At 55.5% G+C, this 138,220-nt stretch overlaps 30 protein-coding genes across 30 annotated transcripts; 15 read left to right on the forward strand and 15 right to left on the reverse strand.

Annotated features, from left to right (window-relative positions):
* Nucleotides 1–38,123: 38,123 nt before the first annotated feature.
* KRP23_3138 (Hypoxanthine-guanine phosphoribosyltransferase) lies at nt 38,124–38,854 on the forward strand (the record flags this gene model as incomplete). Its single annotated transcript, XM_067887954.1, has 2 exons — nt 38,124–38,129; nt 38,192–38,854. The coding sequence occupies 2 exons, from the start codon at nt 38,124–38,126 to the stop codon at nt 38,852–38,854; spliced, it is 669 nt and encodes a 222-aa protein (XP_067750499.1).
* A 113-nt stretch (nt 38,855–38,967) lies between these two features.
* On the reverse strand, nt 38,968–39,374 carry KRP23_3139 (putative bolA-like protein C4B3.11c; the record flags this gene model as incomplete). The annotated part of the gene is made up of 2 exons (XM_067887955.1): nt 38,968–39,045; nt 39,114–39,374. The coding sequence occupies 2 exons, from the start codon at nt 39,372–39,374 to the stop codon at nt 38,968–38,970; spliced, it is 339 nt and encodes a 112-aa protein (XP_067750500.1).
* Nucleotides 39,375–39,520: 146 nt separating this feature from the next.
* KRP23_3140 (Guanine nucleotide exchange factor subunit R06F6.8) lies at nt 39,521–44,245 on the forward strand (the record flags this gene model as incomplete). Its single annotated transcript, XM_067887957.1, has 2 exons — nt 39,521–44,094; nt 44,170–44,245. 2 exons carry the CDS (start codon nt 39,521–39,523, stop codon nt 44,243–44,245), a joined length of 4,650 nt encoding a protein of 1,549 aa, XP_067750501.1.
* An 886-nt stretch (nt 44,246–45,131) lies between these two features.
* On the reverse strand, nt 45,132–45,935 carry KRP23_3141 (Protein NLP3; the record flags this gene model as incomplete). The annotated part of the gene is made up of 2 exons (XM_067887958.1): nt 45,132–45,596; nt 45,705–45,935. 2 exons carry the CDS (start codon nt 45,933–45,935, stop codon nt 45,132–45,134), a joined length of 696 nt encoding a protein of 231 aa, XP_067750502.1.
* Nucleotides 45,936–48,464: 2,529 nt separating this feature from the next.
* KRP23_3142 (uncharacterized protein) lies at nt 48,465–49,151 on the reverse strand (the record flags this gene model as incomplete). The annotated part of the gene is made up of 1 exon (XM_067887959.1): nt 48,465–49,151. The coding sequence occupies one exon, from the start codon at nt 49,149–49,151 to the stop codon at nt 48,465–48,467; it is 687 nt and encodes a 228-aa protein (XP_067750503.1).
* Nucleotides 49,152–54,226: 5,075 nt separating this feature from the next.
* KRP23_3143 (uncharacterized protein) lies at nt 54,227–54,913 on the forward strand (the record flags this gene model as incomplete). The annotated part of the gene is made up of 1 exon (XM_067887960.1): nt 54,227–54,913. The coding sequence occupies one exon, from the start codon at nt 54,227–54,229 to the stop codon at nt 54,911–54,913; it is 687 nt and encodes a 228-aa protein (XP_067750504.1).
* A 1,569-nt stretch (nt 54,914–56,482) lies between these two features.
* On the forward strand, nt 56,483–59,473 carry KRP23_3144 (E3 SUMO-protein ligase ZBED1; the record flags this gene model as incomplete). The annotated part of the gene is made up of 1 exon (XM_067887961.1): nt 56,483–59,473. The coding sequence occupies one exon, from the start codon at nt 56,483–56,485 to the stop codon at nt 59,471–59,473; it is 2,991 nt and encodes a 996-aa protein (XP_067750505.1).
* Nucleotides 59,474–61,095: 1,622 nt separating this feature from the next.
* KRP23_3145 (Secreted RxLR effector protein) lies at nt 61,096–61,602 on the reverse strand (the record flags this gene model as incomplete). Its single annotated transcript, XM_067887962.1, has 1 exon — nt 61,096–61,602. The coding sequence occupies one exon, from the start codon at nt 61,600–61,602 to the stop codon at nt 61,096–61,098; it is 507 nt and encodes a 168-aa protein (XP_067750506.1).
* Nucleotides 61,603–66,880: 5,278 nt separating this feature from the next.
* Nucleotides 66,881–67,427, reverse strand: KRP23_3146 (uncharacterized protein; the record flags this gene model as incomplete). The annotated part of the gene is made up of 3 exons (XM_067887963.1): nt 66,881–67,053; nt 67,123–67,308; nt 67,379–67,427. The coding sequence occupies 3 exons, from the start codon at nt 67,425–67,427 to the stop codon at nt 66,881–66,883; spliced, it is 408 nt and encodes a 135-aa protein (XP_067750507.1).
* Nucleotides 67,428–75,160: 7,733 nt separating this feature from the next.
* KRP23_3147 (uncharacterized protein) lies at nt 75,161–75,541 on the reverse strand (the record flags this gene model as incomplete). The annotated part of the gene is made up of 1 exon (XM_067895826.1): nt 75,161–75,541. One exon carries the CDS (start codon nt 75,539–75,541, stop codon nt 75,161–75,163), a length of 381 nt encoding a protein of 126 aa, XP_067750508.1.
* A 2,773-nt stretch (nt 75,542–78,314) lies between these two features.
* KRP23_3148 (Secreted RxLR effector protein) lies at nt 78,315–79,004 on the reverse strand (the record flags this gene model as incomplete). The annotated part of the gene is made up of 1 exon (XM_067887964.1): nt 78,315–79,004. One exon carries the CDS (start codon nt 79,002–79,004, stop codon nt 78,315–78,317), a length of 690 nt encoding a protein of 229 aa, XP_067750509.1.
* Nucleotides 79,005–83,909: 4,905 nt separating this feature from the next.
* Nucleotides 83,910–84,326, reverse strand: KRP23_3149 (uncharacterized protein; the record flags this gene model as incomplete). Its single annotated transcript, XM_067887965.1, has 1 exon — nt 83,910–84,326. One exon carries the CDS (start codon nt 84,324–84,326, stop codon nt 83,910–83,912), a length of 417 nt encoding a protein of 138 aa, XP_067750510.1.
* Nucleotides 84,327–85,933: 1,607 nt separating this feature from the next.
* On the reverse strand, nt 85,934–86,440 carry KRP23_3150 (uncharacterized protein; the record flags this gene model as incomplete). Its single annotated transcript, XM_067887966.1, has 1 exon — nt 85,934–86,440. The coding sequence occupies one exon, from the start codon at nt 86,438–86,440 to the stop codon at nt 85,934–85,936; it is 507 nt and encodes a 168-aa protein (XP_067750511.1).
* A 919-nt stretch (nt 86,441–87,359) lies between these two features.
* On the reverse strand, nt 87,360–88,169 carry KRP23_3151 (uncharacterized protein; the record flags this gene model as incomplete). Its single annotated transcript, XM_067887968.1, has 2 exons — nt 87,360–87,636; nt 87,715–88,169. The coding sequence occupies 2 exons, from the start codon at nt 88,167–88,169 to the stop codon at nt 87,360–87,362; spliced, it is 732 nt and encodes a 243-aa protein (XP_067750512.1).
* A 934-nt stretch (nt 88,170–89,103) lies between these two features.
* On the forward strand, nt 89,104–89,808 carry KRP23_3152 (uncharacterized protein; the record flags this gene model as incomplete). The annotated part of the gene is made up of 1 exon (XM_067887969.1): nt 89,104–89,808. One exon carries the CDS (start codon nt 89,104–89,106, stop codon nt 89,806–89,808), a length of 705 nt encoding a protein of 234 aa, XP_067750513.1.
* A 3,388-nt stretch (nt 89,809–93,196) lies between these two features.
* Nucleotides 93,197–94,366, forward strand: KRP23_3153 (RxLR effector protein PSR2; the record flags this gene model as incomplete). Its single annotated transcript, XM_067895827.1, has 1 exon — nt 93,197–94,366. One exon carries the CDS (start codon nt 93,197–93,199, stop codon nt 94,364–94,366), a length of 1,170 nt encoding a protein of 389 aa, XP_067750514.1.
* A 2,430-nt stretch (nt 94,367–96,796) lies between these two features.
* Nucleotides 96,797–98,488, forward strand: KRP23_3154 (uncharacterized protein; the record flags this gene model as incomplete). Its single annotated transcript, XM_067887970.1, has 1 exon — nt 96,797–98,488. One exon carries the CDS (start codon nt 96,797–96,799, stop codon nt 98,486–98,488), a length of 1,692 nt encoding a protein of 563 aa, XP_067750515.1.
* A 665-nt stretch (nt 98,489–99,153) lies between these two features.
* Nucleotides 99,154–100,045, reverse strand: KRP23_3155 (DNA-(apurinic or apyrimidinic site) endonuclease, chloroplastic; the record flags this gene model as incomplete). Its single annotated transcript, XM_067887971.1, has 3 exons — nt 99,154–99,228; nt 99,302–99,935; nt 99,993–100,045. The coding sequence occupies 3 exons, from the start codon at nt 100,043–100,045 to the stop codon at nt 99,154–99,156; spliced, it is 762 nt and encodes a 253-aa protein (XP_067750516.1).
* Nucleotides 100,046–101,054: 1,009 nt separating this feature from the next.
* KRP23_3156 (Secreted RxLR effector protein) lies at nt 101,055–101,747 on the forward strand (the record flags this gene model as incomplete). Its single annotated transcript, XM_067895828.1, has 1 exon — nt 101,055–101,747. The coding sequence occupies one exon, from the start codon at nt 101,055–101,057 to the stop codon at nt 101,745–101,747; it is 693 nt and encodes a 230-aa protein (XP_067750517.1).
* Nucleotides 101,748–106,342: 4,595 nt separating this feature from the next.
* KRP23_3157 (uncharacterized protein) lies at nt 106,343–106,780 on the forward strand (the record flags this gene model as incomplete). Its single annotated transcript, XM_067887972.1, has 1 exon — nt 106,343–106,780. One exon carries the CDS (start codon nt 106,343–106,345, stop codon nt 106,778–106,780), a length of 438 nt encoding a protein of 145 aa, XP_067750518.1.
* Nucleotides 106,781–106,975: 195 nt separating this feature from the next.
* On the reverse strand, nt 106,976–109,432 carry KRP23_3158 (E3 ubiquitin-protein ligase HERC2; the record flags this gene model as incomplete). Its single annotated transcript, XM_067887973.1, has 1 exon — nt 106,976–109,432. The coding sequence occupies one exon, from the start codon at nt 109,430–109,432 to the stop codon at nt 106,976–106,978; it is 2,457 nt and encodes an 818-aa protein (XP_067750519.1).
* Nucleotides 109,433–111,909: 2,477 nt separating this feature from the next.
* KRP23_3159 (uncharacterized protein) lies at nt 111,910–112,248 on the forward strand (the record flags this gene model as incomplete). The annotated part of the gene is made up of 1 exon (XM_067895829.1): nt 111,910–112,248. One exon carries the CDS (start codon nt 111,910–111,912, stop codon nt 112,246–112,248), a length of 339 nt encoding a protein of 112 aa, XP_067750520.1.
* Nucleotides 112,249–112,259: 11 nt separating this feature from the next.
* On the forward strand, nt 112,260–112,817 carry KRP23_3160 (Secreted RxLR effector protein; the record flags this gene model as incomplete). The annotated part of the gene is made up of 1 exon (XM_067887974.1): nt 112,260–112,817. One exon carries the CDS (start codon nt 112,260–112,262, stop codon nt 112,815–112,817), a length of 558 nt encoding a protein of 185 aa, XP_067750521.1.
* A 2,762-nt stretch (nt 112,818–115,579) lies between these two features.
* On the reverse strand, nt 115,580–116,272 carry KRP23_3161 (Secreted RxLR effector protein; the record flags this gene model as incomplete). Its single annotated transcript, XM_067887975.1, has 1 exon — nt 115,580–116,272. One exon carries the CDS (start codon nt 116,270–116,272, stop codon nt 115,580–115,582), a length of 693 nt encoding a protein of 230 aa, XP_067750522.1.
* A 5,406-nt stretch (nt 116,273–121,678) lies between these two features.
* KRP23_3162 (Secreted RxLR effector protein) lies at nt 121,679–122,185 on the reverse strand (the record flags this gene model as incomplete). Its single annotated transcript, XM_067887976.1, has 1 exon — nt 121,679–122,185. The coding sequence occupies one exon, from the start codon at nt 122,183–122,185 to the stop codon at nt 121,679–121,681; it is 507 nt and encodes a 168-aa protein (XP_067750523.1).
* Nucleotides 122,186–123,782: 1,597 nt separating this feature from the next.
* On the forward strand, nt 123,783–124,247 carry KRP23_3163 (RxLR effector protein Avh6; the record flags this gene model as incomplete). Its single annotated transcript, XM_067895830.1, has 1 exon — nt 123,783–124,247. The coding sequence occupies one exon, from the start codon at nt 123,783–123,785 to the stop codon at nt 124,245–124,247; it is 465 nt and encodes a 154-aa protein (XP_067750524.1).
* Nucleotides 124,248–126,717: 2,470 nt separating this feature from the next.
* Nucleotides 126,718–127,951, forward strand: KRP23_3164 (DNA-(apurinic or apyrimidinic site) endonuclease, chloroplastic; the record flags this gene model as incomplete). Its single annotated transcript, XM_067887978.1, has 2 exons — nt 126,718–127,803; nt 127,877–127,951. The coding sequence occupies 2 exons, from the start codon at nt 126,718–126,720 to the stop codon at nt 127,949–127,951; spliced, it is 1,161 nt and encodes a 386-aa protein (XP_067750525.1).
* Nucleotides 127,952–128,615: 664 nt separating this feature from the next.
* KRP23_3165 (uncharacterized protein) lies at nt 128,616–129,437 on the reverse strand (the record flags this gene model as incomplete). Its single annotated transcript, XM_067887979.1, has 1 exon — nt 128,616–129,437. The coding sequence occupies one exon, from the start codon at nt 129,435–129,437 to the stop codon at nt 128,616–128,618; it is 822 nt and encodes a 273-aa protein (XP_067750526.1).
* Nucleotides 129,438–130,158: 721 nt separating this feature from the next.
* On the forward strand, nt 130,159–130,758 carry KRP23_3166 (uncharacterized protein; the record flags this gene model as incomplete). Its single annotated transcript, XM_067887980.1, has 5 exons — nt 130,159–130,161; nt 130,256–130,350; nt 130,414–130,468; nt 130,542–130,610; nt 130,696–130,758. The coding sequence occupies 5 exons, from the start codon at nt 130,159–130,161 to the stop codon at nt 130,756–130,758; spliced, it is 285 nt and encodes a 94-aa protein (XP_067750527.1).
* A 2,548-nt stretch (nt 130,759–133,306) lies between these two features.
* KRP23_3167 (Secreted RxLR effector protein) lies at nt 133,307–134,020 on the forward strand (the record flags this gene model as incomplete). Its single annotated transcript, XM_067887981.1, has 1 exon — nt 133,307–134,020. One exon carries the CDS (start codon nt 133,307–133,309, stop codon nt 134,018–134,020), a length of 714 nt encoding a protein of 237 aa, XP_067750528.1.
* Between the last annotated feature and the right edge of the window lie 4,200 nt (nt 134,021–138,220).

The following is a 138,220-nucleotide window of genomic DNA, read 5'->3' on the forward strand; positions in this document are numbered from 1 at the left end:
CGCGGCGCAGCTCCTGCCGGCACTGACCGCGGCATTCAAGGCATGCTGGACGGCGAAGAGAGTGCCTCAGAGCTGGAAGCTCGGGGTGGTGTGGCTGCTCCACAAGAAGGGCGCGCGCGAGGACCCGGCAAACTGGAGGCCGATCTGCCTCCAGCAAGCCATTTACAAGCTCTACACGGGACTCCTCGCGCGGCGGCTGGTGCGTTGGCTAGACGCCAACGACCGCCACGCTCCAGGCCAGAAGGGCTTCCGAGCGGTGAACGGCTGCGGGGAGCACAACTTCCTCGCAGCCACGCTCGTCGACCAAGCCCGCCGCAAGCGCCGCACCCTCTTCGAAGTCTGGTACGATTTTCGCAACGCGTTCGGCAGCGTGCCATTCGCGCTGCTGTGGGACGCGCTGGCACGGCTCGGCGTGCCCGACGACTACGTTACCATGTGCAAGGGGCTCTACGAGAGCGCGGCGTTTGTCGTCGGGAACGCTATCGACGGCACGACGGACCCAATTGCGCTGCGGGTGGGCGTCTTCCAAGGGTGTCCACTGAGCCCCCAACTCTTCAACGCTGCCATTAGCCCGCTGCTCTTCGCGTTGCAGCGGCTGCCGGCCACGGGCGTGCAGCTGTCGGGCGATGACTGCCCCGGTGCCTCGGCTTATGCCGACGACCTCAAGATTTTCAGTGGCACCGAGGACGGCATCAAGCGACAGCACGCGCTCGTGGCCGACTTCTTGCGCTGGACCGGCATGGCGGCGAACCCCAACAAGTGCTGCACCATGTCGGTCCAGCGCGACGGACGCGGCGTGCTCAAGACTGACGACCTCCAGCTAGACCTGGCTGGCACGCCGATCCCCGCGCTGTCCATGAGCACTTCGTACACCTACCTGGGGATCGGCGATGGATTCGATCACGTGCGCCGCCGCGTCGAGCTCGCTCCAGCACTCAAGCAGCTTAAGGACGACGCGACGACGCTGCTGCAGTCGGGCCTCGCCCCGTGGCAGGTGGTGAAGGCGGTGAAGACGTACCTCTACCCCCGGGTGGAGTACGCTCTCCGCCACCTTCGCCCCTTCCAACAGCAGCTTGAGGGCTTCGACCGGCACCTCGCGCGCGGCCTCCGCCACCTCCTGCGACTGCCGGGCAACGCCACGGCGGAGTGCTTCTACGCTCCGGTGTCGCGCGGCGGGCTGGGCCTGCTGCCACTGACGGAGCTGCACGCGGCGCTCCAAGTCGCGCACGGATGGCAGCTGCTGAATTCGAAGGACCCTGCCATCCGGCGCATCGCGCGCGTGCAGCTCCGGCAGATCGCCGACGCGCGCCACCGTATCGACAGCCGCGCATGGGAGGGGCGCGACGAGGAGCTGTGCGAGCTGCTGCTCAACTCGCAGCTCGGGACGTCGCCCGACGCGCCACCGAAGCGTCGGAACGGCGACATCGGTTCTCTTTGGGTCGACGTCCAGCGCCACCTCCGCACGCTCGGCCTCAAGTTCGCGACCGCGCCGGCCTGCGCGGACGCCGGCTCTGCGGCGACCACGTTGCAGCTCCGCGTGCCGCACCACGATAAGTGGCTAGACCACAAGACTGTGCTGCGGCACGTGAAGCTGCACTACAAGAACAAGCACTGGGCCAGGTGGGCGGCCATGCGCGACCAAGGCAAGACGGCACGCACGCATGGGGGCGCGGGGAGCGGCTTCCTCACCCGGCCACGAGGCATGTGGGAAGCCGACTACCGCTTCGCGGTGGCCGCCCGCCTGAACCAGCTCGACACGCACAGCGTGCTGAAGCGCCGGCGTCTCCGAGCCCACGACCACTGCAGGCAGCCGGGCTGCTCCAGGGCGGAGACGCTGGCGCACGTGCTCAACCACTGCGCCGGCACCATGGACGCGGTCCGCGGCCGCCACGACGACGCCCTCAAGCACATCGAGCGCGCGCTGCACGCGTCGTCGCCGGGCGGCCAGGACCGCGCCGAGCTCCGGGTGAACCAGACGGTGCCGTCGCTCGCCGGCCTCGCGCTACGGCCCGACCTCCAGCTGTACAACCACACCAAGAAGACGGTGGCGGTGGTCGACCTGGTCGTGGCGTTCGAGGAGCAGGCGAGCGACGACCCGGAGAGCTCGGCGCTGGCACGCATCGCCGCACACAAGCGCGCGAAGTATGCCGGCGTCAAGCGACACCTCGAGCGCCAAGGGTGGAAGGTCCACCTCTCGGCGCTCGTGTACGGCTCGCTCGGCGCGGTGCCGGCCGGCAACCACAAGGTGCTTACTGAGCACCTTGGGTTGCTCAAGCGTGACGCGAAGCGGCTGGACCGGCAGCTCTCGGTAGCGTGCATCCAGTCCAGCCGCCGCATCTGGAACCTGCACTGCAGCCAGCACCGCGCGCGCCAGCACCAAGCACCAGGGGGAAGTCGGGCGGCGGAGACCGGGGGGACTCCGCCGCGCACCGGCCGCCGCTAGACGGCACACAGGCCCACAGCGGCCGACAGGGCCACACCCAGGTAGGGAACCGCCCTCAAACCCCGCCGGTACATTATGGTCCGACACCTATGAGGTGCAACCTGTACACAAGTTACACACCACATAGCGACTACCAGGTATTTACTACCTGGAAGCCAAGGATTAACCGGTCGGTAATACACATAACTTTTCTGTTCTAATCAGTGTGAAAACTGGTTTCCGACGTTTTTCGTTGGTCTTTTTCACATTCATTTTTGGAACTTCCGAGAATGCTAGCTTGCTAGCTTTTCTTGGAACGGTCTCCGGGGGCTTTCACTATCTCCCCCGCGAGGCCAACCACCACACTTCTCTTATTTTTCTTTGCTTGTATATTTCAAATTATACTCCCCCATTTGGCGCCTCAACCTTATTAGCTATATAGAAAGCCCCTGCTAACCAAACATTTTGTTTCGTTTTGTGAAATGTAATTGATCAAATGTCATATTTTAGAATTGTGCTTGCCAATAATAACAATTGCGACCAAATGATTCGCTGCATTAATACTGACAATAGAATGTTACGTTAAACATGCATTTTTTTAAATAGCCACGCGGTGGGTAGCAGACTATAACCATGTATGTATGTATGATTTATTTACACTTTTGTATCGATTGTACACAATTCAACGTATAATACCTTCTCGGCCTTTTGGCTAAGATCAAGTGTAGTATCTGTTCTAATCAGTGTGAAAACTGGTTTCCGACGTTTTTCGTTGGTCTTTTTCACATTCATTTTTGGAACTCTTGGTGGGCGCTTGCTTGCAAGTGTCCTCCGAGACGGTTTCCGGGGGCTTTCACCTTTCCCCCGCGAGGCCAACTACATCGCTTGCATCTTTTCTACCTACCTTTCCTCCTCGGCTGTCCTCCTCGGTCCGCGTTGCGTCCTCCATTGTCCCTTTACCCTTTTTGACCAATAGGATCGCAGCGATGCGGTTCTTTTGGCCAATCAGGGAGCGCTCACTGTCCACCGACAGCGAGTGCTCCACAGCCAGCCAATCCAGTCTCGCCAGCGACGCGTCTTTTTACAGCGCGGTCGGTGACGAGAGTGGGCTGGTCGGTGGCGCAGTGGACGGGTGGGCGGATCCACTAGGGGTGCGGTTACACACTGTGGATCCGCTCGCCCCCGTTTTGGCCCTTTCCGGGCCCGAAACGGACCCCGGAGAGCCTCCACGCGCGGTGCCGCTGCTCGGCACCGGCGACGCTTCAGCGGCTGCAACTTCGGGCACGGGTCCGGGACCCGCAGCGCCCATTGCACCGCGACCCCTCACGCGCCTCGAGGCCGCTGCCGGCCAAGAGACGCCCCGCCCCGCCTTCACGACCTCGCGTCGTTTCGGGGATCCACGGGTGGATCCACCGTCCGCTGGCGACAGTGGACGGTCCGCTGGTGCGGGCGGGAGGTCGGCGCACCCCTCCCCACTCGGCCCCACTATCGGCCGAATGCTGGCCTCTCAGGCCGTACGGGCGACGCTTCCACAAACGGAGCCTTCTCAGCCCGTACGGCCGGCCGCCGAAGAAGCGCCGCCGAGCGCCGGCCGCCACGACGGTCCCAGACGTCCGCCGGCCCCCCACGCGCGCCCGTTGGCTGGCCAAGGTCCCTCGCCCGCCTCTCCGCCCGTCGCCCGCGCCCAGACCCCCTCCTGCGAAGTGGCACGACCCGGCAGGGCGAGCGGCATGCTGCCCGTGCCGGTCGTGCCAGGGGAAGCGCTAGCAGCCGCCACGGCTCGCGCTCTCGCGGCCGCGTACGGCCCCAGCAACCCGGATGACGGCTCAAGCGACGAAGAGGACGTGCCGGACGACCGCGCCGCCGCCGCCAGCCGCCGCCACGACCCCCCACGCGATGATGGCCCACCCGGCAGGGCGGCATGCATGCTGCCCGCCGGTGGGTCACCCTGGACGCCCGCAGCAGCCGCAGCTGCCGCGGCGCCGGCCCCCCGCAACTCCGCCGCTTGTGCGCACGGGCCGCCAGCCCCCGAATCCCCCGCGAATGTGCTGCCCTCACCCGAAAGGGCGGGCAGCATGCTCGCCGACCAGGCATCACCCCCGCCGCCCCCAAGCGCTCCGCCGCCGAGCCCAGCTGCGGCTGCTGCCGCCCCACTGGTGACGGCAGTCGCAGCTGCCCCTGCCACCTCTCCTGTTGGCCGCGCCGCCGTGGAGCCCCGCGCGCGCGCCGAGCCGCCCCAAGAACAAGCACCCCCAGCTAGCGCGCGCGTGGAGCCCATGTCGGGCGACGTGGTCAGCAGCGACGGCAGCAGCAGGACGACGGACGCGAGCGGCGACGGCGACGACGGCGCAGGCAGCAGCGATGCAGCAGGCGACGTCGGCGTCGTCGCCATGGATGTTGACCAAGGTGCCCGCCGACAGCAGCCGCCATGGCAGCGCGTCGGCGGCAAGCGTCGACGTCTCAACGACGTCGACGACGAAGACACCCGCGAGCTGGCCGAGCTCCTGCTCGAGGAGGAGGACGAGGCTGGGGACCACGCTCCAGCGCCTAGGCTATCCGCGGCCAGCGCTCGCCCGGCCTCCGTCCTCTCCGTGTACGCGCACAATGCGCAGCGCTTCCAGTGCACGCTGTGCACGTACACGGCCGCCAGCTTCGCGTCGCTCAAGCGACACCGGGACTCCCGGCACCGCCGCACTGCCTTCCTCGACCGGTTCTCGGCGGGATGTGCGTGCGGTGTGCCCTTCGCGTCGAGGCTGGCTGCTGCAAACCACGCACACGCGTGCGCCAGCCTCAACCGCACCTTCTCGGCAGCGGCTGCGCCGGCAGCAGGGGAATTGAGCCCCACTGCTGGTGCAGCCAACGCCACTGTCAAGGCGGCCACCGTCACGCCCGACTCCCCCCGCCAAGACCCCCCGAAGCTCGCAGCGACCCCCCCCCCGCTAGCGAGCCCCGCTCTTGTCGTCGACCCGGACCACGCCGAGCAACAAGCCCGCGAGCGCTGGGGCCCGCCCCTACCCAGGACGCTGGTGGCAGGCCGTGTTGCAGCCCGCCTCAGCGAGGTTCCAGCTCCCCGCTGGGGACCCCCACTGCCACGCGGCGTGGTGGCATTCCGGATCGGCCACCGCGTGCTCCCGCCGGAGATGACGAGCGACGAGGAGACGAAGGACGACTCGAGTGTCCAGGACGGCGACCGCCAGGACTACCCGGTGGCCGCGATGGACGTGGACAGCGGCATGAGCGGCGAGTGGCTGCTGCGCTTCGACGGCGCCTGCCGCGCCAACCCTGGCCCAGGTGGCGCCGGCGCAGCGCTGTCCCAGCCCGACGGCTCCGTTGTATGGACTTGCTCCCACTACATGCCGAGCAGCAGCGAAGCCAACAACACCGCCGAATACACGGCGCTGCTGCTCGGTACGCGAGCCGCCGCCGACCACGGAGCCACGACCCTGCGAGTGGAGGGCGACAGCACCTTGGTGATCCAGCAGGTGCGTGGCATCTTTGCCACGCGGAGCGTCACTCTCCGCCACCTCCGCGACCAAGTCAAGCTGGAACTCGCCCGGGTGGGGAGATTTTCGCTCCACCACATTGATCGCCAAGCCAATGCCCACGCCGACCGCCTCGCCAACCGAGCCCTCGACCTCCGGCGGACAGTGTCGGAGTGCGGCGTCCACCCCGACGGGAACGGCTGCACGCCCACGGCCATCGACGACCGACCCCTAGCGCCGACTCAGCAGCCACCTGACGCCCCGCCACCGCCGCCCGCCGCCGACATTGAGATGGAGGACCCGGACGACGAGGACCTCGCCGACATCGACGACGGCGAGGTCTACGCGGCCATGCGCGTTGGCCCGAATGCCACTCCGCAGCGACGACCCCGCCTCCGCCTCCGCAAGCTCTCCGATGACGACGAGGACACCGCACGCGCGATGGTTGAGCGGCTCGGAGCGTCGCTGGCGGGCAAGATCACCGACGCCAGTGACTGGGAGACAGCGGAGGGCTACATCACGGCCCTCCCGCACTTGCTGTACGACAAACTGCAGCTGTACACCCAGGCGCGCCGCCCCGAGCCCTGTGCCCAGCGCCAGCAGCAGCAGCAGCAGCAACAGCACCCACGTCAGCAGCGCGACCATCAACAGCAGGGTCGCCACCAGGACCGGTCGCCGGAGCAGCGGCAGGAACAGTGGCCGGACGAACATGTAGGCGCCCAGACACGGCGACGGCGGCGACGACGCCGTGGACGCTCAGGCACCGCGAAGAAGCACCGCCGCCAGCGCCCACCCCGGGTGACCCGACACCACCGCGAACACCGCCTCGACGAGGCACTCGATGACCTCCATGCAGTGGAGCGCTCCACCCCCAGCGACCGCACCACCGTCCGCCGGGCACGACGCCGCGTTGGACGCGTCAATTCGGCCATCGAACAGCAGCGCCTCCGCCACCGCTTCGACACGGACGAGAAGGCATGTGTCACCGACATCCTGGCGAAGGCGTGCGCGACGCGAGAGGCAGCGAGGACCACGGCCTCCGGCGGTGATCCACCTGCAGGCCCGGCGACGCCAGCGGCAGGCAGCGCAGACGACGGCACCTGCCCCATCTTGGGAGAAGAACTCTGGCGGTTTTTCGACAGCGTCAACACGCCGCGCCAAGAATTCGCCCCGGACGCCCCGGTGGGTGCCGCCTTCCGCTCGGCGTTGGCACGCCTACCGGCCGCGACCAGTTGCAAGGAGCTGCTGACTGCGGCGCCGTCGGCCGGCGAAGTGGAAGACCAGCTACAACACGTCCGTGGCGCCTCCAGCCCTGGACTCGACGGCGTCGGGTACGACGTGTACCAGCACTTCGCGGCGCAGCTCCTGCCGGCACTGACCGCGGCATTCAAGGCATGCTGGACGGCGAAGAGAGTGCCTCAGAGCTGGAAGCTCGGGGTGGTGCGGCTGCTCCACAAGAAGGGCGCGCGCGAGGACCCGGCAAACTGGAGGCCGATCTGCCTCCAGCAAGCCATTTACAAGCTCTACACGGGACTCCTCGCGCGGCGGCTGGTGCGTTGGCTAGACGCCAACGACCGCCACGCTCCAGGCCAGAAGGGCTTCCGAGCGGTGAACGGCTGCGGGGAGCACAACTTCCTCGCAGCCACGCTCGTCGACCAAGCCCGCCGCAAGCGCCGCACCCTCTTCGAAGTCTGGTACGATTTTCGCAACGCGTTCGGCAGCGTGCCATTCGCGCTGCTGTGGGACGCGCTGGCACGGCTCGGCGTGCCCGACGACTACGTTACCATGTGCAAGGGGCTCTACGAGAGCGCGGCGTTTGTCGTCGGGAACGCTATCGACGGCACGACGGACCCAATTGCGCTGCGGGTGGGCGTCTTCCAAGGGTGCCCACTGAGCCCCCAACTCTTCAACGCTGCCATTAGCCCGCTGCTCTTCGCGTTGCAGCGGCTGCCGGCCACGGGCGTGCAGCTGTCGGGCGATGACTGCCCCGGTGCCTCGGCTTATGCCGACGACCTCAAGATTTTCAGTGGCACCGAGGACGGCATCAAGCGACAGCACGCGCTCGTGGCCGACTTCTTGCGCTGGACCGGCATGGCGGCGAACCCCAACAAGTGCTGCACCATGTCGGTCCAGCGCGACGGACGCGGCGTGCTCAAGACTGACGACCTCCAGCTAGACCTGGCTGGCACGCCGATCCCCGCGCTGTCCATGAGCGCTTCGTACACCTACCTGGGGATCGGCGATGGATTCGATCACGTGCGCCGCCGCGTCGAGCTCGCTCCAGCACTCAAGCAGCTTAAGGACGACGCGACGACGCTGCTGCAGTCGGGCCTCGCCCCGTGGCAGGTGGTGAAGGCGGTGAAGACGTACCTCTACCCCCGGGTGGAGTACGCTCTCCGCCACCTTCGCCCCTTCCAACAGCAGCTTGAGGGCTTCGACCGGCACCTCGCGCGCGGCCTCCGCCACCTCCTGCGACTGCCGGGCAACGCCACGGCGGAGTGCTTCTACGCTCCGGTGTCGCGCGGCGGGCTGGGCCTGCTGCCACTGACGGAGCTGCACGCGGCGCTCCAAGTCGCGCACGGATGGCAGCTGCTGAATTCGAAGGACCCTGCCATCCGGCGCATCGCGCGCGTGCAGCTCCGGCAGATCGCCGACGCGCGCCACCGTATCGACAGCCGCGCATGGGAGGGGCGCGACGAGGAGCTGTGCGAGCTGCTGCTCAACTCGCAGCTCGGGACGTCGCCCGACGCGCCACCGAAGCGTCGGAACGGCGACATCGGTTCTCTTTGGGTCGACGTCCAGCGCCACCTCCGCACGCTCGGCCTCAAGTTCGCGACCGCGCCGGCCTGCGCGGACGCCGGCTCTGCGGCGACCACGTTGCAGCTCCGCGTGCCGCACCACGATAAGTGGCTAGACCACAAGACTGTGCTGCGGCACGTGAAGCTGCACTACAAGAACAAGCACTGGGCCAGGTGGGCGGCCATGCGCGACCAAGGCAAGACGGCACGCACGCATGGGGGCGCGGGGAGCGGCTTCCTCACCCGGCCACGAGGCATGTGGGAAGCCGACTACCGCTTCGCGGTGGCCGCCCGCCTGAACCAGCTCGACACGCACAGCGTGCTGAAGCGCCGGCGTCTCCGAGCCCACGACCACTGCAGGCAGCCGGGCTGCTCCAGGGCGGAGACGCTGGCGCACGTGCTCAACCACTGCGCCGGCACCATGGACGCGGTCCGCGGCCGCCACGACGACGCCCTCAAGCACATCGAGCGCGCGCTGCACGCGTCGTCGCCGGGCGGCCAGGACCGCGTCGAGCTCCGGGTGAACCAGACGGTGCCGTCGCTCGCCGGCCTCGCGCTGCGGCCCGACCTCCAGCTCTTCAACCACACCAAGAAGACGGTGGCGGTGGTCGACCTGGCCGTGGCGTTCGAGGAGCAGGCGAGCGACGACCCGGAGAGCTCGGCGCTGGCACGCATCGCCGCACACAAGCGCGCGAAGTATGCCGGCGTCAAGCGACACCTCGAGCGCCAAGGGTGGAAGGTCCACCTCTCGGCGCTCGTGTACGGCTCGCTCGGCGCGGTGCCGGCCGGCAACCACAAGGTGCTTACTGAGCACCTTGGGTTGCTCAAGCGTGACGCGAAGCGGCTGGACCGGCAGCTCTCGGTAGCGTGCATCCAGTCCAGCCGCCGCATCTGGAACCTGCACTGCAGCCAGCACCGCGCGCGCCAGCACCAAGCACCAGGGGGAAGTCGGGCGGCGGAGACCGGGGGGACTCCGCCGCGCACCGGCCGCCGCTAGACGGCACACAGGCCCACAGCGGCCGACAGGGCCACACCCAGGTAGGGAACCGCCCTCAAACCCCGCCGGTACATTATGGTCCGACACCTATGAGGTGCAACCTGTACACAAGTTACACACCACATAGCGACTACCAGGTATTTACTACCTGGAAGCCAAGGATTAACCGGTCGGTAATACACATAACTTTTCTGTTCTAATCAGTGTGAAAACTGGTTTCCGACGTTTTTCGTTGGTCTTTTTCACATTCATTTTTGGAACTTCCGAGAATGCTAGCTTGCTAGCTTTTCTTGGAACGGTCTCCGGGGGCTTTCACTATCTCCCCCGCGAGGCCAACCACCACACTTCTCTTATTTTTCTTTGCTTGTATATTTCAAATTATACTCCCCCATTTGGCGCCTCAACCTTATTAGCTATATAGAAAGCCCCTGCTAACCAAACATTTTGTTTCGTTTTGTGAAATGTAATTGATCAAATGTCATATTTTAGAATTGTGCTTGCCAATAATAACAATTGCGACCAAATGATTCGCTGCATTAATACTGACAATAGAATGTTACGTTAAACATGCATTTTTTTAAATAGCCACGCGGTGGGTAGCAGACTATAACCATGTATGTATGTATGATTTATTTACACTTTTGTATCGATTGTACACAATTCAACGTATAATACCTTCTCGGCCTTTTGGCTAAGATCAAGTGTAGTATCTGTTCTAATCAGTGTGAAAACTGGTTTCCGACGTTTTTCGTTGGTCTTTTTCACATTCATTTTTGGGCATCCCGTTGTCGCGCAGCTTGCTGTGCGAGGACGGGGCGGTTTCCGGGGGCTTTCACCTCTCCCCCGCGAGGCCAACTACATTTGACTCTTTTCTATCTTTTTCCTCCTCGGCTGTCCACCTCGGTCCGCGTTGCGTCCTCCATTGTCCCTTTACCCTTTTTGACCAATAGGATCGCAGCGATGCGGTTCTTTTGGCCAATCAGGGAGCGCTCACTGTCCACCGACAGCGAGTGCTCCACAGCCAGCCAATCCAGTCTCGCCAGCGACGCGTCTTTTTACAGCGCGGTCGGTGACGAGAGTGGGCTGGTCGGTGGCGCAGTGGACGGGTGGGCGGATCCACTAGGGGTGCGGTTACACACTGTGGATCCGCTCGCCCCCGTTTTGGCCCTTTCCGGGCCCGAAACGGACCCCGGAGAGCCTCGGCACCGGCGACGCTTCAGCGGCTGCAACTTCGGGCACGGGTCCGGGACCCGCAGCGCCCATTGCACCGCGACCCCTCACGCGCCTCGAGGCCGCTGCCGGCCAAGAGACGCCCCGCCCCGCCTTCACGACCTCGCGTCGTTTCGGGGATCCACGGGTGGATCCACCGTCCGCTGGCGACAGTGGACGGTCCGCTGGTGCGGGCGGGAGGTCGGCGCACCCCTCCCCACTCGGCCCCACTATCGGCCGAATGCTGGCCTCTCAGGCCGTACGGGCGACGCTTCCACAAACGGAGCCTTCTCAGCCCGTACGGCCGGCCGCCGAAGAAGCGCCGCCGAGCGCCGGCCGCCACGACGGTCCCAGACGTCCGCCGGCCCCCCACGCGCGCCCGTTGGCTGGCCAAGGTCCCTCGCCCGCCTCTCCGCCCGTCGCCCGCGCCCAGACCCCCTCCTGCGAAGTGGCACGACCCGGCAGGGCGAGCGGCATGCTGCCCGTGCCGGTCGTGCCTGGGGCGGCGCTTGCAGCCGCCACGGCTCGCGCCCTCGCGGCCGCGTACGGCCCCAGCAACCCGGATGACGGCTCAAGCGACGAAGAGGACGCGCCGGACGACCGCGCCGCTGCCGCCAGCCGCCGCCACGACCCCCCACGCGATGATGGCCCACCCGGCAGGGCGGCATGCATGCTGCCCGCCGGTGGGTCACCCTGGACGCCCGCCGCAGCCGCAGCTGCCGCGGCGCCGGCCCCCCGCAACTCCGCCGCTTGTGCGCACGGGCCGCCGGCCCCCGAATCCCCGCGAATGTGCTGCCCTCACCCGAAAGGGCGGGCAGCATGCTCGCCGGCAGTGGAGCCCTAAGGGCGGCTCCTGCCGTGCCCGGCCGCCGCAGCGAGCCGGGCAACCACCCCAGCGGCGGCATGGACACGCCACTTGGCCGCGCAGCCGCCGCCACGACCAGGACCAACCCCGCGAATGCGCTGCCCTCACCCGCAAGGGCGGGCGGCATGATCGCCGGCAGTGAAGCCCCAAGGGCGGCTCCTGCCGTGCCCGGAAGCGGCCGCATGCCGGACGACGTCGCCGGCGACGGCGAGGAAGCGCTGAACGGCCGCGCAGCCGCCGTCAGGACCCCGACCAACACCGCGCGTTTGTTGCCCCCACCCGCATGGGCGGGCGGCATGCTCGGCGAGGTGGCAGCACCCGCTGCCTCGCTGCATAGCGGCAGCAGCAGCTCGGCGACCAGCAACACGGTCGGCCGCAGCACAGCTCGCAGCAGCAACCCGGCGCGCAGCAGCACGTCGGTTGCTGTGCCCACGGACGGCACCGAGGGTGCGCGGCAGACCAAGACGCGCAGCCAACAACAGACCGTGCAGCGTTCGGGTGGAAAGCGCCGCCGCCTGAACGCTGGTGACGATGAAGACCAGCGAGAGCTGGCCGAGCTCCTGCTCGTGGACGAGGACAAGGCTGGCGCCGAACACCCCGCGCTCAGGCTGCCCACGGCCAGCGCTCATCCGGCCTCCGTCCTCTCCGTGTACGCGCACGCTGCAACTCGCTTCGACTGCACGCTGTGCACGTACACGGCTGCCAGCCTCGCTTCGCTCAAGCGCCACCGCTCGTCTCGGCACCGACGCACGGCCTTCCTCGACAAGTTCTTGGCGGGCTGCGCGTGCGGCACGCCCTTCGCATCGAGGTTGGCCGCAGCCAGACACGCGCAAGCGTGCGCCAACCTCTGCACCACCTCGGCGACGACTTCGACGGCAGCAAAGGCATCAAGCCCCACTGCTGCCGGAGGCAGACCCACCGTCCGTGCAGTGGTCACCGCCGCGCCCGACCTGCCCCGCCAGTATCCCTCGGAGCTCGTTGCGTCCCCCCCCGCAGCCGAGCTCCACCAACGTTGCAATGCAGGACCAGGTCGACGCAGAGCAGCAGGCGCGAAATCGCTGGGGCCCACCGCTCCCTCGACCGCTGGTGGCCTCCCGGGTCGCAGCCCGACTCGGCGAGGTACCGCCGCCGCGATGGGGCCCACCACTTCCGCGAGGGGTGGTGGTGTCCCGCATTGCGGCCCGGCTGGAAGCCGTCCCAGTCCCACGCTGGGGACCCCCGCTCCCACGCAGCTTCGTCGCGACCAGGATCGCAGACCGCCTCGCTCCCCCCTCCCCGGACCTGTCGCTGCTGGACGAGGAAATGAAGGAGAGCGAGCCGCCGGACCCGACGCACCACTCAGCGGACGAGGATTCCACGGACGCAGAGGCGGCGGACGCAGGGATGGAGCCCGCGTTCGTCAGCGACCCGCCCACGGCGACACCCCGGGAGTGGCGCCTCCAATTCGATGGAGCTTGCCGTGGCGGGCCCAACCCCGGTGGTGCTGGCGCACTGCTCTACAACCCCGAGGGTGCTGTCGTGTGGACGGGTTCGCACTACATGCCGGGCGCCAAGGAGACGAACAACACGGCCGAGTACACGGCCCTCCTGATCGGCGCCCGCGCAGCAGCAGACCACGGTGCACGACAGCTGCGCATCGAGGGCGACAGCCTGCTGGTCATTCGTCAAGTCAAGGGATTGTACGCCACCAAGAGCACTCGGCTGCGACAGCTCCGGAACGCCGTTCGCCACGAGCTGGCTCGGGTGGGGCAGCACTCGCTCCACCACATCGACCGGCAAGGCAACGCGTTCGCGGACCGCCTCGCCAACCGGGCGCTCGACCTGAAGAGCGACAAGGTCGAGTGCAAGGAACACCCCGTGGCCGGCGCGTGCACGACATGCATGGGTTCGCCCTCGGCGGGCCCGCCAGCGACACCGCCCCCTACCACTGCCGACATCGAGATGGCGGACGCGGGGAGCGACGACGAGCTCCGAGCAGACATCGACGACGGTGAAGTGTATGCTCCGATGCGCTTAGAGCCCGGCGTGATCCCGACCCGCCGCTCGCGCCTCCGCCTTCGCCAGCTGACCGACGATGAGATGGAGGCAGCTGGTGAGGTGGTCGAGCGCTTGAGTGCGGGCCTGTCGGCCAAGATCGCGGACGCCGACGACTGGGAGACGGCGGAAGGCTACATCACAGCCCTCCCGTACATGCTCTACGACAAGCTGCAGCAGTACACTCAGGTGCGGCATGGCACGGCTCGTTCACCAGCGCCCCACCCACAGCGCCGAGACGTCCAAGGCCAGGTGGAACCCCACCGGGAGCCGCGGCACGAGACCATTGGTCAGCCAGACCAGCCAGGTGAGCCGTCACCGACGCGCCGCCGCCGCCGAGGAAAGCGTAAAGGCCGCCGCCAGCGACGTCATCCCCGACGGACCAATTGTGGTGGTGGTGGCCGTCAGCAGCGGAAGCAACGGCATCCACGCCCACCGCGCGGGACACGCCACCACAGGGAGCACCGCATCGACGAAGCCATCGACGAACTGCACGCGCTGGAGCGTGCCCGTCCCCAAGCTCGCCCAGCCATTGCCAAAGCTCGCCGCCGAGTTGGCCGGATCCGATCGGCGATCGATCAGCAGCTTCTGCGCCACCGCTTCGACACCGCCGAGAAGGAGTGCGTGGACGGCATCTTGGCAGCAGCTCGCACGGCACGCGACGCACGGAAAACAGTGAGGGCGGCCGCGGCAACAGGGACGACAGCGACTCCAGAGACGGCAGTGACGAGCGGTACGGAGCAGCAGGACGACAACGGCACCTGCCCCATCCCGAGCGAGGTGCTGTGGAGACACTTCGACAGCGTCAATACGCCCCAGAGGGACTTCGACCCGGAGGCTCCCGAGGGTGCTGCGTTCCGTTCTGCGATGGCCCGGCTGCCAGCAGCCACGCGATTCATGGAGCTGCTGAAGGAAGCGCCGTCCACGGACGACATCGAGGTCCAGCTGCAGCACGCGAGCAGCACCTCCAGCCCGGGCCTCGACGGCGTTGGCTACGACGTGTACAAGCGCTTCGCGACGCAGCTGCTGCCGGTGCTGAAGGCGGCTTTCAAGTGCTGCTGGACGCACAAGCAGGTGCCCCAGAGCTGGAAGCTCGGCGTGGTGCGCCTCCTGTACAAGAAGGGCGACCGTGAAAACCCGGCAAACTGGAGGCCCATCTGCCTCCAGCAAGCCATCTACAAGATCTACACGGGGGTGCTCGCGCGGCGCCTCACCCGCTGGCAGGACGCCAACGATCGCCACGCTCCGGGCCAGAAGGGCTTCCGGCCGGTGAATGGCTGCGGGGAGCACAACTTCCTCGCGGCCATGCTCATCGACCACGCGCGCCGCAAGCACCGTCCACTGTACGAGGTGTGGTACGACTTCCGGAACGCTTTCGGAAGCGTACCCCTCGGGCTGCTGTGGGACGCCCTGGAGCGGACAGGCGTTCCCGCCGAGTACATCGCTGCCGTCCAGGGCTTGTACGACCACGCAGCGTTCATGGTGGGCAACGCGGTGGACGGCAGCACGGCGCCGATCCTGCAGCGTGTCGGAGTGTTCCAGGGGTGCCCGCTGAGCCCACCGCTGTTCTCGGCGGCGATCAGCCCCCTCCTCCACGCGTTGCAGCTACTGCCCAGCTCAGGAGTACAGCTCTCGGGTGACGACCGCCCGGGTGTCTCCGCGTACGCCGACGACCTCAAGACCTTCAGCGGCACCAAGGCGGGCGTCACCGAGCAGCACGAGCTGGTGGCCATGTTCCTGCGATGGACCGGCATGGCGGCGAACCCGGCCAAGTGCAGGTCGATGGGCGTGCGCCGCAACGGCAACGGCGCCATCGAGGCGGACCACCTGGAGCTGGCGCTGGACGACACGCCGATCCCTACGTTGACGCACCTGCAGTCGTACACGTACCTGGGGATCGGCGACGGCTTCGACCACGTGCGCCGCCGCGTCGCGCTCGCGCCCAAGCTCAAGTTGCTCAAGCAGGACGCGACGGCGCTGATGGAGTCCGGCCTCGCGCCGTGGCAGGTGGTGAAGGCCGTGAAGGGGTACCTCTACCCTCGGGTGGAGTACGCCCTCCGGCACCTGCGACCCGACGACCAGCTCCTGGAGAGCTTCGACCTCCACCTCCGCCGCGGCCTCCGCCACCTGCTCCGCCTCCCCAAGAGCGCCAACAACGACTTCGTGTACGCGCCGGTGTCGCGCGGGGGCCTGGGCTTCCTGCCGCTGGTGGAGCTGCACGCGGCGCTGCAGATTGCGCACGGGTGGCAGATGATCAACTCGCCCGACCCAGCCATCCGGCGCATCGCGCGCGAGCAGCTTCACCAGGTTGCCGACGCGCGGCACCGGCTCGACAAGGACCACTGGAAGCAGCGCGGTGACGAGCTGTGCGAGCTCCTCCTCAACGGGGAGCTCGGGACGTCGGCCCACGCGCCACCCAAACGGCGCAACGGCGACATTGGCTCGCTGTGGGTCGACGTCCGCAAGAATCTCAAGGCCTTCGGGCTGAAGCTCGCAACCGCGCCCGCCGACCCGGAGACCGGCGCACCTGCCAAGCCGCTGCAGCTTCGCGTGCCGCACCACGCTGAGTGGCTGGACCACCGCAACGTGCTGCGGCACGTGAAGCAGCACATGAAGAACAAGCGCTGGCGGGCCTGGTGCAGCCACGTGGACCAGGGGCGGACGGCGCGCGCGCACGGAGGCGTCGGCAGCGGTTTCATGACGAGACCGCGGGGCATGTGGGAGAGCGACTACCGCTTCGCGGTGGCCGCTCGCCTCAACATGCTTGACACGGTGAACGTGCTCGCCCGCAGACGCCTCCGCGCCCACGACCGTTGCCGTCAACCGGGCTGTCGGTGGAAGGAGACGTTGGCACACGTCCTCAACCACTGCCCGGGTACGATGGACAGCATCCGCGGCCGCCACGACGACGCGCTCAAGGAAATCGAGCGCACGCTCCACGCGTCGTCGGGCGACCGCCAGGGCCGCACCGAGCTCCGCACGAACCAGACCGTGCCGGGCCTGGCCGGGCCGGGCCAGCTCTGCGCCCCGACCTCCAGGTCTACAACCACGACCAACGCACGGTCGCGGTGGTGGACCTGGCCATCGCGTTCGACGAGCAGCCGCGCGACGACCCAGAGAGCTCCGGGCTGGCCAAGGCGGCGGCCGAGAAGAAGGCCGAGTATGCGGGCATCAAGCGACACCTCGAGCGCCAAGGGTGGAAGGTCCACCTCTCGGCGCTCGTGTACGGCTCGCTGGGCTCGGTGGCACCCAGCAACTACAAGGTGTACACCGAGCACCTGGGGCTGCTCAAGCGGGACGCCAAGCGGCTGGACCGGCAGCTGTCGGTGGCGTGCATCCAGTCCAGCCGCCGCATCTGGAACCTGCACTGCGCCCAGCACCGCGCCAGGCAGCACCAAGACCAACCAGCCTCAAGGGGCAGGCGGGTGACGGAGACCGGGGGGACTCCGTCGCGCACCGATCGCCGCTAGACGGCAACACTCTGGCCCGCGTCGGCCGAAAGGGCCCCACCCACGTAGGGAACCGCCCTCGGGAAACCCAGTCTGGTGTTCGGCCAAGAAATGCACCACCACCACGGCGGAGGTGCATTTCGACAGTCGAACTTCAACCCGCCACATATCGGATATAGTTACAGCTCTAGTTAGACATCGGATAGGAACTTCTTAGGAAATTAACGGGTATACCGGATGGTAAATAAAATAAAAAACTTCTCTGTTCTAATCAGTGTGAAAACTGGTTTCCGACGTTTTTCGTTGGTCTTTTTCACATTCATTTTTGGAACTTCCGAGAATGCTAGCTTGCTAGCTTTTCTTGGAACGGTCTCCGGGGGCTTTCACTATCTCCCCCGCGAGGCCAACCACCACACTTCTCTTATTTTTCTTTGCTTGTATATTTCAAATTATACTCCCCCATTTGGCGCCTCAACCTTATTAGCTATATAGAAAGCCCCTGCTAACCAAACATTTTGTTTCGTTTTGTGAAATGTAATTGATCAAATGTCATATTTTAGAATTGTGCTTGCCAATAATAACAATTGCGACCAAATGATTCGCTTTATTAATACTGACAATAGAATGTTACGTTAAACATGCATTTTTTTAAATAGCCACGCGGTGGGTAGCAGACTATAACCATGTATGTATGTATGATTTATTTACACTTTTGTATCGATTGTACACAATTCAACGTATAATACCTTCTCGGCCTTTTGGCTAAGATCAAGTGTAGTATCTGTTCTAATCAGTGTGAAAACTGGTTTCCGACGTTTTTCGTTGGTCTTTTTCACATTCATTTTTGGGCATCCCGTTGTCGCGCAGCTTGCTGTGCGAGGACGGGGCGGTTTCCGGGGGCTTTCACCTCTCCCCCGCGAGGCCAACTACATTTGACTCTTTTCTATCTTTTTCCTCCTCGGCTGTCCACCTCGGTCCGCGTTGCGTCCTCCATTGTCCCTTTACCCTTTTTGACCAATAGGATCGCAGCGATGCGGTTCTTTTGGCCAATCAGGGAGCGCTCACTGTCCACCGACAGCGAGTGCTCTACAGCCAGCCAATCCAGTCTCGCCAGCGACGCGTCTTTTTACAGCGCGGTCGGTGACGAGAGTGGGCTGGTCGGTGGCGCGGTGGACGGGTGGGCGGATCCACTAGGGGTGCGGTTACACACTGTGGATCCGCTCGCCCCCGTTTTGGCCCTTTCCGGGCCCGAAACGGACCCCGGAGAGCCTCGGCACCGGCGACGCTTCAGCGGCTGCAACTTCGGGCACGGGTCCGGGACCCGCAGCGCCCATTGCACCGCGACCCCTCACGCGCCTCGAGGCCGCTGCCGGCCAAGAGACGCCCCGCCCCGCCTCCACGACCTCGCGTCGTTTCGGGGATCCACTGGTGGATCCACCGTCCGCTGGCGACAGTGGACGGTCCGCTGGTGCGGGCGGGAGGTCGGCGCACCCCTCCCCACTCGGCCCCACTATCGGCCGAATGCTGGCCTCTCAGGCCGTACGGGCGACGCTTCCACAAACGGAGCCTTCTCAGCCCGTACGGCCGGCCGCCGAAGAAGCGCCGCCGAGCGCCGGCCGCCACGACGGCCCCAGACGTCCGCCGGCCCCCCACGCGCGCCCGTTGGCTGGCCAAGGTCCCTCGCCCGCCTCTCCGCCCGTCGCCCGCGCCCAGACCCCCTCCTGCGATGTGGCACGACCCGGCAGGGCGAGCGGCATGCTGCCCGTGCCGGTCGTGCCTGGGGCGGCGCTTGCAGCCGCCACGGCTCGCGCCCTCGCGGCCGCGTACGGCCCCAGCAACCCGGATGACGGCTCAAGCGACGAAGAGGACGCGCCGGACGACCGCGCCGCCGCCGCCAGCCGCCGCCACGACCTCCCACGCGATGATGGCCCACCCGGCAGGGCGGCATGCATGCTGCCCGCCGGTGGGTCACCCTGGACGCCCGCCGCAGCCGCAGCTGCCGCAGCGCCGGCCCCCCGAGACTCTGCCGCGCGCGCGCACGGGCCGCCGGCCCCCGAATCCCCCGCGAATGTGCTGCCCTCACCCGAAAGGGCGGGCAGCATGCTCGCCGACCAGGCATCACCCCCGCCGCCCCCAAGCGCTCCGCCGCCGAGCCCAGCTGCGGCTGTTGCCGCCCCTCCAGCAGCAGCAGTCGCAGCTGAACCTACAGCCCCTCCTGCTGATCGCGCCGCCGCGGAGCATCGCGCGCGCGCCGACCTGAACCAAGAGCAAGACCTCCAAGTTCGCGCGCGCGCGGAGCCCACATCGGGCGAAGCGGTCAGCAGCAGGAGCTGTGGCAGGACGACGACGGCCCCAAGGAACGACACCGCCGCCCCAGACGAGACCAAGACGGAAGAGAGCGACGCCGAGGCGGCCAAGCTTCGCTGCATCGAGGCGCCAACACCGAGCCCCCACCCCTCCGAACTTCGGCCAGATCACGGCCTCAGGGACTCGGTGCAGGCGGTGTACGCGCACAACGCTGCTGCTTTCGAGTGCGCGTTGTGCCCGTACGCCGCCCGCGACCTCACAGCTCTCGCTGCCCACCGCCGCACAGCGCACCGTGGCACCTGCTTCGTGGACCACTTCCACAGCGGGTGCACGTGCGGCATCGGCTTCCAGTCCCGCGCAGCGGCGACGAAACATGCTCTCGCGTGTGGCCAAAGCGCCCACGTCAACGAAGCGGCTGCGCGAGACAGAGCGATGCAGGAACCGGCGACCCCAGCGCTTTCCGCCCAGCGCACCGAGGTGGCCCCAGCACCTACCGGGCCCCTCCGCGCGGCGGTGCCTGCAGCTGTAGCAGCCACATCAAGCGGCACTGCTGCTGCAGGTGCCGGCCACACACAGAGCGCCGTGCCAACCGCCTCCGGGCACCCTCACGTCCCCCCCGCGGGGTGCCCACTCCAGCCACCACCGGAACTCCGCATTGGCGGCAAGCGCCGCCGCCTCAACAACCATGACGATGTGGAGCTGGCTGTCGACCTGGACGAGCTGATGCAGGAGGCCGAGGACGAGCTGCTGGACGAGCTCACAGATGCCATGGAGCCGCTGGCAACAAACGCCTGCCCGACCCCGCCCGCGCCGACGACACCAAGGACGACTCGATGGGGACCGCGCCACCAAGCCGTGGGCGCGGCGGCCATCGCCAGGCTGGTGACCGGCGAGGAAACCGTGCCGGCTCCGCCACGGCGACGAACCCTGCCGCCCACTGCGCTGGGCCGTCGCGCCACGCGGTGGGGACCACGACTTGCAGCACGCAGCGCGGAGAGCGCCAGCGCCGCAGAGCCTTCATCGATGCTGCCGCCTGGCCGGACGAGCACCCGCTGGGGGCCGCGAGTGACAGTGACCCCACCACCTCCTGGACGACGGCCTCGCGCATGTGGGGGCCCTTCGAGGGCCGCTGACCAACTTCCCGACCGCGCCGCAGGGGCCACGGGCCAACTTCCTGCTGGCGCTTCGGGGGTCAGCGACCACGTTCCTGCTGCCACGACTGCAGCGACAATGGCTGTCGACGGCGGGTCGGCCGGACTCGAACCGTGGGTGCTGCGCTTCGACGGCGCCTGCAGACGCAACCCCGGCCCAGGCGGGACCGGCGCCGCACTCTTCAACCCGAGCGGCGCCGTGGTGTGGACGTGCTCCCACTACATGCCAAGCAGCAACGAAACGAACAACACCGCTGAATACACAGCACTGCTGCTTGGCGTCCAGAGCGCTGTCCACCACGGCGTCTCGCTCCTGACGATAGAGGGCGACAGCCACCTGGTGGTGGCCCAAGTTCGCGGAGCTTTTGCATGCAGGAACGACAGACTCCGCCAACTCCGCAACAGAGTGCGCCACGCGCTGCGCCCGCTGCAGCGATACACGCTCAAGCACATCGACCGGAAGGCGAACTCGCACGCCGACCGCCTGGCCAACCGTGCACTGGACTTGAAGAAGACGCTCGTGGAGTGCGGTGAGCACCATGAAGACATGAACCGATGCCACTGCGCACCCGGTGCTGACCCCGAGCAGCCGGTGAGGGGGAGACGTGCGCCGACCAGAGTGCAGCGAGACCCGACCAGCGAGAGCGACGAGGACGCAGCGGAAGTTGCAGCCCGCGACGGCGGCGAAGTATTTCCCTCCCTGCCCATTGGACCCGGCTCGGCGCCAGCGCGGCAACCCCGACTCCGACTTCGCCAGCTCACCGAGAACGAGTTCGACGCTGCCTCCGCCAGCCTGCAGACGTTCGCCGAGGAGATGGCGTGTAAGATTGACGACGCAGATAGCTGGGCGTCAGGCGAGGGGTACGTCAGTGCCATCCCTGATCGCCTCCGAGAACTGCTGCAGCCGTACGTGACGAAACCGCTCCCGCCTGGGCGTCGCCAGTCGACGCAGCAGCAGCAACGCCCGCCCCGCGTGACCCGCAACCAGCGCGAACATCGCCTTGACGAAGCGCTTGATGAGATGGAGACCACGCAGCGCGCGACCCCCAGCAACAGGACTGCCACCCGCCGGGCCCGGCGTCGTGTGGGACGCATCCGGTCGTCGATGAAGATGCAGGAGCTGCGCCAGGCCTTCGCGCGGGACGAGACCAAGTGCGTGCAGGAGGTTTTGCGTGCAGCGTCGGCCGAGACAGCGGTGGAGGAGCACCCGGAAACGTGCCCAATCGACGCGGCCACGCTGCACGCACACTTCACGCAGACGAACACGCCACGAATCAACTTCATGCCCACCGAGGCGTGCGGCGAGCAGTTCCGCGCAGCGATGGCGAGCATTGGGCCAGCGACGGCAGCACGCGACGCACTCACCGACGACCTGGCGGTGGACGAGGTGGAGACTCAGCTCGCCCAGGCGGCCGCAAAATCCAGCCCCGGACATGACGGCGTGGGGTACGATGTGTACAAGAAGTTCGCGGCGCAGCTGGTGCCGCTCCTCCACGCCGCGTTCCAGCTCTGCTGGCGCCACCGCCGTGTTCCAGCGCTGTGGAAGGTGGGATTCGTCCGCCTGATTCACAAGAAGGGCGACCCAGGAGACCCGGAGAACTGGCGGCCAATCTGCTTGCAGACCGCCATCTACAAGCTGTACAGCGGTCTGCTGGCGACCAGGCTGTCAAGGTTCCTGGAGAACAACAACCTGCTGCCCATGGCGCAGAAAGGGTTCCGCGCCTTCAATGGCTGCCACGAGCACAACTTCGTGGCCACGTCGCTCCTCGACCAGACCCGGCGCCTCCACCGCCGACTGTACGAAGTCTGGTATGACCTGAGGAACGCGTTCGGGTCGGTCAACCAGGACATGCTGTGGTATGTGCTCCGCCTGCTCGGCGTCGAGCCAGACTTCATCGCCCGCTGCGACGACATCTACGACGAGTCCTGCTTCGTGGTGGGCAACGCCAGCGACGGCGCTACGGAACCGGTGTGGCAGAAGGTGGACGTGTATCAAGGCTGCCCGCTCAGCCCCCTCCTGTTCATCGCTGCCTTGGTCCCGCTGCTCCGCGCCCTGGAGCAACTCGACGGCGTGGGCGTACCGCTTGCTGACGGCATCCGGCCCTGCACCACGGCGTATGCCGACGACCTGAAGGTCTTTGCCGACAGCGCGGCCGGCATCACGCGCTGCCACGCGACCGTAACAAAGTTCCTGGAGTGGACAGGGCTACGGGCCAACCCCGCCAAGTGCGCCAGCCTCGCGGTGACCACGAACGCGCGCGGCAACCCGACTCGCGACGACAGCGTGCGTCTGGCAATCGACGGCGATGCCATCGCCACCCTCAGCCTCCAAGAAAGCTATCGATATCTGGGGGTGGGCGATGGCTTCGACCACGTGCGCCACCGCCTCCAGCTTGAACCCAAGCTCCAACAGATCAAGCGTGAGGCGGTGGCGCTGATGCAGTCGGGACTGGCGACCTGGCAAGTGGTCAAGGCGCTCAAGACGTACGTCTACCCCAAGGTAGAGTACGCGCTCCGCCACCTCCGCCCGCTCCGGTCCCAGCTACAAGGCTTCGACCGCGCCGTGGCCCGGGGACTCCGCCACCTGCTGCGCCTCCCCCAGTCCACCACCACCGAGTTCTTCTTCACGCCAACGTCCAGTGGTGGGCTGGGCCTGCAGTCACTGGTGGAGATGCACCAGGCGCTGCAGGTGGCGCACGCCTGGCAGATGCTGCACTCCAAGGACCCCGCGGTCGCGGCGGTGGCCAAGGCACAAGTGGGGCAGGTGGTGCGCAAGCGCTACCGCCTCACCGAAGAGCACTGGCGCGGGCGCGACGAGGAGCTCGTGAGGCTGTTCCTCAACTCCGAGCTCGCTGCCTCGCCCTTCGCCGAGGTGCTTCGCCGCAACGGCGACATCGGGTCGCTGTGGGTGGACGTGCAGCGCACGCTGCTCACGCTCCACCTCAGTCTCGCGGCCCGCGACGACCGCGACGGCCAAGACCCACTCGGACTTCGCGTGCCGCACCACGCCAAGTGGCTAGACCACAAGAGCGTGTTGCGGCACGTCAAACTACACATGAAGATCCGCCACCAGACCCGATGGAAGGGCCTGGTGGACCAGGGCAAAACGGTGCGAGTGCACGGCGGCCTCGGCGCCAAGTTTGTGACGACGGGGGCGGGCCTGTCGGACGCGGAGCACCGGTTCGGCATCCAGGCCCGCCTCAACCAGGTCGACACGAACGCCGTGCTCAAGCGCAAGCGGCTGCGGGCCAACAAGACCTGCAGGGACCCGACCTGCTCCTCGGCCGAGACGCTGCCCCACGTCCTCAACCATTGCGCGTCCAACATGGACGCCATCAGGCAGCGTCATGACGACGCCTTGGAGCAGATCGGGTCCAAGATCCGCGGCGCGCTCGACCGCGCCAAGTCACCCACGGAGCTGCGCCTCAACCAGACGGTGCCCGAGTACACGGGCGCAGCTCTGCGGCCCGACATCGTGCTGCGGAACGTGGCCGCCAAGACGATGGTGATCGCCGACTTGGCGGTCACGTTCGAAGACCAAGCGGCGGGCGCGCGCCACTCATCGCTGCAGCTCAGCCACGACCACAAGACGCTCAAGTACCAACCGGTCGTGGCGGAGCTGCGGCACAAAGGATGGCGCGTGCAGATCGGCGCCATCGTGTACGGGTCGCTGGGCTCGGTGCAGCCCAGCAACTTCAAGACGTACACGGAGCAGCTGCACCTGCTCAAGCGCGAGGCTCGGCAGCTGGACATTCAGCTGTCGAGCCATTGCATTCGTGCCAGCCACCGCATCTGGGGATGGCACTGCCGGCAGCACCGCGAGCGGCAGCGGAGCGGCACTGCTTCGCGAGCACCGCGTGGGTCTGGGGGGTCCCCGCGGCGCACATCGCAGGCACCGGCACGGCGGTAAGCGGGTCATTATGACCGACAGGGCACCACCCAGGTAGGGAACCGCCCTTCAAAAACCCAGGCAGACACAAACACCCTCCCTTTAGTGACATGCATATTTTAGCCTAGATTTCAGTTACGGAGAGGTTACTAACTGGTAACACGAAAACACATTCTGTTCTAATCAGTGTGAAAACTGGTTTCCGACGTTTTTCGTTGGTCTTTTTCACATTCATTTTTGGAACTTCCGAGAATGCTAGCTTGCTAGCTTTTCTTGGAACGGTCTCCGGGGGCTTTCACTATCTCCCCCGCGAGGCCAACCACCACACTTCTCTTATTTTTCTTTGCTTGTATATTTCAAATTATACTCCCCCATTTGGCGCCTCAACCTTATTAGCTATATAGAAAGCCCCTGCTAACCAAACATTTTGTTTCGTTTTGTGAAATGTAATTGATCAAATGTCATATTTTAGAATTGTGCTTGCCAATAATAACAATTGCGACCAAATGATTCGCTTTATTAATACTGACAATAGAATGTTACGTTAAACATGCATTTTTTTAAATAGCCACGCGGTGGGTAGCAGACTATAACCATGTATGTATGTATGATTTATTTACACTTTTGTATCGATTGTACACAATTCAACGTATAATACCTTCTCGGCCTTTTGGCTAAGATCAAGTGTAGTATCTGTTCTAATCAGTGTGAAAACTGGTTTCCGACGTTTTTCGTTGGTCTTTTTCACATTCATTTTTGGGCATCCCGTTGTCGCGCAGCTTGCTGTGCGAGGACGGGGCGGTTTCCGGGGGCTTTCACCTTTCCCCCGCGAGGCCAACTACCTACTTGCATCTTTTCTATCTTCCTTTCCTCCTCGGCTGTCCTCCTCGGTCCGCGTTGCGTCCTCTGTTGTCCCTTTACCCTTTTTGACCAATAGGATCGCAGCGATGCGGTTCTTTTGGCCAATCAGGGAGCGCTCACTGTCCACCGACAGCGAGTGCTCCACAGCCAGCCAATCCAGTCTCGCCAGCGACGCGTCTTTTTACAGCGCGGTCGGTGACGAGATTGGGCTGGTCGGTGGCGCAGTGGACGGGTGGGCGGATCCACTAGGGGTGCGGTTACACACTGTGGATCCACTCGCCCCCGTTTTGGCCCTTTCCGGGCCCGAAACGGACCCCGGAGAGCCTCGACCCGGCAGGGCGGGCGGCATGCTCGCCGACTCTGGAGTGCCCGGCGCGGCCTCCAGCTTCCCCTCCGCCGCACCTTCGAGCTCAGCTGCGGCTGCTGCCGCATCACAGGTTGCTGCAGCTTTAGCCGCCCACGCAGCACCTCCTGCTGATGGCGCCGCTCCGGAGCACCGCGGGCGCGCTGCACCGAGCCAAGACCACGACACTCCGGCGCGCGCTCACGGAGCCCAGCTCAAGCGACGCGATCAGCAGCGGGGACAGCAGCACGTGCAGCACCAAGGCACGCAGCAGCGGGGACGACGGCGCACGTCATGACCGACATAACGCCGCCGCCGCCGTCCCCATGGACGTAGACCAAGATGTGAGGTGGCCGGCAGCGGGGACACTGCCGCTGTCGCCGCCACCTGTGCTGTGCATCGGCGGCAAGCGTCGACGTCTCAACGACGTCGACGACGAAGACACCCGCGAGCTGGCCGAGCTCCTGCTCGAGGAGGAGGACGAGGCTGGGGACCAAGCTCCAGCGCCTAGGCTATCCGCGGCCAGCGCTCGCCCGGCCTCCGTCCTCTCCGTGTACGCGCACAATGCGCAGCGCTTCCAGTGCACGCTGTGCACGTACACGGCCGCCAGCTTCGCGTCGCTCAAGCGACACCGGGACTTCCGGCACCGCCGCACCGTCTTCCTCGACCGGTTCTCGGCGGGATGTGCGTGCGGTGTGCCCTTCGCGTCGAGGCTGGCTGCTGCGAACCACGCACACGCGTGCGCCAGCCTCAACCGCACCTTATCGGTAGCGGCTACGCCGGCAGCAGGGGAACTGAGCCCCACTGCTGGTGCAGCCAACGCCACCGTCAAGGCGGCCACCGTCACGCCCGACTCCCCCCGCCAAGACCCCCCGGAGCTCGCAGCGTCCCCCCCCCCCCGCTAGCGAGCTCCCCTGACGTTGCTGTGCAGGCCGCCGACATGCAGGCCCCGACTCGTTGGGACCCGCCCCTCCCCCGCACGCTGGTGGCGACACGGGTCGCCTCCCGCCTCACCGACCTGACACCGCCGCGGTGGGGGCCGCCGCTGCCTCGAGCCACGGTGGTGTCTCGCATCGCGGCGAGACTCGAGGCCGCACCAACGCCCCGTTGGGGCCCTCCACTTCCACGCGTCGTGGTTGCGTCCCGGATCGCCGAACGCTTAGCTCCGCCCGAGCTGGCAGCTGACGACGAGACCAAGGACGGCGAGGAACGCCCGGCAGATGGCGACGACGCGAACGGTGAGTGGCTGCTTCGCTTCGACGGCGCCTGCCGGGCCAACTCAGGCCCCGGCGGTGCGGGCGCAACGCTGTTCAAGCCCAGCGGCCCGGTGGTGTGGACCTGCTCCCTCTATATGCCGAGCAGCAGCGAGACCAACAACACGGCCGAGTACACGGCTCTGCTGCTCGGCATGCGGGCTGCGGCGGACCATGGCGCTACGCGCGTGCACGTCGAAGGTGACAGCACCCTGGTGATTCAGCAAGTGCGGGGCATCTTCGCTACCCGTAGCACCCGGCTCCGTGGACTGCGCAAGAGCGTGAAGGCGGAGATGGCGCGGATGGAGCATGTCACGCTCCACCACATCGACCGCCAAGCCAACGGCCATGCCGACCGCCTCGCCAACGCCGCCCTCGACCGCCGCAAGACCAAGCTGGAGTGCGGACTCCACCCTGACGGCCAAGGCTGCTCCAGCACCGCCGTGACGACGGCGGTCCCCTCTGTGGTGCCGGACCGGCCTCCCTCGTCAACCGCTGCCGCGCCAACGCCAAGCGCCGAACCCGACGAGACCGAGCAGGGCGACATCGACGACGGCGAGGTCTACGCCGCCATGTGCATTGGCCCGGACTCCGTACCGGAACGCCGACCACGCCTCCGCCTACGGCAGCTGTCCGATACCGAGGAGGAGGAGGCGGGTGCCATTGTGGAGAGGCTGGCGGCAACGTTGGCGGGCAAGATCACGGACGCGAGTGACTGGGCGACGGCGGAGGGCTACATCACTGCCCTCCCCTACACTCTATACGACAAACTGCAGCCGTTCGCCCAGCACCGCCACCAGCCTCGCCCACAGCACCGGCAGCAACCCCAGCGCGACCCACCCCTCGGTACCCACGACGGGGACCACGGCCAGCCGAGCACCAGCCGCAGCCGTCGCCGCCGCGCCAAGGATCGCTTACGCCGACGCCCACCGCGTATTACCCGCCACCACCGTGAGCACCGCCTCGACGAGGCTCTGGACGACCTGCGGGCGGTGGAGCACGCCAGTCCCCACGACCGGCCGGCCGTCGCTCGGGCCCGACGGCGCGTTGGCCGCGTTAACTCCGCTATTGCCCAGCAACAGCTGCGACACAAGTTTGACAAGGACGAGAAGGCGTGCGTGGATGGAATCTTGGCCGCGGCCCGAGCTTCTCGCGGGTTAGCAACCCCATCGGCCTCAGCCTCGAGGCAGCCACCGCCGGTACCCTCCACCGCTGCTGATGACGGCTCCTGCCCCATTCCCAGCGATGAGCTCCACGCCTTCTTCACGGCCGTGAACACGCCGGCGGGCACCTTCGAGCCCATGGCACCAGTGGGTGTCCCATTTCGCTCCGCCGTCGCCCACCTCCCCGCCGCGACATCGCAGCCTGAGCTGCTCTCGGACGCGCCGACCACGGACGACATCGAGGACCAACTGCAGCGTGCCCGTGGCAGCTCCAGCCCTGGCCTGGACGGCGTGGGGTACGACATTTACAAGGCGTTCGCGGCCCAGCTCCTGCCGGCCCTGCACGCAGCATTCGCGTGCTGCTGGCGCCACAAGCAAGTCCCGCAGAGCTGGAAGGTGGGGGTGGTGCGCCTCCTGTTCAAGAAGGGGGAGCGAACCGAGCCGGCGAACTGGCGCCCGATCTGCCTGCAGCAAGCAATCTACAAGCTGTACGCCGGGGTGCTAGCTCGCCGACTCACCCGCTGGCTGGACGCGAACGGCCGCCATGCAGACACGCAGAAGGGATTCCGGGCGATTAACGGCTGCGAGGAACACAATTTCCTCGCAGCCACGCTGGTCGACCAGGCCCGCCGCAAGCGACGAGAGCTTCACGTCGTGTGGTACGACTTCGCCAACGCCTTCGGCAGCGTGCCACATGACCTGCTGTGGGAGGCGCTCGAGCGGCAGGGCGTCCCCAGCCCCTTCATTGCTTGCTGCCGGGGCCTCTACGCGGATGCCGTCTTCACAGTCGGCAACGCAGCGGACGGCACCACGGCACCGATCGCGCTACGGGTGGGGGTCTTCCAGGGATGTCCGCTGAGCCCCCACCTCTTCACGGCCGCGATCGCCCCGCTGCTCCACGCGCTCAAGCGCTTACCAGACACGGGCGTACAGCTGTCTAGTGTCGACCGCCTCGGTGCCTCCGCGTACGCGGACGACCTCAAGATATTCAGCGGCACCGAGGGCGGGACCAAGCGACAGCACGCGCTCGTGGCGGACTTCCTGCGCTGGACCGGCATGCGCGCAAACCCCAACAAGTGCTGCACCATGTCGGTCCAGCGTGACACCCGTGGGGTGCCCAAGGCCTGCAACCTCGGACTGCAGCTGGATGGCGCCCCGATCCCCGCGCTGACCATGAGCGCCTCGTACGCCTACCTGGGGATCGGGGATGGCTTCGACCATGTGCGCCGCCGCATCGAGCTCGCGCCCAAACTCCAGGAGCTCAAGCACGATGCGACGGCTCCGGATTGGCCCCATGGGAGGTAGTGAAGGCGGTGAAGGTGTACCTCTACCCTCGGGTGGAGTACGCCCTTCGCCACCTTCGCCCCTTCCACCAGCAGCTGGAGGGCTTCGACAGACACCTCGTGTGCGGCCTCCGCCACGACAGCATTCTTCTACGCGCCGGTGTCGCGCGGCGGGCTGGGCTTGCTGCTCCTGGCAGAGCTGCACGCGGCGCTACAAGTCGCGCACGGATGGCAGATGCTGAACTCGAAGGACCCTGCCATCCGACGCATCACGCGCGTGCAGCTCCGGCAAATCGCCGACGCGCGCCACCGGATCGACGCTCAAGCGTGGCAAGACCGGGAGGAAGAGCTGGCGCAGCTCCTCCTGAACTCGCAGCTCGGGTCGTCCACCGGCGCACCCCCGAAGCGCCGCAACGGCGACATCGGCTCGCTCTGGGTGGACGTCCAGCGCCACCTCCGCCATCTCAGCCTCAAGCTGGAGACCGCACCGGCGTGTGCGGAGACCGGTACCGCCGCGGCCATGCTGCAGCTTTGCGTGCCGCACCACGACAAGTGGCTAGACCACAAGACTGTGCTGCGGCACGTGAAGCTGCACTACAAGAACAAGCACTGGGCCAGGTGTGCGGTCATGAAGGACCAAGGCAAGACGGCACGCACGCATGGGGGCGCTGGTAGCGGCTTCCTCACGCGGCCTCGCGGCCTATGGGAGACCGACTACCGTTTCGCGGTGGCCGCCCGCCTGAACCAAGTAGACACACACAGTGTCTTGAAGCGCCGGCGCCTCCGGCAGCACGACCGCTGTCGACAGCCAGGCTGCACCCGGGGGGGAGACGCTGGCGCACGTGCTCAACCACTGCGCCGGCACCATGGACGTGGTCCGCGGCCGCCACGACGACGCCCTCAAGCACATTGAGCGCGCGCTCATCGCGTCGTCGGGCGACCGTCAGGACCGCGCCGAGCTCCGGGTCAACCAGACCGTGCCCTCGCTCGCCGGTCCCGCGCTGCGGCCCGACCTCCAGCTCTTCAACCACATCAAGAAGACGGTGGCGGTGGTCGACCTGACCGTGGCGTTCGAGGAGCAGGCGAGCGACGACCCGGAGAGCTCGGCGCTGGCACGCATCGCCGCACACAAGCGCGCGAAGTATGCCGGCGTCAAGCGACACCTCGAGCGCCAAGGGTGGAAGGTCCACCTCTCGGCGCTCGTGTACGGCTCGCTCGGCGCGGTGCCGGCCGGCAACCACAAGGTGCTTACTGAGCACCTTGGGTTGCTCAAGCGTGATGCGAAGCGGCTGGACCGGCAGCTGTCGGTGGCGTGCATCCAGTCCAGCCGCCGCATCTGGAACCTGCACTGCAGCCAGCACCGCGCGCGCCAGCACCAAGCACCAGGGGGAAGTCGGGCGGCGGAGACCGGGGGGACTCCGCCGCGCACCGGCCACCGCTAGACGGCACAGGCCCACAGCGGCCGACAGGGCCACACCCAGGTAGGGAACCGCCCTCAAACCCCGCCGGTACATTATGGTCCGACACCTATGAGGTGCAACCTGTACACAAGTTACACACCACATAGCGACTACCAGGTATTTACTACCTGGAAGCCAAGGATTAACCGGTCGGTAATACACATAACTTTTCTGTTCTAATCAGTGTGAAAACTGGTTTCCGACGTTTTTCGTTGGTCTTTTTCACATTCATTTTTGGAACTCTTGGTGGGCGCTTGCTTGCAAGTGTCCTCCGAGACGGTTTCCGGGGGCTTTCACCTTTCCCCCGCGAGGCCAACTACATTTGACTCTTTTCTATCTTCCTTTCCTCCTCGGCTGTCCTCCTCGGTCCGCGTTGCGTCCTCTGTTGTCCCTTTACCCTTTTTGACCAATAGGATCGCAGCGATGCGGTTCTTTTGGCCAATCAGGGAGCGCGCTACGTCCACCGACAGCGAGTGCTCCACAGCCAGCCAAGCCAGTCTCGCCAGCGACCCGTCTTTTTACAGCGTGGTCGGTGACGAGATTGGGCTGGTCGGTGGCGCAGTGGACGGGTGGGCGGATCCACTAGGGGTGCGGTTACACACTGTGGATCCACTCGCCCCCGTTTTGGCCCTTTCCGGACCGGAAATGGGGCCCGAAGAGCCTCCACGCGCGGTGCCGCTGCTCGGCACCGGCGACGCTTCAGCGGCTGCAACTTCGGGCACGGGTCCGGGACCCGCAGCGCCCATTGCACCGCGACCCCTCACGCGCCTCGAGGCCGCTGCCGGCCAAGAGACGCCCCGCCTCCACGACCTCGCGTCGTTTCGACGGTCCGCTCGAGCCAGCGGACGGTGGATCCGCTGGCGAACTGTCCCCACTTGGCCCCACTATGTGCCGAATACTGGCCTCTCATGCCGTACGGGCGACGCTTCCACAAACGGAGCCTTCTCGGCCCGTATGGCCGACCGCTACGACGGCTCCAGACGTCGGCCGGTCCCCCACGCGCGCCCGTTGGCTGGCCAAGGTCCCTCGCCCGCCTTTCCGCCCGTCGTCCAGCTCCCCTCCTGCGAAGTGGCACGACCCGGCAGGGCGAGTGGCATGGTGCCCGAGTCGTTCGTGCCGGGGGAAGCGCTAGCAGCCGCCACGACAAGCACTCTTGCGGCCGCGTACGGCCTCGGCCAGTTCGAATCCGGCTCAAGCGACGAAGAGAATGTGCTGGACGATACACACACCAGACCCCGCTCATGATGGTGCCCCACATGATAGGGCCGGGTCGGAATTCGTGGAATTGACAGCAGCTGTCTCATCTATCCTACCTAAACTGGCACTTGAGATCTGACACTCATTGCTGGCTGCTATATCCGAAAGCCTTGGTTCTGCCCACCAGAGGCATTTTGCTGCCCACTAGCAGCGTGGGCATTAGCACGATGCTTCACTTGATCCAGAAATATCGTCAGAAGCTGCTAAGGGCCAAGTGCAGTGACGTGACTGAATCCAAGAGAGTGCCTCTGAAGCTTGCAAGCGCAGGAGCCGCCTGATTGGCAGATAGATTTTACCGCTGCTGGCTGGCTCAGCCCTACGTCGGACGCCCTGTCAGGTCCATAGTGTTTGGTATATCAAGCCTTGAGTTGGCGGACGGTGACGTATCCCCTTCCGTCACTAATATGCCTTCTGTTGCGAAGACAGGAGCAATAGCTGGTCCCTCCGACAGGTTGAGTGGCCCGGGTCTACGCGAAGCTGATTCTTCGGCATGACCGGCCATTCTTGGAACAACTTGATCTATGCCACCTGTGCCTTCCAGCGCATCATTTGGGCTCATAATCTGGGGACTAGAATCGGTTGCTTGAGCGCATTTGCTTCGAGTTGTAGCGACCATCACTAGCGAATGTCGAAGAAAGCGCTACCTGGGCAAATGACCGCAGCCGGGGGGTGGCAGGCGTTGTGTGCTTGAGTCGGATGATTCTGAAGTGTAGACTTTAGAAAGCCAAGTAATACAGCACCATAGCCGCTCTTGATGCATTGTGTATTCAGTAGAAGTACTCGCAGATATAAAGGATAGACACAAAACTTCAATGTATCTATACGTACAGACTGCAGCAGCCCTCGTAGCCGCGCTGTCATATATATACACATGCAAGATCTATACTCTCTTTGTCCAAACGTCAACCATGCATCCAATCCAAATACAGGGGGGTATGACCTCATATCGTAGCTGTGCACACATTTGACGGTGGTCATCCAGGTCTATGTGGCGTACCCTTGTGGTAGCGCCAGCTCTTCATCTGACACCTAGGTCTTGCTATCGGCTACCGGTTAACATATTTTTGATAGTGTAGGCCAATACATTGAATCGATAAGTACATGTATGCCTGTTTCTAAAATGTCTACCATGAATTATGTCTCAGCAGGAAGTTTTGGGGCGAGACGTTTGTGGCAGCACCCATGAGCAGCGTGTTGTACGACAGGACGGCATTGACGATGGTGTGGTCCCAAGCCATGACAGATCGAATGGAGTACCGTACGACAATCAGTAGCATTTGATAGTACTGGGTTTTGTTATAAATCTAACCAATCAGAACGCCGTAAAAGGGGCACACAAACTGACACGGAATTTATTATTATAGATTTTAGTTTCTACGATCGTAAGAAATAATTTTAACGTGGCTTACCAGTGGGCCTTACCGGATCATGCCTCACAACTCTGCGAGGGTTGGCTTAGAAATGACGCGAAGCCATTTAGAAATTAATTTCTGCGTATTCTGATTGGATAGCTGCCTGTCGACGCAAAAAATGGAGTCGGGGTAAGGATTTTACGGTGCTGGTCCATCAATTGGTAAGCCACTACGTTATATCATTTTCAAGTCACATGTGTTAGTTTTTACCACTGCCGCACTGAATCGAGTACGCACGCTCAGATCCGGCAGCCTCAAAACGTCATACGTTCGGCTATTTGCAGTCAGCTAGGTAAAGCCTAAGATCTGCCATCGCTAACTTACTTCATCTTGAAAACAGAAGGAGTTTGCAATGTTCGCCGTCGAAGTTGATGCATTTAGGTGTCAATTCACCACGGATACGCATTCTTGAGGTTGTCCAGAAAGGTGTCTTCCTTGAACGGTACGGTAGCACTACCAAAGTCGTTGAGGTTCAGTGCTGTACGCGCTGCAGACGACATATCCTCCCACATGACCAAGTCTTGGAAGTCGCCAGACTCCGTTGATACGTTTACGTAGTGGCTGAACGTCTTTGCCTTGTATTGAATCTTGACGCTGGTCTTGTCCCAAACCATGTCGGTATCAGGAGGGGTAATCGTGAAATACTTGCCGTCCGAAGTCGATGCAGACACAGACGATAGTGCTCCCTTCGTAGAACTGGTTCTCTCGATCCACACGATAATGTGCTCCCAGCTGTGGCGGTGGCCGAAAGTGCCTTTGCGGTCTCTCGGGAAGTACCAGGAGTACAGGATGGCATACGAATCCTCGTAGGTTGTCGCGCGGCCGTAAATTTGAGAACCAAGGGAAGACCCCTCGCAGCTTTTGAAGCTGAAGATATCAATGCCAGCGTTGGTGTTGCCTTCAGAGTCGACGGCGGGGTACGGATGACAGCCACTCACAATTTTGAGCTGGGGTTTGAACGTCAAGGCGAGCGAGTATCCGGCGGTCGAGGCCTTCGTCTCCGTGAACGGCACCACACTGTTAAAATCCAGTTCTTCGGCTCGGGCGAAGGCGAGCAAGCCCGCGGCAACAATTACGAGTCGCAGAAAATTCATCGCCGTCTTCTGCTGAAGGTCGATTGGAAAATGAAGGCCTAGAGCATGAGCTAGGTGTGGGAGATACAGGCAGCCTTGTTCAGATGCTGGTGAGGCACGCTGAGGCACAGCATAAGATAAAACAACGACTTGATTATTGTGGTTTGTTCTGCCGCGATTTGACACGGGCTAATGGCTAAAATGCGTAATCTTTTCCGGTACAGTCAAACCTGTTTATAATGGTTGGTGGCCAGACAGAACTCTGACTCATATAGGCCCTGGTTTCTCAGTCGGTCTGGGGAATAGTGCTGTCAACGTTAAAAAGTAAATAACTGAACGTCATTTCATGATTAAGCGGCCTTCTATTTGATGTTTATGTTATTCCTATACATGTAGAAGCCTATTGAACGTTATTTCGAAAGGAGCTGGGTTATTTTAACTCCGGTCAGCTTGGTCAACGAACCCCACCGACTTTATTGGAGCAGAATAATTATGTAATCCTTTGCCCAGAGATTGTCTGACAAGATGCAAAACCCCCAGATGAAGCGACCTCAGTCGATCCCGAAGGCCTGGCCCCCCAGCAAAATCGTCTACAAGATGGTCGGATCACACAGCATTCGCAGATAATGCGACTGCTCACAAGAATCACGATGTACCTCATGTCGAGCTGATTCGCTTAAAATGGTGATGTATCCACCGATGAAAATTTCCCACGTTGGTGAAAACTGGCACGAAAATGACTCGGTTGTGTTGCAACATCAGCACCGTCCGAAAGAGAGTTCTCAACAGATGGAAGCACTGTGACGGCAAGACGGTGCCACAGTGTACCGGCAAGCTTAAATAGCAGGTATCGAGGTCAAATCTCTGATCCTCTCCGTTTCGCATCTGTACACTGCACAGATGCCGTCGCCAGCCTTCGAAAGCCGGGGAAGGGGGTCAGGCAAAAGCGACGTGTTTTGTGCGAAACTTGTTATGAGGTACATCGCGATTCTTGTGAGCAGTCGCATTATCTGCGAATGCTGTGTGTTCCGACCATCTTGTAGACGATTTTGCTGGAGGCCGGGTCTTCGGGATCGACTGAGGTCGCTTCATCTGGGGGCTTTGCATCTTGTCAGACAATCTCTGGGCAAAGGATTACATAATTATTCTGCTCCAATAAAGTCGGTGGGGTTCGTTGACCGAGCTGGCCGGAGTTAAAATAACCCAATAGGGCAACTTCCTTTCGAAATATTATTTACAATAGTAGTAAAAAGAAAGTTTTGGGACTTATTATATTATAGTTAACGCGAAGGAAAACTCAAACGACCAACAGTCTTCGACATGAAACCCCGAAATTATTACGAATGACCGAGACGGGCTCGGAAAGGGGAAAGGTCGAACCTGTCAAGCTCGTGACATGATTATGTAGTATAGCTGAACAATGAAGGATCGACAATAGGGAATTCAAGTTCCTCGTGAACTTTTCTGTAAGTGAATGTTTGCAAACGAGTTTGTTTGTTTGCAATTTCCTTTAATTGTTTTGAAACCAAAAAACGGAAATATTGAGGCATTAACACCAAGCATAACGAGCGATTAATGTTTCCATCGCGACTACATCACCAGGCATCATGGTGGTGCGACTTGGTGCCACGCACAAGTATTTCACCGCTACCAAGATGCTGCCGAGCTGCCAAAAAAACACCCACGCTACCGTTGAGAGTTTCCATCACTATTCAACAACCAATTCGCAAGCATGCAGCAAAGCTCTATGGGATGGATCAATACCTTGACAGAATAGTGCCTCGCTGGGGCGTTCGTAAACCAACTTACAAAAGTTCGGGGCTCTACTACTCTGCAACGACTGGTATCCTACTCGGTGCAGCTGGTGTATTTACAGGTAGTAGGTTCACAGTGTACGCTTTGATCGACAACGTGCCCATCTTGCGTTGACGATTCCCAGTTGTTATAGAGGCTCATGTTTATTCCTGAGAATCTAATGGATGATAATTGCCGCACAAACTATTTGAAATAGTACAAACTCACATCCCAGGCTTTGTGGACTTGAAAACACTACTGCGCCAACCTGCTCAACCCAGTAGTATGTACAACAGGACGGAGAGCGCATCGTTTTCAGTGATGTACATTGATATCACATAGCTATGCTAGCGACTTCCTATACGGAGGGCGCATCACTGTTTATCTGTAGCAGTTTGATGTAAATTGCCCCTCCCCCCAATCCTCATTGGGAGGGGTGGAGGGTGGAAGTGTAGTTAATATTTTGGATTCGCTTAGGACGATGTAGCTGATAGTTGGTTTGTAGTGGGAAGGAACGCTCAAATGAATGCGTTCAACCCAGCACTCGATTTCACACTATTCGTTGTCGTTTTTTTACATTGTTGTCACCTAACTTCTTTGACTTTTAAAAACATTATCGTGTCGTTGGGGATAGCATGGGTAATGGAGGCATGCATTCGGATGCGAGTACGATTGGGTTTCCGGCGCCATTCATGATGCAACCTGACCCTTTTTCTGTTGGAATATCCGTGGGCATGGAAGGTGTTAAAGTACTACTGGTACTCAAGATAGGATCGCTTGTTGTTTCCGACAAGTTTCTTCGGCGCAAATTCTCTTTGTCACCGTTTTAACTAAGGGTTAACGCAAATGTTTTTGGTACAAGCGATTCTTCTCGTCGAGATCCTACTTTTGTTGCAGTTTGAGCTCCTGCACCTCGGCAAGTCTCTTCTTTTGTGAAGTTCGCCGGCTGTATGAATGGCTCTGTAGGGGGTGACTGCTGTGCAAACCCAGAGAAAATGAGCAGGTTAGTGGTCTGCTGGAATCGCTGCTCGTTCTCAATGATGGGGTCAAGTGTGAAATCTGCGATATAGCAATATATGTCGTGCGGCTGTATTTTGCTCTTCGGCAATAGCCTGTTACCGGACCACTGGAGATCGTTCTTAATACATTTTCACTCTCCAGAGCTTCATCAACGGGAGAAATCAGGACGCAGTGACCCGACGGCTAGAGCACTATGTAGTGACTTCTTCGTCGACTTGTCCACTCAGCGCTAGTGAATGCAACGTGACACGAGACGCCTTGATGCAGCACTACGTCGCTTTGGTCACCGTTTATCCTGGCCAGCAAACTTGGCGTAAAACGAAAAATTGTCATTTCAAACCGACAGATGCAGACAACGTCGGGGAGAAGCCCCCTCAGTACCTGAAATTTGATTTTCGAGACAGTCTCCAGCATTTACTCTAACTTCAGCGGACAAGACAACCCAAAGCCAATGGATTCGGCCGCTTGTCTACAAACCAGCAATGGCCCGGCGTTTTTCAGTGGAAAACTCGCATTCAGCGTTTTTAGCCAACCGGGACCTTTGGTCCACAAATTGTGAATCACAATAGAATAGACCACCAGGGTCAAGCACGTGGGCGTTATGGCGGTAGGCGCCTTGTTCCTCCTCCTTTACTCCCCAGCTATTAACCTCCACGTCTCTTTGACCAGGCCGCACACGACCCGAAGCGCGTGATCTACCTGGAGGACGACGCCACGTACGACAAGGCGCAGTTCCTCGTGCCGCACCACTACCTCGAGAGCATCGAGTCGGTGCTCATCTCCAAGGGGCTCATCGAGGACCGCGTGGAGAAGCTGGCGCAGGACATCCGCTACGCCTACGAGGGCAAGACGGTGCATCTGCTGTGTGTGCTCAAGGGCGGCAGCGCCTTCTTCCACGCGCTCGTGGACAAACTGCGGCTCTTTCACAAGTACAACAAGTGCGACTACGTGCCCTTCACGTTCGACTTCATCAAGGTCAAGAGCTACGCAGGCACCAAGAGCACGGGCAACGTGGAGGTGTCGGGCGCCGACCTGGCCAAGTTCAAGGGCAAGAGCCTGCTGCTGGTCGAGGACATCATCGACACGGGCAAGACCATGTCCAAGCTCGTGCCCATGCTGAGCGAGTACGAGCCCGAGTCGGTGCGCGTGGCCAGTCTGCTGGAGAAGCGCAACCCGGAGAGCTGCGGCTTCCAGGCCGACTTTGTGGGCTTCAACATCCCCGACAAGTTCGTCATCGGCTTCTGCCTCGACTACAACGAGGTCTTCCGCGACCTAGACCACATCTGCGTCATTAACGAGGCGGGCATCGCCAAGTACGCTTCGTCGTCTTAAGCCCCGCTCTGTCGGCCAAGCTTTCTGCACATGCACGTATCACCCCACCAGTGTCTCAGCCTTGCTTCTATATATTGTGCGTCACTGTCAGTTAGCAGTAGCTGCAACTGCGCCTACTTGCTCTGGAACTGCTCGGGTGTCATGGTGCGGATCGTGAGGCCGTGCATGCTTTTGATCTCCGTCTTGAGGATCTGATACATATATACAGCAAACGACGTCAGAGTGGCAATTATGGACTAACGATAGGCAGTGGCCGCACCTCGTTCACCATGCGGTGCTGCTTGACGCGCGACTGACCCGCGAACTGCGCGGACGCCACCTCGATGTCGAACATGGAGCCGCAGCCGCCCGACACGTCCGAGACCTTGACGTGCACCGCCTCCAGTCGTTGCTGCAGCGCCGCGTGCATGGCTTGCTCTGCCTCGGAGCCGGCGCCGTCCGCGGTCGACGCGAACCTCGCGCTCCCCACAAGCGGGCGCTTGGCCGCCGCCATCATCCGTCCCCGCACTGCGCTCAGCATCGTCCCTTGGTTAGTGACGAACCACCAGCACTATGGTATGCGATTGGCTGAAATGGAACACTCCGTTTTAGTGACTTGCCATCGCTTTAGTGTCTTGACAAAATGGCGACGTCATTCCGGATCGACCACGTAGCAGCAGCTCCGCCATGTTCTTCTGCAGCGGGCCTCCGCGCGCCTACGCGGCGTCCACGGCGCGCGAGCGCTTGGAAGACGTGGCGCTTGCTATGCACCCGTCGCAGCGCGTGTTTGCGCGCGTGACGTCCGGTCGGGTGGCGCTGTGGGGCGCATCGCTGGGGCTGCCTGGCGCCGGCCGTCGGCTCTTGGCGCGCTGTCGCCGCGGCGGGCAGTTCGTGGAGCATATTGACAGCGAATCAGAGGGCGAGGAGGACACGGATGGACGCATGCGAGAGAGCACGCAGCGACAACTGTGGGCTGCGTGGGTCTCGGGGGACCGCCTCGCTGTCGTGGGAAAGGAGTCGCAGTCCGTAGAGTTCTACGCGTTCGAGGGGCTGCACTCACTGCTACTGCGCGCGGAGACACCTGACCATCACTCTCCAGAGGACGTCAACGCCATTCTGGACCAGCCCGCATTTGCAGAGGAAACCGAGGGGGAAGAAGGGGTACCGGCAGCTTCCAAGTCACTTCAACTTGGCGCCCAGTTCGTTGAAGACTACCCGTTGAATCAGGGCGCGTCACAGAGTGATTACGAAGACGTGGCGACCTCCATGAGCGCCGTACCTGGCAGCAAGTACCTGTTTGTGGGCATGGCGAGCGGCATGATTTGTGTCGTGGAAGTGGCCGACGCCACGGACGCCAGGGACGGCCAGAGCTCGTGGTTCAGCACGGCGGACAGCTCGGCCAAGATCTGGAAGATCGACGTCCGCGCGCACTTGGCGGTGTCCGACGACGCGGAGCCGCCGACTTGTTACGAACTCACGTGTGCAACGGCCGACCTGGAGTCGCAGATTGCGTCACTTTACCTCGTTGCGAGCTTTGCAGGGGGTAAATGCTTCATCATGTTGTTGTCGCCCGCTAAAAAGAGCATTGACCAGTTGCTGTCGCTGATTAACACGGAGAGGGACAGCAACACGGAGACGGCGGGCAATGGCAGTTGTACCACGACGAGTTTGGATGCCAGCGCGTCGAGGTTGGCGCTGGGCTGGTCGGACGGAGGGGTCTCGCTCTTCCGGCTGTCGCTCAAAAGGGTGGAACAGAGCGGTAAAACGAAACCTGCAGCTGCTGACGACCAAGTGCAGTCGGCATTGACGCTTGAGCCGATTCGGGAGCTGAGTCTTGTGGCGTGGGGATACTCACCGGAAGATGTCGGCTCAGTCACGGCTTTGACGTGGTCGCATGATGGACGAAGCGTTGCGGTGGGCTACGAGCTGCGAGGGTTCTCGCTTTTCTCCACCGACGGATGCCGCCTGATGTCGAGCTTGCCGCAACATAACCAGGAGCGACCAGAGAAGATTGATGAGCACAACCTCAAGGAAGTGTGCGCCTTCGGTGTGCTTGCTTTGGTGTGGACGCAGGAGAGCAATTCTCTGATTGTTGTGCCTCGTGGAGAGCAGTCGACTCAGCTGGTCCAGCTGCCAGAAGATGACATTCTGAGAGAGGTCGAAGAGGAGGCAGACGTGGAGCTGACCGAGGCGTCAAACTTGTTCGAGACGGTGGAGGCAAAGGTGCTGAAAGGCGAAGACGGACTGTGTTTGTCGCTGTCGGGTGCGCCGGGTCGCTGTGGTGCTTGGGTCCGGAGCGACAAAAGTTTCACGAAACGAGCGCGTGATGGCGGTGTCGGCCCTGCGGAGGTTTGCGGTCAGATTCAGGGTGGCGACTTGCTTGTGGGGATTAACAACAACTTAAAGGTCGTCAACTTTCCGTTTGAGCAGATTGTGAGTGAGATCAAAGAGTTGCCGGACAACGAAGAAGTGGTGCTTTCATTTATGCGACTAAAGTGGGAGCAAGTGTTCCTGCTCGCTGTTGAGGCGCTATCCTCGTCCGAGTTTATGGATGCGCACGGTATTCACATGCTGGATGACGAGAATCTGTGTATCCGGGAATATGCGCTGCGAATGCAGGCGTTGCATGGGGACTGTGATCTAGAAGTGCGCCCCCCTCTGATGGAGTTCGAACGACGTGCAAAGTTTGACGGCTGGGAAGCGATCCAGGGCACCTCGTCTCGTGTTGCCAAGCACAAATATGTGAAGTTGTTGTTTGCTCTGTTTCCGGTGTGGAATCCAAACCACTTTTTGAATGTGATTACCGAGTACGGGAACGCAGTACTAGCTCAGAAGCTCTACCTCGCCAAACAGAAGAAGCTCAAGGAGCTGCATGCTCATCGTGAACTTGTGAAAATGCGACAGAGACCGGCAACGGCCTTCGCCGAGTTTGACTTTGCTAAGACTGTGCCACTCTCTGGAGGAAGATCGTCTCGGCTGGCTTTGCTTGAGAGCAAGACCGTTCGGTTGGTGGCGGCGCCATCGCTTGACGATCCTTGCGCAGTAACTTCGTGCGTTAACTGGAGTGTGCCTACTGAGTTCGAAAAGTGCTGTCCTCTCCGTCTCGTGGCTTTGAGCGCCAGTGGGAATCATATGGCGGTGGCTGGACAAAGAGGCTTTTGCTTGTTGAATGTCACGACAGGAAAGTGGCGAATGTTTGGAAACGTGAACGATGAACAAGATATGTTCGTGTACTCGTTGCTATGGGTGGGCGAGGATGTAGTCGTGGTGAACTTCACGCGATTTAGTGAAAAGCACCAGTCACTACATTTGCAAGCGTACCCAAGGAATCATTTGGATGAGGAATCCATTTTGGAGAAGCTCGTTTTCGCGCGTGAAGGGGAAAATGCTGCACGTAGTCGCGGAGCAGCGGCGCTGGGCGGACGCTCGATTGGTGATGATGCTGACGACTGTTTTTTCATCATGGATAGCGACAATGCTCAGAAGAATCTGTTCTGTGTCTCCAGGAGTGAGCTGTGGTGCTTTGATCTGAAACATGGAGGCGCCGTCAAACAAAACGATCTCAGAATGGAGATTCAGCTCAAGCGGCAAGTTAATTTGCCGTCTCGGGTGGTTGAGTCACAGCCTGTTGGTACTTGCAGGCGAAACTCTATCTTAGACTTCGCTGTGCTACCGCGGTTTTTGCACATCCAAGACGAAAGACTAAGAGAACAGCAGCAACGGAAGTATCAGGCGGAGCGCGAACACGAGCAGGATGGCGAGGGCTGGCTCTCGAGTTTTGTCAATATGCTCGTGGGTGGCGAAGTACCCGACCAGTATACTCCTGAAGAAGTACTGCCGCGATTCGCATTCCTTGATAGTGCAGGTGACGTAATTGTCTGGGACCCAGAGAACCGGTCACAGCGGCTACTGTGCTCAAACGTGAGTACGATGGCCAGACTGTTCGTGACTCCGCAGGCGTGTGCGTCGTGGCCTGCACCGTGCAGGCTCATTTACGGGTTGTACGGCCCCGAAGGCATGAAGGTGTGGCTGCCGTTGCTCGATGGAGTCTACATGACCCACACTAAAGCATTCGAGCAGGACAGCCGTCGCCTGGAGACCTTTTTGGCTTGTCATGACCCGCTTCGTGCCAAGACATACGAGATTGAATTTGGGACAGCACCACCCACTGCTGAGATGTATGAGCAAGTCATCAGCGAATACGGAATCGCTCTGGATGGCTTCCTGTCTAATGGTACTGGAGTTGGTGTTGGGACAGGAAGAATGCCTCTCAAGGACGGACATTCCAACTTGCGTGGTTGTGTGACGTCGGTGGACGATCCTTCCGCGAAGGACGGCATGCTGCGCTTTGACTTTGACGTTAAGGTGCTGGGTGCCGAGCAGGCTTTTGGCCTGCTCGTGGGTGTGTCACAGGATGTGTATGTTCCGTCGGGCGTGCTCCTGCCATGCTACGATGTGTTTGCGCGCGTGCAGCCCATTTTCCACACGCTATTGTGTTTCCTTGTACAGAATGAGCAGCTGTCGTGGGCGCGTCTCGTGCTGGATGGCGTTCGGAAGCAGTTTGCCCTGTCGACCCCAACGCAAGAGCTTTTCCTGCACTCCATGCTTGAGGCCTGCTTCGCTAAGCGGTGCCCAGAAGAGAAACTACACATCTCTATTCAGCTCCTGCGTCCTGGAGATAGAGAGCAGCAGCCAGAAAGTGATATCGCGGAATACTGTGAAATCGTTGCGCATGTTGCGCGTAAAAGCGAGCCTTCACGCTTGAAGATGTTGTTTCCCGCGGCGGGAGACCCGATGGATCTACTCGCGATCTGCCAGCAGCGATCAGAGCTGCGAACGGCTGCCAACTTTTTGCTTATCCTGGAGGAGTGCTCGACAGTCTCGGGCTCGTCGTTGCCTTTGCGAGTGGAGAGCGCAGCAGAACTGCTGAAGCAGTGCGTCGACCAAGAGGAGTGGGTGCTCGCGCAGCACGTGGTGCGTGTTGCCCGCGATTGGGAACACCCGTCGTTTGACGATTCTTCGTATTCTCACCCAACCCCGTCCAAGGACACCAAGCACAGCATTGACGAGCAGCTAGCCTCTTTGGTGTGGGATAATCTAGTGCGCGGCGAGTATGAACGCGTGGTCTGGTGTGTCGAGGATCTGCAAGCGAAGCTCCCGCACAAGTCTCCAGAGGAACGCCAGCCAGAGGAGGACAGCGCCACGATTTTAGACCGACTGTACCAGATCTTCATCCAGGGCAACAAGCGGAGACAGCTCAGGTAAGCTTCACTTCATAGTCTCTGCCGATTGGTATGCAACAACTAACTTAACGGATGCCATCGTTTGCGACCTAGGATCCTGCTGCAAGCTGTGACAGAAGCGCACTACGACGAGTGGGTCGCGCGCATCAAGCACGTGATGGAACAGTGAGGAGGTTGATTCAAGTCCGAGCTGGCAACTCCAGTCAGAGGTGACAGGCCGCCATTGCACATGCTACTCGGCCGTCTGGACGCTTGGAGGATCTGTTAACTGGTAGCTGGAGCAGCTCGGCCGCTCTTTCTTGTAAGTGAAGCGTGTCGTCTTGGCGTGCCTAGAATAATGAAAACTGGAAGACATTTAGATAGTTTGCTGGCGACAGGGTATTATAATTATTCCTCGAAAAAAAACTCGCGTTCGGACAACGTAGTCGAGAAGATACCCGTTGAAATGGGCCCAAAAGGTAATCCTTGAATTCATCGACGAGGACGTTGAAACACAGTTGCTCCAAGCTAAAATGTGTCGGATGCAACAGCGCCAGCTCTTGGTAGAGCTTGACACTTCTCCGAACTGGAAACGAGAGCGCCTCGCGAGAAAGGTAAAACAACAACCTATCCCCCGCAAGCTCGAGGATGTCCTTGGGAGTAGAATCTGTGAGCCGCATGAGGAATTTGCAAACCACTTTGCCAAGTCGTTGGGTCTCGATTCAGCGTAGATACGTTCGTCCATATCTGCCGTGCTCAATCCGACTTTGCCACATACGAAGTGCCCCATATCTCCCATAAAATTCGAAAGAGGTGCGAGCTGTAAGGCCCTCTGTCCTCGCTCCCCGAATGGTGTCGCGTATTTCAATCGGTCTGTTCTCGTCCGGATTGGGCACTCCTCGTTCACAGGGCGATCCATTACACAACCCACGTGATAATTGGACATATTCCCCCGAAACGAAGCGATGCACGATGTCGTAGTTCCATTAGAAGCGCAGACGAGCAATTCGTTGTCAAACCACACCGAGAGCTCTTTTTTTTATTTATGATTTACGCCATCATAGTACTACTGCTGCCTAGTGATAGGCTCGGACGGACTCGCACACGTTAGCGAGGAACAGCAACGGGAAGTCGCGGTCGACTCGACGCAGATCCAGCGGCGGCAGATCTGCAATCTTGCTTCGGAAACAGTGAACGTGACCCGCCAACGTCTCCGGTCGCTGTCGCTGGTTCGTGGCTTGACACTGAATCGTCTTCCTCGGACGACGCGGTTGATGAGCGGACTGGATGATCCGGGCTTGCTCCTCCTCCAATTGTTGTAGACTGACATCAAACGCTTCCGCCATGAGAGAACTCAGTGAGTCGCTTACTTCCGGACCCTCAACGCCTCGTTCTTCCAGCAGCGACGCCGCACGTCGCTCCTTGAGGTCGGCGATGCGTCGGCGCACGGACGATAGCTGTCTGTACGGCCACTTGTGAATGCGGTTGCGTCGGCAGATGCGCTTGAGCGCCGCCTCGCACACTCCGAGTCGTTCGGCCGCCTGAGCAGAAACACACCTCAACGTCGCGTCCATCACTCTCACAGCAACAAAGTGGGGGCTCTAGCCTAACTACTTCTAGTCGGGTGGCTCACAGACGCGAGTGCTCACCGTCTTGAGTGGCAGGTGGTAGACGGTTTGCAGCTGCTGCACGTCGAAGTGTATCCGCTGTCGGCGTCTCGAGTGCGAGGATCCCTCATCTTCCGAGTCACTTGGTGCCGTGTCCTCGTCTTCTAGTTCGACGTCGCTGTGAGCTGTTGCGTCTTGGTCACCGTCGCTGATGCTGCCACGAGCAGCAGCGGCAGGTGAAGCCTCTAGAAGCGGAGGCCTCATGGAGCTCATGCTGCTTTTCTTGGTGGCGAGAGAGTGAATGTCCTTGAAGGCTCGAGCCGGAGCACTGTGCCGACTGGGGCAGGTGAGCCCTCGTCTGTGATATTCGTCGACCAAATAAGAATGAATAGGTGCTCTTGTTTGATCGCTCCACTGGGGACTGGGAGCCGGACACTATAATAAACTCATCGATGTCGTTGTGTTCGAGAGTTCTCCTTTACGATAACAAAGTCTGTACTTGGCAGGCTCATGAAGTGAGCTTCCCAGCTCTGCACAAACTTACACTGCAATCCCGTGGCGCCAAAGCCCCAGAACAAGAGCTCAAGTACGTTACTCTAAACGTACATAGAGCAAATCTACAATTGCGAGTATAATCCCTAAATCAACATGGTGCCACCCATACGGATGGACGGCCGGGCTTACTGGTATACGGACGTTCAATTTTGTCCAAGGCACTCTGAGCCGTTTTCAGAATCGGAGTAACTAGGATATGTGTACGTTTTTTTTATACTAGACTTGCGACCCAAGTGGCTGATGCGAGCAGGCTTAGAGCGATGGTCTAAAACAAACTTAATTGTGGTCGAAGGATAAATCGTAAATGAACTGGATCGGTGCGGGCTTAGCTCAAGTGGACGTGTTTTGAAACTCTTGATTGCGACCATTCTGAGGTATGCCGGCCGATTAATACTTGAGTACGAAAAATCGCCTATGATCACCACCACTTTCAGGTCCTGGTGGGATGGTGTATTGTGTCGTCCCGAATAGCCTGCTTGCTTTCGAGGTCCCAGCGTCTCAGATGAAAACGCTAGACTGTATAATGAAAACGCTAGACTGTATAGATACTACCTCAGCGTTATCTAGCGACGTATTGTCGCTGCTAGTTTTCAACAGTTCGTCTTGGATGCGGATCCGAAGTGTTGCATGTACGCTGTCGTGGCGGACACCTCTTGTGTGTGTGTTTACAAACAGTTCATGCAGTATCCATCACAATCGCTCCGATGTTCTGGTTCGCTCTTGCAGGCTTTATGTGTACTTGCGACCCTTGTACAATAAGCCTTACCGTAGACAGGAGATTGGTGCCCTTAATATCATCCGTGCTATCAGATTTGTATCACTAAAAAAAAACGTTTTTTTGTGTGTGCCGACGCTACAGTCGCGGTGTACCAGGGCAGTCAGCGAAGTGGAGACAACTCGAGTAAGTATTGCTTACGAAGATATTGCTGACGGAGATTGGTATCGCTGCAACAAGTAATTGATTGTATCTTTTGCGACTTAGAATCCTGCTGTGGTACATGATGAACCAGAAAGGAGATCGATTCAAGCCGAATCTGACAGCCTCTCAATCGGAGGCGACCACTACCGGGGTACCGACACAATTATAGGACACCTAGTAGGAGCTGGAGCAGCTCAGCCCACTTCGGGAAGTGTTTCGTCTTGGCGTGCTTAGAAATTGGAAACTGGTTTACATAGGTTTGATGATAAGTGGCCTTCTATTTGCTGTTATGTGATTGATTCATGTTGGTGGTTTTATGAGTGGTACAGTGTATTTTGTAGTTGATGCTGTCAGGTGCTTGCTGCTCCTTGGATGCGACTCAGCCTCCTGCCCCATCGCCTTTTACAACGCGATGACAGCGAAAACAGTGGCACGGCGCGATCCTGGCTCGTCCACCGTCGGTGCCGCGTCTGAAGTGGTTCCCCTTGCGAGGAGCCCGTGCGTCGCTCATATAAATCATCGTCGCCCCTCTTGCGAAATATTGACGGACTCGCGTCGCAGGGCTGTGGCGGCGAGTTTCGTTTGCGCCCGCGCAGCGTCAATCCTCACACTTGTCAGGAGCAAGCAGAGTGGGAGTTCTTCGCCTGGGCAGGTCTCAGCGCCGTTGGAGCTAGAAACAGTCTGCAGCATGACCTGGGACGGAAGAGGGCAAGAGAGTGAGATCACGGCTTGAGCTCTCTGGTTCCACCACGAGACACGAGCGGATCAATCCAGCACGACCAGTGCTCATGGCCATTGACCACCTCGCCTGTCCTCGTAGATGAGCCTTACGACCCACAAAAGAGACCCCAAACTTCGAATCGAAGCCGTTAGTCGCTTTTCGCCAGTTTGCAGCGAGTTGTACGCCACGTCTCGAAGACGCCTTTGTCATGGCGCGAACAGGCAACGGCACCTCATTCGCATCTTCAAGCCTTCTTGCATCCTACTGGTGTCTCTACAGGCTGTAGACTACAGTAGAGCGAGCAGAGCCCGTTGAATGTGTGCGCGTGACTTGGTCCGGACGTTCCTTCTCGGGTGTATCAGCGCGGTTACTATTCGGGCCTTCTATTTGGTGTTTAACAGCGCGGCTACTATGGACACGTTGTCTGCTACGGTAGCAGCTCTTGGAAGGGGAAAGACAATGCATAATCTTGTAGAAATTGCAGCCCATTCATATGCGTAGGGCGGGTTGTATTTGGTTCTAACACGCAGCGGTATGGTATAGTACACTAGGTCACTCAAAGGACCGGACGAGGACACCACGAGTGGACATCGAAGAAACGCAGGCTCTAGCAGGAAGTGCCCATGCAGTCCAGCGGCAGTCGAGCGAAGGCGCGACCAGCCTCGGTGAGCTCGACACTGGTACTGCTGCTACTGTGGCTAAGCATGGTCATGACCTTGGCAGCGACCTCATCGGCATCAGCCGCAGATGACGACCGAGAAGCTGACGGCGAGCGGCTGCGGCTGGAGGGCGATCGACCGGCCTTGGCGCGCTCAAGCGCGCGCTCCTGGCGGATGCGCTGGGCGTCCTCACGCGAGACGGCCGACCAGTTGATGGCGTTCTTCTTGGACTTCATGAGGCGGTAGGGCCAGACGATGCCGAGGCGCCGGCAGTTGCGCTTGATGGTGACGGTGGCCACGCCGAGCTGCTGCGCGGCTTCACGCTGGGACATATGGAAGTACTTGGCCATCTCCTCCGTGGTGAAGTCGAAGACGACGCGGCTCTTGCGGATCTTCTTTTGCGGGCTGGCCACGGGGTGCGCGCGCGCCTCCATGGTGGTCGTGGTGGGGGAGGCCAGTTGCGACGACGACGGAGACATCGTGGGCGGCGTCGACGTGAAGGTGTTGATGGTCATGGGTCGGGGCAGGTCGTTGCTGCTGCTACGGAAGGCGGACGGACCGCAGTGCAGCGGGTGCAGCACGTTGAAGGTGGGGAGCGCCGCAGCGCACGTGGGGAATGGCATGGTGCTCATCATGGCGGAAGGCGGAGGGCTAGACTGCTGCTGCTTGCGGGGCTCCGAGTGAATTCGCGAATGACTTGTTCCGACCGCCGCACGCACGCAGCACGCATTTCGGCGGCGGAGGCAAAGGCCGACTACGGCGAAATTCCAGGCGCGCGCGGCGGGTCAGTGCGCCACTTACCCCTTCATCCGGACACACGGACTCCTCGCTGATTAGCGCTGACACGAGCGGCACTGGCGCCAACCGGCCCGACGCTCTTCTCTCGGCGCCATCGCCTGTCGCGCCCCGAAATCTTAGTCCGCAGACGCGGCGCTCGCGAGTCTTGCCCTGCTTGGGGTGTGGCTGTGGGCGGCCCACTGGCGATAAATGAGCCTGCTACAGTGGGACGTGACCCCTTTGAAGTTGGAATAAGACAATATAGATCGCTTGAACACTCACTTTTGCAGAGGCGAGCTCGACAAACTGAACCCAAAATGGCTGCACTCTGCGACGCGCTCCCATTGGCGGTCACGACCTGGACGCCGTCTCTAGGTCGGCGCCCATTGGCCTGCCGCGTCTTAGGTCCACATTGAAACCTAGCATGAAGTGCACATGAAACACGCGCCACGACGGACTTGTCGGTGAGTAATATTTGACAGTGCCAATGCAGCAAGAAGCTGCCACTGCCGCGCCGGGCTCACCCAGAAGCGCCCCACGACACCTGGTTTGGCGGCTCGCGCGCTGCGCACCAGGCCCAAGCGGTCGGCGTCGGCTCGATCTGGCCACTCGGCCCAAACGGACCGCCTCAAGTGGCCGCTCCCGCGCTCGTGTCTCTGCTGGGTCACAGTTTTGCTTGAAGGAAGGCCTAGCGCGCTTCCGAAGGACAGGCCGTTTCGGCCGTCACGGGCGTCGCACCATTGCGTGTGGATAAGATGCGATGGATCTCCAGGATGACACCCATGCGACCTGCACTCGCTCGCTCGCGAAAACTATCCATCTAGCCCACTTCAACGTGATCAAGCCAAACCTGTATTTGCGTCCGACCAGCAGCGGCCACCCGATGCTCGGCGCATATTCTGCACTGACCGGCAGCGCCGTATCAGCGGTTTCAGCGTCACCCCCCGTGTTTCGGAGCCGCACAAAGCGCTCGACAGGCGTGTGCTCCCGAAAAGACCTTCATCTCAGACAAGTGTGTTGGAGTTCAGCGCTCGAGTGAGCTCCGCTACTATTTCCAGCCTAGACTTGAGTGAAGTTTCTGTTCTGCGCTTCTGCCATCCGTGCGTAACTCCGGACAGCCACGCGCGCACCGCCGAAACAGATAGCTTCAACGGCGTTGGAGCAAGTCTGGCGCTGGCGTCTTCGCCATGAAGGTTAAGAAGCATCAAGCAGGCTGAAGTGGCCAGTATCGGGTTGTTCCCCGCGCGTGGATTTCGGTCCACATATATGGCTATCCGCGCGCACGTGGAAATTCATTCGTGCTGGCAAAGAATCCTTCAGGTAAAAGGAGTGATCCCGTGTGCAATTGTGTTGGTATCCTCTTGGTGGTTTGTACTAGTGTGTTACTAGTAGCTGACTAGTGGCTTCGCTTTTGCCGGGGTCACATGGCAGGCAGAGATCGCATGGCTAATATGGATTGGAACTGCAGCCATGACAGGAGGCGCTTCCTATACTCCACGTTGGCCTCTAAGTGAGTGGTGTGCCATCGTACAGCGTAGGAAGCTGAACCACGACGGGCTTCATTACGGTTTTCCACCCATGCGCTCGAACCCATGCAATGCAGTTGCAAGTAGCAGCGTATGTACCTGAAGCCCGCCGTCGGCGATCGTCTGGCTGGAGATCACCACCACTGTCTTCCTGCCCTCGTGGTCCCCACCGAGAGGCTGGTGTCGTCGCGTGGCCCCCCATGCACCGAGTTGGTGCGGCCACCTTAGACAAATGGAAGAAGCACGTCGATACTTGGCATATGGATACGAGTGGCGGGATCTCCACAATACTTGCGGCTTCGGACACAGCGCGCTCAGCAGAGGGCGGGAAAGGTACCGGTAGTGCGATACAATAAATAGTCTCTTTTTCTAATACAAAAAATATGTTATTGTGTCTACAGTAAAAAAAAAAGCAAACTAATATCTGACAATAATTATTGGTTCTACTTTACGAGGAATATTTATTATTGGAGCGACTACTGAATTGTCCGAGCGTCGCTGAGAATCCCGAACGAACGACATCAGGAGCTGAAAGTGCTTTGAGCTCCTTCTCTGTAGGTGGTGTTGCGATGCCCGTGCGAGGTCCACCCCGCGAACGCTGAACTTGGTGGGGCCCGCGGACAACCGTTCTGGACTGAATGAGAGGAGACAGCGAGATACAAATCGGATGCTGATACAATGAGCGGTGCTCTCGCCTCGCTGACACGCGCAATATGGCAATTTGGTCCCGTGGCTCACCCGATCAGGCTGACTAAGCTTTTGACTAAGATGCGCTTGGTTATCGAGTTGATCTGGTGAGTACGGTGTCCAGACCCATACTGCCCACGCAGGCGGTGCTCTGCAACGCGAGCGGCGTGCCTGGTGTCGCCCTCCAGCGAATTGAATAACAGTGCGCCTGCCGGACTGTACGGGGCTCTCTTCATTGGCAAACGAGCAAGGCAACATCATGACAAACCAGCCAGTTACCAGCGTGTATTTCCAGTCGCTGGGCACCATCACTACCTCTCGGTCCGACGACGTTCAAGCTTGACGCCGATCCGAGAGAGATTCCGGTGCATCCAATGTTTCCTCCTCCTGCTGTCGATGGTGTTGCGTAAGTGAAGCAGTGGTGGCCTGTGAGTCGTGTTAAGGAATGTCCGGGAAGCGTGTGGTATTGCTGACTTTGGTTTGCCAGCGACGGCAGCCCTGCTCGCGTCGATGAAGGTCATTCGCTTGAATTGCCTAAAGCCGTAGTTGTAGCTAGTGAAAGGACCCGATTGGGCCAGTCACCTTCTCAGCGGAGTCCTCGGACCAGGAGCTTTGGCATCCAAAAACAAAAGTTCTTTTATTACGTAAATACCTTTTTTCCAATAATACATTTTTTGTTTTAGAAAAAGAGACTATTTATTGTATCGCACTACCGGTACCTTTCCCGCCCTCTGCTGAGCGCGCTGTGTCCGAAGCCGCAAGTATTGTGGAGATCCCGCCACTCGTATCCATATGCCAAGTATCGACGTGCTTCTTCCATTTGTCTAAGGTGGCCGCACCAACTCGGTGCATGGGGGGCCACGCGACGACACCAGCCTCTCGGTGGGGACCACGAGGGCAGGAAGACAGTGGTGGTGATCTCCAGCCAGACGATCGCCGACGGCGGGCTTCAGGTACATACGCTGCTACTTGCAACTGCATTGCATGGGTTCGAGCGCATGGGTGGAAAACCGTAATGAAGCCCGTCGTGGTTCAGCTTCCTACGCTGTACGATGGCACACCACTCACTTAGAGGCCAACGTGGAGTATAGGAAGCGCCTCCTGTCATGGCTGCAGTTCCAATCCATATTAGCCATGCGATCTCTGCCTGCCATGTGACCCCGGCAAAAGCGAAGCCACTAGTCAGCTACTAGTAACACACTAGTACAAACCACCAAGAGGATACCAACACAATTGCACACGGGATCACTCCTTTTACCTGAAGGATTCTTTGCCAGCACGAATGAATTTCCACGTGCGCGCGGATAGCCATATATGTGGACCGAAATCCACGCGCGGGGAACAACCCGATACTGGCCACTTCAGCCTGCTTGATGCTTCTTAACCTTCATGGCGAAGACGCCAGCGCCAGACTTGCTCCAACGCCGTTGAAGCTATCTGTTTCGGCGGTGCGCGCGTGGCTGTCCGGAGTTACGCACGGATGGCAGAAGCGCAGAACAGAAACTTCACTCAAGTCTAGGCTGGAAATAGTAGCGGAGCTCACTCGAGCGCTGAACTCCTACACACTTGTCTGAGATGAAGGTCTTTTCGGGAGCACACGCCTGTCGAGCGCTTTGTGCGGCTCCGAAACACGGGGGGTGACGCTGAAACCGCTGATACGGCGCTGCCGGTCAGTGCAGAATATGCGCCGAGCATCGGGTGGCCGCTGCTGGTCGGACGCAAATACAGGTTTGGCTTGATCACGTTGAAGTGGGCTAGATGGATAGTTTTCGCGAGCGAGCGAGTGCAGGTCGCATGGGTGTCATCCTGGAGATCCATCGCATCTTATCCACACGCAATGGTGCGACGCCCGTGACGGCCGAAACGGCCTGTCCTTCGGAAGCGCGCTAGGCCTTCCTTCAAGCAAAACTGTGACCCAGCAGAGACACGAGTGCGGGAGCGGCCACTTGAGGCGGTCCGTTTGGGCCGAGTGGCCAGATCGAGCCGACGCCGACCGCTTGGGCCTGGTGCGCAGCGCGCGAGCCGCCAAACCAGGTGTCGTGGGGCGCTTCTGGGTGAGCCCAGCGCGGCAGTGGCAGCTTCTTGCTGCATTGGCACTGTCAAATATTACTCACCGACAAGTCCGTCGTGGCGCGTGTTTCATGTGCACTTCATGCTAGGTTTCAATGTGGACCTAAGACGCGGCAGGCCAATGGGCGCCGACCTAGAGACGGCGTCCAGGTCGTGACCGCCAATGGGAGCGCGTCGCAGAGTGCAGCCATTTTGGGTTCAGTTTGTCGAGCTCGCCTCTGCAAAAGTGAGTGTTCAAGCGATCTATATTGTCTTATTCCAACTTCAAAGGGGTCACGTCCCACTGTAGCAGGCTCATTTATCGCCAGTGGGCCGCCCACAGCCACACCCCAAGCAGGGCAAGACTCGCGAGCGCCGCGTCTGCGGACTAAGATTTCGGGGCGCGACAGGCGATGGCGCCGAGAGAAGAGCGTCGGGCCGGTTGGCGCCAGTGCCGCTCGTGTCAGCGCTAATCAGCGAGGAGTCCGTGTGTCCGGATGAAGGGGTAAGTGGCGCACTGACCCGCCGCGCGCGCCTGGAATTTCGCCGTAGTCGGCCTTTGCCTCCGCCGCCGAAATGCGTGCTGCGTGCGTGCGGCGGTCGGAACAAGTCATTCGCGAATTCACTCGGAGCCCCGCAAGCAACAGCAGTCTAGCCCTCCGCCTTCCGCCATGATGAGCACCATGCCATTCCCCACGTGCGCTGCGGCGCTCCCCACCTTCAACGTGCTGCACCCGCTGCACTGCGGTCCGTCCGCCTTCCGTAGCAGCAGCAACGACCTGCCCCGACCCATGACCATCAACACCTTCACGTCGACGCCGCCCACGATGTCTCCGTCGTCATCGCAACTGGCCTCCCCCACCACGACCACCATGGAGGCGCGCGCGCACCCCGTGGCCAGCCCGCAAAAGAAGATCCGCAAGAGCCGCGTCGTCTTCGACTTCACCACGGAGGAGATGGCCAAGTACTTCCATATGTCCCAGCGTGAAGCCGCGCAGCAGCTCGGCGTGGCCACCGTCACCATCAAGCGCAACTGCCGGCGCCTCGGCATCGTCTGGCCCTACCGCCTCATGAAGTCCAAGAAGAACGCCATCAACTGGTCGGCCGTCGCGCGTGAGGACGCCCAGCGCATCCGCCAGGAGCGCGCGCTTGAGCGCGCCAAGGCCGGTCGATCGCCCTCCAGCCGCAGCCGCTCGCCGTCAGCTTCTCGGTCGTCATCTGCGGCTGATGCCGATGAGGTCGCTGCCAAGGTCATGACCATGCTCAGCCACAGCAGCAGCAGTACCAGTGTCGAGCTCACCGAGGCTGGTCGCGCCTTCGCTCGACTGCCGCTGGACTGCATGGGCACTTCCTGCTAGAGCCTGCGTTTCTTCGATGTCCACTCGTGGTGTCCCCGTCCGGTCCTTTGAGTGACCTAGTGTACTATACCATACCGCTGCGTGTTAGAACCAAATACAACCCGCCCTACGCATATGAATGGGCTGCAATTTCTACAAGATTGTGCATTGTCTTTCCCCTTCCAAGAGCTGCTACCGTAGCAGACAACGTGTCCATAGTAGCCGCGCTGTTAAACATCAAATAGAAGGCCCGAATAGTAGCCGCGCTGATACACCCGAGAAGGAACGTCCGGACCAAGTCACGCGCACACATTCAACGGGCTCTGCTCGCTCTACTGTAGTCTACAGCCTGTAGAGACACCAGTAGGATGCAAGAAGGCTTGAAGGTGCGAATGAGGTGCCGTTGCCTGTTCGCGCCATGACAAAGGCGTCTTCGAGACGTGGCGTACAACTCGCTGCAAACTGGCGAAAAGCGACTAACGGCTTCGATTCGAAGTTTGGGGTCTCTTTTGTGGGTCGTAAGGCTCATCTACGAGGACAGGCGAGGTGGTCAATGGCCATGAGCACTGGTCGTGCTGGATTGATCCGCTCGTGTCTCGTGGTGGAACCAGAGAGCTCAAGCCGTGATCTCACTCTCTTGCCCTCTTCCGTCCCAGGTCATGCTGCAGACTGTTTCTAGCTCCAACGGCGCTGAGACCTGCCCAGGCGAAGAACTCCCACTCTGCTTGCTCCTGACAAGTGTGAGGATTGACGCTGCGCGGGCGCAAACGAAACTCGCCGCCACAGCCCTGCGACGCGAGTCCGTCAATATTTCGCAAGAGGGGCGACGATGATTTATATGAGCGACGCACGGGCTCCTCGCAAGGGGAACCACTTCAGACGCGGCACCGACGGTGGACGAGCCAGGATCGCGCCGTGCCACTGTTTTCGCTGTCATCGCGTTGTAAAAGGCGATGGGGCAGGAGGCTGAGTCGCATCCAAGGAGCAGCAAGCACCTGACAGCATCAACTACAAAATACACTGTACCACTCATAAAACCACCATCGTAAATCAATCACATAACAGCAAATAGAAGGCCACTTATCATCAAACCTACGTGAACCAGTTTCCAATTTCTAAGCACGCCAAGACGAAACACTTCCCGTACAAGACAGCGGGCTGAGCTACTTCACCTAATCAGTCCTCTCATTCAATGTAGTGTCCATTCTTGAAATGGGCAACGACTCCTTGCCAATGAGTCACCCCGCCAAAAGAATTGGACAACTTGGTTGACAGTCGCGCAATCACCAAGGCTGTATTCGCAGTCAGATTCTATTGGAATTCGCATGGAAAGTCTCACTGAACGATGGCAACCGTGTTGTACGACGATAACCGAAGGTGTTACAGCCAGCTTTAACGGTCGTTGGAACTCAGGCTACAAGACCATCAATCTTACTTTCATTTCCCTCTGATGTAATTGGCTACATTAGGTGTACGCTACATCATCTGTCTTGTGTTGGTTACACTATACTTTTATTGCTCCGCCGTGTGACTGGTCGATTTCGGGTGAACCGCAGAGCCATACATTCGCAAGACAACCACGGTCTCACGATGGAGCTAATCGGCCCGGTCCTGGACGAACCGCACGAGGCTCCGCACGAAGTTGAAGAGAAGGCGGCGGAGGACGTGGGCGTGGGCGCTTCCGTGGACCCGCAAGAGGGCGCCAGCGTGCAACAGCATGAGCACGTGGACGAGGTGTCCATGTCGTCGTCCATCTCCTCTCGCCGTCGCGGGGGGCGTCTGGGCAGCGACAAGGCCGAGGCCGCAATGGTCCTCCCGAGCTTCATCTGGGACTACTTTGTCAAGGACGCGAGCGGCAAGTTCGTCATCTGCACCTTGTGTCCATCTCAGACGACGCGTTTCGCTTACTCTGGCGGGACGTCCACCATGAACCGCCATCTGCGGAAAAAGCACCACAAGTATGCGCCAGGCAAGTGCGCGGCCGACTACGAATACCCGCGAGGGCTACACCAGCAGCAGCGTCGGCAGATGGTCACGTCACCGGCGGCCACGAACTCGGGTCTTTTATTACCGTCGGATACGGCCGGGATGCTGGGCAGTTTGTCGCCTGGGGAGCCCTTGGGCGGCAAACAGAGACACCAGCTGATGGAGCTGAGGACTGCGAGACGACGAGCCGCCAGCGGAGGCTCCGCAGCTTCCAAGAGACGCAAGTTGGTCGTGGATCAGGGTGATGCAGCTGCGGCCATTGGCTCGGCGAGTGCTGCACTTGGAGTTGCAGCGGCAGAGTTCGATCCGTCAGGGTTCGTGACGATGCCAGGCTCGGCGGCTGCGACGGCCACGTCGGGTGCTCTGCAGTTCCCTGCAGGCTTCGAGTTGAACGACGAAATGGGCGTCGGACTGGACCAGAGGTTCTTCGACTACTCGACAGTGACGGGGTCCACTGCGGGGCTGCGAGGACGACGACACAGCTCCAGTATCGGCGGCAACATGCCAGGGGTTAACGCCGGCAATGGCGGCGCTGCGGCGAACCACGCGGCGAACCAGAAGATTCTCACGCACAGGTTACTGAAGTACCTGATTGCTCAGTACGAACCGCTGGACGTCTCTCATATGGGCACAGAGTTGAGTATGCTGCTGTTTGGAGGATCTACAGAGTGGCCGACGCCTGGTCTGAATTTTGGATATGGAGGCGCGTTGGGTTTTGGAGGTGGAGGGATGGGCGGGTCCGTGCCTAAACTCCCGTCCGAAGACACGATCAAGCTGGCGCTGGCAAATCTGTACTATTCGCAGCGCGAGATTTTGAAGGAGGTCATGGCGGATGTCGAAGTTCTGAGTTTATCTCTGAACAACTGGACATCTGCGTTTGGCCAAAATGTGCTCACGGTAAGTGGCCACTGGATCTCGCGTGGTTTCAGGCGTCGCGATTGCGTTTTGGAGGTGTACGTGTTGCCGCTGGACGAGCGCGTGAATACGATCGCACTACTCCGGGACGTCATGGACAAGTGGGATATCCCGTCGTCCAAAGTCGCAGCTCTAACGATGCGGCCTCACACCCCAACTACCAATAATGCACAAGATAACGAGAGCGACAGCGCACAAACTGTCGCAGAAGCCCAGGCGGAAGCAGAGGCTGAAGCGACAGCGATCCACAGCGAGTACCCGGGTTTAGCTGTCGTCCGGTGCTTTGTGGAAGAGCTTGAGGGTGCTGTCTCCAGCGGTTTGCGCGAATGTGCTGACCTCACCCGTAGGTGCCGGAACTATGTGTCCTATTTCATCCAGAATCCTTCGGAGTACCAGATTTTCCTTGCTTTACAACGCAGCATGGGTGAGGAAGCCTCTGCAGCCTCAGTAGCGTCAGCTCAAGCCGCATCCATCGCTGCTACTGCCGATGGGGTCAGCGTAAGCATCGCAGACAGCGGCAGCATGACTATGGGCGACGAATTGGACGGTGCCAAGGAAGACCACAACGTAGATGCAGTAGCAGACGACGCAGCATCTTCCGCTCAGACTTCTACACCTGTAACTCCGACACCGTCGAGCGGAAACAGTGGCGAAGCCCGACCTGTAATTTGTGACTTTGATGATCGGTGGAACTCAACGACGGAGATGATGTGCCGCATCGTGGAGTTGGAGCCTATGTTACTGCGCTACAAAACTGGACTGGAGAGCGACACGAATCCTGCTCGAAGACCGATGCAGCTACGCTTTGTGTGTTGTGAGCTTTCTCCGGAAGAGTGGGCAGCGCTGAAGCAGTTGGCACGACTTCTGGATCCTATTGAGGGACTAGTGCACGTCTCGCCGCTCGCTTATCCTGGCCTGTCGATCGTGTATCCGCTCTTGCACTCTTTGAAAAAGCATTTAGCGGATGCGGGGGCGTGGGTGACTGATCCGCTTGTCGCGACAGTTCGTCATACTATCGTCGGCAACCTTAACATGGATCTCTGCTCATCAGGACAAGCTCCATCGTCGCCGTATTTATCGTGTCTACTAGACCCACGCTTCAAGTCACTGCCGTTTTTGCCAGCACCAGAGAAGGAACGACTCATCGAGGCACTTTACTTGCTTCTCGGCGTGAATGACAAGGACGATGAAGGCGTCGATGATGGCCAGCACCAGCACGACTCATCTACTGAAGACGATCAAAGCGACGAGCAGAAGAAACAAGATCGGAACGCCAAAGGTTCGACTGCATCGGCAACAAGCGCCTCTCTTGCCAACAAGAAGGCAGCAGCTCTGTTGCACGAGTTCTTCCCGCTTGACGAGCCTGCCACCGAGCTCGACAAGTTAAAGGCCCAGGTGCAGCAATTTCTGGACTCGCCGTCTCTGCCGGCTACAGATGAGACCGAGCACGACCCGCTGGAGTGGTGGAGTCGCTATCAGCGACTTTTCCCGTCGCTAGCGCGACTCGCCAAGAAGTATCTGTGCATTAGTGCCGTGTCAACGCCGTTCCAAGAAGCGTTTACAAACTATGGCCAACTGATGCGAGAGAAGAAGGCTCGACTGGACATTGAAGTGGCAGCTCAGGTGCTTTTCTGTCGAAGTGTTTCTCGTATCCCAGAGATGGAGCGCATCGGAGTTTGAGAACGGAGGACGATGAAGAAGATGTTGTCGAAGGTGATTATCGTGTTTATTCGTGTGGCCTTTCAAATTATTCGCTTTACTCCCATGGATCAGCTTGTTCGACGTTTGACATGAGGTTAGCGTCGTTCATTGGCGCCTCGTTGGCGTTGAAGTCCGCAGTTTCCAGCCCCGAGCGTACGTCGTCCGTCAGATCGTCCCACATGACTAATTGATGTTCTTCAGGTAGTGGCTAGAGCCAAACTTCACAGTGTATTCAAGCTTGAAGCGAGTCCCGTTCAGCACTTGAGGAGCAGGAGGTACGCACGTCCGGTACCGATTGGATGCCTCCGTTATCGCCACGCCCACTACCGTCGAGCTCGTGGAGGGGTTGTCCAGCCATACAATAGCATGCTCCCAGCCACGGCGATGGCCAAAGTAAGACGGGATCTTCGTCCGGTCTCTCGGAAAGTATTACGCGTACATGACGGCCCATTTGTCGCTCAGCTCCGTCGTGCGGCCGTAAACCTGGGGCCCGAGAGGAGAGCTCGAACACTCGTAGGATGTACCCACCGTAACCGCGCTCAGCCCTTCATTGGTGTTGGCATCTTTATAGACGGCAGGGAACGGCATACAGCCGTCCGTAATGGACAGGTCTCCTGGTCTGGGGCTCACTTGTTAATCCTCTCCGCCAGTCACAAGCTCACCTCTACCTTTCAAGCGCCAGCAATGAACATCGGCCGATTCTTTATCGTTGTGACTGTCGCGCTCTTCTCCATCAAGGCCGACTCCATTGACCACGACAAAGTACAACCGTTTCCTCAGCCGCAACCTGTTACCATCTCCGAAAAAGCTGGTGTCAAATTCAAGCCGAAACTCTTTATCCAAGAAGGGTGCGTCTCGTACCCCGCCGTGAACGCTGCCGGCGAGCCCAGCGGAGGGCTGAAAGGAACCGGGGATGATTCCGGCTGTAAGCTTCCTTCATTGGGCTCACAGGTCTACGGCCGTGCCGAATGGTACAACGACGTCTGGGCCATCATGTACGCCTGGTACTTCCCCAAGGGATTCTGGGATAAATGTCCCTATTGGCGTCATGACTGGTCAAATGTTGTTGTGTGGATCGACAACCCGGACGTTGAGACCTCCAAAGTGTTGGGGCTATCCCTATCGACGTCCGAGAACAAGTATGGCCACAAATATGCGCCTGCAGAGTCCATTAGAAATGGCACAACGCCGATGCTGTATCGCTATCTTCCATCCTTCGGCAGCGCTGGGCTAAACACGTATGTCGATTTGGGCCAGTTCCAGGGTTTGATCATGTGGGATCAGCTCGCGGACGCAGCTCGTGCCGCCCTCAACGACCAGGACAATTTTGGCCGCACCGAAGTACCGATAAGCGACGATCACTTCCCCGAGCATCTCGAAAAAGCGTGGCCGTTTTAGTTGCCATGGCGAGACGAAGCTTCTGATGGGAGCGTGATGGCATGGCTCGCGCGGGGTTATCCCGTACGCGCTATTCCGATGCTGACATTCGCCATAACTTTCCCCTATGCAAGAAGTTCTTCAATTATTACCAATACTTTGCCCCAATGTCTGTATGACTGATATAGAAACTGTTAAGGCGCCTAATAAGCTGAGCAACGAGTTCAAAGACCCTGGTACAAGTTTTGGCCTTTGTAGCTCTTGAACTTGTCGAGTTTCTCGTAGTCGGACCTTGCCACGATGACGTTGCTGTATATCCCCAGGCGTTTTCGAACGTAGTCGGTAGACCTATCAGCCTGAGCCCACACTCTCAGGAGGACATCCATCTCTGCGTCGGTGCTGGGAGTGTAAGCCTTGTACCCACTATGGTAAACAACGCTGTCGTATTTCCTCGCGTAGCGCGCGTAGATCTTCAGCGCGTCGCTCCCCTCGCGTTGAGCCACAGACATGGTACCCAACCCCAGTTTGTTCCAGATTGTCGTCGGATTCACCTCATTAAACGCCCAATTGTCCATCTCGACTCCTTGCGCCTTGTACACATATTTCTGGTAGTATTTGTACTTGGGGTTGGCCTTCATCGCACCTTTTGTCAGTCCGTCCAACTTGAGCGCCTTCTTGACGAAGTCCTCGGATTTCTGCATCTGCGCCCAGTACGTCGTCTTCACCGCCATTTTGACACTCGTCAGGACTCCTCTCTCTTCTGCGGGCGTTTTGCTGTCTTGAAGTTGCCTTTGTGGCTCAATTCGTGGCCTTGTCTGGCGGGAATTTCAAGGGTAAGTGGCCTTCTATTTGATGTTTATGCTATTCCTATAGAAGCCTTTTGATAAACGCGACTTGATGCCGTTTATCTGTCTTGGTAGTGTTGTCTCGGGTTGATCTCGTAGCGTGAAGTTGGCAAGGTATTCCTGCATTGTATCTGGGGTTGTACTGGGGTTTTGAAAGTTGAATTGTCGTGTCGTTTGTGTTTTCGTCAGTGTCCGAGCTGCTTCCAGGTCAGCTTTTGCTGGTGTGCTCCATTGCACAACAAAGAAACGCTGTAGCTCGTGGTCCAGTTCCTGGATGGGGCTGTCGCTCTTTGTTGTTGCACTGAGGGCCTTCTGGGTTGTTTTATCCACACTGTCAATTCGGAGGTACGTCGCTGCTACAGTACGCGCCGAAATTATAGCCGCACCGGACAAGCGGAGCTCTTGCGCCGGGAACTGAGAACTTCCTGCAAACTGACGGCTCCGAGGCCGTCGTAAAGGAATAGAAAACTTATGCAGCAAGCGAAGTTGAAAAAGACCAAGATGGCTTGGAGCCAGGAGGCAAAATCTGGTTTCAGGTCGGGTCAGAAGTATAGCCGCACTTGGAAGCTCTACATGCTAACGGCTCTAGTAACCTGTCTTGGCTCGTTTTAACAGCCGCGTCGCTTCCAGACGCTTCGGGACGCTTCGCACTAACTTCTTAACATACGCAGGGTCAATGCGAGACCATTCCAACGTGATCTGTCTGATCAAGTCGGCAGGCTTGTCAAATTGGAGCCCGTTGGCGTGCACCCGGCGAGCCAGGAGCCCCCACACGTTCTCTATGATGTTCAGATTGGGGCTCGTGGCAGGCAACGGCAGCGTTTCGATGTTATGGGTGGCTAGGAATCCCTTGGTGAGCCTCGAGGCATGTACGGACGCGTTATCCTGCTGGAAAATTGGGGTCAAATTGCCCAATTTTGACCCCAGTTCTCGAAGGCAAGGAAGCATGCTGGAGGTCAGCGTCTCGGTGTACTTGACAGAGTTCTGCTTCCCCTTCAGGAAGAGCAGCTCGGTTTTGCCATGCCAGCTCACCCCCGCCCAAATCATGACGCTTCCGCCACCATTGACCCGCTTCGACATGAGTTTGGGTTCTGCTCGCAAGTCGTGCCAGTAGAATCTAAACCCATCCAGGCCATCTAAGTTGAACTTCTTCTCATCCGTGAACAGCACGCGTCTCCAAAAGACCCTTTTACCGGCGTAACGCTCCGCAAAGCGACCCTAGCCTTCTTATGATGCGGCTTGATGGCAGGGGTGAGTTTTCTCTTCGCGTACGTGACGTAGCGGTTGCTACGCAGTACGCGGAGTACCGTATACTTGCTTGGTTTCGATGGTAGCAGTCCTGCGATCTCTTGGGCGGACAGGTTTCGGACAATTGCCAGTCGAATGACGCGCCTGGCCTCCCGGCCAACTATTTTCGGCCTTCTTCCTGTCCTCTTCGTCACCGACGACGCCTTCCCGCGCTTCAAGTAATTCCTCATAGCCTTCTCGTCGCGCCTGATGAGCCTCCCGATCTCTCGGTTGCTTTTGCCGCCTCTGAAGTGTGCGTTTATTTTCATGCACTCCTCCTCGGTTAGCTGCTTGCCTCGTGGCATCGTTTCCAGCTTCCTCACGAATCCAAGAACAGATTCTAAAAGGTCTTTCACAAAGCTGTCCACAGGTCTCATTTATTACGTTTAATAGCCCTTCAATTTTGTTTATTACTCCACTGAACTTTATAATACCAAGTGCGGCTATACTTCTGACCCGACCTGAAACCAGATTTTGCCTCCTGGCTCCAAGCCATCTTGGTCTTTTTCAACTTCGCTTGCTGCATAAGTTTTCTATTCCTTTACGACGGCCTCGGAGCCGTCAGTTTACAGGAAGTTCTCAGTTCCCGGCGCAAGAGCTCCGCTTGTCCGGTGCGGCTATAATTTCGGCGCGTACTGTACGTCTCCGATTTCCTTGAGTTCTTGGAGCCCATTGTCCAGTATTTTCACTGCGTTAGCTTGTCTAGTTCCTTGGGTTGAGAACCTGATGCTTGTTGCTGCCACTTCATGCCACTTCCTATCTACTTCCTCTCTTAGTAATATCCATCCTCCATTCACTTGTCCTTCTGGTGTTGTGCTGATGTGGTATTACAGTATCCATTTCGAGAGAGTTGGGACTGAGTTTGTCGTGTCGATAGCTCTTGTCTGGGGGTATTGAACGGTTGCGGCTTAACTTTAGTAAATCTCAGCGATGGTGAGAGTAAATCGAAAATTAACCCCTTGAGCCCGGACGTGTTTTCGGCCCCCATCAACCTAAGCCCTACTCGTTCTATCGTGTATGTCGCGGTAAGGGTTAAATACAAAAGTCTATATGTTTGGTAACGTGTATAGTAGATAGCCTCACGCTAAACCTAACCCACGATTGGTGTGTTGCTCTCTATTGTGTATGTTCCAACTCAGAGGCACTTATCAATACAAGGTACGAGCGATAACATGTTGTGCATAAAATAAAGCTAAATTGTATGGTAAAGTTATGAAAGACGCAAACACAGCCGCGACTACCGTGTGTATAGCAGAGGGTAGCAAGAACAGATGCAATTGAGTTGGATTGCGTGACATTGCAGTATACAAAAATTCAATATGAAACGAAGGACACAATCAGCAGCTCAGTCAGTCGTCTCCTGCTCCGTTGCGTGACGAGCCCGCTTCGGCTGGTGGAGACTGTCCAGCGTCGACTCATCACTTGCTTGCTCCTTCTCCTCCTCGAGTTCGCTCATATCGCTCACTTGGCTTTCTGCAGGACCTCGAGCACGGATCATACGCTTCTTGCCGTCGCGTCTGGGCGCTGGTGCGAGTGTGCCATCCCGCCAAGCCTTATGCCAAACATCAAAGCAGGACATCGGCTGGCGTGCCGCATCTTCTCACACAAAAACACTCGCCACGCCATTGGCTTTTTGGTCGTGGTGGGTAGCTTGCACTTGCTGCAGTACACGGACGAATCACCGCCACGAGCATTATCGGTGCCCTTCAGAAGTGAGCATACCTTGTAGGCTCTTGTGCGTCTCTTCCTTCCTACTCCATTGTTACCGGGGCGCCATTCATCATTCTGCAGAGCCTTGTGGGCAGAACGTCAGATCCTGCTGCTGTTTGCTGTCTTCTGTGGCGCCACTTGAAGATCCTCGTTGCTTCGTAGCAGATCCCAGTCTTCTTCACGGAGCTGACACAGCTCCAGATGAAGATGCTTCATGAACTTCACATGGCGAACCTTGGAGAGATTTGCGGCTGCGCGCCGAGCGTTGTAGACAATGTAGGCGTTGATAATGGCTAGATCTGTGAGTCCAAGAAACAAGGACTTGTAGTACTTCTTGTACTTGATGCAAAGCTGCAGCGAGTACCTGTTGCGTGTATCATACAGTGTTAGCAGGTAGGGTAAGGCAGATATACACTTACCGCTGGAGTCGCAGCTGATCGTGAACATCCACACCGCCCATGAACGTCTAGTAATCCTTTACTATTCGCGGGCACGCAACCTCAGTCTGCTCACACGCCAGCTTCTCTCGACGCACGATACGATTCGTCTCCACACTACCACCGGTGCTCAGCATGTGCACCGCACGGGTATCCCACCAACGCAGCAAGCGCATACCAGGAATCTGCAATGCGTCGGCGACAATAAAAGTACCTCGTTCAATGCTCGCTGGGCGGTTCTTCGGGATCTTCGGCGGCTACTGCTTCTCACCTTTCTTCTTCTTCGGAATCAATTGTGTGCTCAGTCCTAGACGGTCAGTACGGACAGTACCAACGGAGTAAAACCCCATATTTAGAAGCTACATGGAAAATGGCACCGAAGAATAGAACCGATCGGTGACGGCGAGCCGCATCTCTCCATTTGTTGGAGCAGTAGGACCAAAGACATGCTGCTGATTTCGAACGACAGCTGCAGGGCCAGACTTGAAGTCAGTTGACCTGCCCTGGTCCCCTCTCTCCTTCTTCCCGCAGTACACTTCAAAAAAGCTGTATCGTACATGTTATAAAATAGTTAGAGAGTATGATACACGATAAGATAACTTGGCGATCAAAAAAAAATGATCGTGCCCGAAGGCACGCCCGATACCCACCGAATGCAGTACGCCGTTGTGGAGCAGCACAGCATGAAAAGCTTGGTGCCCCACTTGTGCGGCTTGTCCTTGAGGTACACACGCATCTTGTTGAAGGTGGATCTTGAAGGCAGCATCGCCTCATCAAAGGCCATGGTGGCAGGTGGCATAAAGCCAGCAGTAAAACGATCCTGTAGGGCGTCGATCACCGGTCGTAATTTCCATGCTCGGTCTTTCGCAGCACGCTCATCATCGTTGCAACTGAAGTGCAGGTTACGCGATACGTGCATGAATCGATCGCGAACCATGAGCTGTCCGAAGCACCCGCGCGGAATAGCCCCTTCGTCTGTAGCTTTCCAGTGATGTGCTAGCTTCTCTTTGTTGGGGGCAATAGACCGCGCGATCAACAGCCCCACAAACACACACAGGTCCCGCGGTGTCACGGCTTTCATCTTGAGCAACTCGGTGTGTATACGCTCAGTCGTTTGGCGCTTGAACTCAGGATGCTTCTTTTCACGCGCCACTTGTCTTGAATACTGAACTTACACGCGCTCTTCCAACTTCTCTTCAAAGTAATTGTTCGTCTCTTCAGCTATATCTTCCCACAAGTCAGGCTGCATAAAGTAGAAGAATGCCCCAGACGGAGATGCGGGTGCTTCAAGAGCCCTTGCCGTCGGCCCCGATTCACCGGTATACAGATTCGGATAGTCAGTATCCATTGCATTCGGCGGTCTAGGCTCATAAGGCTCCATAAGATGTCGTACGGTCCATGCGTCTGCAGATCACTCCAGCCGTTGATGCCCATCTCTTTCAGGTAGTCGTCCGGCACCGTGCCCGCTGCGATGTTGTTCATACCATCAGTGGCTTCTATCAGGTTATCTCCAAAGCGCATCCCCGGAGGGACTGGAAGCTGCACGTCCCCAGCGTCAAAGCCATCTACAGAAGAGTCTTCATCGTCTCCATCGTCATCTTCAGCGTCTGACTCAAACCCCGCAAATGTAAGCGGGTCATCAGTATCCGCAATGCGATTTGGTTCTGCTGAATGGCAATTAATACAAGAGATACATGTTACGACAGAATTGCTAACTTGTACATACAAGTTTACCAACCTTTGGTAGCATCACCAGGATTTTCCTTCGTCTCCTCATCACAACCAACCACTGTGTCGTCCTCTTCAGAATCGGAGTCACTGTCGCCGTTGTCGCCCGATGCGTTATTACTCTCACTCGCCTCGTCAAAATCCAGCTCAAGGTTGCGCCGACTGACCGTCAATTCTGGCACATGATAGCCACCACACATACATGATAGCTACGGACGCTAACTTGTACCAGACAAGGTCATACCTTGCGAGCTAGGGTGTGAATCCTCAGCTTCACTGCCGCCGACATAAGACGTATCATGGGGTGAAACACCGTGAATGACAAACGTCGTCTCTTTCGAATGAGAATGCGGCGTTTGAGCTGGTCCAGAAGTCTCAATGGCAACCGATGGCTGGGGTTGGCTTTGCGGGCTCTCCATTACAGGTGTTGCTGCATGATAAGGAATAATACAAGATTAGATAAAAACAAAGCTATAACATACATCGTAAGCAAACCACACCTGCGTGCTCGATTGTTGAAGCCTTATTTGCCGCCCCCGTCGCTGCCATCTCTGCGGCAAATTCAGCTGCAGCCAGCCAGCGTTAGTAATAGCATTTGGTTATCAACACAGCTACACTTACTGATGTCGAGTTGGTCCAGATAGTGCATCAGCTCGTTCTCGCCGACAAAGTAGTCCACGCCGCGGACGTCCTTGTTCGTCTTGCCCGGCATGAGATAGATGAAGTCGTCCGAGAGGCCAGTTGGTCGCTTCGAGTTCCATCCGGCCTTCTTCAGTTCCCGCCATCGCGCTTGGAACGCCATTTTTGCTATCCAGAGAGGGTTCTGCGCGCTAGCCCGCGTATCTGAAAGTGAGGAAGAATTCAGTGGCGGCGGTTTCTCACCTGCCAATTCTAATAGGCGATATTGCGCACCCCATCATCACCCTCAAACTCTAATATTGATCCTGATCTTTCCCGATGCCAAATCTATGCTTCCTAGCGGTAGGGCAAGGGCACGCCACCTACCCCTCGTTGACTTGAAATATGTAGCAACGCATACAAAAAACAAGTACAGCTTTTCTTAACGTGTACGGTCCACGTTAAGAAAAAGTTCTTATCTTGTAAGATACAAGCCATCGGGCTCAAGGGGTTAACCCTTTCGCGCTAAAAGGATACTTTTTTCGCCCTTTAAGGGTTTTTGCAAAACATGGTGCGAATGAGACGTGTCCAGGGGCGCATTTTGTGCCCTTTTAGCTTTTTGAGGCCTGACGTACTCACGTATTTTGTTACTACCAATCACAGCAGAGGGTGCAAGCGCATGCCTTGGTCTGGCTCTTTAAAATACGTGCGACGTCACCCATTTGCGTTCATAAACTGAGGATCCCCATCATTTTTTTTATCTTACCGAATCAACCCTCCCCTCAGCGCCAGTCACTGTGTGGCCTTACAAACAGCTATACACATGCATCATTCAGTTGCAGTGGAGCTATAGTTAAATTAAGACACACGCACTACCTCAGCCATGCGCACCAGCTTTCTCGATTGGGAAGACAAACAACTTGTTCAGATTGCCTACGAGTTTGAGAAGGAAGGCATTCGGATCACATGGGCTTACGTGGTGCGTCGCATGACCAAGTCTAAGCGGACAGCTGCCGAGCTTCGGCTGCGCCTCGCATCTCTCAAGCGGACGTATGGTAAGTTCGTCAAGGACTTTCCGCGCTGCTTTTTCGGTGGATCAGCGCCAGAGCGGTGTTTGCTGTCGTCTGCAGATGCCCGGCACGTGGGGTCGTCAGGAAGCGTAGCAGTGAGGCGGAAGGTGGAGCCATCAGGCAATGCAGTAGTGAGGCGACAGATGGGCGCAGTGACGAAGCGGTCGGCTGCGGTGATGAAGCCGTCGAGCAGTGCAGTGATGGAGCAGTTGGGCGGCGCGTCGGATTCGTCGATCACTCCGGCGATGGAGCAGTTGATCTGCGCGTTGGAGCCGTCGGCGTGCGCAGTGGTGAAGAGACCTGGTAATGCGTTGGGAACGCAGTCGGTCAGCGCAGTGCTGGAACTTCAGGCTCCTCCCCGATTGCCAGCGACGTCATGCTCTTCGTTGCTCCCGCTGCATGACGCAATACGAGTCCTGACCTCGGTATTTAGCAATATTACTGCGGGAGACATTCGCCAGGACGCTGGTAGAACGCAAGACAATGCGGGGGAGTTGCTGCCATCCGGGGTTGCTGCCATGATCACGGCTCTGGGGCCATTGAACACGCATGACATCTTTCTTGATGTGGGCGCTGGTATTGGCAATGTACTAGCTCAAGTTGCTCTTACTACCTGCATCAGCAAATGTGTTGGGGTCGAAGTTCGCTCTGATTTGTGTACTCTCGGAGAAAAGCACATTCAAAGACATGCTGATTCATTCCCACTTCTGCGGAAGGTGGTCATGAAGGCTACAGACGTACGAGACGTGGCACTATCTGTACGAAGTCCAACTTGTGATGCTACAATTATCTACGCGAATTACTTTCTTTTCGAAGAATCAGCAAAGCTGTTTGTAGCCCAAGAACTTAGCGCCATGCCAAACGCACGAATTATTGTTGCGACTGCTCGCTTCTGTCCGCGACACAGTGGTAGATGTTCGCAACCATTCTGTCTCCGCTGGAAGCTAGCCGACGAACGGATGGTTGAATGCAGCTGGAAGTCTAATTTGACCCCGATCTATATTTACAACAAAAGATAGTGATAAAACCACCAATACTACAAACTTCTTGAGCACTGCGAGGAACGCGTCTGCACGAACACCAATAGCTTGGCCGACAGCATATTCACACCATCATCCCGACCATCACCTGGCACAACCATCCCATCCAGCAGCAGCACAACCTGGCCAGCATCGCGCCAGCTTCAGCAGCTCACCCACCGACGACAGAAGCTATAAGATAATTTGACGCACAACGTCTGGCTTTGGGCTTGGTTCAGGTAGGTTGCGCTTGGTAGGATTACTTTCAGCAGCAGTGCTTTTAGCTTGAGCTAGAGACGAGCCCCTGCGAATGTTACCTTTCACGGTGAACAGATCTTGGAGCAAATAAAACCTGTGAAATTTATCCCAACATGTCCAAGATTGCTGTGGACACATCCAGCTCGTTGGGGGCTTCTCGTTTACTTCTTGACACAAGGACACACTGTGAGTAAGGCAGTATGTTGTTACCTCTGTAGGGTAGCGATCCTCCCAGCGGCACACAACACATCTGCGTCGTTTCCGGCTCTTCTTGCTGTGAATTTGCTTCGAGGCAACGGCAGTGCATCGCTGGACGGGAACGTTCGCGCTGGGGGTCGACACTGGCGTCGGCACAACGCCTTCCACATCCACGACATCGTTTAGTGAACTAGTTCCGTACACCATACGACCCTCGCTGGGAGCTTCGATCCACTTGCCATTCATGAGCTGACACGCCAAATCCATGACAAATTCGCGATGTGGATCACGCGCAGGAGGACCGACTCCTGCTAGCCGCCGCGTCAAATACGCATTTGATCGAGCAATATCTATCATTGCTAAGGCAAGTTTTTTATGCCACTTCTTGAAGGAGTGACCATCTGCAATGGAAAATCTGCCTCGGATCTGGTCCAACCTGTCCACCCCTTGCATATTCTGGTTGTACTGACCTATGCATGTCGGAGCAGCAAATTCTTGTGACGAATTGCCCACCATTCTTGTAACAGGTGTAATCGTAGATGGGTCGGCATTCGACACCATGTTGACGATGTCGCCGTCGCACCATGACGCAGCGATCATGCTATAATCATGGGAGATGGCCTGGAGGAGGTCGCCGCGCGTACATTTAGAATCATCCAGGATCGTGTGACGAGGGAAGTGCTTGCTGTTAGATTTGATGGTTCCTCGACCGTAAAGACCTTTGAGCTTCAGCTCTTGAAGCAGTTGGACCGAAGTGTAGTAATTGTCCATGTTGATGATGCGGTTAGTACCGAAAAATGGCCTCACGACCTCCAACACGTGCTGTCGAATCTTAGACACCTTGTCAAATTCTACTCGCAGCGACAGTGCTTCTTCCTGTCCAACTACGCCATCGAGCCGGTCGCCAACATCACACCTACTGCAATGTAGCTTGTAGTTTAGAGCGATCCAGGTAGATGAGCAGCAGGCAACATAGAACCGAAAATGGTATTTACCCGTTGGCTTCATGGGATTGAACACGATCATGTGCCTTCCTTGTCGAGCCCGACACGCTATACTGGCTTCGTCCAAAGCCACATTACGTCCAACCTTGACATAGAGACCACCAGTCACTTTCAGCAAGTTTAGTAGAGGTCGGATACGAGCAGCAGCGTCACGATCCAGTGTGGTCGGTACAGCATTGAAACTCAGGCAGCACCGCAGAAGTTTGAAGCGACTTAGAGACATCACGCTATCCAGCGAGACGGAGTTCCCACCAAATATCAGGTCTTCTGGTTGTTGGCCCCAGTAGTTCGCATATTCACCTTTGTCGTTCAAGGCCATATAAAACATGATGCCTAGAAACGCCATCAGCTCCGCGAGTGTGAATGGTGCTCCAATTTTGATGTCGTGCACAATAGCATACTTGTTCGTCTCAAACAGCACTTGGCGCCAGAAGTACAGAGGCAGGTACGCAAAAAAGCTGGAGGTGGCCGAGTGTTCAAACAGGTGTTTATACTGTGGTAGAAGGGTCGTTTTCGTTGAGCCGTCGGCAAGCTGGTAGAGGTCAGTCGGCGCGTCAACTTCTCCGTTGGGCTCAAATCGCAGATTTCGAATCGCTTCGACTTCTTCCATATTGGCAGGAAGCAAAACACCCGGATCAAATTCTCTGTATTCTTCCACCACTTGCAAATTGTCGTCATCATCCACGTCAATGTCATCGTCGGCGTCACCCGTTACTAGCCCTTGCCAGTCGGGGTTGTCCTTCAAACGGGTAAGCTCCTTGTAGTTCTCCACTCCAGATTGAACACATCCGACACTCACATGTTCCACAGCGTTCTGGAACTGAGTATCCAGCCAGCGGATCTCAAACAGTGACGCAAACTTTCCTCGCATCGGACGTCGGCAAACACGCCCCACAATGTATGCCGGTCCGATAGGGCGGTAGAGCTTGGACTTCATCCAGGTCTCGCGCTCCGGAGTGAATGCCACCAACTTATTCATGTATACCTCCTGCAGCATTATCGGAGGTGTCCTCGCTGGCTGGGTCCGATGTAACGAGTCGGGCGTTTGCCCCCGAGTTGTGGCTTGTGGCGTCCCAGGAACAGCGCTTGATACTACAACAAGTATACAAATATTCATATTAATACATACATGATGAATGCTTAAACAGCAGACGGCAACAAGACAACTACGCACCCATTCCATCGCCACGCCCTTCATCACTGCCACGTCCGCCGACGCGGCCACCACTGCCACGATTACCACCACCAATGCCACATTCACCGCCGCAACTGACACTACCATATCCATCATCGCGAGCAACAACACCACGTCCATGAGCGCGAGCACCACTGCCACGGCCGCCGTCGCTGCCTGCAACGCCACGTCCGCCGTCGCCACCAACAATACCATGTCCACCGTCGCCGCCCCCACGTCCACGAGCGCGAGCACCACTGCCACGGCCGCCGTCGCTGCCTGCAATGCCACGTCCGCCGTCGCCGCCAACAATACCATGTCCGCCGTCGCCGCCACCACTGCCACGAGCGCGAGCACCACTGCCACGGCCGCCGTCGCTGCCTGCAATGCCACGTCCGCCGTCGCCGCCAACAATACCATGTCCACCGTCGCCGCCTCCACGTCCACGAGCGCGAGCACCACTGCCACGGCCGCCGTCGCTGCCTGCAACGCCACGTCCGCCGTCGCCGCCAACAATACCATGTCCACCGTCGCCGCCCCCACGTCCACGAGCGCGAGCACCACTGCCACGGCCGCCGTCGCTGCCTGCAATGCCACGTCCGCCGTCGCCGCCACTACTGCCATGTCCGCCGTCGCCGCCACCACTGCCACGTCCGCCGTCGCTGCCACCACCACTGCCACGACCGTGTCCGCGTTTGTTTTGAGCTCCATCCACACTTGGCCTGGATGCCGCCAGATTACCGCTGCCGTCTTTGTTACTGCCTGTTGCTGCTACGCACCACCACGCACAAATATCATCAGCTGCAGTCACTACTCTTGAATCAATCGGATACGCACCCGGTGCCACGCCATGTCCGCCATCGCGGCCATCACTGCCTCGCCCGCGCTCGTGCCCTCCTCGATCTTCGTCCACTCTTGACCTGGATTCGGCAAGCTCGTTGCTGCCGTTGTCGTTTCTGCCCCCTGATGACATAACAACCCCTCATGCGTCGTTAGCACCACCGCCGCGAACGTTCACACAAGCAAGACTCGTACTTGTGAGGGCGGCAGCATACCGAAGAACAGCAGCCTCGCCAAGAAGGTAATCGACGCCTTCTTGACCGTCTGCATCACCATCCGGTCGAACGTAGCGATAGCGCAGGTCCAGACTACGTCTGGGAGGCGGTTTAGAATACCAGCCAGACTTCTTGAGCCATGTCCACACGTCATTGAATGCGACGACACCGCCCAGATCGCTTGCTGCGCTCGCTAGGTGGCGCACCCGTCGACGTGGACGCTTCTCTATCATTTTTCGCGCTTCATCGCGGTCGCGCTTCGGCATCCCCGCGAGGGAGAAAAATCGGTTGTGTGGCCTGCGAGCGGCATGGGTTTTATGTCTCAAGGCATAAATTAATAGAGTTATGATGCCATGCATCATTTATTCATTACTCTAATTGATACCAATCGGTTTGGGAAGGTGATCATTTTATAGGTTCGCGCCAAAAACTAAAATTCACCCCAGGGTCTCTTTGGATGAGTAAATCGGTCAACGGCATAGTGAGACAGAGATATTTACTCCCATTGGTGCTTATGGATAGAGCGGGAACAGACAGGCATAGGATTTCCCAATCAGATGCATATATGGAAGACCAAATCAGTAAAACTCACAATTCATAATAGCCAAGCGCACAGCAGTTCAGCGCTCATCTCTGCTAACCAGCCTTGTAAACTCAACTCTCTGGTCTATCTATTCCTCTGCTAAGCTACCCTTCCCCACTGCACTAGACGTCCATACGACGTGTCCCGCACAGACCACGGCTAGCCTGCGGCAGGCTGCCTGCCTCGCTAACCCAGGGCAACTAGCTTGCGTCGCCATCGTAGTGACGTGTACGCAGCTTCAACCGCGTCATCGCGCGGAGACGAGACTGGTATGGTATTTTACGAAGGCTGCGATTTCTTACTGCGTAAATTTCGTTGCATTTCAACCAATGATCGTCGAATTCGTCTAGTCGCCGCAAGAAAAAAAAATATGAGCCAATCCGCTGCGTCTTTGGAAACTACCGTGAAAACCTTAAAGGGCGAATTTTGTACCCTTTTAGACCGTCCGGCTTTCTCTATCCCGCATCCGGGAGGATAGTGAACAGCACTCAAGCCTCACGCGAGTACCGTGAAAACCTTAAAGGGCGAATTTTGTGCCCTTTTAGATCGGAGTATCTTGACCTTGTATAGTATACTTTATCCAAGGGCGTCGCGAAAGGGTTAACAATCTGGTTGATATGATCTACGGTCACCCCAGTGCTTCTGTGGCGTCTCCGAAATGAATTAGTATTCAAATATCTCCGAGCCACGGTTGACGACACCGCAAACATCGTCTGGGCTACTGGAACATTCCAGATGATGGACATTGCCAATGGGTGGAAAGCCGTTCAAGGGATTAATATGGTTTTTGCAGTTTGTATGTGGCGATAACGACTTCCAGATCATGGATTTAGCTATTTGTATCGTTTTTTTGTTTTTTATTAGATGCTCCGCCACGACAGCGTACCTGCAACGCTTCGGATCCGCATCCAAAACGAGCTGTTGAAAACTAGCAGCGACACTGAGCCACAGAAAGGATTATCAATAAGGCAAAGCCTCCAGCGATACCAGGACTCTATAGTTTCTTAGCTAAACACAAATAGAGGACCTCTTAACCCCCCCCCCCCCCCCCCCCCTATTTGTACACACTTTTTCGAGCACTGTTTGCCATATTTAGCTCCTAAAAAAGTCGGCAAAACAACTGCAAAGCACAATAATTGCTGTGGTTAGCGTAGGCCGGCTATATACACAACGCTAAAATAGAGCTGCAGGAAATCGACTCAGTGGTCTTCTTGTTATGAATTATTGATACGTTTGCTTTTTTCAAGCTCGTACTCACCCCACTACCTGGCCCTTGTTGGGGTGAAGGATCTCCGTCGGACCGCTATGAAGTAAGCTTAATGTAGCGGGTGTACATTTCAGCAATCTCCTTTGCGGTGAAGCCAGAGCTTTTCAGTTGTTTGGAGGTTGCCTTGCTGATGAGGTTATTTCTAACAAGGTACTTCCGCAGCGCCCTAGCGGTGGTCCCCTTCGCGAAATCTTGGATGAACCTCTCTTCGTCCTCGGCTTCGTCTTCCTTTACGGTTCGAAGAGACCTTTTACCGCTGACCTCGTTTGAGGCACCAGCCAGCGAACGGGCAGCGGGGACAGTGTCAGTCGCAGTCGTTGAGAGCTTCATCTGAGTCGAGTCAGCACTGGCTGAGACGACATCGGAGCTTGCAAGAAGTGTGGCTGCGGCCATGAGCAGGATGTAGTGCAGGCGCATGTTTGGGCGGTAGTCGATGCGGGGAAGGTACTTTGAGGTGTTGCTAGGAGGCAAATTCCGAAGTGAGTGTGAATCGAACACGGGTTTGAGGGAGGAGCGTCACAGATGCCTGGCTGGAGGCAAATTTAGAGTCGATCTCTTGATGTGCACACTGTATTAATCAAGATGCAAAACTCGAGTTGCGCTGACATGGGACGGAACCTTGAAACTGGCTCAACGCTGTTGCTGGTGCATGTCCGTAACGATTACGGGACAACGTAATCGTTACCGGTACATGTATCTTCAGAATCTCTCAGTAAGCTCAGCTCGTATTTTCAATACCCGGTGGTATCTGATCACTGAAGATATAAACGCATCTGTATATTTAAACCCGTACGCGTGCACCATATCTAATCCTCTGAAAGAGGACCCCTGCGCTATGAGAGGGACGCCTGTAATACATGAAAGCACGATGCATGCACATGTAAACACACAGAACCCAGCGTGGAAAGAGTGCCGACTGCGCAATTATTGACGAACATCATCACTTCCAGCTTGTGCAAATATAAAAAAAAAAAACAGCATAGTGACTCTTACCAAGTGTAACAACCGTACAGACAACAATCAACGGTAGGCATCCGTGACGCTCCTCCCTCAAACCCGTGCCCAACGCTGACAAGATGACGCGCGCGAAGCTGCCACGTGTCAAGCAAGCCTGATGGACCAAGTCTGCACGACGGCTGCCATGTGTCAAGGCGCTTCCGCCATTATGCCATCATGCTCAGCCACTGAGCTGCAGCGCCGCACGAGCCACTGCTGCAGCGCTAGGCCAGCTCCTGCTGAGCTGTGTGACCATGCTGTCCCATGGTCCAGCCCAGCCAAAGTGTTGCAGCGCCTCACGAGTTACACTGCTACCGTGTTGCCCACTGAGCTAGCCACAGAGCTACTGCGCTGCGCGAGCAGGACTTCTGCTCCACCAAATGCGCTCTGAGCTAATGCCCGCTACAAGCCGTGCCTTTTGCATGTACATGCTGTAAGACCTTCCATGACAGGTATGCTGCTATACACGCAAGTATTGGTGCTACAAGTATGCCAATGAGCCTCTGCTACTCCTCCTCCATGGAAGTATAATATTCATATTATCAAGGCGAAAACCTTTCAGATACTACAGTACTACTGTACGCGTAAATATGAAATTGGCCCCGTAATAAGTATACTGGCTTTTTACTATGTCACGGTTGTGCAGCACGAACACAGTCGGGGGAAGCTGGCACTTCCTTCAGTTGTCTCCCGATTGTAGTGTGCTATTATTCTTAGCTAAACACAACTAGAGGACCTCTTAACCCCCCCTTTTGTAGTGTGCTACTGGCTTGGTAGTAGAAGTAAAAGTGAGAAGTAAAATGTGCACGCCAACTAGCAGCTCTACATCGCCACCACCAGCGTCCCATTGGTGGCGTCCTACACGACAACCTGGTAGGTACTCTCTACGGTAACCTGTACCAGCTTGAGTCGGCGAACGCAGGAGATAGCTGCTCTCATGCCCGCCAAGCCACATCTCGCTTGCTACGACACTCGTACTGCAACATCGTTGCTGCTTGGGCCACCGCAGTGTGGATGACTGCAACCGCATGCTGTAGCCCACATTAACTGCCGCACTCGATTGCATCTCGTGGTCATCATTGGGCTTTCATGCCGCGTCCCACTCCGTACACTTTGTTTGCAAACCACTTCGAAGTATAGCACAGTCCTGATTGCAATACACCAGGGAGCACAGCAGTGAGAATCTGTTCGACAATGGACAGGTCTCCTGGTCTGGGGCTCACTTGTTAATCCTCTCCGCCAGTCACAAGCTCACCTCTACCTTTCAAGCGCCAGCAATGAACATCGGGCGATTCTTTATCGCTGTGACTGTCGCGCTCTTCTCCATCAAGGCCGACTCCATTGACCACGATAAAGTACAACCGTTTCCTCAGCCGCAACCTGTTACCATCTCCGAAAAAGCTGGTGTCAAATTCAAGCCGAAACTCTTTATCCAAGAAGGGTGCGTCTCGTACCCCGCCGTGAACGCTGCCGGCGAGCCCAGCGGAGGGCTGAAAGGAACCGGGGATGATTCCGGCTGTAAGCTTCCTTCATTGGGCTCACAGGTCTACGGCCGTGCCGAATGGTACAACGACGTCTGGGCCATCATGTACGCCTGGTACTTCCCCAAGGGATTCTGGGATAAATGTCCCTATTGGCGTCATGACTGGTCAAATGTTGTTGTGTGGATCGACAACCCGGACGTTGAGACCTCCAAAGTGTTGGGGCTATCCCTATCGACGTCCGAGAACAAGTATGGCCACAAATATGCGCCTGCAGAGTCCATTAGAAATGGCACAACGCCGATGCTGTATCGCTATCTTCCATCCTTCGGCAGCGCTGGGCTAAACACGTATGTCGATTTGGGCCAGTTCCAGGGTTTGATCATGTGGGATCAGCTCGCGGACGCAGCTCGTGCCGCCCTCAACGACCAGGACAATTTTGGCCGCACCGAAGTACCGATAAGCGACGACCACTTCCCCGAGCATCTCGAAAAAGCGTGGCCGTTTTAGTTGCCATGGCGAGACGAAGCTTCTGATGGGAGCGTGATGGCATGGCTCGCGCGGGGTTATCCCGTACGCGCTATTCCGATGCTGACATTCGCCATAACTTTCCCCTATGCAAGAAGTTCTTCAATTATTACCAATACTTTGCCCCAATGTCTGTATGACTGATATAGAAACTGTTAAGGCGCCTAATAAGCTGAGCAACGAGTTCAAAGACCCTGGTACAAGTTTTGGCCTTTGTAGCTCTTGAACTTGTCGAGTTTCTCGTAGTCGGACCTTGCCACGATGACGTTGCTGTATATCCCCAGGCGTTTTCGAACGTAGTCGGTAGACCTATCAGCCTGAGCCCACACTCTCAGGAGGACATCCATCTCTGCGTCGGTGCTGGGAGTGTAAGCCTTGTACCCACTATGGTAAACAACGCTGTCGTATTTCCTCGCGTAGCGCGCGTAGATCTTCAGCGCGTCGCTCCCCTCGCGTTGAGCCACAGACATGGTACCCAACCCCAGTTTGTTCCAGATTGTCGTCGGATTCACCTCATTAAACGCCCAATTGTCCATCTCGACTCCTTGCGCCTTGTACACATATTTCTGGTAGTATTTGTACTTGGGGTTGGCCTTCATCGCACCTTTTGTCAGTCCGTCCAACTTGAGCGCCTTCTTGACGAAGTCCTCGGATTTCTGCATCTGCGCCCAGTACGTCGTCTTCACCGCCATTTTGACACCCGTCAGGATTCCTCTTTCTTCTTCGTCAGTGACTCGCAGTTGTCTTGTGTTGATGTCTCCGACATCAGGTTCGGTGGTAGTCTTAGGGTGAGCGGATGCTTCCAGAGATGCGAGTGTATTGGTGGAGGTGACGAGGACGAACACTGTCGCCAGCAGGATAAGGTGGAAGCGCATAGTGTACGCTTGTGCTGTTGAGGGGGGAAAGCGAAGTGGTAGCCAGCTGATGTAGCGAGCCAAAGAGAGAGTAGGATAATTCCTTGGTGATGGTTTTGCTGGTATTGGATGGTACAATTAGTACACTCAAATTCAGAGGACTTCCTTCACGTTTAATTCGATCAGAGTGTGACAGCTCTGTTTTCTGGGATGACTTGAATAATTGCCATGTTTTGGTGCGGGACTATCGCATACTCTTCAGCGGAGGCAACCAGCTACGCCTCGAGCTGCAATATAGTAATTCGTCTGGCATTAATCATCACTGATGACTTCAATATAGTAATTCGTCAGGCATTAATCATCACTGATGGCTTATTCGTGTGGTGGATAGTGCAGCGGCAACGTCGAACCCTGCGCCACTAAATGTATTATTATAATAATAATAATACATGTACAGCAATGGATGGTCAGCACAGGTGCTCATCATTGCCCAGCACTGCATGTTTTTAAGTTCTAAGTATCACGTCAACCTGCATCCGTTTAGACTCCTCCTCGACGACCCATACAATCCATGTCGTTTCTCTAGGCTCCGCTACTGGTAGGTTCAACCAGTCCTACTCAGTTAGTGAAATGCTGCCATCTATAAGCATTTGCTTGTTTGTTATTTATAAAATCGGATTTTATCCCAGAAGCTCGACCGTAAACCTACGAGCCCAATAAAGGCAGCCTAGAGTCCCCCCGCTTCCATTTACGTCTCACACTCAGGTGGAGACTGTAGATCGCGTTCCCGCGATCAAATATAAATAATAAATAGAAGAGGGGGGGGGGGGGGGGGGGGGGGGGGTAAATTTTTGACTCAACAAAGTCGTGGATGTTGCTAATGCACTCACGTGGTTGATAACCCAAGTCCTTCCCAGCAAGCAAGTCGTCACGTTCAGGAGCGGAAAGAGGCGCACACTGTACCGCAGTTGAGATCGGCCAAACGGCTACATTCTTCGTACGTGGCGACGCAAATGAAAGGTACGCGTGGTTTCACTCACAATGCAGCAGCCCTCTCTGGCGCTCGTATGCGATTTCTACCGTAATAGCAGCTATGAGGATGCTACATCAGATTCAATGGCTTAGCTCAACGGAGGCGAATATCAACGTCTATTCGCGGCGGAAGTCTACTCGTCAGTTCCACAGTCGTGCCAAATTCACGGCGTTTAGGTGCAAAATAATGTACGGTGCTTCGCCAAGCATTGATCATCATTGATGACTGATGGCGTGGTGCATAGCGCAGATGAACAGCAGTAACAGACGCCACAGCCATCGTTTTAAGAGCACCAGCTTCCCAGCGTTTGGCTGCAAAATAATACTAGTATTCGGCAGCATTAATCATCACTGATGACTGATTCGCGTGGTGGATAGTGGAGCACAGTTGAGCAGCGGCAACAGGATCAGCGTAGAGCCCTTGCGCTTACATGTAACTGATGGCCAGCACAGGTTCTCTCATTACCAAGTACTATTATGTACTGTACATGTTTCGAGCTGTAGACACTTGCCCAATCACAACACTATGATTGCAATACACCAGGGAGCACAGCAGTGAGAATCTGTTCGACAATGGACAGGTCTCCTGGTCTGGGGCTCACTTGTTAATCCTCTCCGCCAGTCACAAGCTCACCTCTACCTTTCAAGCGCCAGCAATGAACATCGGGCGATTCTTTATCGTTGTGACTGTCGCGCTCTTCTCCATCAAGGCCGACTCCATTGACCACGATAAAGTACAACCGTTTCCTCAGCCGCAACCTGTTACCATCTCCGAAAAAGCTGGTGTCAAATTCAAGCCGAAACTCTTTATCCAAGAAGGGTGCGTCTCGTACCCCGCCGTGAACGCTGCCGGCGAGCCCAGCGGAGGGCTGAAAGGAACCGGGGATGATTCCGGCTGTAAGCTTCCTTCATTGGGCTCACAGGTCTACGGCCGTGCCGAATGGTACAACGACGTCTGGGCCATCATGTACGCCTGGTACTTCCCCAAGGGATTCTGGGATAAATGTCCCTATTGGCGTCATGACTGGTCAAATGTTGTTGTGTGGATCGACAACCCGGACGTTGAGACCTCCAAAGTGTTGGGGCTATCCCTATCGACGTCCGAGAACAAGTATGGTCACAAATATGCGCCTGCAGAGTCCATTAGAAATGGCACAACGCCGATGCTGTATCGCTATCTTCCATCCTTCGGCAGCGCTGGGCTAAACACGTATGTCGATTTGGGCCAGTTCCAGGGTTTGATCATGTGGGATCAGCTCACAGACGCAGCTCGTGCCGCCCTCAACGACCAGGACAATTTTGGCCGCACCGAAGTACCGATAAGCGACGACCACTTCCCCGAGCATCTCGAAAAAGCGTGGCCGTTTTAGTTGCCATGGCGAGACGAAGCTTCTGATGGGAGCGTGATGGCACGGCTGTGCAGTGACAAGAACAACCCAGACGTGCGTATTGTTCAGGAACACGTCAACAGAGGTAGCCAGTTACTTCTCGGACTGCAATATGCTATCCGACGAGGAGCTCAGCATTTTGGCGTAGCTGTGCTGAAAAGATTTTACTATATGTACTACCTGTAAGTACAATTCATTTTTTCCGGAGTGTTGTGGGCAACTAGAGATATTCCTTTGGAATGGGAGGACAGTCTGCTGTTGATATTTTGTTACCGGTACATACCACGTACTATGAAGAAAATTTGTGGAAACGAGTATTTAGTAATTTCGACGTTGTAGTAGCCATCCATCAACTCTCATAAATTTGAGCGCTTCCCTGTTGTCTGCTGTGCAAGCCGCATCAAGAAGAGTGTATCCAGATAGATTGTGGATCAATGTTTTGCTGCAGACGGGCTCTACTAGTACTCAATAAATTACCAATAAACTATCAAAAACGATGCCTCAATTTCTTAGTATTATAGTAGAAGCTACAGTGAGCATACTCGGCAAGCAGAACAACTCTTTCTATTCGATGAAGTTAGTCATTCGCTACCACGTTAACTAAAGGCCAGCGTAGACTTCTTTGTTTGAAAAGGTATCCGTGAAAAAAGAGAGAATTTACTCGTCCTTCAGTTTTACAAAATTATCGCAAGCTGGGAAGGATTTAGTGACTTTCATGGTTATTTATCGAAACTCAAGTCGAACTGATCTCTGCAATCAGGTTTTTGAAGAAGCCTGCCTGCTCGTTGGATGAAATCTGGTCTCGGGGATCTATCTACACGAGCGAGCTATTCTACAATATCTACAGTGACACTGGAGAATGCATCTGGAGAAAAACTACCCCCAAGACAATCCTGTCAATCCTCTGCGGATACAATTTACAAGGCAAAAAATAGTCATTGATGTTTTGAATTCTTGTACCGTAAAATACAGGAATTCTCTTGGGAGCGCCACTCGCGCCTGGCCTTAATGGCGCAAGGATGACTTAGGTTCAAATCAGTAGTCTTGTTGAAGCTCAAAGGGTACATGGGCACACAGGCCCCAAGGGCGGTCTCCTTCAGAGCACTACGTGTTAGTTTGCTAAGCCAGGATCAATCTCAGTTCGCATGTACCTCTTACTGCACAAGCGGGCTTGGCAAAGTGGTTTACTTGGAAGCATGTCCGATCGACTGGAAGCGCTTTAAGCGTCGAAACCCCGGGATGTTTTTGCTCGGCAGCAGCCTAACGTGCAACCCGAGCGAGAAAGATCGTTCCCTCATTCAGTTCATCCGTTCCTTCTACGACATGTAGATCAGCGAGATTACCAACCGATGGGATGGTCCTTATCGGGAAAGGGTCCAATATCAACACGCAAGAATCAAGTTCGGAGACGTATTCGACTTCTATACGACAGCTGATATTGTGCTTCATATCCCAAAGTGGGTGGAATTCCGGTACGCGGTTGAAGAGTACGTTGAGAACGACCCGCGAGAAAATATCGTCCGACTCATGCTCGTCGATTTATTGAGGAGAGAGGGATTGTGCACTTGGAGACAATGGAGTAGGGATGTTTGATTCAAAACGAAGAAGTGATCGCTTCGGAGAAACCTGATAATTGTTAGTTAGCACACTGGTAAACAAAAATGTTTTTTACGTCAGATGCTAAACGAGACTTGCAGCAGTTAAGCCTGAACGCACACGCCCTCCACATCAGTTTACATCGCACCACGATGTGACTAGCGTCGACGTTCTCTATCCGACAGGCCAACGACGAAAAGCAGAGGTGGTTCACCTGGGGGCACGATTTCTGTGTGGGCTAGACCATCACTGGGACTTCACTCTCGGGTTGCGTCTACGAAGCAAAGAAAATGAACGGGAAAGGCCCCGGCTCCAGTTTGTGCGGCAGCTTTACAAGCTGAATATTGGCGAAGTTGCGTCCAAGTGGCCGGATGGAACTCTCATCGACAAACTCGGTGACGTATTGGACTACTACACATCAGACGCGCGTATTCTCCAAGCACCTTTTCGGGCAAATTTCAAGTACGAGGTGGTCGAGTTATCTGGAAAATGACCCTCGCATCAAATATCACCCCACTTGAGTCAGTGAGTTCATCAAAGAGACAGGAATCGAGAACGTGGAAGAGATGGAGTAAACCACTTGTGGTATGGCCATGTTGTCTTAATGGGGAACTTTCTGTCTGATGCCGGAGTGCATGAGAACGCATGTCACCTCTACTTTTCAGACATTATATTTCAATGTTGTCCTGCTTGAACTGAGCACAAAATTCGTGTTCAAGAGCAACATCATCACCATGTATTCTACTGTCCACGCAGACCCGTACTCAAGGCGATCAGTCAGTTCTGGTGAAGATTGATGACAGCAGCGTAGGAAATAATGACTTGGAACGCATAATTTAAATATCCGCAGCCTTCCTCTGGGCTACCAGTACGTGACTGACTCCACAAGTAACGAAATATGCCGGACAATTTACTTGTAAAACTTGCTCACGACTCGGAACACACATTTGTCCACGTTCTCAGTGAACCGCTGCCAGACGCTGCGTCGATTGGACTTGGCTGAGTACGACACGTCCCACGAATCGGTAAAGTAGAAGTCACCATGTCGACCACAAGCCACTGCAGGGGTCGTCTGGCGAGTCCAGTCGTTCTCTTTGGGGAACTTGGTTTTCTCAGGACCCATCGACTGGGTGAACCGATTGATTGGCGACGAAGGATAATTGTTGAGGGACGATACGGTGATGGACCCGCTGCGGGCTCGACGAGGTTTGTCACGGGTGGATTTGGCACGAGGTAGAGAGACATCATACACGCGCACTTGGCACTTTGAAGGCAGAGGATCAGTGCTGAAGCTGAAGCGTGCGTCAGCCACCAAGTAATAAGGCATTGTTGGTTGGAGAAGTGCTGACTTGGAGCTGGCAGATTTGGGAATGACAATGATGTAAGTGCAGCAGCACCCTAGAGCCACCTTGGGTCGATACTGATGAAGTTAGCATGGCCAGAGACCATGATAGGTGAGATCTAGCCAGCCGGATAGCTCCGTGTTCGTTGCCCTGGGGGTCTAGAACCACGTCACGGAAATGCACCGACTCACTTAGGGTGGCCCCGCAAAATATGGTCGTTGGCGCCAGCACTTTCGGATTATGTAGAACGATCGGACCTGTGGATGTACAGCATCGCAGCTTCACATTTACACTGGTTCTTACCACGAGTACTTGGATATCAAGGTGCTTTGGCTGCTTTGTCTATATGATTCATTTTACAGCACAAGACGACACGATTTTCTACTGATTCTAGATTTTATTTTCTGTAATGCTAAGCATGTGGGAATCAATAGCAATGTACTACGAAGTACGGTAGCACTGCTGGTAAAGAACGATCACACTCTTTCAATAGTTATTCAAATATTAGCATGTGCCTACCATTGGGCAACATGGTCGAAATTGTACACATACGGCAATACTTCACTTGTAAAACTTGCCTACGACTCGAAGCACACACCGATCCACACTCTTGGTGAACCGTTTCCAGACGCTTCGCCGGTTGGACTGAGCTGTGTAGGCTAGAGCACTCGGGTCTGCAACACAGCAGTCACCACGACGACTGGCCATTTCGGGGGCGGTGTGTCGTCTCCTGACGCTCTCAGTTGCTGGCCGCTGCGGACCCATCGATTGGGCGAACCGATTGATCGGAGACGTGGGAAGTGGGGTCATTGACGAGATGGAGATGGAGCCACTGCGGCCTCGATGAGGATTGCCACGACGAGAAGATAGAAAAGGCTCGCAGTGGGGCGGTTGGGGGCCACAGATTGGGAAATTGCGGTCGGTGCTCAAACTGAAGCGAGCGTCCACGACGATGAAGTGCGGCATTTTGACTTGCTGCTAAGCAGGTAAGTTGGAAACTGAAGGCCAAAGCCGCGTAACGTGGAGTCACGTTGGACCCGTCCCTAGAAGATCTCATGTTCGAAGCACCAGCGCTGATAATTGAGATCTATCCAGCGAGATGGCTCTTTTTTTGTGGCTTAACACGAGCGTATTTCATTGGAACCGCATGATATTGGCCACCATGAGCCTACCGACTCTTTTGGGCTGGTCTAGTATTTTTATAACTTGACTTCTACTGTTGCCACGGATCTATCGAATCTGGGGCTTGTGGATAAGCTCCTCTGAGGCTTCGTGCTTTAATCTCGAGAACGCGCTGATTTTTTTGGCGAAGCCCCCGCCTCAAATTTCTTGTTCATCCTGCACCAGCTCTTACCCGTTTTGGCGATTGGTGAATTCAAGGGGACGCCACAAAACGCGAATCATATTTTCGTGGTTTCTGACGAACCCAAACGCACTGCAGTCTACTATTCCGTTGCTGTTTGCAGCAAACAATGCAATTATGATGTCTTCGTGAAAGTTCAAAAAGAACCAAAACGTGATGAACTATTGTTGAAATATATAATCGCTTCAAGTTCTGCATAGCCTTCATAGCTGCTACAACGCCACCACTCTACAGCTGCGTCTTGCCCCACAACAGTTGGGGGTTGGTCGGCGCCTCGCGCATGGAGAAGAGGATGCGGCAGAAGTCTTTCTTCAGCTGCTCGTCGTCCTCGACGCTCTCTGTGTCGGTGTCGCACGCGTTGTCACTCGCCTCCTCGTGCATCTGCTTCATGCAATCCAGCGGTAGCTGCGAGAAGGCGCGGCCCTTGTCCGACATAACAAGCTTGTTGCCCGACTTGTACTTGTTGGCGCGGTAGGGCCACTTGATGTCGTAGCGCTTGCAGTTGCGCTTGACGGTGATGACTGCGACGCCGATGAGCTCGGCCGCCTGCCTCTGCGGCATGTGGAAGTACTGGGCCAGGAACGCGGGCTTGAAGTCGTAGATCAGGCGACTTTTGCGCGGCTTCTTGTTCTTGGAGGTGGGGGCCGCGCGTTTGCGACTCACAGGCTTGGCCATTGGCACTGCAGCAGGCGAAGAGGTTGGTGGCAGCTTGACGGTCAGTGGTACAGTGGTCATCGTTGCGAGGTGGAGAACTTGCGTTGGAGTGGGGAAGTTGGGGAATGAGCCGTCGGAAGCGTGGCACCGAGTCACTCGAAGCTTCATGATGGAGCTGAGCTGCTCAAGCGCTGCGTCTCTCTTGGGTGCCCCCTGACAGAAGGCGACGACGGGGTCTCACTACTACTGTTGTAATTGCATGGCTGGACCGCAGATTGATGACACCAGATTGTGATTGAGGAGGTGCATCTTATATGAGGCAGTTTGATGCCCAGCCACTTCAACTTGAAACCCTCAAAGAGGTGGGTCAATGCAGCTATGCACGCGTTAAGTGCGACGAGACGTGCTAACGCCGCGTCATCCATCCTCTTTGAGGTAAATGGTGGCTCTGACCGCCGCTGATGACGTCTGATATCGCGGCGCTACTGTCGTTGCCGCTTGGATGGGCGCGAAGGCTCCGGCATCAAGCTCCAGAGCTGCAAAACTTTGGTTGCCTGTGTTAATGAGTGTAAGACGGAGCGACCGCTGATGCGCCAGACCCGCCAGTGGAGACCGACGTCGGTAAAATTTGATCCATCAGGCTTGCGAACGGACCGAGTCGCTGCTGGCCACGTGATTGAGGTGGCGGCAGTCGTTGAGGTGGCGGTTAACTGCAACGCTACGACGCGACTACCGAGTGAGGGTGGGTTTTCAACGGCGATTTGGCGACGAGAGCTCGGTTGAAGTTGCCCATCCCCCGTCGCCCCAGATGTGAGATGGCCCCAAGCGCGTGGCTGTCAGGCGTCTTTGACTGGCAATTCGAGACTAGTAGATGCTATTGTAGATGCTATTGTAGATGCTATTGTAGATGTTATTGTAGATGTTATTGTAGATGCTATTGTTCACCAGGATGGATATATTGGTATTATAGGTAGTAGTTCCAACCCGTGCCAGCCATTGCTCACTGCAGCGCGCCTTTGAGCAGGTCGCGGTAGATCTGCAGCGAGCGCGCGCAGGCGGACGGGACGACGTTGGAGCAGCCGCGCACGCAGGCGTTGCGCAGGTCCGGGAAGGGCGCTTCCTCGTCGTAGGCGCGGCAGGCCTCGATGCAGCTCACGCCGTCCGGGCAACCCGAGGCCGAGGGGGCCTCGGCCGCCTCCAGCTTGTCACAGACGAGCTTGGTCACCGTGAGGGACCCGTACGAGCAGCCGTTCATGCACGCCGAGTTGTGCGGGTCTCTGTATATCCAGGAATCACAGACAAATCAACCAACACGTTAGTGGCGGCTGCAAGACACTCGGCGATCGCCCACGTACCGCACGCAGAGCTTCCTGCACGTTTCTTCGTGCCAACGGGACTGCACGCCGCGCACGCGGCAGCGGCCGCGTAGTTGCTCCTGGTCTGGTTCTATTGGGTCGGGTCGGGTCATGGTCGCGGCCTCGGTGTTGACGGCAGGTTCCAGCGCTGCCGCTTCAACCAGTGTCGCATTGGTGACGTTTTCTGTAGTGACTTCCACGAGGAGCAGGGTGAACTTGGCTCTCAAAGCTGCAATGGTCTCGCCGTCGAGTGCAGTGCGAGCTCCGACGAAGATTCCTCCGCCCAGCAGCAGAGCCACCACAAGGCCGCCGAGATAGTTGGTGATTCGGCGACAGCGCCTGGCCGGCTCCATCTTCTTCCAGTATTCGTCGGCCTCGTCCTCCCAGATCGTCGAGCCCCGGCGCTCCCGGGCGGGCTCGGACGCTTGGCCCACATTGCGTCGCGTGAGGGACATGGCCGCCTGAGTCTTGTTTCTTCTCTGTCTTGCGCTGATTCGAAGGACCGCGAATGCCCTGAGCTCAAGGCTCGGACTGCGGCTGTCGTGACTATAAATTCTTGTGTATTTTTACAGGCCGAGAACCGGAGGCGCCTATTTTCGAGTTGCTTCTTATGCTGCTGCAGTGATGCTCCCGTCGTCCTCGCCATGCAGAGCCGAGCCTCCACATCAGGCGTTTAACGCGTGGTCATCTTTCGTCGACACCAACGAAATTCGAACGCAACAGCGACTCGGTCCCACGTCGTATCCCTAAGGCGCCGCTGGATGCGGTCGATGGGCTCTGCTCGCGTCCTTTACGGGATTCACGCTCGTGTTCGACGATTCGACACGCCCACCGCAGATTTGGCGCCAATCCATTGCAGGTCCGCCGTGGAAAAGATGATCGAGATGGAGACGCAGGTCCCACGCCACCTAACTCGCTCTGAGATTCCTGCTGGCTAATGGCTCGATCTCTATGCTGCCCAGGTGAAGGGGTGCCAAAGAGTTGACCCCGTTGTCGGACTGTACGGGCAGCAATGCACCGCGGGTCAACTCTCCTCCGCAGCGTTCGTGGGCGCTCTGCCCGACGGCCTTAAACGCCGCAGCGAGTTGCTTGCATCCGGACCCGAAGAACGCGGCCAAGTGGCTCACTGCACAGCGTCGAATGCCGCCAACATCCACAATTTCGCGGCGACCGGGTCTGGATGTCGGCGTGTCAGCGTTGACATGAGCCCTTGAGCCAGAGCGGGTTGGTACCAGTATCGCTACAAACGGCTTGCCCCCCCTGCCAAGACCGAGTCACACATAAGTCGGCATCGGCTTCTACCGAGTCTACAGCTCTCCATCTCTCTTTTGCCACTTCTCAATTCACCTCCGACGCAGCGGATCAACTGCATCGACTGACTGCACCACGATGACTCAAGTCTTTGCGATCAAAGCCAAGACGGCTCGGACTCCGGCGCAACGCAAAAGCCGCCGCAAATTCGACTTCCCGCTTCAAACCCTCATCGCCTACTCGTGCTACCGCCAAGATGACGCTGCCAAGCGCCTCGGAGTCGCGTCAATCACGCTCAAGCGCATCTGCCGGCGACACAACTACCGGTGGGGGTACCGCAGCATCAAGGCCAAACTGCGTCGAAAAGACGTCGCCATGCACAGGTTGCAAGCTTCCAAGACTTTCCACGCCACGACGCCCAAGCTCTTCCCGTCGTCGCCCGTTGTGGCAACGTCCGAGATTCTACTGCAGCTTCACCAAGGCAAGTCCGTCACCTCCTCCCCGACTTCGGTGAGCGGGCTGTCGTCCCCCATTTCGCCCCGCTCCCCCAAACTGCCTCTGAAGTCGGGACTGGAGCCTCAGCTCCCACCACTGGCACTAGTACTGCAGTGGCACAAATTGCAGTCGATTCGTGACAAGACACCCCTGCGACCGATGCTTCACCGCCCCGTTGACTACAAGAGTCCGGCCTACGCTGCAGCATTCGACAATTCGGCACCCACGTTCCCTTCTGCTCGGATGGCGCCACTCATCAAAACGTGCGAGGCTGAACGACGTCTTCTTCCATCGGCAGACTCGCTGCTGGATCGGTACGCATACCGTCACTACACCGGCAGTAGCTGAAACTTTCGTTTGTTGTGTATTTTTCTGTTCAAAGTTAATTTTAAGTTTGTTGCTCGAGTAGGAAGTCAAAATTGAAAAACATGTCGCTCGTCTTTTTCCCACTTTAGCTTCGGGATTGATTTCTATATCGAGACGTGTGCTCTTCTCGCCATTTTATTCTCTACTCGAACTTTATCTCAAGACGGGAAGCCATGTCTCGAGCGTGTTGGAGCAGACCCTTGCCCATCGTACCAAGTGCAGACGCTACGCTCGGTCGTCCGGCAGGAAGAAGCGCGTCCCGATCGGTTTCCCAACAGATTCTCACGAACTCCCGACAATTTCTTTCAGGTCTTCTCAACCAGCAGGAAACTGTTCCAGCAGTGGTGCTTCCTCCGCGACTGTTTCGAGTGATTTGGATCGCTGTCGTGGGTGCCCATGTGCTCTGCGCTGCCTTCCTGGCAGGGTCTGCAGTCACGTACAGCTACCTCACAAACCCGATCATGGCGTACTACGTTCAGCTCTGGTCACCAACGCGTGGTAACGAGAACTACACTCTGTACGCTGCCATATTCGCGTTGGTGGGAGCTATTCACGCTCTTCGAGTGCTGCAGCTACTCTATCGATCCATTCAAGAACGACGACTAGTTTTCCGGCGCATCAAAACCAAATCCCCACAGAGTAGGAGGTCTAGCGGGCCGCTCTTCTCGAACAGCGCCAGGGTCCTACTGGAAAGATCAAATGTCGCTGCTCGACTGACGCAACCCAATCGACAGCGCTACGAATTGATGCTTCAATCTGTGAGATTCGGATGGAAGGCCATATTTTCTCGAAGCGGGTTGTTTGGCGTTGAAAGCCAGCATTTCCTTACAATTTTCCTTTTTCGAGAAGTGATTGAGCTGTCTACTCAGACGTACCAAGCGTACAGGTCCAGCCACTTGCTGCCTCGTGTGTGGCTCAATGACATTTTGGTTGCGATGCTGGTGGCAAACTGCTGGTCAACTCTGGTCGTGCAGCATTTTTTACGACACCAACCGGCGCACGAGAGGGTGGTAGCGCTGTTTGCCGATGCCTTTATCTGCATCGCGATGGTCATCGTCGTTCCCAGCGTCCTATTTGCATCTTACGCAAAAGTGTTTGACATACCGAACCACAGATTTGGGCCGTCAGTGTCGTTTTACGACCCCGTCTTCATGGCGATATTTGTACTGGAAGCGCGGCTTGCTCTTGTGTCGAGCTTTGCAGATTTCGTGGCGAAGTTGATTCCACATTTCGCAATTTACTTGACGCTTGTGAGCATAAGCGGCATAGTGAATCGAGCGCAGGATGCAGTCACTACAAAGCAGACAATTTCAATAAAAGTTAGCAGCACCAAGGCTCATCCCACTGGACCAACTGCGCAAAATGAAGGACCAGAGCAGGAAACATTTGTGTGGATGCACCGAGTGTTGAAGGGGATTTTTTTTCTGTGGGGGGTCGGAATTCTCGCTCTTCACCTCCACGCAAAGGTTATTTCTCAGTCAAATACCGTTTATGGGTGTCGTGCATCCACGCGACCATGGCTTATGAGTCGAGTATCCTGCTCAAGTCTGGTTGTGAACTGCAACAAGTACGGCACGAATGCGGCAGATGACGGCATTTTCCAGCGGATCGACACGTCGGTATTGGCAGGGCTAACACTTGCGCACTGCCCGGAACTGGTCATGCCACTACTATTCCCACAATTCAGCAACCTCATGATTTTGCACGTCTACAATTCTTCTGTCGTGTCGTGGGGCGGCACAGAGAGTATGACCTCCAACCCCAGACTTTCAACACTCATTGTGGCCCGGTCACAGCTATCCTCGATCGCCGCGCAGGGTCTACTGCTGCCAATATCCCTTTCCACTGTTCAATTCAGCGATACAAACCTCGAACTGATCCCTGAAACTCTGCCTTGGAGCTTACATCCGATGGCAGTCGTGGCATTTGACTACAGTGAGTTAAAGTCCATCCCTACGTCGTTGATGTCGCTGCAAGCGTTTGCAATTTCACTGAAAGGGAACCAGCTCGAGACCGTACCACAATTAGCTGCCATACCTCCTGGCCAAATGTTTTATGGGCTCGAGTTGAATGACAATCCCTTGCGAGAACTGCCGGACACGTTGGAGTCACCTTTTAACTATTTTATTCGGTTGGATCTACAAGGTACCAACATAACAGCGCTACCCCCGTGGACGCTTACGCAGGTACTCGGAATCATTTACATGTTCAACACGCCGTACTGCGCCAACACTTTACCGGAATCACTGCAACAAAACGTCATCTGCTTTCCCCGACCAGCTACGGACCCTGGGATACTACTACCATTTGACCAATTCAAGGCCATGTATGCCTACGACCGCTACTAGCGTTGGAAGGTTGTCGCTTGACTTGTGCCACAGCAAATGTTGACATTTGGAGAATTGGTCTCCGACGCCTTGTCGGGTTACTAGTTAACAAATTCAGCCGTGAAGAATATCAAATGCCAGGGTTCGCTACTGGCATGCATCAACATCTACCACGGTGGAAGTCTTTTCTCATCCAAGTGAAGCGTTCGTTCACGCTCCAACCGCGCGTATCATCGATGATACGTTACGCGATAACGACCGGCCGAAGTACAACATATTTGACCGGGAAAGTCGTTTGGTGCTGAGTTATCACCATATGCTTTTTTCACCTCCGACAACTACACCCTGCTACACGTGCGCTGATACAGCTGCGGAAAGCTTCCCGTCCACGGCAAGTGGTTTTAGACTCTAAACGTGTAGCCAATACTGGTGCTGTTCGCACAAGCAGCCACTACATTCGGATTATGCCCCCCCCCCCAAGACCACCACACGAACTACGATTAAGCTGGCTTTTCACGCTGCATCGGTAGGGGTTCGGAATCAATGGATACAAAAGAGACCGGTGACACCATCAAATCGTCTGAGCATTGAAGTTGTGATGTGTACAGTGTATCTCGTGGGTGGACAAGGGCCAGATCGTCCGAGAGTGTATACTGAGTTTACGTTCCTGCTTATCTGGACTTCGTAAGAGAAGTACAAGTAACTAATTCAAGAAAACACAAGATTGTGATCGCCAACACCACCACGCTGTTTCCAACATGTGATTATGGTGCACGTGCTGTCCCTCAAAATCTGCCATTTGCAGAATACCATAAAACCAAATGTCTGGGGTACAAACCCAAACGTAATGTGGTGTTGAACGGTGACTTATCGTTTGGGCTCATCGAACGCTATCGTGCGACACCGCGGGATTCGCTTCTTATCCTAGATTGTACATTTGAGATCATGTCTGAGATGGGACTTTCCCCAATTACTGTCTGCACCCATGCTATTTAACATCAGTACTCAATTCACCGCTCGACATCCAAGTCTTACGGCCAGCCATGCGTTTCTTGAGTAGTTGTTTGCTGCTGCTGGTCGTGAGCATTCTACTTGACGATTGTACAGCTGTGTCAGCAGCTACAAATTCTAAGAAGAACACCCCTGACGTATCAACCTTGGTTCACTTGTGCAATGGCATTCCGATTCAAACAGTGCCCAAGAGGCTTTTGAGAGCGTATAATTTCGCAGATGTGGCTGATGACGGTAACAACAATGAAGAAGAACGCGGAGTTGGCCTTTCAACGGTCACAGATCTGCTGCAGTCAGGGACGTCCAAGAAACTCCACACTTACCTGAAAAACGGAAGGTCACCGAACGAAGCCTTCAAACTTTTGAAGCTTGATACTGGACTGGATACCATTCTGACGAATCCGAAGTTGAAGACCTGGACAAAGTACACTACCGAGTTCAACCTGAAGAATCCCGATAACGAGGTGTCGTTACTGTCAATGCTAACGTCTCATTACGGAGATGACGCGGTAGCGAAACTGCTTGGAGAGGCTAAGAAAACGTTAGGCACCGCTTCTATCGCCGCATCACTGCAGAAAGAACTATTCGAACGTTGGCTACGGAGTGGGTATTCTGTGGATGATGTATTCAAGCTGCTGAAGTTTGACAAGGAAGTGGGATCGCTTCTAAAGGACCCAAAATTTGAGACGTTGCAGATGTATTCGTACCAGTTCAAGAGTCCTGAAAAGCAGAAGAGTTTGATTGCGACTTTAGTTGCTCATTACGGCGACGAGTCTGTTGCGAAGATGCTTGTCGTGGCTAAGACAGATGCAAGCACCGAGATGGTCGCAACGAATTTACAGAGCAGCCAGTTTTACCTGTGGTTTTCTAGGAGCGAATCCGTACCAGATGTATACCACTTGCTTCATCTGAAGGTAACGGATGACCTTCTTGTCGATCCAACATTCAACGCCTGGGTTGGATACGCCAATTTGCTCAAGGAGCGGTATCCAAAATCTGAAGACGAAATGATATCGACCTTGCTGGGGACGGGTACGAGCAGCAGCACCTTGCTGAGAATTCTCGATGCGGCTACGAAGGTGGAGACAACCAGGGGTGTGGCAGAAAAATTGCTGAAGGAGGCGAAGACTTGGAGTCGCGGTAGGCTCAATTCAATCTACGACTTGGATGATCAGTTCAAAACTTGGAAACATCTCAACTGACACGAGACAACATGAATCACTTAGATGGGGAGTAACAGTAGGTCAGAAGCTGTGGATTCACTACAGCCCTGGTATACTCATGGTCATCCCACAAGAGCGATTGAAAGAAGAATTGCAAGAAGAAAAAAACTAAATGGTATTGCTGAAATCTCAAATAGCTGGCTGAGTCGCTTCCTCTTGGTTCAAGTGCAACGCTGTTTCCCACTATTGCATATCTTCCAAACTGTCAAGGCCTCTCTTCTCGGTGAAGTTAATCACACGGCTTGGATGGAATTTCTGTCGAGGATCGTCAGGTAGTCTTCAACGACGTACTCGAAAGTTTGCCACTTTGGCGATTGGAGAATTCCATCCTTCGTCGTGTCGAAGTCAAATAGATCTCCGAGCTTTACCATCGCGTGCCTGCACTTGATCACCGTCCCGTCAGGCCACTTGCAAGCGATTTCACCGATTCCTTTCTCATAGAGATCCTGGATGAAGAGTATCAATGAGCTGTCGACATCCTCAGTGCAACGCCAGCTTTTGTTGCTGAGAATGAACTTCAACTCGCATTTACTGACTGCCATGTCATCAATCCACGTTAGTATCCGAATCTCCACGTTTATGAATCTTGGTTCTGTGTTGCAGCCAACTTCGCCTTTTAAGAAGTGAATTGTTGATTAGAAGAGCTCGGTTGATTGAGTAATGAGGACTGCTCATATTTTCACATATGAGTGAAAGGTACTACACTGCCATCTTTCTGGTCGATCAATCACGCGTGAAAGATTCTAGTGCATGTCTTCTAAGCGCTCGACTCCGTTCTCGTCAATAAAGTGACGTACGCGACTCGGATGGAACTTGCTCTTGGGGTCGTTCTCCAGATAGTCTTCGACTGCATATTTGAAGCACGCCCATCTGGGAACCTGGAGCAGTCCCTCCCTTGTGGTGTAGTGGTCGAAAACATCATCCAGCTTGCTCTTCGCGTGCCGGAAATCAATAATCGTCTGGCCGCTTGCGTGCGATTTCACCTCATTTTGTGTTGTACAGTGCTCGGACGAAGGGCAACTAGGTGTTTTGGTCTCTCTGTGGGCGGCTTGGACCGAGTATGAACCTCCATTCAATACTCCAGGAATTCTTTACATCGACGAAAGGAAACCACTTCTGTTCACGATCGTTGACACTTGTAATTGGAAACACGTCGGTGGTGTCTGCGTCAGTCATAGCAGCTTGTGTAGATGCTTAAAGCGTGGGTAGCAATATTCACAAGTGAAGTTGGTCGTCAAATGTTTAGTCAACCCTGTGGACCAATATACCTCCTCAAACATCACACCCTCAACTTCATTTATTGTCGGCCCAACGCATGGTCCGCTTCAATCTGCATACTAAGTATTTCCAACCGAATCATGGATGCAGCAGTGCCTCATCCACTAGAGGAAACATATACTTCGTACCGAGTATCAAGCGTACCGGGGCAGGTCCATCGTTGGTTGGCCGTAGTTGGATAGATAATACGGTTCCGCTTCTCACTCGTGGGTAATACTCGACTACATGCTGGAAACGTACACATTCAGGGAGTAGGTCACGGGCAGTGAAGTAGTCGAACAGAGCTCCTAGCTTGCTGTGAGCGGGTTCGAACGCGATTCTCTCACGAAATTCCCATTCGCACGAAGTCACTGCATTATTCCGCCTGGGCCAGTATTCTCGTCGCTGTCATTCCTCTATTATACCGGCTTCTATCCACTGTGCACAATTAGCAAATTGCTACAAGTCGACATCAAATTGGACTCAAAAACTCGCTAGTGGTGAGTTCCTAGGATCGAAAGACGGCGCTGATAAGAACAAACGGCATGGATGCCATGTATATCCGGCACATTGTAACGGGACGTTCGTATGAGACGTTGGGTGCTTCTTGCCCAGTTTAGACTTGCCCGAGTTCGTGACCACGAGATGCACCATAGCATCATATTAGATATTGATTTCCCCCAACCAAGAATTGCAGACGCCATGAGAACTGAGCCTCAGCTTGCATGGGCCCAATCTGCCGAGAGGTCCGACCCGCGAGGTCTACAACGACATTTTTTGCAGTTCGCGTCGAGTATTCTCAATCAAGACTACGACTTTGTAGCGCTGGAGCTAAATCGTCCGGCGTTTACCCTTGTGTGGGTCGTAGTCATGGCAGCACATCTACTTTGTGCCATCTTTCTAGCCATCTCTGGGCTGGCGTATTCGTTTTTGACAAGCCCCGTCATGGCGTATTTTGCCCACCTGTGGTCGCCGACAGGGAATGAGCACTACGGACTTTTCGGGTCGGTTTTTGGCCTTTTGGGGGCTCTTCATGGCCTTCGAGTGCTGCAATGTGTCTATCGGTCGATTCGAGAACGGAGGCTCGTTTTCAGACGGCCCATTAGGAGGCGGCTGTCCAAACCTCTCGGATCTAGTCTCCCCTCTGGCAGCATGACAAAAGTGTTCCCAGGAGTAAACCCAGCCCAGAACAATGGTCACAGTTGTCACCGGCGTCTCGTTAGTTCTGTAAAACTGGGATGGCATCTCCTCTTTTCTCCGAGCGGCCTCTTTGGAGCTGAAGGTCGGCACTTCCTTACCATTTTCCTGGTGCGAGAGATCGTGGAAGTGTTCACACAGACGTATCAAGCATATCGATTCAGTCTCTTTTTACCGCGAGTGTGGCTCAACGACGCCGCAGTGGCCTTGCTGGTCATCAATTGCTGGTCGACGCTGGTTGTGCATCATTTTCTGCGTAAATCCCCGGCGCTGGAGCGAGTCCTGGCACTCTTTGTGGACGTGTTCATCTGCATTGCCATGGTTATTGGGGTCCCAGTCGTGCTGTTTGCACGATACGTAGCAGCTTTCGACTTGGCGCACCAGAGATTCAACTCCTCCGTCTCGCTGTATGACCCGACCTTCGTGGCAGTATTGATACTAGATGCCAAGCTAATACTGGCGACGAGCTTGATGGATTTCATTGCGAAACTTATCCCACACGGCGCAATCTACCTGTCCCTCGTCAGTATCAGCGGACTTGTGGTTCGAAAGTGCCACAAAAGCCCGACTTCACAGAAATTAACATCGGTATCGCTCCAGAGCACCGTTAGACTGCCCAAAGAAACCGGAAAAGCACCTCACCGGACAAAGGTGCCCAAAGGTTCCTCGAGCAAGGGTCTTACACACGTTGGATCGGCCAGCAACGCCATGAAGATGTTTTTCTGTCTGTGGGGAGTGGTCGTTCTTACACTCCATCTCCATGCCAAGTTTCTATCGCAATATTCTGGTGTAAATGGGTGTCGAGCGTCAACACGTCCATGGCTCATGAGTCGGATGGCTTGCTCCACTTTGGTTGTCGACTGCCATGAGCAGGGCTCGGCATCCGTGAATGAAACAATCTTCGAGCAGATTGATGGCTCCGTTCTGAGTACACTTTCACTCATCCAATGCTCGGCGTTGTCTATGCCTCCAGCACTGCTACGGTTCAACAACCTTGTGTTACTGCATGTGTACAACTCGACGGTGGTCTCATGGGGTAACGAAGAGAGCGGCAGCTCGAACCCATACCTGCTGGTACTGGGGGTCGTTCGGTCTCTTGTGTCTTCAGAAGCTGCGGAGGGCCTTCTTAAGCCAGCATCACTATACGCTGCTCAGTTCTGCGACACAAATCTCACCGCAGTCCCTGACACGATCAAGCTGCACCAGAACATGGCGATTGTCGGGTTTGACTACAATGAGCTGACAACCGTCCCAGCGTCGCTCTTGTCCTTGCAATCGTACATGATTTCTCTACGAGCCAACCGCCTCGAGACTTTACCGGATTTGTCCAACATGTTGCGGGGGCAGACACTTCATAGTCTCGAGTTGAACGATAATCCGCTCCACGAGTTGCCAGACACCTTAGATCCGTCGTATTTTATCGAGAGATTATACCTCCAAGGAACAAACATCACGGCTCTACCTGCGTGGACACAGACTCACGTCCTGAAAGAGATTTACATGCACGGTACGCCGTACTGCTCGAGTACCTCGCCTGAACTCGTGCAGGACAAAGTTATTTGCAATGACCTGCCAACTGAAAACCCGAACCTGGAGCTGCCATTCAACTGGTTCGACTCCATGTATGCCTACAGTGAAGACGGGTAGGCCGCCTTGCATCGGAAACGTGCTTGACCAACTGTACAAGTTCAGGTTTTTGCTTTGAAGCCAATTCGTAGATAATTCTAGAAATTGGTCAGGCGGAGTACATGGTGCTAAAGTAATACGTTATTTGGGGCCTAGCGACTCAATTTTTGCTCAACAACAAAACGAAGACAAGAGCCTTGATCCAATCCACACCCATTCATGCCAAACAACCCCCACAACACCCCCCCGTCAACTGTGGTGAGAAGCATCCCCTAATTTGATTTTGGAGTTTCTCGGCGTCCAGTTTTATTTTTCGGAGAATCGTGAATCCTTCCACTTGCAACATTGTCAGCTCCCTCCACCCACGAACATGTTTGTTGCATCATGCCTGCCATGTCTACAACTCCAGCCAAATGCTCTCACCATCAATGAGAAGAAGCTCGTCTCGTCAGAATCGCCCAATGCGAGGTTGAAACTTGAATCAGATCCACGCTCGACTTCACAACAATCTGTCGTATATACACTGTACAGTGACGCAAGGACAAATATGAGTTGCCCTAGCCGATTAGAAGCTGGCGAGAGATAAACAGTAGCATAACATTGTCAAGATTCCAAGACAGTCTAGCCAAGAGAACAAAATCTCGAGGCTTTCATCTTCCACACGTTCCGAATCTGCTTTGTCCAGGTCAAAGACCTCCAAGCTCAAGACCGACGGGTAAGTGGTCACTCCCAATGACACTGCTGCGGATGTACGAGGACCGCTGCAACACCATCCCAATGTCAGCAAAACTGTAAGTAGCCACTTCCATCCAAAAAAGCGTCCAACCAACGTACCACTTTGGGCATGAGCGCCTCCGACACCACAAAGTAGTCCAGCCGCCATCCCTTGTTCTTCGCGCGCATGTTGTTGCGGTAGCCAAAGTACGAGTACTCGACATTGTCCGGGTGCAATCGACGGAAGGTGTCGACATACCCGCTGTCCAGAATCTTACCGAAGCTCTCTCGCTCTTGGTCCGTGAAGCCCGCGCTCTTGCGGTTGCCCTTGGGGTTGTGGATGTCGATCTCTTGATGGGCGACGTTCAGATCCCCGCACCAGATCACGGGCTTGGTCTTCTCCATCTCCTTCATCTCGCGCAGCATGGCCTTGTCCCACTGGTTGATGCGGAAGTCCAGACGCTCCAGCTTGCCCCCAGCATTGGGGACGTACGTGTGGACGAGCCAGAACTGGGGGAACTCGAGCGCCAGAAAGCGTCCTTCTTGGTCCTTGCCGCCATTGTCCTCCTTGGTCGCTCCTTTGGACTCGTGGACGCCCAGCACGATCTCGTCCTTGACACTCAGCGGCTTGGTCTTGCTGAAAATGGCCGTGCTGGCGTACCCTTTCTTGACGGCGCAGGACCAGAACTGGTGCGTGTACTGCGGCAGAAAGTCCTCGAGCTTCTGCAGCTCGTCGCGGCAGATTTTGGTCTCGCTGAGACACAAAATGTCCGCCACGTCTCAACCGGGCATTGCGCCACGCTGTTCGTACAAAAGAGATGAAGCCTTCTTGGTCCAGCTTAACGAACGCCTTCTGGGGCGCATTCTTGGCCAGCTTAATGTAGATGTCTAGGCTGTCGTTTCAGCAAAGTCTCTCCTTCGTTGCAAACGCCGATTTCACTTTCGCTTGCAGCACCCCATATACTTCTACGACATTGATGGCGAACGAAAGAGCAACGCCGTTGTCACGACAACGCTCGAGAGGTATTCCTGCCTTCACAGTCAGCTCACAGTGGAGCTGGTTCGGTTGCGACGCCTTCATCGATAAACGAACACTTGCTTTTGTTCCAAACTGCGCATGTTATTGTACTAAAGTCACCTATATTTACCAGCATAGATGCTTATACACAGAACCGAATAAAGGGGTGTTGGGGAGTTAGAATTTACGCGAAAAATATACATGTAGTATAGTGATCAGCTGACCTTTTGTGACAAACCACTCACAATCAATTCAGTTCTCATCTTGCACCAACGATAGCTTTATGGAGAAGCGTAAGTACATGTAGCACTATCGGTCATATGTAACACGAAGTAGTTTGAGCTACCAGGACAAGCATCTCAAAACATTCCTGCAACTACCGTACATGTATAGCGCAAGTGGTGCAATTGGAGCACCATTCAAGTGGTGCTTTAATCAGTGCCGGCCTGAACACTACACGTTCTCAAGTGTAGCGGTGGCGATTACATACGATCACGATTACGGGACAAATTGCATTGTCCTCTAATCTTGGTGCCCGCCTCTCAATAAGCGCCAGGAGGAGTCACAGAATCGATTTCGGAGGGATTAAAGAATTACAATCGGATCTGTACTGGGTTTATGTTGCATCAATGATCAGAAATACCGGGATATCGAAACGACGAGGTGCGCTTATTGAGAGGGACATCTGTATTCAAGCCGGTTTTCAAGGTTGCACATCAGCTACACAGGTCGACTTTCACTTTACCGGGAGCTACCTCATCCACGAGTCACCACTTCGTATGTTTCTTGTCGCGAGAGGCCAACCGCCCGTACTCCACCTGAAAACGTTAGTTTTACCTTCTCCACACACTTGTCATGCGCTTCCTTCTTGTGTTGCTGGTGACGGGGCTCGTCTTGATCGCTAGCAGCGATGCCTTCGAGTCGCCGATATATTCCAACGATCGTTCAATCACCGCCCGGCAAGTCCGCGAAGAGAACCACATAAGGCGACTTCGAGGCAGCACAACGCTTGATAAAGAAGAGAGAGGGGTCGTGGCGAGTATGACAGCGCCGGCGATAACGACGTACTTGGCTAAGACGGGGAAGTCCAAGGACGTCGTCAAGAAGGCGATGAAACTGGACCAGCTGTCAGAAGAAGCGATGAAGGCTAGCCCCAACTACAAATACTACCTGCAATATCTGTACAAGGCGAAAGGAGTCAAGATGGACAGGTGGGCGTATCTTCAGAAAAACCCAACGGCGATCTGGGACAAATTTCGACTGCAAGATATGCGTCCCGATGTGCGCAAGAAGAGCGAGAGCTTTAAGGCCTACTTGCGCTATGCGACCAAGTATGACAATAAGGTCTACCACAATGGGTACCCGCCCTATAAACCAGACACTGACGCAGAGAAGGATGCCCTGTTGATGGTGTGGGCCAAGGCTCGCAGACCTGACTCCTACGTTCTCAAACGATTGGGGCTCAACAAGGTGAACAAGAACGACAGCAAGGATTTCAAGACTTTCAAGGAGTATATGAAGCTCCACAAGCAATTCGCATCATGGTGATGAAATGACGAGTCTAGCCATCTCCTTAGAAAAAGACGTGGTGCGTGTATAAGGGGGTTGTTTAAGGGAACAAGTCATGATACGGGGCGTTCAAGTCTGGGTGTAAAGTGTCATGATCGTGGCGTGGGCCCTGTTCCATCAAAATTAACTGCCTGGCACACACAAATTTGCACTGAGCGGGAAGCTCTGGGTATTGTCATCATGGGCTACAGCCAAGTTCCCAAAACTAGGGGCTTCTAAGAAACTGTAGAGTCCTGGTTTCGGTGGAAACTTTGTCATACTGGTACATTGATAAACCGTCCTGTTGAACTACTGCGTAGAAAAATGAATAAATACTACTGGTTGATGCGTGCCAACTACCTGTGGTACGGGTCTAAGAAGTGGTGTAAGGAACTATGGTTTCGGTGTATGGAGCGCCACGGAAGGCAGAACGATTTTATTGTCATGAGCATCTGCAAAACACTTCAAAGTTCTGTAGTAAGCCCAATTATTTTTCGTTTGCAACGGTTGTTCCGACCCATGCGTCGTAAAAAGCGTTTGATGCTGGACACAAAATCATCGAAGAGACGAGCTTGCTGGGTCCAATTGAGACATCACGCTGCTACGATGCTCGAGACGCTTGAGACCCACTATTTGATAAATTCGCTGACTCACATCGGGTAACAACCCAGTTGCCCAGAGTGTAAAGTCTTGTATCATATAATGTCCTTCCACTCGAACGGCTTTCCTGCGTTGGTGATCAAAGTTGCCGTCACTGGTGCGCCTTCCTCCACGATGTCTGCTTCGATGCTCAAGGAAATCTCTTTCGTCTCGCCGACTGCGAACGATCAAGCACTGTGCAATGAAAAGCAGAGCAAATTCCTACCAACTGGATAGGTTTGGTTAAGTGTCGCTTATTATCTCATGATGAACGGAGAAATGCATTAAACAATCGTCCCCCAAAGCAAAATTGTATGGCTGCGCAGTAGACTACCTCTTCTTGTAATCATACAGGGTTTCTGGAATTAAGCCAATCTGTAGTGTAATGATCTCCATGATTCCAATGCCGTCTGCTCTAATTAACCCTTTCGCGGTAGAAGGGCACAAAATGCGCCCTTTAAGAGGTTTTGCGAAACACGGTGCGACAGCACCCCCCTCTAAGGGCGCATTTTGTGCCCTTTTAGCGCTGAAGCCTATCAGCGCTATCGTCTTTTGTTTCTGCCAATCCGTGTTCTTCTCGTCGCACGGTCTGTTTGAGTGTCAAGAACGTGCACTTCCCGACAATATTTTCTGCTACGGGAAGTAGTTGGGTTAGCTGCACAAACGTACCAGGTTTACCGCTCAAGTGCTCCTGCCTCGTGAACAACTAGATCATTTTTGGTGGTCTTGCTGGTGACCAATTGGAGGTCTACGATGGCTGTAAAGTACCTGGTCAGACAAAAAGCTTCGCTGGAACGAGATACTTCGCTATCTGCAGATGCCGCAATTTGCATCGTAATATGTGGTGGTGCCTGCCCTGATTGTCGTCCCCTACATTGCAGACTTCGACATCCCAAGCTACACGTACAAATACTTGGATCACTTCTACGATAATGTTTTCCTAGCAGTAAGTAATAAACCAGGAGTTAAATTGCTACCCGAAGCAACTGTAAAAGCCAAGAAGACCTTCGACTTCAGCCACCTACTTGTAAAAATGTTGTTTCTGTTGTGGGCGCTCGGATCCTCGGATTCCACCTTGACGCTACTTTACGAGCTCGCTCGACTGTTATCGTTGGGTGTCGGGCATCGACACGGCCCTGGCTCACAGCACGTGCTTGTTCGAGTCTTGCCGTGGCCTGTCGTGAAAGGGAAGCCGACTCTGCTGACTCTGGTACTTTTGATCAGCTGGATCTGCAGGCGCTATCCACACTCGCGTTTACACAGTGTGCAACTCGAGATGCCCTTAAATGTACAACTCATGGCCAACTTGATGGCTTTCCGCGTCTACAATTCCAGTATCGTTGAATGGAATTCTTCCTGTGCTTAATCTGAATCAGCTCATCCTCGGCTTGGACACTATGGACTTCTTCGTGTCGGTCCCCAACGACGTGCTTTCAAAGTGGCATCCAATGTCCTTTGTCTTCTTTGAACAAGGAAAGCTTACACAAACCCCTGCATCGGTGCTGTCTGAACCAGCTTTTACCATTTCTCGGATCGGAAATCAACGTGAGTTCGTGCCAGAGCTGGCAACTCTGCCACCGGGTTTGATGGCTGGTGAGCTCGCGAAAAGCCACAGCCCAATACGCGAACTGCCAGCAGAGTTGGGATCGCCCACAAATGAATTTTTATACGTTGGATCTAGAGGAGACCAGCATTTCAGTCTTGCCTGAATGGACTCAGCCACAGATTATCGAGTTGATCTACATGTATGATGCACGGACGTCTTACCTGAACCCGACAACCCAACGTCGTATGCACGCCACGAGCAGGGGAAGATCATACTGAGGGTCCTGCAATCCAATTGGTGTGGATGTGAAGTAAAACAATCTTGGCGCGACAGGTCTGGAACTACTCCAAGAGAGATAGAATCGCGACACTATGGACAGCAGCTCCTAATGTTTGGACCTTGGTTTCAGAACTCGATGGGGATTTCTTTCAATTGTCAACTGCACGACCTATTTCGGCTGCGTAAGGTCCCAGGACGTCCACTTATTTTCTTCCCCAGTGGCCGAGTTGTTGGAATCTTGCTTCCTATTTTGAGCTGGTGCTCAACACATTATTTAATGCATCTGATCCAGTGCAAGTGATCCACACTCTTCGACCACAGGTGCCTTTAACCGGAATCACCGACGATGCTTCGGCTCCCATGGTCCAAGCTAGGCGCAATTGCTCCTACTCCCGTTGCCAGCATTGTGCCTACGAAAACCGAAGACATTGCCCGAAAATTTTCCCCAATAGCCTCCCCGGAGGAAGCCCTAGAACTTGAACTTAGTCCAGGACTGTTCCGACTTGCGTGGGTGCTGGTCATGTGTGCTCATATGCTCTGCGGCATGTATCTCCTCATCTTTGCAGCCACGTATTACTACCTCACGGATCCCATCATGGGCTACTACGTTCACCTTTGGGCGCCGAAGACCGGAAACCTCCACTACGATCTGTACGCCATGACTTGCGCGAATATTTATTTCCTTCATCTGGGGCGAATGCTCCAGCTTGTGTACTACTCGATTCGAGAGTGTCGACTCTCCTTCAGACGCAGCAGGAAACCCATGGTCGCAACCGTCGACGTCCACACAAACAAGGCGCCGAAAGGAGTCGGTACAGACCTCAAAACCTCAGTCCGCGTGAGGAGTATCGTTACTGAGTATCGGAACTACTCGAGGATCTTCCTTCGTCCAGCCACGAGAGCATGGGGGGCCCTTTTCGCGCAGGATGGATTGTTCGGCGTTGAGAACCAGCATTTCCTCACCGTCTACATCTTCCGCGAGTTGCTCGAGTTATCAACGCAAACGTATCAAGCTTACCAATTCAGCCGCTTCTTGCCGCGGGTGTGGCTCAATACGCTCATGGTGTCGATGCTGTTGGCCAACTGCTGGTCGACGCTAGCGGTGCAGCACTTCTTGGGGAGCAAGCCAGCCCTCGAGCGAGTGGTAGCACTGTCAACAGACGCAGTCATTTGTATCGCCATGTGCGTGATTGTCCCCTGTCTGCTCATTGCTCCGTACGCCAATGCAATGGACACAGCCAACTCGAGTTTCAAGGACCCTGATCAACTGTATGACCCTGTGTACATCACGCGCTTGGTGCTGGAATTCCAGCTGACTTTTGCCTCCAGCTTGACGGACTTCGCAGCCAAAATCATTCCACACCTAGCCGTCTTCATGTCGCTCGTCACTATCGGCTCACTACTCACTCGCCCAACAAAGTTGCCCTCGTCCGTTGCTGGCCCAACTGGTCGCTGCGTGGGCAAAGCATCTACCAGCACGACTCTGAAGACCCCCCAGCTTTCGCAACACAACCGAGTCCATCAGCCAACGAAAACGACGCCGTCTGCCCTCGCGAGAGTCGCATCCTGGAAGAGACAACACTCCAAGTGTTCTGCCAGAGCTCACAGAGCCGTGAAACTCGTTCTTGGTCTGTGGGGGGTTACCGTTATGGTGCTTCACTTGCACGCTGCCATTCATTCGCGCTTGACTACCGTCGAAGGGTGTCGTGCGTTCACTCGCCCGTGGTTCTCGAGTACTTCCTCCTGCGTTAGCCTCGTTATCAACTGTTACGAAAGACAAACCGTGTCAGCCGACGACAGCGCGTTCAGTACGATCGACGAGTCAGCTTTAGCCACGCTCACCTTCGCACACTGCCCGGAGCTTCGCATTCCAGCAGCGATCCAGCATTTCAGCAACCTCATTGTGTTCCACATTTACAACTCGACTGTCGTCGAGTGGGGCAGTGGCTCGAACTCCATTTCAGCCACGGCCCACCCCAGGCTGATTGTCACTGCTGTCGGCCGCACCAACTTCACGTCGGGTTTCCCGGAAGGACTTCTACAACCACTGCCAGCTTCACTGCTCAGCATCCAATTCTGCGTGACCGACTTCACTGCCCTACCGGACGACCTTCCATCTCGCTGGCACGCGATGGCCGTCGTGGCGTTTGAATATGGCGCACTCACTCAGATCCCCGCGTCGCTGCTCTCGCTCCAGGTCTTCACGCTTTCGTTCAAGGGAAACAAACTCGAGACGATTCCGCAGCTGGCCGAAATGCCTCCGGACTTGACCATCCCCGAGCTCTCGCTGACCGAGAACCCGTTAAAGGAGCTGCCCGACAAACTCGGATCGTCCACAACGTTCATCGTTCGCTTGGACTTGCAGGACACCAACTTGACGTCTCTGCCTGCATGGGCGGAGACACAAGTGCTCAAGAAGAACTACATGCGCGGAGCTCCATACTGCTCCACCGTCGCACCAGAGCTGCAACCTGCCAACGTCCAGTGCGGACCACGCTCCGTATTGGACTTGAACGTGGACTTCCCCCTCGACTTCATCGACAAGATTTACGCGATTAACCGGGTGTAGTTTGGAGGGTGGGCAGGCTTGTCGATAGCACTACATAATACGCAGCAACGACACGTTAGTCTACAAGACAGCACAGCGTTAGACCTGCGACAGGGACACTTGAGCGCAACGCCGCCCGTTAACTGATCGACTGCTTGGCTTTGATTCTTCGTTCTTGCTCGGCACCCTATCAAACACAAATTACCCATATCCTCTCTAGAACTGGTCGCTATGAATGCGATTGCGCTCCACGAATCCTGGTTGACTACTGGACCCTTCGATGCCGCCGCCATACGGGTCGTCGTCGACGTCATCGTACGGATCCTCATCGGGCTCATCCGGCTCGTCATGCGAATGGCCGCCGTTCTCGTGGGAGTGCCCGCCGTCACTCTGAGCGTCATTGTCATTGTCGCTGCCCTCTTCTCCCTCACCCTCTTCACCCTCTTCACCTTCACGATATTTGAGTAGACTGCGCTCCACGAAGGGCGACGTGGTGCGGTACTGGTCTGCCACCCAGATACGCAGCGTCTCGAGGAAACGACCGTCGCCTTCCGCTGCCGTGTTACCGGCCACCGTGCGCACGGCTGCCTGGTTGTCGTCCTCGAGCTCCCACTCCGTCTTGACTTCAATGTCCTCGCGGTCGCTGCACACGCGCATGAGCAGCGGCACGAACACCTTGCGCACGTCTCGCCTGATGCTTGGAATCTCCAACGCACGAGCCTGCAAGTCTCTCGACGACTTTCCGTTGACGATGTCGGCCAGCCAGTTGAGGCAGAAACTGAACTTGCGCAGGTTGGAGCGGCAGATCTCGAAGCGCATGAGCTCCAGCAGGTCCACCTCTTCCACCAGACGAGGGCAGCGCGCGAGCACCAGCTCCTGCACGCGGTAGAAGAGCTCGTCCGAGTTCTCGAGGCCGTGGCCGCCCAGCGAGTAGCAATTCTCGCACAGGTCGAAGCCGACGCACGTGCCGCACGAGTAGCGCTCGCCCACAATGGGCGTCATCTTACAGAACTGGCAGGACGTGCCCTCGTGCGTGAACTTGGTGTTCTTGAAGGTCGCCGCGACGCGCTGCTTGGCACCGGCGGCCATCGTGCCAATGAACTTGGCCGCCGTCAGACCGCGCCACTTGCGGTTGGACGCAGTGACGTCTGGCACGTCTGCAGACTCGGAGGCTGTGTCCATGTCCTCCGTGTGCTCACTGCCGCGCTCCAGCGGAGACGATGTCGGCGCATTGTCCACCGGTTCCACGTGCTTGGGCTTGGACATGTACGTGGCCTTGTTGCTCGTGCTGATGACACGAGGCTGGTGGGGTACGAGCTTGCCCACGTCTTCCACGGACGGGCCGAGGAACATGTGGTCCTTCCCGAAGCGGTTCTCGCCGGGCACGAAGCCGCCCAGCACCGAGTTGCGACGGCGCTCAATCGTGATGCGCACGTCCGTCACGAGCGTGCGGCGTTCCATGGTCGCGTACGAGACGCGCAGCGCCGGGTGCGCCTTGAGCAGCGGCAGCAGGAAGTCGCGTAGGTCCGCCTGGCGCTCGCTAGACAAGTGGCGCAGCACGATCTGCGACTCGTCCACGGCGTCGGCCGTCGAGTCCGGGTCCAGCGCGCCCATGAGCACGCGACTGGCACCGTCCTGGTGCTCGTACGGCAGCTTGCGGATGAGCTCCTCCAGCTTGTCCAGGTCCAGCGCCTCGTCGAAGCTCCTGGCCGCGCGCAGCTTGCGGTCCTCCGTCCAGTCGCGGATCGTCTGGTCGGCCGTGGGGTCCTCGGGCGGCAACAGGCCTCCGGACGAGATGGGCGGCGGCGTCCCTGGGGGCGTGTCGGGCTCCTCGTCGCTGTGCACGGTCTCGTCGCCCTCACTGATGTGGCTGGCCTTGAGTCTGTCCGTGGGACCAAAGCCCACCGTGTCACGTCCCTCCTCTTCGGCCTGGGCGAGCGCTGCCGCCACGCTGGACCTGCGCCGCATCTGCATCTGCTGCACCTGCCGCTCGAGCTCCAGCACCTTGTCCTGCTTGTCCTTGAGTCTCTGCATACCTGCCTCCTGTTCGCCCTTGAGCGCCTCCTCCAGACCCGAGATGCGGCCCTTGTGCGCGCCCACCTGCTCCTCCTGTCGCTGCAACTCCTCGTCCTTGCGGTCCACGTCCTTGAGCAACAGCGCATTCTCCGCCTTGAGCGCCGCGATCTCCTGCCCGAGTCGCTCCTTCTCATGATTGGCCGCCACCAGCGCCGCGTCTGCGTCTTCGTTGCTCTTGCGCTCGGCTGCCAGCGCAGCCACGGCCTCCAGCTCCGAGTCTCTGGCTCTGGCGGCCTCCAGCTGCTTGGCGCGCTGCTTCTTGCTCGCGGCCTCCAGCGCGCTCACCAACCCTCTCAAAGCCGATCCCTCCTCCTCCTTGAACTTGAGCTCCTGCTGCAGGAACGCGATCTGCTTGTGGGACGCATCCAGTTTCCCCGTCTCGAGCGCCAGCAGCTCGTTCTCGCGGAACACGTACTCGAACTTCTTCTTCCAGCGCGACAGGTCCCTCTTGAGCGTCGTGTAGTTGCCCTCGTACAGCTGCAGCTCCTTGATCTTGCTCGCCAGCTCCTCCTGCGTCGCGCGCAGCATGCCGGCCGTCTCCGCGCGCTCGGCGTAGCGCGTCGAGTTGCTCAGGTGGTCGCCGCCGTCCTCGCCCATTATTGGAGACTGAGATGCGGAAGGGAAAGGAAGGTTTTCGACCAATGGGAGCAAGGGGAGAGACATGAATTTATGGCCAGATGGCTACATGCCGGATGGCGAGAGATTGCTTGGGATTGGACGCGTGATTATTTTGTATACCGGTATGCAGCCAAATTATCCGGACGTGTCTAGTGTACTACAAAAAACTACTGATCGGGTATAATAGCATGACTACTGAGCACATCCGTCGGGCAAAACATACGGTACTAACAGACATATACTCTTGATCACTGCTGACGGACGACGAGGCTTTTTCTTTCGTGCCATCTGCACTTGCAACCAGAGGCGTACAGGAGATCGGACTCCGATTCGGAGCGGTTTTGAGGGCGAGTCTGCAAGGCGCGACGCATGCTGTACATGTTTCGTTTCTAATGGTAGAAAAATTGCGCATGTATTATCTTGCCGAATTGTACTATCTTGGCACAAATTCGCTCTAGATCCGCCCCTGCACTAAGCCCACGTAAAGGAGTACTTCTATGCTGGCAGCAATACTATGAAGTAGATTGGATACCAGGGGGTTAAATGGTTCTCTATTTGTGTTTAGCGAAGAAATTATGAGTCCTTGTATTGCTGGAGGCTTTGCCTTATTGATAATCCTTTCTGTTGCTCATTGTCGCTGCTAGTTTCCAACAGCTCGTCTTGGATGCGGATCCGAAGTGTTGCAGGTACGCTGTCGTGGTGGAGCATCTCTTTCGTATACTTTGTCAATTGGTGCGACTTGAGTAATGTTGCAACCACTGTTTGTAGTGGTTTGTGTGTTGTTTTCCAAACAGTTGGTGCAGTACCAACCACGATCGCTCCGATACCCTGGGTTCGCTCTTGCAGGCTTTTTGTCTGCTTGTGACCATTGTACGATAAGCCTTACCGTAGACTAGAGTCTCTTGCTTTAACTTCCAGGTTGCCCTTAATATCATCCGTGCCGTCACGGTGACTCCTGCTAATTATTGCTCAGTTGCTGGTGACACAGCGTAAGTTTTGCTGCTTTCGGTTGCTGGCGACGCGGATCATCTGAAGGAAATTGGTGGGCCTCCTGTGCACCACTCGCCTGCAGTTGAAAAGAGCAGGACCACTCATCCCAAGTACATGGCCGAAGAGGAGAGCCGAGTCACACTCCGTGAGGGTGTGAAGCTGACGCTGAAGGTTTTGCGCAGAACGCTCTGCGGAGAAGAAGGACTCGGTCCTCACGACAGTCAGGCGAGGAAGTTGACGCGTGGGCAAGGCACCGGGTGTGGCTGTGTACGAGTCCAAGAACTGGGAGCGATAAGAACGTGAGCGATGTGCAGCAGCATCACAAATTATAATAATGGGGAATGGCTACATTCATACATCTTGCGAGCTGTCCACGAATGGTTTCGTTTTCGTTTCTCAGTGAGGTACATTGATGTCACTTATTGGTGCTAACGACTTCCTATGTCTGTTCTAATCATCGCCCCTATGTCGGTAGTTAGCCTTCTCCAGGTCCAAGCTTACGCTTCCCCGTTACATGCCGGCGTCCTTACTGGCTGTCGGCCACGACGTCCGCTTGCGCCGCGTTGTCCTCGTGTGTTTTCCATTGCATCATGTCTCCATCTAGGTGGCAGAGTACCTTCCTCCATTGCCCGGAATCGGTGACCGTGTCATCCGTGTACTGTTGTACACTCGTTCTGCTTTCGAGCGCTGTGTTTGTCAGCTCCATCGCCATAAGGTTGGCGTCTTTGGCGTGGTGTAGCCATTCTACTTCCCGGAGCCGATCCACGATGCGCCGACTCTTCCAGTAGATTTGTGTTAAATGCCGTGCCTTGGGGGGCTTGCGTTGCAATCAGCATCTTGTTCGTGCTCACTACCCATAGCGGCCAGTACCGCTTCTTCTCGCACGCCTTGAGTCCCATGAGGAGCCCTAGGTGTTCCGCTTCCGTGGTCGTCGGTGACGAGCTGGCGTAGGACATGCGCCCGCTCCAGCTGGCCCCGCTCGATATGTCACTACAGCTGACAATAATCGCCCCGCAAGAGCTGTCCACGAATGGTGTTGCAACGCTGCTCACTGGGAGGATCTGTCGGCGAACCCAGTCGAATTTGGCTTTATCGGGATTAAGCAGGGTCCTTTACGCGTGCTCGAGGTGGCCTTGTACTGAGACTGGGTTCGTGCCCCGGCGTCCTCAACTCGTCGAATCAAGATAAGCCCAGGGCTTGAAAGAAGCCCGCCCACTTCACCCGTGGCGGGCTTGGTTCCAATAAACCCAAACGCCTCGCTTTCCCGGTGCATCATGTCTGTATGGATAGCGCATGCGTGTGTCAGAAATTCACGCACGAAAATATCGAGCCGACTCACCCAACTCATCTATTTGTTAGTACCAGTATGAAAGTCTTCAATGGTGACATCTTTTGTTATCACCGACATGGATGAGCATCGTATTGTGCCAGCCTCTCGTTTTGAACCTTAACAAAAAGCAAAGCACATGAGCGGTGAGCCAGTTTTTCTATACGAACTCGATCACGTGATAGGACGTCCTTCTCTCCATTTGAGTATGCGAGCGAAACCATCATGGATGAATGATCCTAGCGCACTCTCTTTGCTTCACTTGATCAACTCGTTATCACTTCGCTTTCCCCCCACAGCAGCACAAGCCCACGCCATGCGTTTCCACCGTGGCCTGCTGGAGACAGTATTCATCCTCGTCGCCGCCACCAATGCACTCGCGTCCAAGTCTACCACCGAACCTGATCTTGGAGATAACCACAAAAGGCTACTCCGAGTCAGCAAGACACCCGATGAAGAAGAGAGAGAGGAATCCTGACGGGTGTCAAAATGGCGGTGAAGACGACGTACTGGGCGCAGATGCAGAAATCCGACGACTTCGTCAAGAAGGCGCTCAAGTTGGACGGACTGGCAGAAGGTGCGGTGAAGGCCAGCCCCAAGTACAAAGACTACCAGAAATATCTGTACAAGGCGGAAGGAGTCAAGATGGACAATTGGGCACTTGATGAGGTGAATCCGACGACAATCTGGAACAGATTGGGGCTGGGTGGGATGTCTGCCGCTCAACGGGAGAAGAGCCCAGCGCTTAAGAACTACGTGCGTTATGCGAACAAGTATGACAGCAAGGTTTGCAACCGTGGGTACAAGGCATACATTCCCAGCACCGACGCAGAGATGGATATCCTTCTTAGGGTGTGGGCTAGGGCGGACAGGCCCGAATCTTACGTTCTCAAACGGCTGGGGATCTACACGGACAAGGACAGATATTACTCTTATGTTTACCATAAGATGATGACACCAAAGTCGAGATCAGGAGCCACGCGAATTCCAGCAAATTCAAGCAGTTCAAGGAATACAGGAGCCAATACTTCTGAGAACGAAGCCTAGGTTTAGCTCGTCGCTAGGTACTTCCCCCACGAGGAGCGATGAAGGTCTTTGAGTCTCAGAAAAAAATCATGGAGAATGTTGGCTCAGAAAATCGTGATATCTTGGCTCTAGAATTCGACATCCAACCTTCCCGCGTGGTCTTCGAACGGGAAACCACGCCAGAACTGCAACGTCAGGTTGTTTATCCTTCGCATTGACACCAATTTGGTTGCAGATGTTCGGTCATTGGTTCTGCTACTCACTGTAGGAATAAAATGCTTCGATTGCGTGTGCCACTACACCTTCAGTATTATCTTCCTCTGCTCGTGGCGTGCATACGACGTTGGATTGTCGGGTTCAGGTAAGACGTCCGTGCAGTGAGGTGTGTCATACATGTAGATCAACTCGATAATGTGTGGCTGAGTCCATTCAGGCAAGGCTGAAATGCTGGTCTCCTCTAGATCCAACGTATAAAAATTCATTTGTGGGCGATCCCAACTCTGCTGGCAGTTCGCGTATTGGGCTGTGGCTTTTCGCGAGCTCACCAGCCATCAAACCGGATGGCAGAGTTGCCAGCTCTGACACGAACTCACGTTGATTTCCGATCCGAGAAATGGTAAAAGCTGGTTCAGACAGCACCGATGCAGGGGTTTGTGTAAGCTTTCCTTGTTCAAAGAAGACAAAGGACATTGGATGCCACTTTGAAAGCACGTCGTTGGGGACCGACACGAAGAAGTCCATAGTGTCCAAGCCGAGGATGAGCTGATTCAGATTAAGCACAGGAAGAATTCCATTCAACGATACTGGAATTGTAGACGCGGAAAGCCATCAAGTTGGCCATGAGTTGTACATTTAAGGGCATCTCGAGTTGCACACTGTGTAAACGCGAGTGTGGATAGCGCCTGCAGATCCAGCTGATCAAAAGTACCAGAGTCAGCAGAGTCGGCTTCCCTTTCACGACAGGCCACGGCAAGACTCGAACAAGCACGTGCTGTGAGCCAGGGCCGTGTCGATGCCCGACACCCAACGATAACAGTCGAGCGAGCTCGTAAAGTAGCGTCAAGGTGGAATCCGAGGATCCGAGCGCCCACAACAGAAACAACATTTTTACAAGTAGGTGGCTGAAGTCGAAGGTCTTCTTGGCTTTTACAGTTGCTTCGGGTAGCAATTTAACTCCTGGTTTATTACTTACTGCTAGGAAAACATTATCGTAGAAGTGATCCAAGTATTTGTACGTGTAGCTTGGGATGTTGAAGTCTGCAATGTAGAGGCAATCAGGGCAGGCACCACCACACATTACGATGCAAATTGCGGCATCTGCAGATAGCGAAGTAACTCGTTCCAGCGAAGCTTTTTGTCTGACCAGGTACTTTACAGCCATCGTAGACCTCCAATTGGTCACCAGCAAGACCACCAAAAAATGATCTAGTTGTTCACGAGGCAGGAGCACTTGAGCGGTAGATCTGGTACGTTTGTGCAGCTAACCCAACTACTTCCCGTAGCAGAAAATATTGTCGGGAAGTGCACGTTCTTGACACTCAAACAGACCGTGCGACGAGAAGAACACGGATTGGCAGAAACAAAAGACGATAGCGCTGATAGGTTTCAGCGCTAAAAGGGCACAAAATGCGCCCTTAGAGGGGGGTGCTGTCGCACCGTGTTTCGCAAAACCTCTTAAAGGGCGCATTTTGTGCCCTTCTACCGCGAAAGGGTTAATTAGAGCAGACAGCATTGGAATCATGGAGATCATTACACTACAAATTGGCTTAATTCCAGAAACCCTGTATGATTACAAGAAGAGGTAGTCTACTGCGCAGCCATACAATTTTGCTTTGGGGGACGATTGTTTAGATGCGAGAACGTATTTCTCCGTTCATCATGAGATAATAAGCGACACTTAACCAAACCTATCCAGTTGGTAGGAATTTGCTCTGCTTTTCATTGCACAGTGCTTGATCGTTCGCAGTCGGCGAGACGAAAGATATTTCCTTGAGCATCGAAGCAGACATCGTGGAGGAAGGCGCACCAGTGACGGCAACTGTGATCACCAACGCAGGAATGCCGTTCGAGTGGAAGGACATTATATGATACAAGACTTTGCACTCTGGGCAACTGGGTTGTTACCCGATGTGAGTCAGCGAATTTATCAAATAGTGGGTCTCAAGCGTCTCGAGCATCGTAGCAGCGTGATGTCTCAATTGGACCCAGCAAGCTCGTCTCTTCGATGATTTTGTGTCCAGCATCAAACGCTTTTTACGACGCATGGGTCGGAACAGCCGTTGCAAACGAAAAATAATTGGGCTTACTACAGGACTTTGAAGTGTTTTGCAGATGCTCATGACAATAAGATCGTTCTCCCTTCCGTGGCGGTCCATACACCGAAACCATAGTTCCTTACACCACTTCTTAGACCCGTACCACAGGTAGTTGGCACGCATCAACCAGTAGTATTTATTCATTTTTCTACGCAGTAGTTCAACAGGACGGTTTATCAATGTACCAGTATGACAAAGTTTCCACCGAAACCAGGACTCTACAGTTTCTTAGAGGCCCCCTAGTTTTGGGAACTTGGCTGTGACCCATGATGACAATACCCAGAGCTTCCCGCTCAGTGCAAATTTGTGTGTGCCAGGCAGTTAATTTTGATGGAACAGGGCCCACGCCACGATCATGACACTTTACACCCAGACTTGAACGCCACGTATCATGACTTGTTCCCTTAAACAACCCCCTTATACACGCACCGCGTCTTTTCTAAGGAGATGGCTAGACTCGTCATTTCATCACCATGATGCGAATTTCTTGTGGAACTCCATATACTCCTTGAAAGTCTTGAAATCCTTGCTGTAGTTCTTGTTCATCTTGTTGAACCCCAAGCGTTTGAGAACGTAGGAGTCAGGCCTGCGAGCCTTGGCCCACACCATCAGCAGGGCATCCATCTCTGCGTCAGAGCTTGGTCTGTGGGGCGGGTACCCATTGTGGTAGACCTTATTGTCATACTTGGTCGCATAGCGCAGGTAGGCCTTAAAGAAGTAATGACCGAAGCGCTCGTCGCGATCCATCTGTTGCAGTCCAAATTTGACCCAGACCCTCGTTGGACTCGTCTTATAAGACAACAATTTGTCCATCTTGATTCCATCAGCCTTGTGAAGATATTGCAGGTAGAATTTGTAGTTGGGGCTAGCCCTCATGGCAGGTATTGTCAACTCGTCCAGTTTCAGCGCCTTCTTGACGATGTCGTCCGACTTTCCCGTCCCAGCCAAGTACGTCGTCTTTACCGCCATTTTGATACTCATCAGAAGTCCTCTCTCTTCTTCGTCGGGCGATGTGCTGCCTCGAAGTCGCCTTGTGTGGTTCTCTTCGCGGACTTGTTGGGCGGTGATTGAACGATCGTTGGAATATACCGGCAACTCGAAGGCATCGCTGCTAGCGATCAAGACGAGCCCCGTCACCAGCAACACAAGAAGGAAGCGCATGACAAGTGTGTGGAGAAGGTAAAACTAACGTTTTCAGGTGGAGTACGGGCGGTTGGCCTCTCGCGACAAGAAAAATACGAAGTGGTGACTCGTGGATGAGGTAGCTCCCGGTAAAGTGAAAGTCGACCTGTGTAGCTGATATTCAACCTTAAAAACCGGCTTGAATACAGATGTCTCTCTCAATAAGCACACCTCGTCGTTTCGATATCCCGGTATTTCTGATCATTGATGCAACATAAACCAGTACAAATCCGATTGTAATTCTTTAATCCCTCCGAAATCGATTCTGTGACTCCTCCTGGCGCTTATTGAGAGGCGGGCACCAAGATTAGAGGACAATGCAATTTGTCCCGTAATCGTGGCCTTAGTAATCGCCAAGCCTTGGACGAACATGCGGGTAGGGGAACAAAAAATGGGTGAAAAACGCTTCCACAAAAAAGAGGGAACATGAAAAACGTGATTTTTGTGTTCTCCTCGCTAAAGTGCGAGAACAACGAACATTTTTGCGAGCTTCCCTCCCGATATTCGTTCTCGCGCATTTCGTATTTAAGCGGATCTGGCGTGTTCGTATCCTATGTGTTGGATTGGCTGAAAATCGCACGATCTTCCACGGCCGCACTGAAATTTATCGAGCTCACTCGCGAAGATATCCTCTGCCCAAGACGCGGCCTGCGCTCGCGTGTGCTGAGCCTCCGACGCGCTCGAAGCGCAGTCGATAGACTCGTGACCCCACCAGGGACCCCGAGCACCGCAAGTCTATGCTCGTGACCACCGCACGGACCACGGCACCTCCCAGCACACGGATCAAGTCAAGGACTTCAGGAGAAGGTCAGAGGTCCGCCTGAAGCAGCAGTGCAGGGACTAAATCCACCTCCGACCCACACTCGTGGCCACCGCAGGGACTCACTGTGCCGCCAGTCCAAGCTTCAGTCCAAGGGCTTCAGGTCAGAGGCTCCGCCGCCAAGCATCGAGCTCACAGCGCAGCCGACAAGACTAGAGACCGCCTCGGGGACTTACTTCACATCCAGTCCACACTCGTGACATCTGCAGGGACCCACGACATCTCCAGCCAACGCGTGACGATGACAGAGCCACCGTCTGTGGCCAGCCAAGCAGTGAAAGAGTTTCAGGCCCTTGGACCCTTCGAGTTGGTGCCTCCACGACGAAAGGAGAGTTCGTACATATTCAAGTGGGGGGTTCGTGTCAAGTACATCGAGAACGGGAAGGAGGTCTTCGCGTGGGCTTGTTTGGCCGACGAGGCGTGTCGGACGTCAGGAAAAACCCTGTTCAATCTCTATGCTGGCAAAACGACCATGGCCGTGAAGCACCTCCAGAAGATGAGAGCCGTCCACCAAGCAACCTTGACGACGATGAGTCAAAGGTGCCTGTAGCGTTGGAGAGGGATCAGACACACTCGGTGGCAATGGTGCACATTACGTTGGCGTCAAGTGTTGCGACACAGACAGAGGATCAATCGCCACAGACACTACAAACAGCTAATTCGCCACTGGCAAAATCACCCAAGCGGTGCATATCGAATAGGGTGGTGGTTGTGAGGCCAACCACGGCAGTGGTAGCGGGGATTCGTGTTTCGTTACAAACCGAGGAGTATCAAGGATATTCGCCACCACTTCGGCCGACATCCACCAGCCTTGTGCGATTGCAGTCACTTCGAGAGCGTGCTCGAGCTCCTGCAGGCACACACATCATTGAGCACACCAACAGGTGACGCAAATGTACCCGTGCCAGAGCTTCATCTTCAAGCGCAATTGAGAGCGGAGCAGACAGCCCAACACTACTTGTCGAGCAGTGGAACGTGAATGTTGCAGCGTTGTTCAAGTGCAGCTGGCTGGGCAAGGTAAGCGTAGCAAAGAGAGATGGTTAACGGAAAGCATAACGTAATACGTGTATGAATTCACTCACTAGTCATTTTGTCGATTTCTTAATACATTCACCATTCCGATTTCGTTTCCTCAAAGTCGGCAGGTAGTGATACACTAGAAGCGAAGTCGGTCAGAAGGTCGCTTGTCATCTCGTCCAGATCATAGTCCATTTCTTCAGCGACGGGGACGATGAAGCTGGTAGGTGTGTGCAAGTCTTGTTGTCCCTTTGGGATCTCCTCACACTGCAGTAAGTCAACGAATTCGCTGTTTCTGTTCAGGAATGAGCACATATCGATGTTGTGCTCGGCTAACGTCATGCGCTGTGTAGTTACCATCTGCTCGCTTACACCAAAACCACGCTCAATCTGGCACGAAGATACTGGTATCGAGAACATCACTCTCACAGCTTTCGGTATGATACGGTAGTCGCCTTGGTGCTCAAGTCTTTGCCAAAACTCAAGTACTGATTCCTTTGGTGTGTAGTCCTCCTTTCGTGCAATGTCGACAGGATTTTCCAGCCATCGATCAAGTTCCTCTTCTGCGCGTCGATCCTGCCGGCTAAAGGTTGGTGGTCGGCTTGATCTCGGCGCAAATTCTGCTTCCAGTCGACTGACTTGCACAACAGATGGAGGTGGTTCAAATTCAGAGACGTCCGCGGGTTCATTTACTGCCTTAAGTAAGTCCAATAAGTTGCAGCGGATTTTGGCGTTCACATCATTCTTCCTGATTACAGCATCCCGTCCGCTTTTGCCATGCTGATGGCACGACAACATCACTGCACGATCGAGACTCCTCTCCGTTCGTTGGAAGATAGGGTGGAGTTTCAACTGCATTTCAAATACAAATTGACACTTGTGGAATTGCTTGTCGTTGTGATATCTGCTGAAGAAGCGTTCGTCCAATGCTTCTCGCAATAGTCTCCGTACATCCGCAGCCAGTGGTGTAAGGTCACTTGCAGAAATCCAACGAGGGTTTTTGTCGGTTGATAGGTAGTGTGGAAAAGGCTGATCAGGGTCGAGGTCGTGAATACGCACCATATACAACTGTACGAGCACGTCGACTTGAACAGGATGCTCTGCTTGACATGTTCGCTTGATCTCACCGATTTTGCTTCAGCACAGACAACACATGAACCAAGTCGTCATGGCGATTAGCCAACGGGAACTCTGGTGGTGGCTGGTTGGCACGAAGTGCTTTACGAGCTCACACTTCATACCACGCAGTTATTGCTGGCCACTTCTCAAGAACTCTCTCCGATGAACGCGTCATGCTCAGGAAACGTGAAGTAGAATATCCAACAAGTCGCGTGGAGGCACCCTGAGTCTTAGACTTACAGAGCTCTGCAAATAAGCTCCCAGTGACAGACAACACCTTGACCTGAAATATTGTTCTTACCATCCGTGAGATTAAGTCCGCCATCTCCGGGTTAGCTGCAGCACTAGCAGCTCCATTTACACCACATGATGACTTTGTAGCTGCGTGGGCCATGTGTGCGAAGCACCATTCCCTATCCAGATCGAGTTCTTTGCACAGCATCGATTTCACGTCACCCCCCCGAGTCGCTCGTAGCCTCATAGAAATTGCTCGTCGCTAAGCCAAAGTCCTCGAGCATGTGCTTCGACCACCCTTTGAAGGGCTTGACAATGCCGCCATCACGATCTCCATATGCGGGGTTGACCTTTTCGTTCCCAAAAGAATGGACTTGTACTCCCAGGCCTTGTCCACCAGGTAAACCCGCAACACAAGAAATTTGTCTTGCGTTGTTTTGCAAGTCCAAAAATCTGCCACGAGCGTAAAGTTCGGGTAGTCCTCTCGGTTCTCTTAGAGGTAGTTAGTGATCTCCTTGCGTGTTGAAGAATACAACTCCACGATAGATACCTTCACCTGCTTTGTAGTTATCTTGGCCTTCATCTCGTCCTTATAGAGTAGCGCTTGGATGAGTCTTGCCTCTTCGTACTCAACCAAACGAAACGTCAAATTATGGTTGATGATCATGAGAGTGGTCATCAGCACGTTTAGCCGGGTTGGGTTGTTTGAGTACAGGGCGGACGATGACAGGTGGTTGTAATCATGGTCGTGTTAGCGCTTCTTGACGGTCGCTGTCTCCGTTTTCGGCGAGCCAACGTTGTGTATCCTCTGGAGGTGCTTCACGGCCATGGTCGTTTTGCCAGCATAGAGCTTGAACAGGGTTTTTCCTGACGTCCGACACGCCTCGTCGGCCAAACAAGCCCACGCGAAGACCTCCTTCCCGTTCTCGATGTACTTGACACGAACCCCCCACTTGAATATGTACGAACTCTCCTTTCGTCGTGGAGGCACCAACTCGAAGGGTCCAAGGGCCTGAAACTCTTTCACTGCTTGGCTGGCCACAGACGGTGGCTCTGTCATCGTCACGCGTTGGCTGGAGATGTCGTGGGTCCCTGCAGATGTCACGAGTGTGGACTGGATGTGAAGTAAGTCCCCGAGGCGGTCTCTAGTCTTGTCGGCTGCGCTGTGAGCTCGATGCTTGGCGGCGGAGCCTCTGACCTGAAGCCCTTGGACTGAAGCTTGGACTGGCGGCACAGTGAGTCCCTGCGGTGGCCACGAGTGTGGGTCGGAGGTGGATTTAGTCCCTGCACTGCTGCTTCAGGCGGACCTCTGACCTTCTCCTGAAGTCCTTGACTTGATCCGTGTGCTGGGAGGTGCCGTGGTCCGTGCGGTGGTCACGAGCATAGACTTGCGGTGCTCGGGGTCCCTGGTGGGGTCACGAGTCTATCGACTGCGCTTCGAGCGCGTCGGAGGCTCAGCACACGCGAGCGCAGGCCGCGTCTTGGGCAGAGGATATCTTCGCGAGTGAGCTCGATAAATTTCAGTGCGGCCGTGGAAGATCGTGCGATTTTCAGCCAATCCAACACATAGGATACGAACACGCCAGATCCGCTTAAATACGAAATGCGCGAGAACGAATATCGGGAGGGAAGCTCGCAAAAATGTTCGTTGTTCTCGCACTTTAGCGAGGAGAACACAAAAATCACGTTTTTCATGTTCCCTCTTTTTTGTGGAAGCGTTTTTCACCCATTTTTTGTTCCCCTACCCGCATGTTCGTCCAAGGCTTGGCTTGAGCAAGGTCCTGTTGTGTATCATCTCGCTTGGCTAGGATGCCAATACACACAAGTCCGTGGCAACTGCTGTCAAACAGTTACTGTTTCTCCAGACAGACGTCGGGCATCATCGAAAAGCGTACAAACACTAGCAAACACAGACATAATGAAGTGCCGTCTTGCTGCATTTCCGGTCACGATTACTTTGAACGCATGCTCATATGTCACCGATTCAGTCGATATCCGTAAACATAACATGAGAAACCTCAGTGGAGCCGGTAGTCTTCTTCGCTTTCTTGTTGGTACCAAGAATCTGATTCAATTCGTCCTTTTCTCTTTAAAGACTCGGGTGTGGTGTTGCTTCGATGGATACAGGTCCACATGCGTCATTAAAATCTTAACTACTACCATTACCGAAAGTGTATCCTCACCTAACGACGAGTTCAAAGACCCTGGTACAAGTTTTGGCCTTTGTAGCTCTTGAATTTGTCGAGTTTCTCGTAGTCGGACCTTGTCACGATGACGTTGCTGTATACCCCCAGGCGTTTTCGAACGTAGTCGCTAGACCTATCAGCCTGAGCCCACACTCTCAGGAGGACATCCATCTCTGCGTCGGTGCTGGGAGTGTAAGCCTTGTACCCACTATGGTAAACAGCGCCGTCGTATTTCCTCGCGTAGCGCGCGTAGATCTTCAGCGCTGGGCTCCCCTCGCGCTGAGTAGCAGACATGGTACCCAACCCCAGTTTGTTCCAGATTGTCTTCAGATTCACCTCATTAAACGCCCAATTGTCCATCTTGACTCCTTGCGTCTTGTACAGATATTTCTGGTAGTATTTGTACTTGGGGCTGGCCTTCACCGCACCTTTTGTCAGTCCGTCCAACTTGAGCGTCTTCTTGACGAAGTCGTCGGATTTCTGCATCTGCGCCCAGTACGTCGTCTTCACCGCCATTTTGACACCCGTCAGGATTCCTCTCTCTTCTTCTGCGGGCGAATTGCTGACGCGAAGTTGTGTTGTGTTGCTCTCCTCGTGGACTTGCCTGGCGGTGATGTGGAGAAGGCGAAACTAACGTTTCCAGGTGGAGTACGAGCGTGGGCTCTCGCGAGGAGGAACATACGAAGTGGTGACTCGTGGGTGAAGACATGCAAAGCTAGAGTCGATCTCTTGATGTGCAAACTGTACCAACCAAGATGTAAATTCGATTTGTGCTGACATGGGACGGAGCCTTGAAAACTGGCTAAACGTTGCTGCGTGTCCTGTAATCGTCCCGTCACCGTATATATGTACTAAACGCACAGAGCCCAGCGTGGGTAGCATACTGACGACGAGAAGTTAGTCCACTGTGGCTCTTACTTTAACTGCTGGTTAGGACAGTTAAATGTACCAAGAGCAAGACGTACTGTATGTGGTGGCGAACGAATGCCTATGCAACCCCGCGGGTCAAGCCTGAGTAGGTTGCATACTGAGTAGACAGAGCGCCGAAGTGTGCGCCCGCGGCTTCGAGTCGAGTTTGGATCGTCGCGTCTGCGATATCAAGCGTGTACCACTTCGCGAACAATTGTCGGGAGTAAGTGATGTTCTTCGCCATCCTGTCCAGATAATATGTTTCTCCAAGCACGTTCTCTTGGTTCCAATCTTGCACCTCCATCATCTAAATAACTGGGATGGTAAAACGAGATCTGATGCCTCCAACAGAATACCAGCCCCTCTTTGACTCGTTCTCAATCCCAGTATTGTAACAACCGAAGGAATTGTGCGTTTGGCATTGCCCATTAAAAGCACGCGACCCACGTCCGCATTTCCAGATGGGATAGAATGCTGGATCGGCGGGTGAGTAGTCACTTTCTTGGTCCCAAATACATACCTTACTTGGACTGGATTAGTGTCGCAAGCAGCTGCTGGTATTGTGCTCCTCAGACTTTTTGGCCCTGCACGTGATATACTAACTATGTGTACATGTGCAAATCGTACTCGGTATTGTGCCGGTGGTCTCAATGTAGCGTGCGTTGAACGTGCATGACAGCAGATCCTCGTCAACATTCTGGGACAACGTCAGAGAGAAGGCAATCTTAAATCCTCTCATCTTGACCCAGCATCCCTGGCCCCCACAGAGCACCCATGCACGTACTACAACTTCCTTTGCATCAGTACCACTCGCTCAGCAACACCTACAACGCTCGCAAGCCTGTTCGCAAGCGTTCAACATCGATGCTCTGACCCAAGAAGATTCTACCATAAACTCGAGCACCTGTGTTACGCAATAACAACACGCACAGTACATGTAGTGCGCACACCGCAAACGATGCGTCAACATGATCGCCGAGCGGTCCCCTATTACATGTGGGATCTGAACATCAGTGATTGTACACGTGCACCGTAATTTACATGCAGTGCAAGCACCCCCTTGCAAAGTTCGGAAACCATTGGTCTTTTATTCTTACGAGAACTGCCTGCTTTTGGTCGACTTTAATCTCATTCTTCAATTTGCTCTCCACCGCTCCAAGGTCCACTACTTATCAAGCCTCTGCCCGAGTCCAGGCGATCTACAATGCGTCTCTCTTACGTCCTGCTGGTGGCTACTGCGACCACCCTCCTCGCTAGCGGCAACGCGCTATCTGCAGCCACGAACGCCGACCAGACCGCGGACATCTCAGCGATGGGGTCACCGGACTTGGTTACCTCGCTCGAAATTGGGAATGGCGCTGGTGACGAAAAGAGGTTCCTGCGGAGCCACAGAGCGGAGGAGGACGATGACGACAGCAACGAGAACGAGAACGAGAACGAGGAAGAAGAGAGGGCTGGCGGTGCTAATCTCTTCACGACTTCCAAGCTCAACGAGATGCTGAGCGGGGTTAAAACGTTCGACCGGTTCGCGAGATGGAAGCGCGATGGATGGATCCCCACTGCCATTTTCAACAAGTTCGGAACCAAGTCAAAGTACAAAGAACTCGCCTCCATGTACAACAGAAACTACGATACCATTCGAGTCAAACCCGTGAATGCTGGACGATAAAAAGGGTGGTGAAACAAACGTGGCGTTAGTACATGTATTGCTGACAAGGGCATCCATCGGTCACGGGCATTAGATGGCGTTAGGTAGAGCTAACTGACGTTAATGTACCTCACTTCTACTTGGAAACTAGCATAGTTTTTGTTTTGTTTTCAGTGAGGTATATTGGTATGTATCACTTAGCTGCGCTAACGATGCCCTATGTCCGTTCTAGCTACCGCCCTGAAAACTAGCATTGCTAACAACAAATCTCACTAACGCCATTGAAAGTGAAACAACCTGTGCGTGCAGTTGATGGCTTCTGAACGACGACTATGCGAAGGGTTGGAAGCTGCTGAATCAAAACGCGGTGGTCGTGTCCAAGACCAAATACCACACGGAAGAGCTCAAGGACACAGTCTGGAAGCACACGCTGCAAACCATTGAAGACGTCATGAGGCAGTGAAGAAGAATGGCCACATGGTGACAATACATCATGACCTACGGCCTTCGAGCCCACTTGTATCTGGAATGTTGCCTCTCTCTCCGGCTTATTCGGCGATCGATTTCCCTCTTGCGTGTCCCCCCCCCCCCCCAGTCTTGCACTGGGTTGCGGGTAACTCCTGCTCGTTTTGGTCGAGTAACGTACAGCCGGTTGCGTAGTTGTCGTTGAGCAGTGCCTGCACCATGTGCTTGGCGCGCGCCTTGGAAGTGCGAACGAATACTGCTGCTGGTCGCATGAAGGAAGCGCTCGGCGAAAGCTCGAGCCATCAGGTCGTTGTACCATAGCAAACGACATGCTAACAGACGCTGTTCAAGTGGAGAAGTGACGTTAGTCTACTTCGATTTCAGGAAAACAAACGTACGAGTATTGCATCGTAGCCAGCGCGCAGCGTTTGAGGTCGTCGACGTGGTGCACCACGACGACCCAACATGTCGTAGATCAGCACTTGCGAACTTGTTGCATCAACGACACGTCCAGTTTCTCGTGAACTACCTCCACGTTCGGGTTCTCCCTCTTGATCGTCTCCAACAGTTCCGCTGGGTACGAGTGTACGCTTGGCCACGAACAAGGCCTTTTGCAACACCTAGACCCGTGCGGAAGATGCACCGTGTACTTGGCGGACAGGGGCCATTTCTTGCTGGAACTTAAGTTTGACTTGTGGCCTGGGTTTGGTGATGGAGTTAAAAATGAGAGAAGGGAATGCTTGCCGAGCAGCACTGCAAGTGCGCAAACAAGAACAATTTGCCTGACTGGCATATGTGCGAGTGGAAAAGTCAATGCAAAGCAAAACCAAGGAGCCTTGCAGTGATTTCTCGACCGTTTCCAAAGAATATATACACCTGGCACAGATTGGACTGGCAAACACGCATACGCCCTATAACCCTATAAAACCTATACAGGTTGCATGTCTTCCTGGACGCTGCGGGTTCTACAGGTTTTCACGGATATGGGTGTTGGAGCCTTCGGCCTTCATACTCGTCGTGTTCGTCATCTCGGCGGTGAGGTGCGATTGAGCGGTGTGAGAGTGGCCGAACCTCGGGTTCACTGCTACGAATCCGCTACTGTTGTTTGTTTTTCAGTGAGGTACATTGATGTCACTTAGCTATGCCAACGACTTCCTATGTCCATCCTGGCTACCGTCCTATGTGCGATGGACCTTCATCGCTAACGGGAACGCAAGGAGTAATACAAGACACCGCGGACAACGTCGGCGGCGACCAATGTTAAGCCGCTATCGGAAGTCGATCAGCGACCAGGGGTATGATGGTGATCCGAGCAAAAACCAACCCAACCTGGGACGACGAGGGAGTTTCTGATGTCAATTCCGTCTAGCCGGCATGTCATCACGCTCGAAACTCCGTCGATGCAGGGAGAGCCATTCATTCCGACGCACGCGAATTCTTAGACGTCAACAAACATGAATTTTGTTCACGTTCGTCAAGTACGTTTTTTTTGACAAGGTGGTTTCTCCATTCGCCATATCCAGCATTTTAACTTTAAAAACACCACTCAGCAGGAAACTTTGCCGATGGTGTATTCCTTTTGACATCTGAGGGGTGAATTTCTCTGCTGTGGTCACGGCCGTTGTTATTAATACATGTACCGGTAGGCACAAGGGACGGACTGAAGCGATTTCTAGAGCTGCCAGCGGTCCTGTACAGTGTGTCGGAAAATGTGTCCGCGAGACGGAGTTTTGGGTTTTGTGCTTCAGCGCGGGGGCAAACTTGTATGCATTGTCCTAGCCAAACAATCTCCGGACAGTGTGGAGTATTGCTCGCAAAGACAGTGTTTAATAAGCACGGGCCGGTTTTGAACTGCACGAATTCGCACGTCGACTAGCACACTTGGCAAAACGTGAGGGTGTACTCGCCGATCAATCAGCAAAAACAGTCCTATTAGGAAACATGTCTCTTATAATAGTAGAATTGTGTAGAGTACTGATTTGACGTTTTAGAAACGATTTCTAAACGACTTACCCGATTACCAAAGATGGTTCGTCAGAGTAAGCGCTTGCAGGTGGCCGCCTCCAGGGCCGTGACGGCCGTGGCGGCGTCATCCCCCGCCAAGAAGCGCAAGACCGTCGCTACCACTGTCAAAGCGTCCTCCGAGATCTCCGAGACATCCTCCAGCGCGCCCAATCCCAAGGCGAAACGAGCCAAAGTGTCGGACGCCAAAAGCGCATGGGGGGCCCTTTTCGCTGGCCAAAAGGGCACAAAGACCCAAAATGTGCGCCCGATGGCGGCAGCACCCATTTCCGCCGAACTTCAAGCACGAATTGATGCGTTTCCATCTTTTGAGGACGTATCGAAACGGTCGGAGGACGCTGACATGAAAATCGTCGCGTGGAACGTGAATGGTCTCCGCGCTGTCCTCAAGCGGGACGAAAGTGTCCATCTCCGAGCATATGTGGCCCAGGAGGACCCCGACATTTTGTGTCTCAGCGAGACCAAAATCTGCCGCGACGAGCTACAGAAGCTCGAGGACTTTCTGCCGCAGTACACGCACCAGTTCTGGTCCTGCGCCGTCAAGAAAGGGTACGCCAGCACGGCCATCTTCAGCAAGACCAAGCCGCTGAGTGTCAAGGACGAGATCGTGCTGGGCGTCCACGAGTCCAAAGGAGCGACCAAGGAGGACAATGGCGGCAAGGACCAAGAAGGACGCTTTCTGGCGCTCGAGTTCCCCCAGTTCTGGCTCGTCCACACGTACGTCCCCAATGCTGGGGGCAAGCTGGAGCGTCTGGACTTCCGCACCAGCCAGTGGGACAAGGCCATGCTGCGCGAGATGAAGGAGATGGAGAAGACCAAGCCCGTGATCTGGTGCGGGGATCTGAACGTCGCCCATCAAGAGATCGACATCCACAACCCCAAGGGCAACCGCAAGAGCGCGGGCTTCACGGACCAAGAGCGAGAGAGCTTCGGTGAGATTCTGGACAGCGGGTATGTCGACACCTTCCGTCGATTGCACCCGGACAAGATCGAGTACTCGTACTTTGGCTACCGCAACAACATGCGCGCGAAGAACAAGGGCTGGCGGCTGGACTACTTTGTGGTGTCGGAGGCGCTCATGCCCAAAGTGGTACGTTGGTTGGACGCTTTTTTGGATGGAAGTGGCTACTTACAGTTTTGCTGACATTGGGGTGGTGTTGCAGCGGTCCTCGTACATCCGCAGCAGTGTCATTGGGAGTGACCACTTACCCGTCGGTCTTGAGCTTGGAGGTCTTTGACCTGGGCAAAGCAGATTCGGAACGTGTGGAAGATGAAAGCCTCGAGATTTTGTTCTCTTGACTAGACTGTCTTGGAATCTTGACAATGTTATGCTACTGTTTATCTCTCGCCAGCTTCTAATCAGCAAGGGCAACTCATATTTGTCCTTGCGTCACTGTACAGTGTATATACGACAGATTGTTGTGAAGTCGAGCGTAGATCTGATTCAAGTTTCAACCTCGTATTGGGCGATTCTGACGAGACGAGCTTCTTCTCATTGATGGTGAGAGCATTTGGCTGGAGTTGTAGAGATGGCAGGCATGATGCAACAAACATGTTCGTGGGTGGAGGGAGCTGACAATGTTGCAAGTGGAAGGATTCACGATTCTCCGAAAAATAAAACTGGATGCCGAGAAACTCCAAAATCAAATTAGGGGATGCTTCTCACCACAGTTGACGGGGGGTGTTGTGGGGGTTGTTTGGCATGAATGGGTGTGGACTGGATCAAGGCTCTTGTCCTCGTTTTGTTGTTGAGCAAAAATTGAGTCGCTAGGACCCAAAAACTTATTACTTTAGCACCATGTACTCCGCCTGACCAATTTCTCGAATTATCTACGAATTAGGCTTCAAAGCAAAAAACCTGAACCTGTACAGTTGGTCAAGCACGTTTCCGATGCAGGCGGCCTACCCGTCTTCACTGTAGGCATACATGGAGTCGAACCAGTTGAATGGCAGCTCCAGGTTCGGGTTTTCAGTTGGCAGGTCATTGCAAATAACTTTGTCCTGCACGAGTTCAGGCGAGGTACTCGAGCAGTACGGCGTACCGTGCATGTAAATCTCTTTCAGGACGTGAGTCTGTGTCCACGCAGGTAGAGCCGTGATGTTTGTTCCTTGGAGGTATAATCTCTCGATAAAATACGACAAATCTAAGGTGTCTGGCAACTCGAGGAGCGGGTTATCGTTCAACTCGAGACTATGAAGTGTCTGCCCCCGCAACATGTTGGACAAATCCGGTAAAGTCTCGAGGCGGTTGGCTCGTAGAGAAATCATGTACGATTGCAAGGACAAGAGCGACGCTGGGACGGTTGTCAGCTCATTGTAGTCAAACCCGACAATCGCCATGTTCTGGTGCAGCTTGATCGTGTCAGGGACTGCGGTGAGATTTGTGTCGCAGAACTGAGCAGCGTACAGCGATGCTGGCTTAAGAAGACCCTCCGCAGCTTCTGAAGACACAAGAGACCGAACGACCCCCAGTACCAGCAGGTATGGGTTCGAGCTGCCGCTCTCTTCGTTACCCCAAGAGACCACCGTCGAGTTGTACACATGCAGTAACACAAGGTTTCTGAACCGTAGCAGTGCTGGAGGCATGGACAACGCCGAGCACTGGATGAGTGAAAGCGTACTCAGAACGGAGCCATCAATCTGCTCGAAGATTGTTTCATTCACGGATGCCGAGCCCTGCTCATGGCAGTCGACAACCAAAGTGGAGCAAGCCATCCGACTCATGAGCCATGGACGTGTTGATGCTCGACACCCATTTACACCAGAATATTGCGATAGAAACTTGGCATGGAGATGGAGTGTAAGAACGACCACTCCCCACAGACAGAAAAACATCTTCATGGCGTTGCTGGCCGATCCAACGTGTGTAAGACCCTTGCTCGAGGAACCTTTGGGCACCTTTGTCCGGTGAGGTGCTTTTCCGGTTTCTTTGGGCAGTCTAACGGTGCTCTGGAGCGATACCGATGTTAATTTCTGTGAAGTCGGGCTTTTGTGGCACTTTCGAACCACAAGTCCGCTGATACTGACGAGGGACAGGTAGATTGCGCCGTGTGGGATAAGTTTCGCAATGAAATCCATCAAGCTCGTCGCCAGTATTAGCTTGGCATCTAGTATCAATACTGCCACGAAGGTCGGGTCATACAGCGAGACGGAGGAGTTGAATCTCTGGTGCGCCAAGTCGAAAGCTGCTACGTATCGTGCAAACAGCACGACTGGGACCCCAATAACCATGGCAATGCAGATGAACACGTCCACAAAGAGTGCCAGGACCCGCTCCAGCGCCGGGGATTTACGCAGAAAATGATGCACAACCAGCGTCGACCAGCAATTGATGACCAGCAAGGCCACTGCGGCGTCGTTGAGCCACACTCGCGGTAAAAAGAGACTGAATCGATATGCTTGATACGTCTGTGTGGCCACTTCCACGATCTCTCGCACCAGGAAAATGGTAAGGAAGTGCCGACCTTGCCGTCCGTCGAACGAAATATCAAAAAGCGACTGCTGTACTCAGTCAGCTTCATCTGATGATGTTTGTTCCGTAGCCGGCAGACAATACAGAGACGATGACAGCACGTTTCCAGACTACAGCCAGTATTGCAGCGCTAATTCTTTCTCCACTTGCTAGTGTGGCCACAACGTAAGTACCCATTTCAGAAGGTGTCTAAGGAATTGCTAACTTTGTGATACGTTGTACGGGAAGGTGGGTGCGGTTGTATTACGTCCAGAGTATGACTCTCGTGCTGGTAGCACTTGCGGTGAGTTTACTGCAATTTTGGGGAAAGTGAGGTGTAAACTGACGAATGTACGTGCTGTCATTCTGCCCCTCAGTCGCTGCTCCTGTCGTTCTCGCTCACCTCCAGACCGATCCTGAGTGATCTCAAGCATGGATATTTTTGCGTAAGCCATGCGTGGAAACTACCATTTTTTGGATCGGGGAGTATTGCATTAACAATCGTGCATGTGGCCCTATCCATTTGCGCAGCACTTCTCGTCCACATATTTTACCTGGTTGGGTGTGCGTACACGCAGACGATGCTCTATCTGACGCTGAAACGAGCTGGAGGCACGCCACAGAACGCGTTATCCTACAGTAATGCGACGTAATGTTTGTGCTTTCCAGTTTGGCTCACTCTTTTGTGTTATCATTGTAGACGTGAAGTACTCGACGAGTTTTGTGCGGCGCGTGTATCAATGGAACGGTTTGGCTACACAGTTGGGCGTTATGTCTGGAACTGCAATTGCATTTCCGCTGATTTTCTGGTGCGAAAGTTTGTTTACCGAGTAAGCTGCGTTGGCAAGCGACAAAAAACTCAATTCTGTAAATAATGCCACGTTTCATGTTGGAAGTCGGTTTTTCTTGAGGTTTGAAGGAACAGCCACTTCCCAAGCTCTTGCACTTGTTTCACAATAACTTTTCACTGAGATGGAAATTCTGGAAAGTGAAAGCACCCACGAAAAGAGCTCTTTTCTTTTACACTGTTCTGTATACTCTTTGGAGCCACGGCCGCGATTTGGCGTGAAGGACCAGTTTCCTGCTGTTCGGAACAGTAAGACCAATTTCCGACCCGGTGGGGTTATGGCATAATTAAAGCAAGTAATGATAACTTGTTACACCCATGACTCGCTGTTATGCTGTGGTCATGGTGGTGATACCTGTGAATCGGCCGATAGCAATGCATGAGTGGCATGTCCTATTTCACTCCGTGAAACGAGCAGCTGCACTGGGAAAGCGAGGCGTTTGGGTTTTATTGGGACAAAGTCCACCACGGGTGGCGTGGGTGGGCTTCTTACAAACTGAGCAAGAATTGCCAGGAGTTACAGTGACAGCACGGATGATATTAAGGGCAACCCGGTAGCTCAAGGAAGAGACTCTCCTGTCTACGGTAAGGCTTATTGTACAAGGGTCACAAGTAGACATAAAGCCTGCAAGAGCGAACCAGAGCATCGGAGCAATTGTGGCGGATACTGCATCGACTGTTTGGAAAACCACACACAAAACACTACAAAAAGCGGTCGCAGCATTACTCAAGTCGCAAAATATACGAAAGAGGTGCTCCGCCACGACAGCGTACCTACAACACTTCGGATCCGCATCCAAGACGAGCTGTTGAAAACTAGCAGCGACAATAAGCCACAGAAAGGATTATCAATAAAACAAAGCCTCCAGCGATACCAGGACTCTATAGTTTCTTAGCTAAACACAACTTGAGGACCTCTTAGCCCCCCCCCCCCCCCCCCCCCCCCAACTCTTCGTCGGGGTTTCGTTTTCACTATACTCACCAAACAACAACCATCAATTGATAAAACATAGACGACTCACGACAAGGTCGTTAAGTACAATAATGCACCTCTAAACTATACGAAACGAATGTGGTGCCACAGCTGATCCAATGTCCCACACGCCACTTCCCTTGTTTGGTGCAAAATTTCAACTTCTTCACCAACTCGCCGGGTCCGCGGCATCTTAGATTGGGAGCTACGAAAGTATCCCACAACACACAAGCTCCAATTCACTGCCAGACGCTGCCATACTGTCTTGATTAGGTGAACTGAAAGTAGTAGCCACTAAATTGCGTCCTTTGTGCAGTGTGAAAACTTTGAACACCCGGTGTTCTTTTGCGTGAGACCTTCCGTCTTCTCCACGATTTTGTTCGTGATGGACACAGCTGAAAGACGAGTCCGGGATCCGAGGTAGTTCTTAACCGCTTTTTTAGTCCAGGAGAAGAGAACGCTGGAGAACACCCAAGCTCGCACGGGGGTTGAGAGCCTGTTGATAACCGGGAAGGATATGCGTCGTCTTAGTACTAAGCATAGCAGACTAACAGTTACTAATTGGCACACTACTATCACACCGTCATCAGAAATTCGCGAAGGAAGTACAAGCACATGCACTCAAACATCGAGTAAAAGGGGCGCGCGATTCACAGCAGACTACATGGAATGAAATGATGTACATTATCGCGTAGCCAATTATGGATGGGCTAGGCTCAACTTTGCTACTCGGCGGCGTGTCCGTACATGTCGAGTCTCTCGATTCATGTGGCAGTGGCGTAATCGGAGGCAAAAGACGCTTCCACTGTCAATGGCGATCCGTCGTAGGTGCTCAACGTCTTGTCGAGTTGACAAGGCGGCGGGGGTAGCGGATGTTCAGCACGCTGCGGAGCTGGCGCTGGTGGAAGCTTTCGAGGCTGAGGAGTTCCGGAGTCGAGAGTACCCAGGTGCCGCAATTGTACAGGAGTGCAGGTAGCATCTAGCAGTTGTAGAGTCGGACAGTAGACTACATGTACCAGTATTAATAATCAGGCTGTATCTATGAGTCTACATGTTGTGTCTACTGGTGTTTAGTCACGCACTTCTATAGAAAACACATAAACATCAAATAGAAGGCCACTTACCCCATGGTGTTTAGTCACGCTGGACAGAGTAAGTCCCATCAAAAGTTTCCTCGGACGAGCTATGTTAATGATTCTGTCCTTGCAGATCATCGTCACTATTCTAAGAATGACAAGTCAGTTGTTGTTGATATTTCTCTTCTCTCGATCGACTCCACTTCACAATTGTCCAAGTAACCCTCGCGTTGGCGCCTTACTGCAATGCGTTTCTGTCATGCCTTCCTGGCAAGTCTGTTGATCCTTCTCGCGATCACCGTGACCGCGGAAAAGTCTACCCGATCCAGCAGCATTCCTGACGTCGGATACAACCGAGGAAGGCTACTGCGGAAGGCTGACGCTGCTAAGGCAAGTGCCATCGACACCGAAGATAGGGGTGCCTGGTCGTCCATCAAGAATTGGGCGAAAATGGAGTATTGGATCACAACCAGCAAGTCTGACGATCAGGTCAAGAAGGCATTGAAGATGGAAGGGTTGACGGGTGCTGCTTTGAAGGACCACCCGAACTACAAGAAACTAGAGGAGTTCTGGTATAAGCTCGAAGGTCGTGGGATGGACATTTCGGTTCTGTTTGGAACCCCCACGTATAAGTTTTGGCACCAGTTTGGGCTGGGACGAATGAACGAGGCGCAACGCCAGAGTAGCAACAAATTCAGAATGTATGTGCGTTATGCAACCAAGTACGACAACGCGATGTGGAACCGCAGGAACAACATTTTCCATCCCCCGAAGATCTACGAAGTCGCCCCAGATGAGATGAGGGTGATAATACAGATTTGGGTCAAGGCGAAGCGGACGAATAGCTACGTGAAGAAAGTGCTGGGGCTGGACGGTTTGTCCAAAGCTGAGCGACAAGGGGATTTGAACAATAGGTACTTCCTGGAATTCTTGAAGTTGACGGAGCGATCGGAAAGGTAAATGGCGCTCCTAGTCACTTTTGTGAGGAACAATCGCCATGACAACGAGCGGCTTGGGAATTATGGAGTGATCAGCTAGATTCGTGTTTCTAATAAAACGGGTTAAACACGGTTTTTGTCAGTTTGAAATGGCCAAAACGTTCTCTAGCCATTGCATCCAGTTGAAGTTCATGTACGCAACAGGTGCTACATAACGAATGAATAGCGAACACGACAAGCCTTTCAAGATGAATCCATCAAGGAGCTGCCACTGGACTAGCAGGCGGACCCAGGAGTCTCTTCCTGGCTCTGACTCCGCCAGCTTGGTACGCCCGTTGATCTACGTAAACGTTTTCCTTGTGAGTATGCCAAGTCGCTGGCGACCTTCGAGTACACGCGTGACAGCATATCTGTGCTATTGCGCCTTGGCTTCACGTATGAAACAGCAGTGTTGTAAAAGTTTCTTATCGATGGCACTCTTAGTGCATATCAGCGCAACCAACAGGTCAAACGATCGTATCAGATATTTGTATTAGTTTGAAACGCGAGAATCTGGAAATCACCATTCCTTATTTGGGAATGCACTTCAATCCTGGCCACGAATTTCGCTGTTGGCACCTGTCGACTCATTCTCACCTTGCTTTGGAATTTCAGGAGGTACGAGTCTACCCAGTAGGGTATAATGATGTTTAGTCACGCTGGACAGAGTAAGTCCCATCAAACGTTTCCTCGGTCGAGCTATGTTAATGATTCTGTCCTTGCAGATCATCGTCACTATTCTAAGAATGACAAGTCAGTTGTTGTTGATATTTCTCTTCTCTCGATCGACTCCACTTCACAATTGTCCAAGTAACCCTCGCGTTGGCGCCTTACTGCAATGCGTTTCTGTCATGCCTTCCTGGCAAGTCTGTTGATCAGCGAGTTTTGGAATTACAAGAACAGCATATTCCAGACTCCGATTCACTGCGAAGCCAGCCCAGCGGAGATGAAGGTGAACGTACAGATTTGGGCCAAGGCGAAGCGAAGGAATGGGTATGTGAAGGGAATGCTGGGGATGGATGATTTGCCTGCAGCTAAGCGAAAAGCGTATAGGAACAATACGTACTTCCTGGAATCCTTGGAGTTGACGGGACGATCAGAAAGGTAAATGGTGGTCCTAACCACTTTTGTGAGCAATGGTCACCATGACAACGAAGCGGCTTGAGATACACTTCAATCCTATCTACTGAATATTGCTGCTGTAGAAATCTCTTCTACGCCTTTGCTTAAGCTCGCATCTTGAGTTGCCTTGCTTGGTGTTATCCACTGCGGATCTCTCACCCTGTTACTAAACGTCCAACAACATTAGGACACGCCCGTCTTTCTACTGTGACAACTACAACTCAAGCGGCAACGTGTGGCCACCTTTCTTAATTTCCTCATGCGCAAGTCGTTCGTGTATAGAGTTAAGTGACCTCACTGCAAACCGGAAAGGATCAGTGGATTCTGCCTACGAATATAGTCGGTCGCCTTCTTACCAAGCACCGATATTAACACAGAACCTGAATTCGTTCTTCTTGGTGCAGTGGGGAATACCAGCTGGATCAGCATTCAAGGCGGCGAAACCCATGGCAAAAGCAAACACAACAACCAGCTACAACATCCAGAGCACCGGTGGATCGACACCTAGCAACCATGTGTAAACATCACAGCAGCTTCTTCACCACAGACAAAGCGTCAGCAAAGCCTATAGGAGGATGTTTTGTTTTTCAATGAGGTACAGTGACGTCACTTAGCTATGCTAACGACAAAACCCAACGACGAATGACATACAAACACATCTCACTACATGTCAGGCTTCTATTGGACAATAATATAACACTCAAATAGAAGGTCACTTAACCACCACCGGGTGCCTTCTTACCAGGCGCCAGCGTGACGTCAAACTCCGATACGAAGATTGGACTCGATTTCCTCTCGTGAAACGTCGAGCAGGACGGATTCGTCAGCAGAAACCTCGACTCTCGAAGCGAGTCCGACACGGCTGAAGCCTTTGCCAGTTTTTACCCGAGTCATCAGCCAAGCCGCCGCAAGGTATATACAGCATGACGAACAAGCCGCTCCGCCTGGAAGGACAAGTTTTCAACGTGTAAGTTTCGTATTCCCATCACAAAATGAAATATATGTATGTACCGCTCATGATTTACGACCAAAATATGTGAAGTGGCATCCCTTCGACAGCCAACCTGCATCCACAAAGTAAGCGTTAAGAAGGCACACACGTTCAACCACATTTGAGACACTTCATTGGGATCATAAATGTGACGGGAGTCACACAACACCTTGCTTGAGGAAATATGTTTACAAACTCCAAGCGAACGGCAGTTCACTAACTCCTGGTCTAATCGTTTAGGCAGTGTAGATTTAAGGCTGCATATATTTATAGGTGGACCTTAAATTGGCCTGCAATTTCTAAGTCACCCATAGTTTAACCTATATAGTTTGTGCATTGAACCAATTGGATGGCTGTGAGAGGCGATAACGCGGCAGTTGTGTGTGGCATGCCTCCACACCCGGCTAGAGTTGCAGAGAACTTATGGAATACGGTACGATGTGCTGATGCCTTTCATCACAGATCCGGAAGTGAGTTCTTTGTCATAAGGGGTAGGTTGACACATCCTTTCAATTCCGATGTCTCGCGAATTATCCCACCACTAAATAATTTTCAAATACGTTTCGTTTCGTTCTCAGTGGGGTATGTGGTGTTGTGATCCACAGAACACTTCATTAGTGCGGCTTTCATGTAACAACACAACAATTCGCCGAGTCAGGTCGGCGTTGTTGGGCTTGCGCTGGATTCTGTTGGTTCCCTTGGCGGTTAGGCCCAGTCGGGTCCAGTCGAGGCTCCGCTCTCGCTGAGTACAGATCCAAACAGCCCCAGAAGCTCGCCTGAGCGGGACAGTTTCCGTTCCACAAACCTTGTGATCTCCACCAACGGATGGACGTCGGCGTGCGAGCAGTTTTACAGGTCACCGAGCGCAGAATACGCTCTGCTAGAATATTGCGGTGTCCTGTGTTGTGCAGGTCCACCGATTCGTCGATTCGACGAGGTTTGTCTTCGCTGGTAGCGAGAAATGCCCACCACGGGCCAACCTTGATCTCTTGGCGCTATCAGTCGATTCCCCTACAAGCTATGCCTCTCGGGGAACGACGGCAGACATCATCCAGCCCACGCAGGGACTTACCAGAAAGTGTACGCTGTTCTTGGACTTAAAATATTCTGCTCTATTTTGATATATCGCTGTGTCTTCAGGGAGTCCCTTCGGGCTCCCTCCCTTGGTCTCCTATCGATCGTATACAAATATCTAGTGAAATGGAGTCGTTACAGATCTCCCTGCGACTCTTCGCTCAGCTTCCTAATGTATCGTCGCCGAAATGGGTCGTTATGGATCTCCGCCGACCCTTCGCTCCGATCCCTGATTTATCCTCTCCCACTTGGAATAACTCACAAATGGTATACGCTCGCTGAGTCCTGCCGCTCGCTGAGTCTTGATACTCGCCGAATCCGATCACTCACCGAGTTCGCCGCTTAAGTGCGAACTTCGATTAGGTACGATGTGCCCAACTGGGCCAGACTGGGTGGTCTACCCAAAATATGAGTTTCCCTACACCACAGGTACATGGATGTTATTTAGTTGTGTTTCTGCTTCTATCGACTTCATGTGTCCGTTCCTTCGGTTGACTCTTAATCAGCCATCGGCTGAGGACCCCGTCGTCTTCTCATCTTTTTCGACAGTCTCCTTCGGCGCTCCCTACGGTTGGTCGTGTGCTTCTCCTGTCGAAGTCTCAATTCCATATTCGAGTAGCCAGTACCCTACATCACCATCCGCTGCTGCACTTGTCTCCATGTTCCCGCTTGTTCCCCACCTCTCTCCATATTGACCTGATTGCTTCTATTTGATTTCATGGATTAACTAGCAAGCCAGTTAGCCATTTTTGCTGAATTCCTGCAGGTGGTGTTTCCAAGACAGCACCACCACTTTTGCGATGGCTCGTTGACATTGCCAGTATAGCGGCTACATGTGGACTGCTTTGGGCTGTTATGGTGGAGTGGATCTAAGATTTCTGGGGATCCGATGTTCATACACTGTGCCCAGACGCCGAGTAACGGAGGGGGTAACTCCGATAACCGCGTACTGCTGATAGGTTCATCTTGTGTATCCGTCGATGGACTGGATCTGCT

This window comes from Phytophthora ramorum (genome assembly GCF_020800215.1).
Source record: "Phytophthora ramorum isolate Pr-102 chromosome Unknown Phyram_PR-102_s0002, whole genome shotgun sequence".
NCBI classification, from domain to species: Eukaryota; Oomycota; class Peronosporomycetes; order Peronosporales; family Peronosporaceae; genus Phytophthora; species Phytophthora ramorum.